We start from the raw sequence: 131561 nt of genomic DNA, 5'->3' as shown, positions 1-131561 counted from the left end.
CATTTGCAGATTTACAAAAAATCGGGAATGTCGATGCCTGAAAAGTCTGGGGAAATGTTATTGGACCATTTATCCCCAGTATGATCGTGGTCAAGGACAGTAAAAGATGAAGTTTGTGGTGTAACTCTGTGTCCTGACTGTTGACAGAAAGCTTATAACCAGCCAGCACCTTCTATATAACTTTGTGAGTTATATGTGAAAGACACAGAAACTCAGAGAAGCAATTTTCTTTGTGTTTGCTGCTTTTCAGAGGTAAGAGGAAAATGGATGAGTTGTGTAACTCACTTGGTAATTGGCTTATTTAAACTCATGCTGGTCCTGCTTTCTCTTTGTCACACTCTCTTGCTCATTCTCTCTCACACACTCAGACAAACTAAGTCGTAACCCTCAAACAGCCCATTTAAATTGTGTCCGGCCAAAATGTGAGGACCGGCCAAAATGTCTGTAGGTTGTGTAGGCTCCAAATGATCCTCACAAAGACACCTGTACAAGTACACACACACACAAACCCTTGAGATGACAGTTGCCATCTGCAAAGTTATTATTACTACATACAACAGCCTACATACTAATTTTACAATGTAGCGACATGAAAAGATTTACTGACCAATAGCAACAGTTTTATCAATGTCACACAGAAAAGGAAATCTACTTTGTTAAAAATATGAACCACCAAAACCAGGTGTTAGTTTTTATAACCTGTTATAGCAACAGCTGAATAGTAAAGGGACATAACAATCCTGTAGGCAACAGCAATTTAATTTACCATGACAGAGGTTACCTCTGCTGGCCAACCACAAATCAATGATGGTCTGGCTCCTTCAGTTTAATGTCATGTTTTTATGAAATTGCCTTGACTTCCTCATTGTACAGTGTAGGTGTGAAAAACATTTGAAAAATTTCCTTCAAAAGTGTTTTCCTTCCGACATTATGGTAGCAGTGAATGTGTATTGAATTAATACTTTAACCCTATTGACTTTGTTGCAATAAAATATTATGTTCTGTGTTTTTTTAGCTCTGGTTGATATGATATTCTAGTCGGATTGATTTACTTGTAGTTCGTTCTGTTTATAATTGCTGCCTGTGTTTGCCCTGAGCAAAACTGTGAAAATAAAACCCCTAAAATTTAAACAAATAAATTATTTCCTGCACACAAGGTTTGCTTGCACTCACACAAATAAGCAGCTACATGCGGTTGGGCAAACAGATCTAACAGATAATCACATATAATGTGAGATAATGTGGATAATCAAAAATGAGGGGGAACATCATCACTCATACTGTCAAGATAAAAAAAGAAAAGATGTAATTAGGATCGTGTGAATTATTTTGGTGATACTATATTTCAGCTGAACTCTGCTTTGGCAGCTCAGTCAGTTCCTCTATCTAATGAAAATGGCAACTTTTCCCTCTCACTGTGTTATTCATGTTCAGCTAAAAATGTATTGGTAAAGCACCAATTAGCTTTACACAGTCTAAACCTACATCTTCGTTCACTCATTACCAGATACGCAACAAATATTCAAACTGTTTGCTTTAAAATAAGTGGTAAATTGAGATGGCGCCGACATTAGTTCTGGGAAATTAAAGTAATTCTTCTCCGTGATGTGGCCCTGCTTCCTCCTGTTTCCACTTCCTCCCTCTGGACAAAAATGAAGTTGAAATATCCCAGAGTTGGAGCCAGAGTATCCAGAGTTGCATTCGAGGGAACGAGCGTTGGTATCGAGATCCTGCCAATACATGCACTAAACCAATTACTGTAGCATCAAATAAACTAAATAAAACCAAACCTACTGGAAAATGAGCATTTATACACATCGGTGTGATAAGAACTAACTAAAATTTACTGCAGTGACTCGGAACAGCTACTTCATATCACTTCTGTCTTCCCATGTGGTCAGATGACTCATCGTACAAAGTTTTTCTGTGCGAGCAAACCGGTCTTTTTGGTGACCAAAGGCTGATATAGAGGTTTTTCCAACTTTGAACTGGCAAAAATATGGCTTGTTTATGGGGACTGATATTAATCAGTGTGTGCAGTTTTCTACGCAGATCCAAATAATACTCAAGAACTAGTGAATATATATGTGGTTTCCTGAGGGGACTATTGGGCCTTGGCAAAGGTATGCTCTCTCAGGAGTTGAGCTGATCTTTGTAATATGGTTTTGATCAATAAATTATAGGTCTAGACCATATTATGTGTAGTATACAATAAGCTGGAAAATACCAGACAGTTGTTATCGCATTTTCCCTAGCCTAGATCAAGGTGAGAATTTTAAATGGTTTCTAAATTGTTTGGTCCAAAACCAAAAAATATGGTTGCCACTTCTTATTGTGACATTTAATAAAATATTGGTATTAAGTACGAGTTTTCAGACGACCATGTTTGAACATCTAGTTTTTTTCTTCATCATTGCCACTAAACCTTGTCACAACTGTTCCTGTCACGACAACGATTATAGGATCAAGACCTATTTGCTGTCTCGAGCTTCCTATATGAGAGAGTATGCTGTCATCCTTCCAGCACAAAGAAATAACCATCAGAAACTAATTTATCTCCTAAAGATCTTAATTTTTTTTTCTCAAACTTGCACAATGAGGCAGCTGCTGCCAACTTTCCTTTTCTCTCCCAACTGCTATTATTTCTAAATTTGCTCTTAATGATTTTCTTTGTTTTGTCAGAAGTTCCATTTTATTCAAATGACACGATCCCCAAATAAATCAATGTTGCTTACTAATATTTCATCTTCACGACTCCATCTCCCATCACCTCCCCCTGTGGTTGAACTAGTAAATTTAATCTAAGAGAATTTTCGTTCTCGGGTGCTCTGCAACAAGAAGGTTGCCGGTTCGAATCCCACTCTATCCCATCTGCATGCCTAAGTGTCCTTGGCAAGATACTGAACCCCTAGATGGCCCCTCAAAAAATGATGAGTGTAAGTCGCTTTGGATAAAAGCGTCAGCTAAATGACATGTAATGTAATGTAATATTCAGGTGCGAAAACTCAAGTCAGGAAATAATCTCCCACCTTTATACTTTGTCATCTTGTTCAGGCTGTGGTTGTTCCGCAGATCAGCTAAGGGTCATTTTTCTGTTACTGGCGGGGGAGCTACTGGTGTATCGACTGCATTTCCTTCAATACACGTTGGATTATGTACTAAACTAAATGTCAGGACGCTACGGTATGAAGAAGTGCGTCTTCCATTCTTAGGATAACAATCAAAGCCCCCTTAGAGCAAATTAATGGATTGAGAAAGTGAAACGCTTGAGTGGTTTGTTAATGTGTTGTTAATGTGTTGTTAATGTGTTAGTGACATAGACCGTTAAACATTGTGGTTCACAGCAGAATAAACAGAGAAAATGATCTTTCACCTGAATTGTTATGTTTATTTGTTGAATTTATGCCACAAAGATAAATGGTGGCAACCCTTTCTGTTTGCGTTTCAAAATAAAATCACTCCAGCGTTTCAGATGACAGAAATCCATTCTTTAGTTTAAAAATAGTTTTTTATTGTGAAATATTAGCAGGAGCGGAAGATGCACAGCTTCTTACTGTATAGTACTGGTATTTATTTGAGTACATAGGCATATTTTCATACAAGGAAATAGTCATATTTATGGCCATATTCAAGGCAAAGCATATCAAAACATAGTATTGCAGTCGTCTGCAAAACATATTGTTGAACTTAGGCTGTAAATATGAATTGATAATAATGTGAATATTGTCCATTAAACAGATAAAGTTGCATAAATATACACAAGTGTAAATTAATGCTTTTACATTCAGCCTTTAACAGACAAACAAACACATTGTAAATATGACTCTCCTAAGTCAGCGGTCGGCAACTGCATGCGGCTCTTCAGCCCCTCTGCAGTGGCTCCCTGTGCAGTGCATGTTGCGCATATTTTTCGCGAACGGTGAACTTAACGAAACAGTTCTTTCATATGATGAACGTGAGTGAATGTCATGTTGACGTTCATTTTTTAAATAATCGTATCAGGCCATCATGAAATACCAGGAGCGGGTGAATGTGTGTGTTTGTGTGTGTGTGCGCGCTCCCAGATAGCCGACACACACACAGAGCCGGGGCTCTGCCCCCCGCCCTGAGCCCCGCTCACTCGCTCAGAGAGACGCAGTGAGATCGGAGCTCCTTCATGTGGAGCAGCCTCTCTGTGACTGACCGGCTGCTTCTCAACAGTGGAAACAGTGAAAACAACGAGTTTCCCTGGTCTCAGCTGATCAGAGATCAGCGCCTAAGCTTGTTGATCGGAGCAGAAGCTGCAGGTGGTTTGTACCGATCTGCAGCTTCTGTGTCGGCCTCCAGTCTGACCTGCTCTCACGTTTTGTTTTAATATTTCAGCAACTAAAATATGCGTCACATCCTATTATCCCGGCGCTCTTCCCTGCAGGTCGCTAATCTATAGTTCCGACCCCCGGCCTCGGTAAACTAATCATGGATAAATCCCAGAAAAGAAAAGTCTGGGAGGAAAATAGAGTTTAATTCTGCGTGGACAGATTAATTTGCTTTCACTTCCACCGATGCTGTCTTACATGTATGCTTGATATGTGGCGAGGAATTAGCAAACAATAAGAAATGTAATGTTGAAAGATATTTCCAGAGCAAGCACACAGCATCTGCTGAAAAGTACCAAGCTGGAGATGAGCAAAAAAAACTGAGTTTTGTGTTTAATTTATTCCAAAGTAGGCCCACACATGTATTTTGTTCTTCAATTCAAGAGTTTGGTGTTTTCCTAATATTTAACCTGTAAAAATAGCAGTTAAATGTCAACAGTTTTTTTTTTTGTCGTTCTATTTATTTAATAAATGCAACAAACTATAGTTTGTATATATATTGTATAACTATATATATAACCTTATAACCTGTGTTATCAAATATGTTGTGCGGCTCCAGACATATTTAATTTGGGGGAAGAGGGGGCGAAATGGCTCTTTCGATAGTAAAGGTTGCCTACCCCTGTCCTAAGTCGATATTATGAAAGATATCAGGATGGTAGATCTCAGCTGACGTTTGGAATTAAAAAGTGATTTTTGGCTAGAAAAAGGTTGGTTACCACTGCATTAGATGCATAATTATTTATGGATATCGTTGTTGAACTGGCTTTGATAAATATATGTATTTTTTTCAATTTTTCCCCCGCCAGGAAATGGATGGTTAAGCACAATGTTTTGTTTCCCTTTCAAGACGCCCACACTAGGGTAACTTGTCTAATTGAGAGACAAAAGAAAAACCCACCACCAACTCTTCCCCTACAATGTCCTGCTTTTGTTTACTGTGTTAACAAAGCTGTAAAACAAACCGCCTTCAAGAGCATGCAAATTAGTTTAATTCTGCCTCCCTCTTCCTTTTCCTGTAATGATACAAACAACATTTAGGCATATTAGCTTAGAAGAAATCCTGCTTTTTCTAACCTCTGTGTCAAGTGTACTATCTGCTTTTGCGGCCATGTTGATTGCTTACACTGCTGATGCTTGGTTTAGTGATTTTTGAAGTAATATATTGCGAAACATGAAAAATGTGACAGGAGAACAGGAGAAAACCGGCTTATTTGTGTGTGGAAAAAGAGAAAGACACACCCTCGTGTCACCGGTGCGCTCATCACTCAGATTAGTCCCTCTTCAATGACTCTGGAAATGGAGTGTAATTTAACTTGGGGACCATTTCATTGTTCCCTGTAAGCTTCTTAGCTCTAAAATATTCATATTTCAGGCGAGGGAGGAAGAAATCTGTGACGGCAGCAGACAGAGGCGAGGGGGAGAAGAAAGAGGCTAGTGAGCGAGAGAGGTGGAGAGGAAGAGAAACTGACCGAGTGAGAAAAAGGAGCAATAAAATAAATGAAAGGGAAACTCAGAGAACAGGAGTGAGGAGAGGGATGCAGAGAACAGAGAGCAGCACTTTAACTGATGTTCTCCTATAAACAACTTTCTCCCTGTCTTTCTTTTCTTTTCATTCTGAAACACTTCATAGCAGACCTGTCCAACATCTGACTAAGCCACCTCTCTGTCATCTTGCTGCATCGGAACCCAAAAAGTAGAGTAGACAAACTGTGTAGGACACAGTCGTAATTATAATCGAGATGTCGTTGGAAGCAGTTATTTAGAGAGAGCCTGTCGTGTGCTGCTGCTCTCTGAAAAGGATAACTTTTTTGAATATAGGTCAATTAAAGACAATGTAATGATTTGCTAAGAAGACTGCACATAGCTCATTTATCCCAGTTGTTTTAAATGCATTTAGCCCTAAAATTATCTCAAGATTATCTGTGTCCAAGGTACTTGTCATGCAATCTGAAATAAATGTGTAGATACAGTACACTGTGTAAAATATGGAGAATAAATGGAAAAATCTAAATGAAAATGAGAAATGTTCAAGTATCGTACATTATGGCACAAATCATTTCCAAGAAAACAACAACGATAAATAAACAAAAGTTGAGATGAAGAAGTATTGACTTGAAAGATGTCTTGTGAAAAGAGAAGACAGATGTTTGATGACCCATATGCATGAGTAATTGTTCAGGTTTCCAGGCTACGTGAGATCAAGATCTCAAGAGAGACCTGTGAGATTAATATATAATGCACACATGATAACAAGAGAAGTCAGTCACACAATGTACTCCGTTAACTCAAATATGTAAATATGAATATGTAAATACGTGAAAAAACATGTTTGTGTCTATTTTCTAAATAGTCTGTTTTTATATAGGACAGTTTCAGGTTAAATTTTTCGTTTCTTATTCCCAACACCTATTCTCAAGCGTGTGCCTCTCACTATAGGGATTAAATGTATGCTGTTTATTTTTCATCTTTTTTCTCTGGTGATAACTAATTATGCCACTTGTCACGATGCATGCATTGTCGATGTGGTTGGGTCCCCGCATTCAGACGTTTGATGTGCTCTCCTCTGTGAGGGTCTTAGTCTTAAGATGTTAATCTTGGCACTCGTTCGGCAAATGCTAATTGAATGGAGCCTAAGCCTACATGTGATCCATCTGGAGGACGGTTACATAACACTCCCAAAGCCAAATGAGAGCTGACGTGATTCAAAACAAACTATACATAGAGCGTTGCATTAGTGAGTCACTCTTAAAAGGTAACTAAAAAGTTAAACTTAAACAAAAGACAGTATAAACACAAAATACAGCAGGAGATGAAACAAGAGGTTTGACTGGTTTTAGCCTCTTGAGGAAGCATTTGGGGTCATGATGAGATCCCTAATCTTCAAACCACATCATTAAAGATAAATATGATACATTGCTGAGCACATATCTGCCATTGCATGTAACTGAGAGGATAAACAAGGAGACGGCTATAGGGATGCAGTCCGTCAGTACAGAGATGTAACGTGAGGAGAGCAGCAGTGAGCAGCAGTGTATGTGGGATGCACAGTAACCAGGCAATCTGGGCTGCTGCTCCTGCTACTGCTGTTTTAAAAAAAAAGAAAAAAAAGAGCTGAATTGATATGCTAATATGATTGAGAAGGTGTGGGTGGATATGGAGAAGGTTTTAAGCGGTGAGAGGGAGGGAAAGAGAGGATGACAAGAAAAGAGAGAGGGAAAGAAATCGAGAGTGGGAGTGAGACATGTGACTGAGAGAGGGAAGTGAGGGAAGTAAAACAAATGGGAAAGAGTGGGACGAGAGGCGAGTTGAGCACGGCTCTGCACAGGGGGGAAAGAGAGTTTACAGTCAATCACTGAACAGTATTCAGTCAGTTCTGCATTAGAAGCAGCAGCTTTGGTGTGGCAGTCTCTACCAGCAGCTGTTGACACATTGATCTGTTTATGAAAACATTAGTGAAGTAGTGCATGCAATACATTTTGAAGAATTAATTATCATATCTTCCATAAATGTCATGAAAGTGTAATTCTGTTACATCTGTGCAGTTGTATTTCATTACAACACTGTAGTTGCCATCTGAGATCCAGGAGCACAGACATCGTTAACCCCCCACAGGTCACAAACACTAACAGTCATTTAAAAGAGGACCACACTACAGTCAGATTGTCCCAAACTTTTTAATAATTAAGTAAAACCAAATGTGAAACGACACAATTTTGTAATAATAAAAAGTAACCAATAAAAATGTTACCCACACATCAATCTCTGATCCTATTGGCTATCGTTTGTGAAGGAATTAGCTTCTGGGGGCAAAGGCATCACTTAATTATAATATCATAATGTCCAAGCTAAATTAAATTGTATATATATATAATATATCTTTTATCATCCTCATCATTTCATGGCAGCTTTAATTATGATGCAATGATTCTCAAAGACATTAGAGCATCTTAAGATGTCTGATTTGCTTTATGGCTGCAGCTATCTGCACTAGCAAACAGAGTGTGTGGACACCAGTTTTAAAACCATACAGTGAGAAGGAAAGATATGTTTCCAGTGGTGAAAATAGACTTGAAATGAATGTGGAATCTGTTGCTGGTACTTGTGTTGCAGCTCATTCCAGATGTATTGGTATCTGGTTGTTAATAACACCTGTCTTCTTCTCAATGGTGCTCAGAAACAGCCTGGACCCGAAGGGACACAGAACGCAGTTGCCATCCAGGAAAGGAGGCTCCATGTCGGTGTCCACAACGGATGGTGTTTCCTCGACAAGCCCCAAGTGGTGGTGCTGGAGCCCCTGGCCTCAGGAGGCAGAGGGCGAGCAGACAGCACCTCCAAACAAAGCACCCTGGACCGGTGAGCAGAGAAAACCCATGCATATGTCTACGGTGGAGCTGTTACTCTAGGTTACATAATTCTGTTGTTAAACAAAAAACCCAGATGTGCAAAAATATTTTCAACAGTGCTTATTTTTAATGATATTTCATCAGCCCCCCCAGACACAGGTACTTCTGAGGATAGACAAGCACAAGGGCAGAAAAGTTTATGTAATAAAGTCAGCAAAACTACTAGGTTGCAAAGAATATGCTATTCCATATTGCTTGAAAAAGCGAAACATGCACCATTGGATCTTAACATTTTATTACCTGGTGTCCATGATCTTCATATTTTCCTCCTGCTATACATTGAGTGTTGTTTCCCTCATCACTTGAAGTCAGTGATGGGCAGGTATCATATGGGAGGACAGGAAACATACTGCCCAGGTTTGTGGCTGAGGCAGCGCTCCATGAGGCAGATGTATCAGCTCAACCCCCTTTTCCTGCACAGCTGCTTCCATACAGGACAGTGAAAAGTTGATAAATGTGCAGATGTTGTCCTCTGACCTTGCTCAAATAATAAAAGCTGTATAGCTGATAAGGCTTCCCATGTCCTAACCCAGCCTCCGCCTCATAAATTACATCCTATCCCAGAACACACGCACTCCCACCCTCATAAAACAGCCTCCCAGTACATTCCAGTGCATCTTGGCGCTTCATAACCATTCAAGGAAATATCACTCCACCCCAACTGCTCCATGAGATATTGGATGACAATTTCACTTTTGCATTACCATGCGTCAGTGATCCTAAATCTAATTTTATTAGATGGATGAGCTTCTTCAGTGAAGTGAATCTGCTTTCAATGAACCAGACTGTTCGGTGTAGAGTTACATTGTTAAGATGCGACCTGCACAGGTTTTCTCTGCCTTCCTCCCATAGTTCAATGACATGCAGACTGGGTTTAACCAGTTAAGGTAGATGTGAATGATTGTAAATGGTGGTTTGTCTCTGGATGTTGACCCTGCAACATGCTGATGACCTGTCCAGGCCGTACCCCGCCTCTCGCCCAATACCAACTGGGATTGGCTCCAGCATCCCACTATGACCCTCAAAGGATGAGCTGTACAGATACTGGATGGATGTAACTGTTGTGAGCGAGCAAACCTCTGACCGTGTTGTGAGGAGCAAAAGTAAACTTCCAGTTATTTCAATCAATGAGTTGTCCGGGTGCATCAGTGAGCCATGGAGCGGTATAGCTTTGCGTGAAAACAATGTTTAGCCTCTGTTTCAGTGACACCGTGCTGGTGTGTAATGCTCGAACACAAGCATATTTCTCCCAGTCGCTGATGGGAAGAGTATATCACAAGAAAGCATTAAATTAAGCTGTCATGCTGTTGTGTGGATGATATTTACACATTCAGTTGAGCTTCAGAAGGATAAAGTGGAGTTAGATAAGGTTTGAGATTTGGAGAAGCTCATTAGCAGCTGTAACAAAATACAATTAGATGAAGCATTTAAAAGGCTGGTCATATTTTTGATACTTTACTGTTCTTTAAATCCGTCTTGCCTTAGTGATGACCACCATGAGGGTAGTAGCATCTGCAAGATACCAAATAGGTTGAAAGCTTAATGGTGTGCACATACACGTTTGTCCGGTGGCCGCGGCTCAGGAGGTAAAGTGGGTCTTCCACTTGTCGTAAGGGTCGATGATTTGATTCTGGGCTCCTCCAGTTTGCATGTCCAAGTGTCCTTGGGCAAGACACTGGAAGGCAAATTGGCCAAATTGTGTGAATGGGAAGTATGGGTGTCCGACAAAGCAAAGACTTTTTTTTTCCCTGGGTCGTCATGATCGACGTCACTAACGCACAGACAACTTAGGTGCTTTCTCACCCCGCTGCCTCGCCCGTAAAATATGCCATATAACGCAACAGATGACTCACAGATCCTCTTCTCAATCAAAATGTATTGTGTTTGCTGCTTCAAATGAGACACTATCTCATGTGCTAATTATGTGGATGATTAAGTGTTACTTGCACGGGAAAGAGTGCGCAAACATGCAAATGAATATTCAATACAATCACATACAAACCAACAATCAGTGCTCAATTATGGTATTATATGAATAACAAATAATTATCACTGTCATCACGCTCATATTGCCTCACGTCGAACTGTACATTCTGCATCTCTGTTTAGTTACTAAAGGCAGGGCTTGTCTAGAAGCGGTTGGGTTTATGATAACACCAGTGTAGGAAGTAATCAAGTTAGTGGTTATTTTTGATGCTGCCACAGAGAGTCGACAGTCTGTCCTGCCTGTGTTATGCCTGGTGCTTTCAGACGGCAGAGAGAGAAAGAGAGAGGCAAAAAGGAGAAATCTGTAGTGCTCGCCTGTCTTACTCCCCAGAGAGTCCATGAGGCGGAGAAAGAAAAAGCGCTATGCCCTACCTCATGACACGCCAGCGGTCCACAGTATGCTCCCGCCTATGGTGTATGCAAACTGTGAATGACGAATACCCACAGCGCTGTTCCGCGGCTCACACAGGAAGCTGGCGCTTGCCAGGGAACATTTAGCAAACGAGTGCAAATCCTCCAACACATTGATTTTCTTTTCCTTTTAATAAAAAAAGAAAAACCGTATGAAAAGACGAAGACCCTTGGCATTTTATTGACATGTTGTCATTATTCATTATGAATAACTTTAAAGGAGACACAATATGCTTTTCTTGTTTTTCTTTCCTCTAGTATGTATGTAGTTTATTTTGTGTATGTAAAAGATCTGTAAATTTCAAAACTGAAATATCTCATCAGTAGTCCAAAATATTTTTTAGTTGTTTCTGGATCGAACAACATGTTTGCTCGAAACAGTGTGCAACAGGCATCGAGGTTCCTTTTCTGTCATCGGGTGGGTGTGTCAGAGGTGTTGACCGATAAACATTGAGTGTATATAAACCCATACGACAGTGTACACAATGGATTCCGTTATATCCGAACAATGTTCGCATCATTTGAGGGTGTTAGGAGCAGCTTTTTCAGATGGAGGAGGGAGAGACTGTAGCATCGGGTGTATTTTGAAGTATTAAACACACATGGCCTTTACCTCCGAGGGATTTTTTCTCGCAAGAAAGCCAAGAATAGTCTTCCCAGGTTCCATAGTTGCACCACAGTAAACACTCAATTGTTTTACTGCTTTTTTTCTGGGCTGAACGCAGTCAAGGGTAAGTTGTTGACCAATCGCAACATTAGGCAATGACAGCAGACTGGGCATTTTTCGGGGGGGGGGGGGGGGGGGGCTTAAAGAGACAGAAGCTAAAAGAGGAGCTGCAGCAAATAAGAATCCGGGATCTTAATGTGAGCATAAGATGTCTTCTCTAAGGCGTCCGATCATAGCTTCTTTTCTTTGGTCTGTCTTATAACCCACCCTTCACTCATTATATGTGTCTGTCTTCACTCTCTCCTCAGCTCTGCAACCTCACCGCTCCCTCAGATTCTGGGCCTTCGCAGCAGCTTGGAGCTCAGGATGACCAATCATGAGGCCTTGGCAATTGTCTTCCAGCTGGAGCATGTCTTCTCCGCTCCGATTGGGCGCGAGACTATGGTAAGAGGGATGCACAAAAACGCCTAGAGGACCGAATATCAACCCTCACTCAGGTCCCAGCCTGAAAACCCACTTCTCAGAGAAAGAATCACCAACCTAAATGATCTTTTCATTTTAAAGTTTAAAACTCTTTAAACAGATCTTTAAAGGGATGTAGAAGAACACCCCAGCAAACACACAAGTTCACTCGGCTAAATGAAGGAACCAGATAAGAACAAAGCAAATCATGATGATTTAACCAAAACTCATTCTGTCTCTGATCCCACCTGTTCATCCACACATGTGTCATGTGGAGGGTTATCTACGTCTTATTGTGAGGTCCTTCATTCTAAAAGCGTATTCTTAACTCTTCTTCTCTTTCTCCAAATTGCATTACCCACAATCCCCCTTCTCTCTCTTCTTCAGAAAAAAAAGAAGAAGAAGAGAGCTGAATCCCCAATAATTCAAACTGGCCTTTGTCCCGCTTTGTGCAATTTAGTGTTTGGAAACATACATTTTTATTGTCCTTCTGTTGCCTATATTTATTTTTTATCACTACTTTGGTAGCGTTAATATAATTATGGAAAGCATTTTGTGGCTTTGCTCTGGGAAAGGTGCAACACTAAATACAATTTACTGACTTAATTACTAAAGATCTTTATCACAGGATGATGTTAAATCCATCATTTCCTCTAAACAATGCGCTGTTGCAAATAAATTGTGATGTTTATTGAGCAAGTGTCGCAAATGTGCGTCGCTCTCAGTGTGAATTGTAGTTATGCGAAAAATATTCACAAGCAGATATTTCCAACTTTTGCTTTGTGTAGGCATGTCCCTGGTGTGTAAAGGCCTCAAGGTTAGAAGATGCCCGACGCTGTACACAAGTCCCCTGAGGCAAATTTGTGATTGTGGAGTATTTGAATAACTCGACCTTACTCTATACAGCCTATGGGCATCACTACTTAATTCCTGTAGGTCGACTGTACAATCATTCCTGTCAGTGCTGGCACGGCAGCTTCTTTAGGACAAGTACGATTTAAATATGTTGTCTCACATGACAGACAACTGTTCTCATTCCCCCACACTCTGCAGCGGACTGTAATAGATGCTGTTGACGAGTTTTTCGGGCCATCTCTCATTTACAGTTGACCCGCTCCTTTGTTCTGAATGGTTGATCCAATATCCTTCAATTAGGTTTAGGCTTGAATCAAACATTTTATAATTATCACAGATTTTTTGTAGTGCCATTTTTTTAAGAGGAGGATTTAATATAAGTGAGATATTTCATAGCATAGAGTTTTGTGTGACGATGACCAGTGAATGGTTTTTCAGAGACATGTCAGAAGAGTTTAAAATCATGCTAATTACATTACATGTCATTTGGCTGACGCATTTGTCCAAAGCGACTTACAATTAGTAAACTCAACAGTTATGAGGGGCCTTTTTTAGGGGTTCAGTATCTTGCCAAGGACACTTCGGCATACAGATGGGGAAGAGTGGGGTTTGAGCCGGCAACCTTCTTGTTGGAGAACAACCACTCTACCCCCTAGGCCACACCGCCCCACGCTAATGTGATGTTTAATTCCAATTTATGCTACCACTGTCTCTCTGAATCAAACAGACCAGCAGCGAGCACCTGTTGCACGCTGACACAGTCAACACATCCGCGGGGGGGGAACATTTTCTAAATTCAAGCCGCACCACTTAACAAGCGCTCGTGGCGTGGAATTCCACAGAAAGACTGTTGTAATTAGGGGGGTGGGCGAGCCTTCAACACGTAATGCATGCCAAGGCTGGGCTCTCATTGTGTTACTGCATGTTGTCCTCTACACAGGCAGGGGGTCACACGATCACCAATTAAAAGCAGCAGAAAAACAAGCAGCCACTCGGTCACCAGAGCACCACGGTACATTTGCATTAGTGTATCCATTCGTTCTTTTCTTAGTCTGGTGAAAATAGACTGGCCCCCCTGCTCCCCTTTCCATGGATGAGAGTGTTTACTCCACAGACCTGTCACATAATGGATTGTATATGTGATAAACAGCAGTTTTGGATGCAGTTTGTCTCTGAAACTCGACTTTACTATTTTCAATGACTCTCCTCAGACACCCGGATCTGAATAATCACCAAAGACTGTTATTGTCACGACTGAAGAGCAGAGATTTTTGTCATCTGTTGATACCCCTTTACATCAAAATTAGAAGGTAAACACGGGATTTTAAACGCAGCAAATTTCGGTTTAAGAATTGCCAAATCGTCAAATTAGCTTGTTCTCCTGGGTGTCACGTTTACATCACTGCCAATCGGAGCCGAATCAAACCTTTGTTTACTGCGTCTTTTAACTCTGGAGCGAATGTCAATCGTATCCATTGCGTAAGCCAGTTACAATACTGTCATATTGAATACTACATTTCCAATCCAAATTTACATACTGTTTTTAAAGTGGCTTCTTTTGAAGTTGGAATAGAGCAGCTGGTGGGCTGGTTGGGAAAGAAGTTATAAAGCTGAAGTATTAACTTGCACTAGAGATTAATAAACCTGCTGCATAAAGTTGTGTGCATATTCATTCTCCACCGAGGATGATCGCTTTCCATTTTGGACACTTTATGAGCTTTTCTAGTACACCTATGCTACCCCAGTCCAAATGTTAACCTCGCACACAAGATCTCTGTTGAAGCTGTTAGAGACCGACAGATTGCCAGGAGTTTCACTGAGAACATTCTTGCACCTGACGGGATTGTTGCCTTTATTGGAAAAAGTTGTATCCAAGTTGAGAAAAAGTCTAATAAACCCGTTAGAACCATCAAACTGATGTCTGTCATCATCCCAGAATAGCAAAGGGAAAACACTGTTGTGTGGGTGACAAAAAAGATCTGGTACCACACTCGACTTCAACACCTTCTCTGCCATGAATATTTGTTGAGATGACGGAGATATAAGATATTTAGCAGGTAGAGGGTAATTTCTGCCTGTGTATGGGAAAGCAGATTGGGTGTTTGTGCACTGCTGATGTGCGCATATGTTATTTTGTGAGTGTTAACTCCGAGCCCGATCTCTCTTGGGTGTTGACTGATACGCCTTTCATAGACGTAAGAAGACGTATTGAAGACGGCAGCAGCCGTGACACCCGAAATCTCACACAGCCGCCCACTGCATCTCGAGGAAGGCTCCTTAATCAGCCGACTGCTACCCTAAGTGTGTGCATCTTTCACAACCAAGATGAACATGTGCACCTGTCTGTGTACATTTCTGTGCACGTGTCTGTGCACTATGTCACGGCTTTCAGACATGTCATGCTTCCGAGGTGTTATGGCTGTGTTGAACTAAGATGTGTGGCTTTAGGTCAGGCCGCTGTCAACAGCATTTTGACACCACTTGACACCACCTGTGAACCATAACCGTCCGGTTAATATCTGAGCCCTGTAAAACCTCTCAGGCCCTTGTGGAGCTCCGCTGAAACTTAAACCACCTGAGAAAACAGGTGTAGGTGTGTGTTGTTTATGTATCTTATGATCTTATGAAGTTATATTCTTAAAAATGCTCCAGAGGCTTTGGCCTAGGACTTTGGTCTATTTTCTAACACCATTTAGACAAAAAATAACAACACATAAATACTTTAAATATAGCTAGTCATTGCAGTATTAAATTTGAATGTAACACGGCATTGACTCCAAGTGGGAAAATCTGTTTAACAGCTGCAACAGAAATAAAGATAAATAAGAGTTTACTGCTGAGTAAAGAAAAATAAGTAGAATTACACCATAAATCACAATTATATATATATATATATATATATATATATATATATATATAAGTATTAGAGGAGAGTAAACAATACACTGAAAAAGCCCCAGTACATTTAAATTGGGCCACTGCACATGAATGTGTATTAATGCAATGTGTCACAGCTCAGGTTTAGAAGGATTCAATAGCACAACTCGGAGACAATGGTAATAGTTCAAAAATTACCTCACCTTTATTTTGGCTCTGCTGGCAGAAGAAGGCAAGGGCAAACAGTGGTTGAGGTCAGGGCACAGGCAGAGAAACACATCTAAAGGAGCAGGCAGAGGCAAAACCCCGAAAACAGTCGAGAAGTCTGCAAAGGTGTGAAAAGTAGAATCTAACAGAATTAATACGTAAAAAACAGGTGAAAGGTCAGGAGGGCGAGGCAGGGTCTGAAAGTGATACAACATTTTGTTATATAGCAAAGACTGGCAGATAGTGAATGCATGAACAAATTAAGTGTGATGGCGATGTACAATGTGTACACTTTAAATCAGTAATGATGTTTATTTAGCAAAGTGACAGACTACAAAAGACATTTGTTTATTTACAGCTAAAGACAACAACTTGCATGTTTGTACAATGTGTGATTCACTGGTGGAGAAGTTATTCAAACACTTACCTTGACTGAAGTTCAAGCAACGATAAATAAATATGACAAAACATACTCAAGAAAAAGTCAAAATGCCTCAAATCTGGAGTGAGAAAGTACTTTTGAATATGCTTGAAGTATTAGAAGTAAAAAATACTCTCTGAGTGTAACATATTCCAACGCTCTGCTACATCATAATGGCTGAGTCTTGGCGTAACCTCCTCTGAATCATTTCAGGGGTTTCTTCACAGTCTCGTCACACACGCTGCAGATGTATTTTGTGTGGTCTTAAAAGCTGAAGGTCTAGAATTTAAAGGCTGTACCTGAAAAATATAAATGTTGGTTAAATTAAATAAATATAATGAAATGCATAATATATTATAGAAACACAGGATAATGTCAAGTAAAGAGTTATATAGGAATGATAAATGGTTATAAATGAGATTAAATTACAATGGATGTATTTAAATTGAATATATTGTGTCATTCTGTAGAATGTTTCAATAATGATAATTATACAAATGTTGCAGCAGTGGGCACAAACAAATGCCTTGTGCACTTATTGTGTATTATTATTGTGTGTTTGTGGAGTCAACCATGAGTGGGCCATTAAGACCACTGTATAATGGAGTGTACTAAACCTGTATCTATCATTTTTCTATCATGTCCCATGTTGCGCTGCCTCTGACTGCGTGCATCGCCACTAGATGGCGCTGTGTAGTGCAACTTGAGGGGAGCGTCTTGTGCCTCACCTCCTCTGTGCTTGGATGGGTTCAGTACGCCTGTTCTGTTGTTCTCTCCTCTGATTAAATAGAATTATGTCTTTTGATGTATTCTGAGGGGGCTAAGGTGGATGAGAAGAGTAGAACTATTTTGTCGAGATCTCTCTCAGAACACTCCACTGCAACACAGAGGCAATCCCTCGACGCTCTGAGGCGGCCCACGTCTCCTCCTCGCCGTGTTAAAAAGCTTGACTGCTCCTCGTCGTAAGACAAAAAACAAGGATGGCCTCCTTTTTCAAAATCCCATTGCTCCCACTGCCTTCGGTCACGGGGAATGAAAACCTTGCAGTGTCGTCACTTGTGCTCTTTGGTATTATTTGATTTTGAGTTATGATTGGGTGACTCTCTCGTGCACTGTCTCCCTCTCAGAGCCTTTGATCGGAATTTATTCATGGTCCTTAGCAGAAGTCAGACAGATGGAGATCACAGTTTAAATGAAGGGGGCTAGGGAGAGGAGAGGGACAGGGGATTTGTCTGATAGGCTGCTCTCAGCTGGGATCTGGGTTCAACAAACTTCTAATAATCAACTTTTCTTGTGCGATGTCCACTTCCTGTCCTTTCCTCTCCTTTTTCGTAGTTTGGTTCTCTTTTATCCTCTCGGTCTCTTCTCCCTTTCTTATCAAGGGCTCTATTGCATTAGCCAGCATCCCTCTCAGTGCTTATGCCTTGATGGGCTGCACACAGAGGAAGTCTATCCTCCCGTGTTCGCTGCAGCCATTTTTCCACATCACTCTGCTACTGAGGAAGACTTGAAAAGTAGAAGGATAATGGAGCTGAAGCAGCTGTGGATTAGGACGCCACAAAATATCTCACTCTATTGTTACTGTACTACTCCCTAATGTTCTTTATTGATTTGTGGTATAAGTCACGGTATTATTATTATTAACATTTTTTAAGTCATTTAAAGCGACCTACCTTCGACACAACTTGGGTTTTTCCTCTCTTGTGGTTGTTTCTTTTGCCAAGATTTTAAGACATTGTCCTCTGAGATTTGTGCCTCCTGGAATGGAGTGCAATATATATATTTTTTTTTCACAGCAATGATGACATTTAAAAGCTCAACGACAACATCCCCCTCTAAGAATAACTGTCTGTATTCAGTGGTTTTCACACAGAGTGCGTTTTTAGTCGGGAGGAGTTTCATTCATCAGTTTGCTTTTTGTGATGTTAGCGCTCTAAACACAAATTACCTTCACTATGATCAGTGAAAGCTGCTAATGATGGTTTACATGTGATCACTTCATCAAAACGTCTGTTGTGGGCAACATTCATAAGTAACTGCCACTGTGGCTTTGTTGGGACTATCTGTATGATATACGGCCATTTGCCTCGGAAGTGGAACACAGTCTTGCGCATGTCTGCTCAGCTCCACATTAACTGAGATTTATGAAACAACCATCGAGCACGACTTCATACATCTGGTGAGAACTATTCCTTTGTATATTTCTATCCTTGTGTGTCAACAGAGTTTTTGCCTTGAGCCTGCAATGATGCATCTTGTCCCATGAATCAATGAAGAGCCCAATAAAGATAAAGGCCATAGACGGTCCTTTAACAGTTTCATCCCCACCCATATGCAAAGATATGGTATCGCGTCAAGGTCAACATGACTAGATTCTTTGGAAACGAACAGAGGTATTTTTAAGAAACTTATCATACAATAATTTCCTTTTTGTATTTATCAACAGTGACGACATGAGCCCTGTCACAGGCTCCTCCTCTAGGAAACAAGGTTATTGATATGAATACTTATCAAATATTTGTTTGACCTTTGTTATCGCTCCTCTCTCATCTCCTTGACATACTCATCGATTTGACTAAGGGAAAAAAAACGGTAGCCATCATGGCCCATCATCCATTCAGTTATCCACCGAGGACACCTTCCCCAGTACATAATTTACTCACTCGAGAATACTTGGGTCACTGACAGCTGATGTGAGGCGACGAGGACTCTCCTAATTGTGATCTGTCAGTGCCAATTTAGCCACGCTGTAACTTGATCTGAGACTTCTCCGCCCCATCCGTTCCTGCCAATCCCCGCCTCTCCTCAACCAGCGCCTGGCACCGCTTATCAATTGAGCCGTGTAATACAGTCGCACGCGGCTTAATGCAAGACGATGGGGCCTATTGTTGTCTGCCTTTCCCGTGCTGACAAGCAGTAGCTCATCGCTAATGGAGGGGGCTGGTCCGGGGAGAATCAAGGCAGGAGGCACTGCTGGCTCATATGACGTTGCCTTTTTTTGCCGGCAAACAATTTGTCAGGAGGTGTGACAGCTGCAGTCATCCGAAACACCGACACGGCGAATGAGTGACTTCTCGTAGGTCACATCCTCGGAAGGATAGATGAACAGACAGAGGGGGAAGAGAGGGACATGCTGGGAGGGAATACTGGGTTGCAACCTCACACTGACCACCCTCTTGATGCTTAGAGACTGTCAGACATTCTCGAAACAGTAATTGGCTACTCTCTCCTGAGTTGTTACACAGCAGCAAACTTGTGTTGCAGAAAAAGGATGTTGACAGTTTTGATATGTGTCATGTACTGAAATGGGTTGGGCTGGGCCAGTGCGCTACCAGTAATGAATATGTCCCCCGCATCATATTTTCATGTCGTGCTACCTTTGACCCTGACTAGGCTTGTTGAGTGGCACAGTCCATTACTGAGCCTCTGAGGAAGTCTAGCCATTATTGCGTGACCTTTAAACATACTTAATGCTCTACCCTTTTCTCAGCTCTCATATGGATATATGCAGACATGTGATCAAGTTTGGCAGCAAGCCCATTTCTTACATGCTATAAAAAGCTCAAAGAACAATGAACATATGAGAGAAACAAAGTCAGAGACGGTGGATGTCACGTTCAGAACAGAACATTCGCAAAAAGCTGCCAAAAAGGCATAATGGTGAGCATCTGGAGTTCGTCAGTTAATCCATAGCAAGAATTCCAACCTGTCTTTGTATTTATGCTAGAAACATGTGGTTCCTTTTTTATACAATAATGTTGTCGGGTTGGCTGTCCATCCCACTCTTGTGAACATTATATCTCAAAAGTGCTTCACACCCATGTTACCAGATCAGACCGGCCACACCGGCTGCGGTACTGTTCAGCAGCAATGCTCTTTCAAGGTCTCTTTCCTGCTTCCTGTTTTTCTACTGTTTATCATAAAAAAAGCATTGAGATGATTCTTGAAAATTTGGCCCAAATGTTGACTTAGACTCATAGATTAGCGGTTTGGATTTGGATGGATAAAGGTTAAAGGTTCAATATCATGGTGACCTCACAAAATATGGCCTCTTGAAAATGATATCTCAAGTCTGCCTTTGGGATATTCCTTAAAATCAACTCAAAGATGAATTGATTCGATTTCAGTGGCCAAAGGTCAGAGGGACCTCACTTGTAGACTGGAACTTCATAGGTTGGTGGAGGCATACAGCCGCAGGGCAGTCATTTAAGTTATTCTTTCATTAACATGTGTCTTCAAGTGAGCTGGGCCCAGCCCTCCGGAGCAGCTGTTTCAGAAGGTGTTAGACAAAAGCAGGATTGTCTCTTCTCCCCATCCACAGTCAAGATGGTTGACTGAAATGACAACTGTCTTTAACAGATTAGATCAGCTGTCGCTAGCATGCTCATCCAGCTTACTTTAGTTAGATCAAGCCAGAACGTTGTAAATGGATCTCATCTGATGCCCTAAATGGCTATATACATGATAATGTGCTAATTCACAGATGTTCAAGCTACATGTCTGAGGCAAATGAGTCAACATCCTCACCACTGATATTCAGTCTGACAGACTTGAAAAGAACAGTGTGTTATTGTAGTGTAGGATGGAGCTAGTCTGCTTTCTTTAAGTATAATCAGTTATACATGTAAGATCAGACAATGTTTGTTGTGCTCTTGAGCTCACATACATCTGTTCTTTATCCTTTTATCACACTAGCCTCCACTAGAGCAAAGGCTTTTAAAACGGGTTAGGGTTAGAGTTTCTTGGATTGAAATTTCCAAATAAATATTACCTCCATGTTTGTAACTCTTGACCAACGGCTTAGTGAAGCGGCTTAGAAACCTGCTCAGGCATTTGGTGTTAGACAAGCTTCTACAGTAGTTGAGCTATAGAGCAAATATCACTCTCTAATAAATGTCTTTATTACGTGCTCTGTCTCAGATGTCACTGCCAGGGGGACGGAGGATAAACAGTACGTGGCGCGGACAGCAGTGACATGGGTAGCGGGTGGACTTATTAAAGGTGTTGGTGTACGACTTCTCCTCTGTGCCAAAGAGGCTCTTGTTTGGATTTTAATTGGCTCGCTGACAGGTACATGCCGTATAGATTGTTGTGTGTTTTTTCCCTGTGACTTCCCTTAAGTGGCTGGTTCTGTGTGGCTCGGTGGACATCGTGTGTGTTTGTGTGCAGCTGGTGTGGGCCTCTGCAGGCTTTAATGATGTTTGCTGAATGAAAAGTATCTTGTGACACTCTTCACAATCTCATTAAAATCCCCTCTTTACAGTGACACCAATCCTGAAACTCACCCGCCCCTCCCTTGATTTCTATGTGTCTTTGGCATCACATGACGAGCTCAACGACATCAGCTCTTTTTTTTTGTTTGTTTCTGATTTGAAATGTCATTCAAATGTTAACGAAATGTTAATCAAGCATCTTAAGCGCAGTAATGTCATCAGGATTCAGAAGTGATATATTTAGCTGATTTGTGGCCTACTCTGGAGGTCAGTGCTCCCTGGAGGCCCCTCTTCTTTTCTTGCAACAAGAAGAGAAGTGGAGGATAAGGCAAGGGAGGCGACATGCCGCAGAGACAATATTTCGCCTGCCTAATTAAAATGAATGTCAGCTCTCCCCCCACTGAGATGTGCATCAATCTCCCCCTACGATAAGCCCAGAGTGAGTCTTACCCTGTCAGTGGCTGCCAGCAGTGCCATCCTTCTCCGGACGAATGCATTGGCCTAGCAGCTATAGGGAGGCAGTGGCGATGAAGTTTGCCCATCTAATGGTCCTATGTGGATGGCCCCCTCAGACTGAGACCCTGCTTCAATGCAAGGTAGCTCCAGCTCAGACTTGAATGATTTTCATTTAAAGCTATTTGAGACCAAGGCAGCTGAAGATAACTTGTATTTATTTGCCTACTGTTGCACATACAACTACAGCAGATACACAAACCCACCTCTTTTAATATTTGTAAGGAAAATACGACTTAATTTGTGATTTGAATGTCAGTCTGTATCCTGTAGTGATAATGATTTTTTTTCATGCAAAGGCATTTGACTGAAACATTTGTTATTTGCCTTTGCCCGAAGTCATTAGAGTTTGTCTGTTGGTAAAGCTGCAGTCCTTTCTGCCCTCCATCTTCCACTTTATTGCATTAAATGATTTAACAGAAGGCAATAAACATGGACATTACATTTAGCCATTTAATATCCCATTTATGTATTTCTTTATGAATTTATTTGGAAAAATGTGATCACTTCAGTGATCTTTCTTCTTGTTCATAGCATGTTAAGCCGGTTGGGTCAAACATGACCTGGTATGTGGATGATGCTTCCTGTATTGGCAAAATGTCAAATCAGATGCACGTGCAGAACCAGATTTATACACGCTCACTCTACATTAGACAGAGCTTTGATTTAAAATCATCACTCTCATCGACAGTGAAAATATCATCACAAGATTAATTTGACAACGGAAGGAGGATGAGTTATTGTGTTGACACACAATGTTGACAGGTTTTAAATGGAAAAGTTGTTGCCCTACAACTCTGACGTGCTCCTAATGTCATTTACTTTCAGTCTGTGATTTGGAAGTCATTTTCCATTGTTCACATTATCATTATCCTCATCTTCATCTTCATCTGCAGGTGATTTTCATTTTCGCCTGAGGAGGAATGTATGATCTGTTGCTCTGATGGGCGGATTAATAATCATATCAGTAACCTGCTCTCAGTTAAATGCATCCCTATTGTTTCAAATTGGAAAGTTACTTCTTTATCTCAAAAGTTCTATGTCTTCATTTAATTTAAGACAACATGCTCTGCACTGTAAAAGACAAACGGGGCAACAATGGCTGTAATGCTGATTACAATTGAGCAGGTTCTAAGGTGGATCAATGAGATGGAAAGTATGATGATGTAACTGTAAAATGGGAGTTTGGTATGGTACATATTCAAGATCTTAGTTTTATACAATAGCATGCTAACCTTTTTTTAAAGTGCTACACCAAGTAGACTCACTCAGGCTGATGGGATGCCATTAGTTTGGTGGGTATTTGGTAATATCCAAAAGTATTGAGCAGAATGAGCAAATGTTGACCCTTTAATGGCTCTAGAGGAAATGTTAAGTGGTCCCCCGAAATTGTTACAATTCCTCCTGAGCAGAACAGTTATCTGTATGAAATTTCATGGCCTTTTACTGTTTAACTAAAATACCAGCCGGCTGATTGCACAAGAGGAAAAGTCAGGGGGGTCACTTCAGACAGAAGGATCATCTAATGGTCTGTGAACCATCGTTAAAGATTTCACTGCAATTCTTGCAATATTTGCTGAGATGTTCCCGTCTGTACGATCTGAACAGGAGTTCTATCTGCCAGGCCCCTTGTAAAAGCTCTGGATAATGTGTGAATGAGCCCATGGGAGAACACAGCTGGAGATTCTCAGAGGATTCACCCCAAGCGAGTGGGCGTGACATTTCTAAGACGTAAACAAAAAAATACAAAAAGAGCAAAAATATCTCAAGATGAAAAGCAGAGCCTTACACGTAGAAGACGTGAAAGGAACTTTTGTTGATAAGACACAACGCTGGTGTCGATGTGCTCTTTGCACAAACACGTGATCTCCGCAGTGGAATTCATATGTAACTTCCTGTCTCTCTCTCCTGCACCCCCCCCCCCCCCCTTAGCTCCAGTGATTTCTCTGTTGTTGTGAACGTGTCTGAGCAAACTCAGTTCTCCAGAAAATCTCCAGAGTTCATGACTGAAAATGAGTCAAGAGATGCTAACATCTGTAAAATGACTTAATAACAACCGTATTCAATCCTTGTATAAAATGGGTTAGGTAATATGGCTTATCTGAAATTTCCTTAAAACCAGCCAAAAGAGAAATATAACAGTGGTTCTAAAACATTTCACTACATTATATAATAACTTCTTTAAAAAGTGTTCCACAGTAATCGCTTCAGTACTGAATTAAATGATTTGTTCATTAAATATGTATTTAACACTTGTACTGCATTAATTATCTTTTTTTTTTTTTTTGGAGAGCAATAACTCCTAGAACTTAAAAGTTAGATCTGAGCCCGGGCACGATTCTTTCAAAGCCTTATCAAGCCTGGGTGAGCTGGAGAGAGCGCAGTAACCTGCTGGGTTTGTTTGGACCACTTGGGCAGATGGATGAAAATGTGAATGGTTTACTGCTCTTAAGTTAATGATCTCTGTGCCTGTTCCCTCACTTCCTCCAGGGCTTCTCATTGTGTGGCATTAGTAGTGGGAGCTGTGGGCCGGTGCCTGTCACAGGGCCTTAGCTAAAATAATGACATGAACAGCCCAGCAGACTGCAGTAATAGCAATAACTGTCAGACTCCGTCTCCCATCAATGCTCACATCCTCCTAATTTAGGATTAATTCCTGCTGTACTCCAGAAAGCCCTGAGTCGCTGAATGTCTTGGCATTTTCTTTCAACATTAAACTATGTCCCTGCAAACTGCTTGATTCCAGCTTTTCAAAAATGTTTTTTTATATTTTGACTTAATAGGAAAACTGGAAGCTTTTCCTACAATTTGTGTTATTTTATGAATAAGAAAAAGTGTTTCAGACTTTGTTACCTGTCTAATGAGAGGTGGTGAACTGCTTGTGTCTGTGCTTACCCTCTTGTCTGAAGTGCAGGTTCGGCTCACGTTGATGTGCAAAACTCTTTTTCTCCCTTTTTGATAATCCTTTTCTCAAAATTATTTTCTAGCAGCAGCTTACAGACCTGAGATCTCTGTTTTCGCGAAGTAGTACGTTGAAAACACACAATCACATTTTTTGTATTTGTCTGAAAGTGCTGCAGCATTACATTCTACACTTCTTAACAAGGTTGATAGATTCCCCCAATAACGGAAACGCTTTGCCGCTCGGAGCATTTATGTGTGCGGTGACATCTCCTGTTATTGTTTTGAGTGCCACTCTATGAAAAAGTTGGTTGCTTCCTTGCTTTTGCCTCAGGTTACTGTTTCTATTTTCTCTCCCTGGTGCATTATTGAAACAAGTGCTTGGCTGCTCTCTGAGTTAAAGTTAATGGCTCTTATTTTAAATATAGCCATTAAGGCTCAAATCAACAGAGTGTTCACATTTGCCAAAACTGATAATTCGGCCTCTACTGCAAAATCCCCGGCACCACTGCAGTCACTTTATAAGAAACAAAATTTAAGAAAGAAATAATTAAATCCAAATTGCAAATTCTTCATCAACGTAAAGGTTTCCTGTCCAAAACAGTGTTATTGTATATTCTTATTTTTGCAGACAGGTCCAAAGAAGGGCTCAGGAAATGGCAGCCATGCAAGTTAAAAGCTACACTATGCCACCCTTTCTTTTTAACCTTGAAACAGCAGCTTCAAAATCGGCTTGATTGAACGCTGACTATGAATAGGTGGCATGGTGCTGCTTTCATTGCTCTTTGTAACTTTGGTTGAGCGGACACAATGTCCTGTGAGAAGTGTGCAACTTACTGATAGTTTCAGCATAACTTGCCAGAATCAGGCCAAGCAAGGGCAAGATACCGAGCTGTTCAAGATGCCAGACTATAGACCAGTTAAAACCAGTGTCTATGTCTAAGATTCTGCAAAGAAACTTCTAAAATATCACGAATTCCAAACAGAGATGTTGGATTTGTTACAGCTCATGGTTAAGATCTACTGTTCAGTTGTGATCAAGTTCAGCGAGTGGGGCTACACAGTCAGCGCTCCGTCAGTGCTTTTTCTCTCCATAAATCACCTCATGTGGCTGCAGAGGACTCTGTTGCTCAGTAAAACTTACGTAGTGTTGCTTTAAAACATTTGTAGGTTCATATCATCACATTTATATTATGCAGAAATAAATCTTGACACAATAAGCAAACACTTCTAAAAGCAATATTAGTCCAAATGGCTTATTCCTCAATTACCTCAAATGCTTCCTGCCCGAACCAGTGCAAGTGAAGTCATACTTTATACCCACTGCAATGTAATATCATTGATTTGATGTCTCCCCCCCCAGTCACCAGCAGGCTTTGCAATTGATTAAGACTCACTGAGTTACTGTGGTGACCAGAGTGAGTCGATGCTTCTGACCCTCGAGGCAACCTTCCCCTCACTGGAGTCCCTAAGCGCGTGCATACATCAGCTAACTACCTCCTTCAGCGCTCGCTCCGTACCACAATGCCACCAAACCACCTACGCCCCCCCGGTGAGGTAACATTGATCCCCGCCGTCACATAATCAAGGCCCCGCACGTTATATTTGTTAAGCTCATGTGCGCCTCCAAACATCGCGGACTGTTTATGTACAAGGATTACACGCATAATGTGAATTTTCTGACTGGCTTTGAATGAAAAATATTATCCCTGTTTGTTACTCGCACCACATCAAAAGAGTCTCTTCGAGATTCCTTCCTATCCCTTCTACCCTATTGTTTGCCAGCCCAAGCTGTCAGCTCTTTATGCAGTTCATATGTAGATCACGCCGTTTCAAACTACTTAAAAAAAAAAGAAGGTTCACTGCTCTCATGATAGTGATTCATGTGCCTAACAGCTTTGCGTCTCAAAGGGAATTCTTATTTTGCTGTGCTATGTTTTTTTTTTAGCGCCATTGTTGTGATCGCAGAATTCAAGGTTTTTACGTATTGCCTGGAAGGATTCTCCATTTTTTACCCTTTAATAGGCTATTAATTGTGTGATCGCAGTCGTTGATATTCATGTCTGTGAAAACATGTAATTGCAGCGAAGCATGTGAAGTTTTGATGTATTTTTGCATCACATTTCTTTCTCGCCCTTTTTTTTCTTCTCTATTTCTCCCGTGCAGTTACTCTGTGCCTTCTGGAACATTCTCCCCTCTCCCTATGACTGGAAGACTGTGAGCGTGTGATAAGCATTGAGTATTGGACAGATAAAAGCTTTTTCCAAGCTTGCTGGCGTCCCCACAGAAAAGGACCCTGACTGGTCCCTTGTGTCTCTCGCAGCTCAGCCATCGTTTCTGCCACCAAATTGTTACTGTGACTGAATATATTTGCTGAATGAAATGAAAAGCAAGCGATGGGTCACGTGCTAGACATTCATTTTTCTCTCTCTGTTGTGCTCTGTGGGAGCCCAGACATGTTCGGGACAGAGAGTCTCACATTAGATAAATTGTCTCACAGTTTTTACTGGCCTACCCCCTGTGCTTTAAAATGATCCTTCTCTAGTTGGTTCATTTTTACAAGATCATCACTTTAAAATAAGACTTGTTTGATTTAGTGTTTAATTTAAAGCATCTTATTAATTCAGCCCCATGAGATGGAAAAACAGGCAATGGCTCAAGGGGAAATCTACTGCTATCTGTTTTATGGCTGCCGTATATATTTCTGGAGTTACAACTCAAAGAAATAGCTGTTAATGTCTGTGCTACTTGGGGATAAAATTATAGTCTGAAACAAACTCCCTCTTGAGACGAATGGAATATTGATCTGCATCTGGGAGTGCTTGAAATGTGCGAAGCTTTGGAGGGGTCTACTCAGATGTACATAATAGACATATAATGGGAGGACTGGGTTTATTCGGCTATGGTGTCAGACATAGGTGACAACAGGTCTTTGTGTATGACTAATATGTGCCTATAGATTCTTTTTTTGCAGTCAGGGCCACCACCATACTAGACTCTGAAACATTGTCAGATATGTAATTGGGAAACCATGCTACTTTAAAATAGCAGCTTTAACATACATTTAATATGCACTGACTGTGAATAGGAAGAATGGTGCCACTTCCTCTAGATCCCCAACCTGAACGCCTGCTCTTGCATCCGGTAGCTTTGGTGAGCAGGTACATCTCCAAGCCGGCGATCATTAGAAATATACACTGTTCAGTTGCATTATAGTTCAGTGAATGGGATTACGAAGTCAGAGCTGCGGTCAACCGATTGATAGACTTTTTTTCTCTACAGTCTCCACTACATGTGACTGCAGAGGGTACTTCTACTGTGGCTCAGTAAAAGTTGCAGGTTGCTTTGAAATATGTGTGGGTTCACATCTGCTCATTTATATGATTCAGAAGTGAATATTCTAATTTGGCTGCTGTAAAACAGGGAGCTGTCATGTCCTCAACCTTTAGAACGGCGACACTCTCACAGTCCCTGCTGCAGTTTACTATTAGTTATAGTGTTCAGAATGGCAGCTCCATTAATGTAGCTCAACACTTGACTTTGGGCTTTGTTAGTGAAGTACCTGGATGACAAGGTCATTTTGCATAATGCATAACACCTTGACATTTAGAAGCCGCACTCACCAGAAAAACAAAGACAGCATCGGGTGTTTGTTCAAAAGCCTGAAATGGTCTCAGTTTTTTTTGTTTACCTGACAAGGAGCTCTTCTGGATAATGACTCTTGTCCCACTGGAATAATGGGGGAAGTAGTGTGATACAGTAGTTACGGATGAATGGCTGATGTGACAACAAGGGTCGCTGTATGGTTCAAGTTTTAAAAGTCAATGTTTGTTTCTCTTGACGATGGACACTATCTTCCCCTTAACTTAACCAAGCACAATTTAGAATCCATTAAGGATCATTTACTAACTCTTAAGCAAATGTCTATGTTGAGTCTTGACTTTACTGCAGAAAGCACATTGGTTTTGCACAGCACATTAACACCAGCATCGGCCCTTATCGCCTAAAGCTTCTAAATCTCGTTGTCCTTTCAAGTTGTCAACTTCGTTGTGGTCTCCTAGGACACCTCTTTTTTTATCCTGAGATATGTTTGTCCTTTCAGTTTTGCGTCCATTGCGTCCATTGCGTGCTGGAAACGTCAACAACATGTCCACTAACTGGTGGTTGGCAGGAGAAGTTCCAGAAAAACTCTGGAGCAATCGATTCATACAGTTGCATACTCACATACAACCCCTCTGGAAAATTTGGGAATTTCCAGACCACAGGTGACAACTGAGAGCTTTTCTTTGTCCTTCTGTCTCATCTCGTAGAACAGATAAACCTCCATCTGTGTACGGTATCAATCTGTTCTGATGTAGAGAGAAGTGCAGCAGGCTATTTCTGTCAGTCTACTTGTTTATTTTGTGAGACTTCTGACGGGTGTTCTCCATTGGCTGCGTTTCAAAGGATACAAATCTTCTATTCTTGTATGCTGTGAATATGTGAGCTACCACTGAATCTGTCTAACCAGATCCGCTGACCAGCTTTCAACTACATCTTGCAGTCTTTCTCAGTGAATGGTGTTTACTCAGTTGTCATGGAGACACCACAGCTTTCAATACATGCCTGTTTGTCCCATGATTATTAGATATCTTTGATGCGGAGGAGATGCCTCTGTTCAAAGATGATCCAAGGTGTCGGTGGTGAAGGTGAATCTTTTGCTTACCTTCAACTGACCTAGTTTACGTCAGGTGTTCGCAGACAGCTTATGGTGTCTGTGTATCCAGTTGTCATTCAGCATCCAGTCCAGGGTCCTGTCTGTTTCCTTAGTTGACCTCCCAACAGTTTTTGCATGCAATGTTAAATACGGCTCTAGTTCTCATTCTCCTGGGGGAGCCACTACTACAGCTCTGCAGTTGAACCCCTGTACATCACTATAAGCTGTCTCTCTGTGTCTACGTAGAGCTGCAGGTTATTGCAGGAAAAAGTAAATGAATCGATAAAGGAAAGCTATATAATTGTCATCCTCAATAGTACTCATGGAGCTTACTGGAAATCTGTCTTCAGCCACAGTCTGTTTGATAATATTCAGTGTGGTAACATTCACATGTTTTTGTGGTCTGTGTTCTTTTAGGAGCTGGAAGAATAATGGGGTTTGAGGACAGTGACAGCTGTCAGAGGGTTTGGGGTTTCTTGTCCGACTCCACTTGGCTGGCACTACTGCTGTCTCACACCTAGCCTGTAAAGCACTCCATTTGCGTCTTAATATTAAAGGGATAGTTCCCCCCTTACAAATCTAAATTGACTAATAATCTACTCCCACATATGCCGATGGAGGGTGGGTGACGTGTTTTGACCACAAATAACTTCTGGAGTTTCAGGGGTAAACAGTGTGGCAGCTGAATCCAATACATCTGAAGATATTAGGGACTTATCTTCAGAAGTAAAAAGAACAAAACAGAAAAAAATACATGACATGCTTCCATACTGCTCGTGTGGGGTCATCCAAGGATCCGCAAGCCCCGACATTCATATTCTACTCGAAACAAGGTAATTTACACCCTGTTTTAACCCTATAAGTCCACCTGAAGAGGATAAGCTAGAGCAGTGGTTCTCCACCTTTTTTCAGTGACGTACCCCCTTTGAAGAAAAAATTCTGCCGAGTACCCCCTAACCAGCGCAAAGCATTTTTGGTTGAAAGAAAGATGTAATGTGATTTATTAAGCCTTGTAACTAGACACATTCAAATTTAAAACTCCATCAATGTCCATAACATTGCTCATTTGTAGTGGTCTCTCTTGAACTATTTCGAAATAAAAAGATATAAAAATAACTAAAGACTTTAATTATTATCTCAATATAAATAAAGATTTGTGCACCTCAAAATAATTATCAACTTAAAGTGACCTCTTTTGGGATCATAATAAAGATATGTTCTCAAACTGAACTCATGAGCTTAATTATAGCTAAACACCTCTTCACAAAAAATAAATCATTAACTTAGTTTTAAATAAAAGATTAGCTCAAAACATATTTTTTTAATATTTATCATCTTAAAATATCTTCTTTAAAGAATACTGACAGGTAGCTTGTTTCCGTTTGCTTTGGGGAGGCTTTTTGTCTTGAGATGACCTGAATTCAGAAAGTTTCCTCTTAAAAAACTCAGGTGGCTTACCAACATGACTTTCATGTTTTGTCTGGAGATACCGCTGAAGATGTGGTGGCTTAATGCCACTGTTGGCTAATCTCTCCCCACAGAAAAAAACAAAAAGTGTAAATAACCCAATCTATGTTATTGTTAATATTATTGAAGTGTCTTTCTGTTATTTTATTGTGAAATATTTGCTCGCTTTAAGGTTATACAATTTCGTTTCCGCTTTTGTATTACATGCTTTTATTTTGAAAGGGTACCGGTAGAGACGCGGACTTCTTGTTATGAATCATTAACTTCACAACAGAAAACTTTTCCATTTTAGCGCCCCTCCGAAGAGGCACAAGCTCTCACGGTGTTGTTTAGGGAAGGCTCTCTGCTCTGGTTTCGCCTTCTTTGGTACTTGTCCCTCCGTGTTTCAGCAGCATTCCTGCTGCACTTCAACTCGACTCCATTGTTGAAGTTTTCAAGGTAGGTGATTACTGATGACAGGCGATGACAGGTGGCGTGTGCCAGGTTGGGTCAAACCATCGGTATGGGGGAGACTCTGTTTTTTTTAGGATAATTAAAAAACAGAGTCTCAGAGCCTACTGAATATACAATTTAGTTCATGAACTTACACTTATATTTTATTGAATATTTGTTAAATAACAATTTTTCAAAGATTTTTGAATGGATGCTAATTTTAAATATATTAAAATAAAATCTCAAGTACCCCCTGGAGTACCTTCAAGTACCCCCAGGGGTACGCGTACCCCCATTTGAGAATCACTGAGCTAGAGGACGTTGCCTTTCCGATGGTCACTAAATGCACCTTGTCGGAAGATAGCAATGGACACTTGTGGGACACCAGATGAGCAGTATAGAGACATGTCATGTGTTTTTCCCTTTTTGTTGTTGTTGTTGTTGTTGTTGTTTCTGCAACACTATTTACCCCTGAAACTCCAGTAGTGTTTCGGGGACTCAAACACTTCACCTGTCCTCCATCGGCATAGGGGCGTGAAGATAATGAGTTAATTGTAATTTTTGGGTGAACCATCCCTTTAAGCAGTGAACAAAACTGGTTCAGAGCCGTAACATTTTTATTATTATCATTTCCAGTTGTAACTATACCCTTCAGGGGCAGTTTGGAATGATTTGATAATCAAATGCTGGCATTTCAACTCGTAAAGAAGTCGAATAATTGACTCCGTCTTCTATGAACATTTTCTCTGGCTCAATCTTCTGCAATGATACTGCAGGCATTTCCTGTTGTCTGTAATAACACGCATTGGGCTTTGCATGACATTTAAAATAAAGAGGACACTTATATGAATAACGACCTATAGGAATGGATTATAGTATTATGTGAACAACATATGCTCAGGGGAGTTGTATGCATTGAATGAACCATTATATGCTCCTATTTATCTTCAAACAATGTGGACGAGCAGGCTCCTTTTGTATTCTGTGCCATCCTACCGATGATTGATTACAATCGTCGGAGGCCGACCGGCTTATTAATCGATTCAGCAAAAGCTGTGGGTCCCCTGTGGATCATTTAAAGCAAAAGGCTTTTTAAGTGTGGCTGGTATGGTCTGAAGTGGAGGCACAGTGAAACAGATTGTAAATCATGTTCAAATACAACAGAACTTCTAAACTATATGTGTCACCAAGTTTTTCGGCCACTGATGTTTTAGAATGTGTAGAATGGTCAGTTAATCTGCAATCGCACCGCATTACAACAGTTTCAAAGCTTTGCGGTTCATGTGATCTTTTTAATTGATCCAAATTCTTTATCGAGTGTTATAATGATTTGAATAATATGGAAAATGCTGCAATTGATAATTTAAGTTTGCACGACCATGATCAATAATTTATTTCCTCTTCCACCTTCACTTTGCAATCTCTGACCTCATCCTAGAAATGCAGTTAGCTTCCAAGTAATTGTTTGAGGGCAGTTGCTGTGCTGTTTCTGTGAGCAGCTGCCATCAGCACCCCTGTTGGAGCACGGCACCCACAGTGTTTCCAGATGAAGGGGGCGATATGGAAAAATATATTTTCTTAAAGGAAAATTCTAAATCTACTGTATCTCTTGCTGTAGTTTGCTCTTCCGTAGATGATGACAATGTAACCTGACATCAACCAAAGGCCTAAACCCTCAACTCATATCACATACATAGAAACCTTTTCACCCCACTCTATTACATATTCCACCACTGATCCATCTTCTTTTTCATTATGTTCCAATAAGATTCCCGAACAGATTTCTTGTGAGAAACTGTGTGTGTGTTCCACTGACCCCACACAGGACTACTGCTAACTCACATGGATAGTCAGAGGTATTACTGCTGTTATGTTGTTCAGACACTCTAAAGTCAGAGCCATCATCAAATGAGCATATATCCGACCGACTACAGTGAATGTATCCATGTGCACATACACAGCCTCATAAGCCAAAGAAAGAAACGGAAAATTAATAGAACCATGAATTTGCTAATGGAATGATATATTTTAATTGTATTTTAATTTGACTTTATTTATGCACAAACCATTTCTCGTGCTCTCATGCATTCAATTCATGATCTTATTATTTGTGTACAATAGAAAATCTGTAATTATTCCAGCAGACCACTTAAAGACACACAATATGACCATGGTAAAATTAAAAAAATACCTTTTTTATTGTTCGTTTGTTGTCAATTCATTTACATCTTCCTGTATTTTCCTGTAGTAGCTGTATTTTTCTTATTATTTGATGCACGTTCGCCTTTGGTGAAAATATTCTTCTGTCCAAATAAGAAATGGATGGTTTTAACATTCAGTGAAGCGGTTCTTAATTTGTTTTTGACCCCAGTCATGTGGATATTAGAGCAGGATCTGAGAGCAGAAAAGACTACGTCCAGTGGTTCAAATGTATGAGAACACTAATAATGATGTTAGCGACCGATTGTCTTCTCTTGTGTCTTTTTCTGTCACTCAGCTGTCTGCCACTTCCTCATCCCGAGCAGCCTTCTTGCAGTGCCTGCGTTGGGGGATTTTTTTTCCCTTCCAGCAGCCAGCTGACTGGAGGGGGGAAGAGATACAGCTTGTTCTGCAAGGAGATGCAAAGTCAAACCCTTACGGAGTCATGGTCTACAGCACGGAGATGTCTGCCAAGACTCAGAGCGCGGTGCCACTCTCAGCTCCAGGCACAGCTCAGGTAACACAATAGCACGGAAAGAGTTTGTTTCCTTTTCTCAGAACCTTTCAGAACTTGCACACATTTCTCTGAAGACAAAAGCATCCCATTTTCTAAATAGACTTTTGGCATTATGCTGTTTCAGTTTTATTTCAAGCCAGTTATTTCAGTACCTGTATATGGACAAATGACATTATCCTTTAAAGCTCCCTGCTGTGAAACTTCTTTGCAGTTGCGTCGCACTTGCAGACAAATAATTATTTGCAAGTCGCATCTATTTATTGACGGCATCAAAAAGTTTAAAGAGTACAGAAGTCGTCATCTTGCGATGACCTCACTTTCCGCACTTTAGCTGTGATTATTCACACTGTTCAGATAGTTGGAAGTAACGACATTTAACTGCTACATCTCTGTCTTTTGTCTTTCTCATCTAATCCAATTGTGTCCCTCTCTCCAGAACAATAACCTTTCATTCCCTGGCTGCTTTTTTGTGTTTCTGAAATGTTTGAATTCCGTCTCGCAGGTGAAAGATACCTTAACTTTTCGCCTGTCGTCTGGTCTGGAAAGGAAGGCATCCAGCCCCAAGGTGTCTCTGAAGTCGAAGCAGGAAGACATGTCACATGAGAGGAGATTACCCGTATCACCCTCACATGGTAAATTATAAAGCTTAAGCTGTTTTCAGACATGCAGAGTTCTTCTTTCACACATGAAAAATACAGCCAGGGATTGTCCACTTCAGATGTGTTCACAACAGGAACATGTCCAGAATATTAGGCGAAGGGTGGCTCCCGGGTAGTGCATGGGGGAAGCAGGACATAAAATATAAACATTACATTGACACTGTTAGCGGCCTGCATCGCCAATATCTCTCTTTCATGTAGCACAAACACTTTTTCATGCTGAGATATTAGTATGGTTTCTGTTATATTCAGTTTTGCGTCTGTCGCGTGTTAAAAACATCATCAAAGAGCCCACTTGCTCAGGGTGAATCCTCTGTAGTAACTACTGCTGTGTTGCTCATCCGGACATTACCCAGAGTTCCTTACCGAGTTCTGGAACGAGGAATTCTGGAGAATATACTCTGTGATTTGCGTTTTTTGTTAATTTCTGGAGAATATCCGAAGTTCAGGGCCTGTCTGAAAGCAGCTCAAAAAGGACATGAGTGACTCTTTACTACCTACATCCAAACATTTGTTTACTGGAGCAGAAAATGTGCGGGGTGTTTCGAGTAACTGTTTGGTGGGTGTACCTCAAGTGTGTGGCAACACTCAGGTGTAATCAGCCGGAGTTCAAAGCAGCAAATGACCTTGTCCTCTGCATATAATGTAGCCTCCACTTCTGCAGTGTTATCTCAATGGCACCACCTGCTCTCTTCATGATTAGCACACCCTGTGATTGGAGTCTAAGGGGAATCAAGGGATAAACTCAAAGTGCTAGGAGAAGACATTGGCTGTCCATTAGTGCGCCTTGATCTTGAACAAGCTTGACTTGATGCCCTCATGCTATCCTCTACTCTAAGAGAGGAAATTTGGCCAGGAAATAATCCATCCAATATTTACATTGTGTACTAAAATGTGCTTCTTAATGTTAATACTTACAGAGATACTTTCAGCTTGTGATAGTTCTTATTATGTAGAACAGTTTCAGTGTGCATTTGACTTTTTTCATGCGTTATTGGATGTTCAGTGCAGTGATTAGGAATATGAAACTAAAAAAAACTTTTTTTATACCTCTTATAGTTCTGCCGAATTTTGAAGCTTTTTATTCAGTCGTTCCCAATTAAGCACGACCGTTCCATGACATCCTCACAAAAATAACTCCTGAACCCGCAGCTCTAAAGAAGCGTCGCTCTGAGACAAAGTTCGGATTAAATGTTTCACATCCCACTCACACCCAAGGATAAATGATGTGCCGCTGCCTGCGTCTCTTTCTGGAACCTTCACTGCTTATTTGCTCTGGCTTTCAGCAAACTGATTAAAGGTGCAGTAAACACCACACACAGCCACTCAATCCCAGTGACAGCAGAGGGAACTGGAGTGGACCCTGGTCGCATTCTCTATGATTTTCCTCCTAACGATGCTGAGAACTTGTCTTTGGAGAGAAGAATAGTGCTGATCATGCCGTACTTCGCGGGTTTGTTGAGAAGTCTATTAATGACATTTTAATCAGCACTCGAGTGTCCTCTGAGGATCGCCCATGAAGCCTCAATGATTCGGGCCAGTGTTCAGAGGAGAATGATGTCATGAATCTATGTCATTCTTTGATTTCTGCACCGCATCCTAGACTTTGTTTTTCCAAGATTGTGACTGTGTGTGTGTGTGTGTGTGTGTGTGCGTGTGCGTGTGCGTGTGCGTGCAGGCACATGGATATGCCTGCAAAAAGCATATCAATAAAGTCGGCCAGTCAGAATTATGTAATTCAGGTTTTTGCTGCATGCATATTCATTAATGTGGGAAGAGCTCAGTGCATTTCACAACCTTTGAGTCAGTCATTTCTTAAAAAGCAACAAGACAAATCTTGGCATTCCTGCATTTTCAGAGTGAACCTATTAAGTTATTCATGATGGACATCAATGCATCTTCCACTTAGACTGGTCGGAATTCTCCCCAGGTCCATGCATTTTCATTAATCATTAATTAGCTACAGAATCCCCTGCTGTTGACGTGACCATCACAGATCACTCTATGTTTCTAATCATAAGCTGAGAGGCGGAAAATATGGGGCTTGCTTTTTTTGATACAGAGGCTCATTAATGAATTTTGATGATGCATCATCTTTACATATTTAAACATAGCTTCTCTCAAGCCACAGTGTCTTGTGCATGTGCAGGTGCTCGTTTCCACCGCTTAAACATCTGTTAGTTTGCTCAGCTGTCGCGGAGGCCTCTCATCGATCACGGATAAACATCCAATTGCACGTCAGTCCAGCTAATGAGGTGGAACACATTTTCCATCAGCTCAAGACTTAAAGCGGCGAGAATGGAAAAGCCCTAAATTCAAAAATTGCTGTCAGGGGAGGAATGGGGGCGTTTGCCAGAGCACATTTGTGCCACAGAGCCAGCCAGCACGGCACTGTGTCCACCCTGTGTGCATGTAGTCGGAACAGATGGGAGCTACAGTAAGACACCCCGGGCAACTGAAGCAATTTCCAAAAGGCCAGTCCAGCCCAGCAGAGAGAGCGAGAAAGAGTGGGCGACGAGGACAAAGGGATACTGGAAAGTCTTTCATTTCAGTATTACCATGGCTGCCACCCAAAAACTCAGGAAGCATTGTTGGACTTAAACCTCAGCGAGACATCTAGATCCAACGCAGCCTCCTGATCTGTGGGAAATTGGATACATTTGTTAGTCATTCCAAATAAGTTTTGGTATCCCGGTGTTCAGTGAAGCTATTGACTTTTGCAGTTATTCAATGCAAGTAGTTACAGTATCTGTACCGCTTTGTTTATTTCATCTTACTTAAATCCCATCAATAGGGAGGCTAAAAGAAAAGATGACAATATACTATCAACTTCCATTCCTTCTCACAAACTAATAATCCATCAAATGTCTGACGTAGACACAATCATATCCACAGTGCTGACAGGAGCTGTGTGGAAGGAGCATGAGGAAGAGATTATGACGTTGTTAACAGAGCTTGTTAAACATTTAACTGAGCTGTTTGCACATATCAAGTGACACGCAGATGAAGACCTCAACAATAAACCACACAAAGGAGGTTGACTTCACTGTCTCAACGAGATGGATACACAGTTCGTACTTTTGTCGTAAAAGTTTCTCTTCTTTGTGTTTTTCAGGTCAAAAACTCCTCACAACAGCTTCTCCACCAGAGTCTCCTCAAGGCCCAAAGGTAAGACACCTTGTCACCTACTCACGTGGCCAGGTACTTACACCTGAAGCCCAACTGCAGCTAGTGCTCATTCAAGTTCCATCCAACTCTACAGAAGCATTTTAGATGCCTTTGGTTCTCATGCAAACATGACAAATGTGGGTTTTTGGTTACATTTCCGTTTTTGCTCAACAAATAAGTAGATGCTTGTATCTATTTCCGAGGGTCAAAGTTGTTGTATATTTTCCCAAAAGAAGCAATTTACTCGGAACACAATATAAGGCATAAAACACTTCCAATTTAATGAGCTGTTTCGGAAGTTTTCTCAGTTTTTCTTTAGCAAAAACTGACCACTGTAGCCAAATGTGGCAATTACAGCATAAGAGCCCTTAGAATTTGAAATCATCATAATGAAAACTTGAATGGGAGCAAGAAGGAACGGAACCGCTTAATTTCTTATTCTGTTTGCACAGTTGATTCTATTGTGAAGTTTGAAAACAGAATCTAACCACCAGTTCAAGCTCGTTCAAGTTCCATCCAACTCTACAGAAGCATTTTAGATGCTTTTTGTTTTCATGCTAAAAGCGAAGGTTGGCAAAAGATAACAAGAGGTAGCTGCACTGTTATACAATTGCCACCAATACATCCCTTCAAACCCATCTTCCCTCAAGTTGAAGCTACACGCCCTAAAATACACAAAATGCTAGAAGCCGTTATTCTGTGACTTAGTTGCAGACTACTGTTTAGCGCCTCTGCTTGTGAGGGACTTAGATACATTAATTGATGGCTATCGGGTGTGTAAAGGTTCAGTGTGAAAGATGTATGTGAAAGGGATCTATTGGCCGAAACTTAATATGGAGATATCACCAGTGTTTGATCATCTAAACTTTACGAATAGTTGCTTTATTTAACCTAGAATGGACCATTTATACACACTAATCCTTTAAAGGATTTCACAAAAGAAGATAAAACATGCCTTAGAATCCACTTGCCAACCTACCTTAAAATCCTGCCATGAGCAGGTTCACCTCACAGGCTCATCACTCAGCTCCATCTTGCGTGTGTGTCGCTGAACCGATCCATAGTCTATCACAGGTTCTAATCATTTGTCATTCAAAGCTGAGCTGATGGATTTTTCTCTTCTGCCCACTTGGCAGCAGCACAGTGAGCAGAAAACAAACAACTTCTGAGGTATAATCATCCTAGAAAGTAACTATGGCTGACTCGTCTGCTATTTAAGCTGGGCAGGAGTCTACAGTGTCATATCAGTTTTATCATTTTTTTTTCTTTTTGATTAAAATAGCTGGTTGATACATCTGTAAACAAGGCTTATGTTTCAGTTCATCTATACTGTACATCTTTTTAGAATCTTTTTTCTATATATGCAGGGGCCTCAGGCTCTGTTTGCTTATGTAAAGTAAAACTACCAATGTCTCACATTTGATAAACTATATATGATATAGAGATGGTTATATAGATGATTAGGAGAGATATATTTTTTCTAAAGTCTAAGTGAGATGCATATGTAAACAAAATGCATTAGTTTGTTGATGTGGTTTTGTAATTGCCAACCACATCGTGTTTATAAGTGAATGGTAGAGAATTTATAAACGGTTTATTGTTTGTTAAGTTTTGGCTTAAGTTTTTAGCTCCATAAAAAAGGAGATATTCAGGCTGTGTGGTCTGCAAAAGCTGAGAATGGGATCTTTGTTCTTGACCTTGATCAAAATCTGGTGCTGAAACATTTTTATTTTCTTCTGCCATGCCTTGAGTGAAGAAACAATCAAGCACACCTACCTGCTTCTTTTCTGTGCTTTTCAAAGAGCAAAATAAAATACAAATGGATTCCAATGAAAGAGATAGTTCACCTTAAATTAATAAATTCACTCATTATCTACTCACCGCTATGCCGATTGAGGGGTAGTTGTACAATTGGGGTAAATGGTGACAGATTCTTCAAAGAAAACAACCGAAAAAACATAACATTCCTCCTCACTGCTCCTTTGGTGTCATCCCAGTGTCCATAAGCCCTGACATCCATATTCACAATTTTTTTTTGCCTTAATGTCCGCTGATATCCTCCTAGCCCCAGAGCACCGTTTAAGTTTTGCACGCACACGCAGCACAAGCTATCACCCAAAGAACTGCAGTTATTTTGGGTTCTCGCGCCACTAGTATGTGATCTTGTGCGGCGTATGTGCGCAAACTTGAACGGGGCTCTGGGCTAGGAGGATTACAGCAGAGGAAGAGCAGTAAAAAGGCATTTTTGTTTTTTATTTCATGTATGAAGAAGTGTTTGACATTTAATTCAATTGTATTGGATTTTGCCGCAACACTGTTTACCCTGAAACACCAAAAGTGTTTTGTGGACTCTTCACTAGGGTTGCAAAGGGGCAGAACAATTTCCGGTAAATTTCTGGAAACTTTCCGGAAACTTTCCATGGGAATATTGAGCTCGGGAATTTTTGGAATTTTGAATGTCAACCCTACACTGTTCATTCTTCCATCACATGCACAGATAATTCCCAGCATCCTGCACACTACAGCAGGGCTATTGAGGTTCCTGTAGTGTGCAGGACTAGTCAAGTAAGTTCCGATGATATTACTGGGGAAAATATATTAGCATGCTGATTGAGGATGGTTCATCTGTTCATCTAGCCCAGGGGTGGGCAAAATGTTTGACGCGCGGGCCACAATGGGTTCTAAAATTTGACAGAGGGGCCGGGCCAGGACCAGATGGATGGATTTTTTTTGTGTAGTAATATAGATGAAATGGAAAAATCCTTACATGAAATGATTTGGCCTTTAACAAATAGCAAAGCATTTAATTTGCAAGGCAATTTAACAAAACCTGCCTTGGTAGTTGACTCTTGAATCGCAGTTTGTCGGTGAAAAAATGTTGCTGAGTCTGTAAATTAGCCGCCAACCTCTGAGACGCAGCCGGCCATTCTTGCGTTGACTGCTTTCTAGCGTAGTTAGCATGCTACATAGCAAAGTGACGGCTGATGTTGTAGTCCTTGAAAACTCAGACAGTTTCTCAGCTAATCAGGCATACAGCTTTCGATTGGATTTCAGTGAAAAAGTATTTTGTTGTTCACTCCGTGTTAAACACTCGTTACTCATTGTCCACTTTTCATTTTCCTTGATCCACTCATTTTACAGAAGGTCTTACAGAGCAAAGCGAAAAAGTGAAGGGAGATTATGTGCCCTTTCGAGCCCTATACACCACACTCCCAGTCAAATTTACTTTAGCTGCCGCTTTTATCCAAACCAACTTACAAAAATGCATTCAACACCGAGGGTACAAACCCAGAACAACAAGAAGCAAGAAAGTACAATTTCCTCAAAAATTAAGTAAAACTACAAAGTGCTATAAGTAAGTACCATTCAAGTGCTACTAAATTGTTAGTTTAATTTACTTTGCCCATGTCTGATCTAGCCTATTTCTATTCATTTATCCATCAATTTTAAAATATTCCTAAAGACGATTCCAATTGTTTGGCAAACTATTTATATCTCTGGCATTGCTTTAGTGTTTTTTACAAGATTTTTTCTTATCGTATTCTAAAGAACAATGCCACGTGCACTATCTCATGTGTGGAGACATTTCACCCCAGCCAATGTAGAAGGAAAGGCTGTGTACATTTGCAAATACTGTGCAAAGACCTATGTTAAGAATGGCACAAAGATGCAGAAGCATATAGTCAAGTACCCAACGTTTCCTCAGGGCTCAAATCAGCCTATGACAAAATGTTTATATATATGTCTGTATATTAAAGGTGAATACAGTTAGTATAAATTACCCACAAAATGTCCAGTTTATTCCTGTTAATTCCTGTATATTCCTGAATATTCCCGTATTTTCCTGTATATTCCCGTTAATTCCCAAGGCAAGTTTCCAACTTTGAATATTCCCGTAATTTTGCTACCCTACTCTTCACCCTCCCCTCCATCATGATAGTGGTGTGTAGATCATGAGTACATTTTCATTTTTGGGCGAACTGTCCCTTTAAGAGCTGATCTGTTATGATTCCAGGCTGGATGGCAGGATCAGGAAATCCTCTGTACATGGACACAGCTCCTCTGCCGTTCTTTAAACAGAAAGAAAATCTGGACTAATCATGCTGTGTGTTGTTTGACAATAAAGCTCACAGTACACTTTGTACATACATTTTTTTTAAATATATATATATTATGTATATTATATGACCCAGATCCCTGGAAATGTGATTAGGGGCATGAATGTTAAGAGGTACACTTATACGCTTATACAAGTATATTTAACTTTAAGGAGATTTCAGCAGGACTGGGTCTGTGAAAATATTCTGCAGCTGCTGGCTTAGTGAAGGGAAAATTAAAATGTGTGGGTGTGCGTCTGCTGAAAATGTTATTCGTGGTGAAAGACGACAAAATGTTTGTATGTCAATCACGGAACACGTGAGAGGGAGAAGTAATACTGATGATGATAATCATTACCATTTGCATCACATCAGATTAAATGTCACATTAGCATCAGTTATTGCTAATGTGACAGAGGCTTCCCACGGGGAGCTGACATAATACTGTTCAATTCCTCCGCTATTTAATAAATGTTAAACATCATCCTTCCATCACATTGAGGTGGGAGAGGCTGACTGGCTGACTATCTCATATCCTATTCTTAGTAAAATACCATCACCCAGTGGATGCAACACCAACTGTGTGTGTTGCTGTGTGTGTCTCGTCCCGGCTGAGCGAAGCTACAGGGCGCTGCCTTCAGCCTCAGTGGAGGTGAAGCTGTGATGGATACTGCTCTTGCTCAGGATGAGGGCGAACACACACAAATACACACATGCACCCGTAGTAACATGGAGTCACTGAGCGGAGGAAGAGACAGATCAGCTCTCTGTTGCAGTGTGAGCTCCCTGGGCCAAAATGAGCCGCGACCTGTATCCTCAACTCATTTTAAATTGAACCAACAGGGGCTGGGAGCTGTGGGAGCACTGCTCCCATGAACTATACAGATCGACCCTCATTTTGATTAAGCAGCGAGGGCGGTGGATGCGGGCAATTGGGCAGCTCCCAGTGGCTGACAAGAGATGACTGTTGGCCATACTGGGCAGCTCTAAGGGGAAGAGATTAGAGGACGGCGCTGCTGAATTTGATAAAACACTCTGAATGTACATGCATGAGTTTGTTATCACCTTGTAATTCCCTAAACAGCTGCTCTACCAGACAGGATACATTGATATAATCAAGCAAACATGACAAATGTGGGTTTTGGTTACATTTCCATTTTTGCTCAACAAATTAGTAGATGCTTGTATCCTATTTCCGTGGGTCACAGTTCTTGTATATTTTCCCAAATAAAGCAATTTACTCTGAACACAATATAAGGCATAAAACACTGCCTATTTCATGAGCTGTTTCTGAAGTTTTCTCAGTTTTTCTTTTGCAAAAACTGATCACTGTAGCCAAGTGTGGCAATTACAGCATAAGAGCCCTTTGAATTTGAAATCATCATAATGAAAACTTGAATGGGAGCAATAAGGAATGGAACCGCTTAATTTCGTATTCTGTTTGCACAGTTGATTCTATTGTGAAGTTTGAAAACAGAATCTAACCACCAGAAGTTAAGCTCTTAGAAATAATGCTTCTTTCTATTTGCGTCTGAGCAACCTCAAGACATTGCGATGATTCTTTGTAAGATTTAAATAACCCTCTTCGGTTCTACTTAGCACTTGTGTTTGCATGCTCTCATCATTCCAGACCTTTTAAGGCTGTATGGGTATAAAAATTGGGCAAAGATAAGTTTTATATCCACAATAAATATGTGTGTAGAGCAGTATCATTAGTGCTTTGGCTACTTGGTGTGCACAGCATAGATATCTGAAGAGCATCCAAGCCTGTGCATAAAGAAGTGGAACAGAAACCCTCTGTGAAGCCATGCCACTGCTGTTGGCAGCCGCCCTTCAAATCATCACAACTCCAGTATTGCTGCAAAATTCACAAATGAAGTCTCCCTGTTTCTCCCTGTGTCTCTTTCGAACAGACTGACACCAAAATATCCTTGTCTCGATCCTAAAATGAATTTCCCTGTTCAACTAAAATTTCCATCTCCTCTCTTCAACATGGCTGTCAACTGCTGATTAATCAATGACATCCTCCTCTGAAATGTCTCTGTAAACAAGCCGTACGCTCCGGCTCCGTCTGTAGGCATTGTTGGATCCGACAACTTTGTCTTGCTCGCATAAATTATTGATCCTTGACACTCAGTTTGCCGCGGTGCAGAATGCTAAGGATCCTGTGCTATTTATAGCCGGCGTTTTTTGAGCGCAGCTGACTTTGTTTACCCTAGTTGATGAGGATTTCTCGCATGGCGCCGCGGCCGTGTTTCAGGGTCATGCTCATGCTCTGTTGACCCAGGTGGTCTTGTAGCCCGCGGGCCGGAGGTGAGGCCATGTTTTATTTAGCTGCTGGCAGAGGTCTGTTTGGCAGCTGCTGCTGGCTCAGTCAGACCTAATAGCTGCAGCTCTTTTTCACACAGAGTAGTAAATACCCTGTATCGCATGTCTTCAAAGGAGTCACCGCGTCTGTATGTCAATTTTAGCAATCCAGCCTTAAGTGCTCTGTGTGAATCCTTGTGTCTTAAAGAGTACAATTTATATCAAATTTAATTTAAAACTTACTTTAATGCTGAGGATATGATATGTAAGAATTCTTTATTAAAACCTCTGAGAACTCCTTGACCGATCTGATAGATTTTATTGGCTTTTGTACTTACGTTATGCAAAATGTTTCCTGCAATGTTCAAACCAAGAGAAATCCCCTATTGTGTTCAAGGTAAAGGAACGTTTCATATGGTCTCCTCTTAATTGTCATATCTGCTTTACCTGTGGCTTTGTTTGTCTCTGCTATAATTTCCAGGTTAAATGAGATGTGATAAAGGAGAAACACACTGCTCCAGTTGGTCAGCCAATAACTTAGTTTTTTCCTCCACTTTTGATATTGGTCACATGTAATGGATCACAGATAGTAACTGCCTGAGTCACGTCAGGTAGATTTTCATCAACAATGCTGGTGAAGATAACAGCTCTCCTGATCCCATTCAAATGAGCTGCAATCTGTCAAACAGCTGCAGTCTAACATTTCTCTATGTCATTTTAAAACCTTTTAAATTGATGTTTAGTTTGTTTGATTTTTTTAATTATATGAATCAAATCCCTTTTTTTGATTTTATTGATTAACTCGTTGTTGTGTTCTATTTATTTGCTGGTTGTGAATGTCTCTTGTTGTCAGGTCTCAGTTGAAAAGAGATCAAAAATCACAATGAGATTTCATGATTAAGAAGAGATTCATTAAATAAAATGAAAAAAATATAATCCCACGCTCCTTCACAACGTCATCAAACTAGGTCTTTTGCTATTGATTTGATTGAGAGACCTCTAGCAGCTGAGGTTACATATTGTACATTTAATAACACTTGACTTAAAGTATTGATGTGAGCTATGAAAAAATTGATGTATTCAAATTGCATGAATTGATTTCTATGGAATTTGCACGCTTCAGCTGGCGGTGGTCGATAATCCCTCTTGGAGGTTACCGCTCCATAACTACCACTACCATGGTGACTATTGGGGGTGGTGGGGGGGGGGGGGGTCCTTTGTTACATCAGTGTGGGCACTATGTTGTCTAGTTTTGTCAAATCTTTTGCTTTACAATTTTGTTCAGAACCAGACAAGACAAAGAACAGATACCAACATCACGACTGTTCAACACAAAGACAGTTCGCCAGTGGTGACAGACGAAGTATATTCAGTCAAATAAAAGTAGTTACTTGCTTGGAGTACATCACATCAATCAGTCCTTCATGACGGTGCCACTTTGTTCTTCCTCCAGGGTTAATATCTATTCTATTTAAACTAAATGTCTATAATTTATATATTATTTTGGAAATGTCCATGGCCCTTGTAAATCATTGTCTCTGTAATGCTCCTGCAGGGCTGAGGCTGTGTGTTCCATGATTATTAGTCTTATGAAGTCCTTCAGCCAGTTATTTAAACACAAACAAATTGGTTTTCTCACTCTCCAGTTCATAAGTAGGGATTTTACACATATGTGTTACTGCAGTTTGTAAACCATCCATTTTCATTTCCAAGCAAGCATTCTTCTGGGAAAACTGATACGTTTTCATTTGTTATAGAACTCAAGATGTTTTTAACTTCTTCCCTAAATTCTCCATCTTAAGTCTGGCATATTAGGGTTGTAGTTGTATATGTTCGTTATAAAATCTTCAAATGTATAAGTTTGTTACACATTTTGAGAGATAATTTGTGCGTCAGATTATGGTGTCCCATTGTTCCAGTGGTAGGTCTTTCCCCAGTTCATGTTCCCATTGGGACATGATTAATTCCTATCATTGCAAAAGGAGAGTGATACAAGTTTATAAAGTTTGGATACTGCACCTCTATTGGTTTCAGTCTCTTTTAATTTATTCTCTCTATCTTTATCTGAGGCTGGCCTAGTACCCTGTGATATCAGTTTCTGCAATGTAGATTTCAACTGTAAGTACTGCAGAAATCATTATGGTTGTATATGTCGCTTTAATCTCATTAAATGATAACACTCCCTCCTGTTTAAAAAACGTGTTTCCATTCCTTATTTATAAGAGTCTTTCCTCCAGCAGTGATCAATAGGCCCTCCCATATTGGACATCTCAATCCATGTATTGCACTTTTATATTGAATTATCTTCACTATTTCACACGAGAAACTTATAACTGGATTGGGTTTTTTGTTCACTTTTGGACAGTACCATAAATGAAGAGAGGGTTATTTTTACTGCCCACCACAATTTTCAGTTCCAGCCAAATGCAAAATGCAGCTGCGTCCTCATACTGTTAGTAAAAGGCCCAGAGAGGCATTTGCCAATAAAGTCCAAGTAGCATGTGTCTATTTCGGGTATCTCTAGGCCGCCTTATCTACTGTGTTGAGATTGTTGAGACCAATTCTTGTTTCTTTATTCCCCCGAAGATATATTATAAAAAGTTGTTTTGAACCAATATTCAGGATATTTAAGAGGGATGAAAGACATGGTAAAAGCCCAAAACACTCAATTTGATTATATCTGCTCTTTCAAACTAAGACAGTGGTAGCTCTGTCAGATCTCAATTGAAATTGTATCACTTTGGCTGCCAGATCAGTAGGAGAAGGGAGCTTTCACAACTTGTAGAGGTGAAATTTCATGTTATAATCATCATGATATTTTCAGTCCAATCTAAAAAATGTCTTGCAGTGGCTCTCTGTACATATCAAGTGGGGTCACATGAGCGATGTGTTTTTGCAGCTTGTCATGTCCTTTTTTTTGACAGGTGTCTAAGGGTCCAATCCAAACCTAAAAACATCAGGTTTCATTTTGTTTAAATGCTCTCTGCATGCTCTATGCATACTGAGTGGACCTTTTCATTTTTGCTGTCTGAAAAAAGATTGACAGATGTCGTGCATATAGTCCTTGTTCCCTTATTCAAATTTATTTCAGGTTCAGTAGAGCTTTTTCCAAACATGCAGACACCTTGTAAATGTTAAAACGGTTGCTTGTCATGTTTACTACTGTTTTTCAATTTTTCTTAGCTATTTCTTAGCTATTTCTTATGATTCCTGTTAATCTCACAATTTATTTATATCTTGTAGCTTTTCCCTCAATCCGTTACTTCCTCACTCTTTCTTTACCCTGACACACACTTCACATCACTCATCCTTACTCACATTCAACTATCAGACTTGGTACGCCCCCTTTCTCAAGAATCTCTTATATATTCCTCTTTTATGCGCCTGACTCCTCCACCTCCGATTCTTCATATTTCATTCCAATAATCTCTACATCCTTTTCAGTGGATATCCTTCTCACTCCTCAACCCATTGAAACTGCAGCCATCCCCACTCTCTCTCTTTCTTTGAGACACGTGATGGAGCTTGACTCTATGCAACATTTTCACACTGACATCAAAAAACAAACCTCAAACACAGAGAGAAGACAGGACACACAGACACACACACACACACACACACACACACACACACACACACATGAAGGTCCCATGAAGCCAGAATGTGAACAGATGATATGCTTGGCTGTCAGGGCAAACAGGCTGAGTTAAGAACATTGGCAGCCACAGCAATGCCACAGCTAATTGCCTTGCTCCACGAATTTTCTTCGTGTGTGTGTGTGTGTGTGTGTGTGTGTGTGTGTGTGTGTGTGTGTGTGTGTGTGTGTGCTTGTGTGTGTGTGTGTGCGTGTTTGCCTGCATGCAGAGGGAGTCTGGTGTCTTTCACACCCTCTGGGTGCAGGACAGGGTGACTCAATGTGAACTCATGTGGGTGTGTGTGTGTGTGTGTGTGTGTAAAATAGGATACGGATGAGCCATACTTGTAAGGACTGACATTATAGGCCATTTTGATTCGTAAGGACATTGTGACTAATCCGAACTGCCAATCATCTTCATCTCATGAGTGACTGGCTGTTGAATGCCCAATTGAAGATGGCTGCACTGACTGTGTCCGTGTATTAGGGAGTCACACACTCTTTGGTTAAAATGTTTCAGTTGTCTCAGCTATTCAAGAAACATATAACTGTTTAAAGCATATCTTCTGATATTCTGTTACCATAGCAAACACAGCAGCCCTTAACAACAACTAATAAGAACTATTGTATATGTTTGCAGTCCAGCCAAGCAAGCTCATATTGTTTAACCCTTGTATGGTGTTCGTGTTTTGGTCACTCAGCCAATGTTCGCGGGTCTGGTGGACCCACTGCATTATTCGGTCTTTCAATCAATACAGCTACAACAATTTATGTAAAAATACTTAACAGATGTTTACTTTATCCCAATTACAAGCAATATAAACAGCATATAGGGTTAATATTTGTTATTTACCCCTGTTAAATCACATTTATGAAAAAGAGTGCTTTTCGTTTTTTGTGAAAAAATGCAATAAAACAAACAGAAAACTTTTGGGCCTGACTGCAGATGGATTTTTTTCATAGCTGGCTGATGGTCAGTCTCATCCTCTTCTTCAAGCTCACTGTCAGAATCTGAATCTACAGAAACATGATCTTCATATTCTGAAAACTCTTCCCCTTCATTATCTACCAAGGATGTTCTCTCTTCAAAAATCCTTTCTAAGGCCCTCTGAGCAGAGAACCTTTTTGCCATCTTCAAGGATTGTGATAAGGAGCCCGATTGTCAAAGCTATTTATTTGTTGTATCCCGGCCCCAATTTGCATATCGGGGGCGGGATTTCCTGCAAGATCCTCTGTCTTGCATGAAACATCTATATTTTATATACAACAAGGGCGGGATACAACAAGCCTTAGAAATAATTTTTGAAGAGAGAAAATCAAAGTCAATGAAGGGAAGAGTAGAGAATATGAAGATCATGTTTCTGTCAATTCAGAGTCTGACAGTGAGTTTGAAGAAGAGGATGAGATTGACCATCAGCCAGCTACGTAAAAAGTGAATCTGTAGACAGTCCCAAATCCAGGCCAGGCCATCAGCAGCCAACATATGGATGTCAAAAAATTATGAAATTGAATGGTCTTTTTGCCCTTTAGCCACCCCGCATGTTTACCAATGTAATAAGGGTGCAACCAGGGCAGACACGGATAGCAGTGACTCATGCAGGACATCAAGCCTTCTTTTCATTACGAAAATCATTCTTGATTGCACTAATTTGGAGGGACAGCGTGTTTTCGTAAAAAGCTGGAATGAGATGGACAAAACCCATTTATTTCCATACTTCGAGTTTTCAAGTCCAAAGGGGAATCAACAGAATCCCTGTGAGATGCAGGAACTGGCAGAGAACTTTAACGTAAAATGTGCAGGAATGTGGGAGCAGAGGTGCTTGAAATGTACAATTTAAAACTTTACGTAGTCCTGGGTCCAGTGGACCCGAACACCTCATATGTAATGTAAATGTGTAGGGGGAGTGTACAGTGTACAGTCACTGAAAATATGTTATTTTATATGTTCATCACAGAAAATGAGCCAAGGCCAATGGGTCTCAGGTTGAAAAAAATATTTATCGCATCATTTTTCTTTTAGCAAACATTGAAAACGGGTCCCACAGACCCGAACATCATACAAGGGTTAAATAAAGAAGTGAGTAAATAATTGGCCTTTTCCTTTTTGATGTCATGAGCAACCACACCTCTGATTTGTTTGCTGCACTAATGTCTGAGTAGTTTTCAACACCTACCTCATCATTTGGAGCAGTTCCTAACACCTCAAGGTTGCTGCTCTTTCTTGTTCCATTAATCTCTGCAACATTATAAAATACTGAAAAGGCTGTTGTCTTGTTTCGAGACGAGAAGGACTGCGGGTTGCACTACTTACGACAATTCTGTGGTGAAGTCCATGAGTTACCCTCTAACACTAAATGTGGAGCAGCAACAGTGGGAGATATTATTTCCATTAGCACGGCAGTAACTGAATTACATATATTCCTTCTGCCACTAACACCGAAAACTACTTACATGACATCACTGAATGAAGATTTATTTAATGGCTACCCCAGATAAAAGATGCACATCATAAAAATTGGGTTTGATTTAGCAGGAAGAATCTCAAGCTCTGTAAATAACTTTGAGCATACCAGACAAAACTGTGGTACCCTGCAGAAATATTAAATGCTCCTGTAAAGAGGCCACAATTCTGTACGATTTCAACAGCATTAAAATAACACACATTTTCTCCAAGTAGCTGAGGAGAAGTACTACACTATGGATAATCCTCAGATGTACTAGAGACGTCTCTGATTGGTGGAGATTGCTGTAGCCTTGGAAATATTTACCACAGTCGGATCGTTCAGCGTTGCATGACGTTCACCACAGAACAACAAGGTTTTCCCTTTTTAACATTACATCACGGCATTAGAGAAAAATGCTGTGGAGCCAAACATTGTTTTTGAGGAGGAGACATATCATCTTCACTGTCTCCAAGAGAACCGTTTGTTTTGAACAGAGCCGATTCAATAACAGTTACAAGCAGACTGTTAGATGAGTCCAACTGAAAGACACAATCAGACAATAAAAGGAGTATTCTCCACAGGTATAGTCCTACAATATTGTTTTTTACAGAGTAGCTTTGTTTCCCTGTTATGTAACAAAAAAAAAACTCTGCTTGGCCAAATTTAGAATAATCCAACTAATGTTGGGTTATTCTAACTTCTAACACGGAACCAGGCATTCCTGGTTAAAACTAAAAACTGCAGAGAAAGCGGAGAGAGTTTGGTGTCTCCTGTTTTTTTATGATAATTAATACAAGAGCAGAGTAGCTGCATTGCAAGTTATTGGCCTAAATTATTTATTGCCCTGCAGCAGAAAAATACTTCACATTTCCTCCTAAATAAATGTCTGGTTTGAATCAGGGAACTTTTCTCAAGTGCAAGTGACTTCTCTTAGGAAGTTCATTAACAGTTTTTACAATTGTAATTAAAGAAAAAGGACAGTTTCGTCTATATAAAGTCAAGGAAACATTTGGTCAGCCATGTTCACTCAAATGAGATTTTTTATGAAGGTCAAAGTAAATTTCTTCCTGGGGATAAGGTGAAGGGCTCACTAAAGGCTCAGCTCTTTAGTGCTGAGAGCCAATAGATGTGGTTTGGGCATCTGATCAAGATGCCTCCTGGATGCCGGACCGTGGACATCCATCTGAGAAGAAACCTTGCAGCAAACTCACAGAGGAATAATATATCACATAGGGTTTGGAATGCTTCAAGACCCTCCCCTCTAACTTTGTTACCTCTGCTAATCAAAACTTGATAATAGGTAGAAAACGTAGAATATTAGAAGAATTCATTGAAAATCTTATTTTTTGAATGCACTTTTCAGACTTCTAGTCATTAGGCAGACGCATGATAGCTTGGAGATGTTTTATACTATATCAGCTATTACTAATGGCAGCAACTGTCTGCTCAAATAACTGACGCTGTCATTTTTCTAGGAAGAGAGTCTCAAATTAAAGTCTGGTCTCTCTCTGCCAGTTGTTGTTAAGTGGCAGTACAGCTTTCCTTTCAAGCTGGACGACCCTGAGCCTTGTTTTCTATAGTCTCTGAGTTTAGGAGCCAAGATGCTCAGCTTTTTTTTGTACATAATATTACACTGCTTATAAAAGTGGGCGATCAGTAGCCAGTGATAAACCTGTTGCCTCAATTGCATATCCCCCAAGACGGCGATAAAGAGCAACAGCAGCAGCAACTCTCAAATCAGAGCAACATTCTCTTTTGGAGGCAGTCAAAAGTCTGCGGGGGGGGGGGGGGGGGGTGGCAGTGTTGAAAGATTGTGGGTGGAGAAGCGGGCGGAGTGAGAGGGGCTTGGGAGTGCCAAGGCAGTGTAATGGTCTGTTTCTGTCATTTGAGACGGCACATATGTCTCTCTGGTGTAAAGTATATTCCTGAGCCCTGTTGTTCATAATCATAATAATAACAGCGAGTCATTTGTATTGTCTCTTCGCAGCTCTCCCTGTCTCAGCTGGCAGCTCCACCACGCTACCCGACCATCAGCCACTCCAGCTCGGCGTTGCCGTGGCAACAGTCGTTTCCTTCTCTGCTCCAGCCTTCCCTGTTGGCATCAGCCCACCAGCTGTCACATGTCGTAAGACTTCCACCCCCGTATGCTCACACACACAAACACACACATTTATTGCCTTGTACTGACGAAAAAAAGACACAAGGCGCACATTCAAATTCATCCGTCCACTTTTCTTTTTGGGGGTGGTGCCGGAGCCAGTCCATGCTGTTATTTGGTCACAGGCAGCGGACACGCTGAACAGGTCGCTGGTCCGTTACAGGGCACAACATACCAACATACAGAGACAAACACTCACACGTAGTTAACTATTCTGCATATGTTTGGATGGTGTGAGGATTCCGGAATGCACAGAAAACTCATGCAGACACAGGGATAACATGCAAAGTCCACATGGAAAAGCCCTGGATGGTTATCAAGTTCAAAACCAGATCCACTGCACCACCGTGTCGCTCCCCTTTCAAATACAGCAACACAGATATCCTTGACTCATCTACACCAAGCATGTGTAAAGTCATTTTCACAAACACACACACACACACAAACACACACCTAAGCTAATCTCCGGCACACACTCTACCCTCTTTTCATCTTTATAATCAAATGAAACATTATTCTTTGAGTCAACTTTTGTAATATTTTTACAAAGGGTACTTCAGTTTTCTTACAGTATCGAATAATATAATATATAATATAACCTTGTGTTTGCCTTCTGGGAAAATATGTTTATGCATATGTACCCGTTTTGTCCAGGACCATTATTAATGATTTACCCTTTTTTTCTCACTTTTTTCTGTACCAACCCCCGTTTTGAAATGGTTTTTAATGTATATAGAACCATTGTATTGGACCTTTTGTAGAACTAATCCACACCCAAGCACACTATAACCCCCCAAGTAGGTTCAAATATATGTACACAACTTTAGCAAATGCATCCTTTATGTGAATAATGTCTGAGAATATATCTGGCTGGCTCCACTTGCTAATAAGCTTCATGCGTCTGAACAGAGTTCAGTCATTGTTGCCAGGGGATAGCAGAAATTGGAAAGTCAGCTATACTGTGCTGATTTTAATTACCCCCCCCCCCCCAGCTGTAGGTGTTTGCTGCTGGGAATCAGCAGACAGTCACTTTGCTTTTGAAAGCCGCCTTGTCTTTGCTAATTTAGATGATGTTCACCCACAAAGATACATATACTTATACATATACATATATAGCATGCGGCACGGTTGGGAAGAATCGAGAAAGTAATCTCACAGAATGGAGAGGAAATCGGATGTTATTCTTGGATTAACCCTGACTCTTTTTTTCTGCCCATCAAAGTCAGTTTGCACCTTTTTAGAAGATATGCACCATGTGTCTACTGTGAAGAAAGAAACATCACCACGGTCACATATTGCTTGTCCTTTTTCATACCACATCTCAATGTCCACCCTTTCCCATCATACCTGCGGGTTCACTCATAACTTCTACTCGATGTGGCCACTGGGGTTGTGCATCAAGAAATTGCAATGGGAGACAGGAGTTAATACATAAATGCAGAGGCCCCGACCCTGTAGTCCATATGCGAGTATTAGAAGTTGTCAAAAGAGATTCCATATTGGTAATGTGAATGTAATGTAAGGCTTCACTGTAGAAGTGAGATTTTGTTTGTTTATTTATTCCTTTTTTTTCATGAGCGTCTTTGTCTCAAACACACAATCAAGGGCACACATGGTGTGATGACAGCTATTTTCAAAGGTTACAACTTAAAATACAGTTAACACATTTGTTGTTGATTGATATACACACTTTTTGTTTGTTTACAATTGTAATCCACAGGGTACCTGTAATAAGGTACAGCTAATGTGCTGGGCAGTAAATCATCATTGTATTTAGCTCGTTTTGTGTTTTCTATGCTTCATGGTTGTTGTCATGATCGTCAACATTAAGGTTTCTTAGTCTCAGCCTACACTGCTGCAGAGCATATATCCAATAGAACACCACACTTTCACAGATAAGGGTTCTCAAGATATGACTTCCACAGACAGATAGAAATTATGGGAAATATTGGATAAATATTATATGTCCATCTATCCGCATTGTCTTCTGGGTGGTGCTGCGGGAAGCTGCTTAGCAAAGTAGCCCAGATATCCTTCTCACTTCCAGCAACTCTCTCAGGGGTATCCCAGGTTGTTCCCAGTCCAGAATACAATATTCGATCCCAGTAAACTTGCCTGGGATACTTAATTCCTTATGCACCTTATCGGATTTCCCAAAAAACTCAATTGGCACCCATCAGTGTAAAGCAGTGTTTTGTTTTCTGGAATTGTATCATGTCAATAAGAGAGAACACAGCCTCCCTGCCATGAAAACTAATGTTGCTTGTAACCTAAATGTAATTGTTTTAGCGATTACTGAAAACTGATCACTGTGGGTAACACCTGGATTATAGGTCGACTACAAATCGAAAGCTTCTCTGTTGTTCTTATCACTCGATAGTCTACTCTGCACACCCTGGACTCTGCAGGTCAGCAGCATGACTGCTTGAGGCCCTGTGATGAATTGGGTCTGTGGACAGCTCTTTGCACTCTGGACCTCACAGGTCCAGGAGCAGGGAAGTTCAGGGATGTCTGGGCATTTAAAGTCAGCCTTTGACTTAATTTTCTAGGAATCTAGCCATACTTACAATTACTGTAATTCGGTTTTAGTAGTTTGTCCAGTGTCCAGAAAATCACTGTCTCAATTATTCATGCTTGTCATGGGTTTTTAAACTCGATTTGTGTTATTGGCTTTTATTCATTCCCATTCGCTATCGTGGTGGATTGTAGTTGCTGTTTCAGAGCTTTCCTGGCCAGTCCACCTTCTTTTCTGCCTCAGCACAGCTCAGACAGACTTTGCTCATATTCTAACTAGACAGCAGTGGCTTTAATGGGTTTCTCCCGTAATCCATATAGTTTAGGCTGTGAATCATATTGCAGAATTAATCCAGGAAATGTGGATCAGGCTTACTGGAGATAACAATTGTCACAAGCACAACATAGCTAAAAAGAGGCGCAATTCAATTTGGTTTGAACAGACTGACTCATTGGCGGTTGCAGCAAATCTGTCAGAATAATTTATCAATTTGACATGTATCTATAGCCTCCTGTAGAACACAGTGTATTTTAGCATTATTGTTTAAATTTAGAAATATTTGTCATATTCCAGAATAAATTAAATGAGAAATGATTGTGATTGAGGACAAAAGAAACAGAAATACATGAAGGAACAGCTTTATTGCGTCTTAAACTGGATTAAAAATACTGTATTCGTGAACACACAGAGTAGGAGAGAAGCAAACAGATGAAGGCTGACATCACGTGACACTAGGCAGATTGCAAATACATATGTATAAGATCATTTGTGCATTATGTCATTTCGGGACTTTTTGAGCAGACCTTAGTCACTTCGAATTGAAAGTTGTTGAAAGTAGTTCCCAGCAGTTCCGAAAAACCTAAACCAGGTTTTGATCCAGTCTTGTTCATTTTCTGCCTTCATGTAGCTTCATTGAAAAACAATGTCAACTTTAGAGTCATGGACAAGTGGGATACATTACATCCTTTGGTTTTCAGTGAAGCTACTTTGGGAGTTGCTGTGACATTCGCTTTGCATATATTGTTCCATTAAATAACTTCACAGAATTTATTGTTGAAACCTTAATTTGTCCTTGTCAGTGACCTGAGCACACCTGCCTTTAAAAGGCAGTTATTCATATTCATTACAGAGTGTAGGCTTGACGGGAGCAGGTTCACATACAGTATAAAGCCATTACTGTGAGCCTTTTAAACAGGCTAAGGCTTCTCGAGCATTCATTGGTGTCCTCTTAGGGTATTATATCATAGGCTGTTGGATCATGTAAGGAACATGGACATGAATGTTGTATCCATGTACAGTGTGACTTTGGCTGAGGTTATTACCAGCATGTTTGATGGAGAGCTCAATAATGTACAGCCCTGCGTGTCCTCTGATTGGCCGGCTGACCCGTTCAGATAAGACCAGGAGAAAAAAATGCCTCACTGGAAAATGTTAAATTAGCTTTTCATAGCTAATTATCCATGCTAATACCCCTTCTGCTATATACAATATACCAATACAAGATAAATCAAATAATATAATAAGGGCTACAAGAGAGCTAATGTATACAAATCTGAGTTTACATCCTCAATAAAACAAACTCATCGCTTCAGTTTTTGGGTCCTTGGAGGTTTTGGTACAAATTCTAGGTAAACAGTATTGTTGAAATATAATCTGAACTCAAACACAGCCAAGTACATGTTCAGTATTTGAATACTTCAATGGACTTTTTATTAAAATGTGAAATGCGGCAACAACTCCTATAGGCCTGTATACTAGTATAGGAAGATCTGTAAATCTATAGATGTTTTATTTGTATTTATGTATATATGTGTTACTAAGGTGGGAATACTCCACATGTCTTAATATGATTATTGGTTATTCCGAGTATGACCTTAAATGGGGGTAAGATCATCTGAAAAGTATGTTTCCATAGAAGTGTCTTATTGTCGTAATCATTTTTTTTCTATGATTATTTAATCATGTGGGGGGACTTCCCTGGCAAAATTCACAAAATTCCTAAATCTGTAAAGTGAAGTGCTGCCAAAAGAAATTCATTGAATGCAAACTATTCCTGTCAATATATTTGTCATTGTCAATAACTCTCGTGAAAAGTTCAAAACAACAATTAACTTGATAAAGGCATTGGATGCATGTGATTCTGTTAATGCCTGTTAATATGAAAGAGGATGTGGGGCAGTCTGCTAAGTGACCTCTGGTGGACATTTACAACACAATGGGACTTTAGATGATCACAATGTTCAGCTGTGTTGTACAAATCCCCCTGAATAAGACAGTTGATGTCTTTCAGCTCCCCCTGTTCTTGGGTATAAACTGTACTACCAGCCAGGATGGAAAAGAAATCCTCCTCCTCCATCTTTGATTTTAAACGATTTGGACTGGCTTAAATCAAAAAGACCTCTCTGTTGGTGTTGAACCTTTTATTTGTCATGTTGCAATGTGTGTCAATTAATCAATCTCAGTGCATTTCATCCTGAGATGAATTGAAGGCTTTTCCTGCCTTTTGATTTCTGTTTTCACATTATGTCTTCTCTCCATTGACTGATTGACTGATCATGCTCTGCATTGCTATCATCCCATGTTGTTCTAGGCCTGCTCAGCTGTCAGCAACATTGCCCACCTGGAGATGGACCTTCAGCGGGAGGGAGATGTGTCAGCTTCAGCTCAGGGTGAAGGAGACCAACTTGAGGAGCTACCTTTCACCCCTGTCCACGCCCCTGTCATCACTCTGGGGATGACTCTGCCCAGGTGAGTCCTTCCTGTTCGTCCTCGAAGCTCGTGAACAAATATTAATAATTGGAAATTCACTCTACACATTTAAACATGCTGGACATTGCATGTCGACATGTAACATCCTTTGTTGTTTGTCGCTCCCCTCTTCCCCTGAATGATCATTACTCATTTTCCCGCAAGTTATTTTCAAAAATAAAAGTAAATCCAGTATCTGGGAGCCTTCTCCTCTCTGACAGTGAAACCACAACCTCCCTCTGATCCTGTATGAGGAGAAAGGGAAACACCTCTCCATGTATGTTGGTGTTGGCATCAGCTGTGTGATTTGAAAATTGCAATAAAGAGGCCAGCTGTTGTAAAGCCTTATTACCGGCCAATAAAATAGAATGATGCTCGCAATGGTTAACCTTGAAAATCCATCAGCTGAGAATACTGACTCGAGTTGAACTGTTGATCAGAGATTCAGTGTGAAAAAGATGATCTAGTTCATTTCATTTCAATTCATGTGGTTATCAAGTTTGCATTTTCAACTATTTTTCCTTGTTGTATTTTTATGATCTCCCCCCACCCCCCACCCCCCTCTGCTTGAGCTGTTTTCATGAACCTCTCCATTACAGCATGGTAGAGTGACCCAATCTTACTGATGTTTGATAGGAGACATTATTGAATGAAGCCTCTTTAAACATCCTTTCAACTTGTTACTCGTATATCTGCCCCGGTATCTCGATGGGAACACTAGTACAGTGCTTCATTGCCACACTGCTGTGGTAATGAAGCACTGTCGTACTACAGAGGGATATCGATCGGCTCACTAATTGGCAGCGTGTGTGCACTGGGTTGTACAGCATTGTTGTCAGTAAGCAGGAGAATTCCACTCAGAGCCAACTTAAAGAAATCGTTTTGTCAGCTTTTACATCCCACTTTAGGTAATGGCCTTGGGTTTGTGTGTCCGTGTAAAAATTCATTGTGAAACCCGTCTGCAGGGGGCTGGGTTTTTAACATTCAGTGCAAAGGGATGCAATGAAACCGGCTCTCCCATTTACACGCAGCTAATAATAGAGATTAGATACACGGCAGTAGTGCAGCCAGGTCTGCTGAGGTGCGCCACCACACGAGAATGACCACGGTGCAAATAATGGGCACAGTAACCCGGAAACAAGGCATTGCATTAGTACAGAGTCTGTCAATAAGCAGCTGGCAACGAAACCGTTTCCCGGTCCCAGAGTTTGGATCCAGACGCAGTGCTGCTCAGTTCAGTGGTCTGAAACATCTCTGCCTCTTCACTCGGAGCCAAAACATCATTTTGACTGTTTTCCGTGTGGAGTGACCCACTTCTCTGAGAAGAGCAATGAAGTCTAAAGAAGTTTAATTGAAGTTGTTGTGCATATCTGATCGAGCCCACTTTGAAATACAAAAAAACGACAGCTTGAATATTAATCCACTGGGGCTAAATTAAGTTATACCTCTGAGCGTTTCGGGAAGAGAGGGAAAGCATGAAATTGACAAAGCCGCAGAGGAAAACCCAATCAGCTCCCTTCTTTACCATTGTTGCCTTAATTAGTTTGATCAGGGCTTTATCGTTTCACAAATTTGATCGCTGTGGGCCCGACTGTTTACCAACTGGACACCAGGCAGCCTTACCATCGTGATAACGCTAATTATCGCTTTTCCTTGCGTAAACTTTTGCCAGCCATCTGTGCACTGTGCTTATCATAGCGCAGTGTAGGGTGTCAGTGTTGAAAGTACAAGTTATGAATGTTACCATAGTCGCAGAAAAACAGGTGGCTACTATGATTAGAGGTAAATGCCAATTATACTAGAAAATCCCGAGGGAACACTTTGGCAGCCGTTCTCTCTCCTCTGCAAGTGTTCTGGTGCTGCTGCTGCTTGACAGATACTGCTGACATCCTCATGCTGCATAATCATTGTTTCACCGCGTTTTTATGAGGTCCAGCCGGATATGGGAATTCAAGATCAGGTTTTTTTTTTAACCCTCAAAAACATACACATCCAGGATAAAATGATGCTGGGTCTCAAATGATAAGACAGCCACGTATTTCCCTTCCAAACATTTTGTCTGCCTCATTTACAGCAGGGACCTAGCACATTCCCTCCTGCTGCTGGTAAAGCATCAGGAGCAGCCATCACTGAAATCTTTTCAGCTCAGCAAATCACTGATGAGCTCTCTTAAATCAGGACCTTTACCTAAAATGTTGCCCTTCTCCTGCAGTTCCTCCTCAGTCAGCTCCAGGAGCTCCCTCGCCCACCTCTACTCCGCTGGCTTCCCGGAGATTCTGGACAACAGCGGGCAGGTGGCGGAGGTCCTGGATCCCACAGAGCCGGTGCCCTTTGACCCCCAGCGTGAAGAGGCTGACCTTCTACAAGGAAACCTGCTGGTGTTACAGTTTCTGGCGTTTACCAGGTGAGCCCCTGCGGTGCTGGGTCAGTGTAATTAGTGAGCAGCAGCTTATGTTTACTTTTGTGATGACAAATTGCATCAAGTGTAACTGTAAATATAATTGTGTGTTGTAAGTGAAAGAGAGCAGTCCTTGACTTACGGCATCTTACTGGCCCCAATTTACTCACTTTTTATAGTGGCAAGAAAAAGTAAGTGAGGTTTAGCGAAACCTGGATTAACGATCAAAACACTTCGATTTGTATAAAGCTGGAAATTATGACATCATATTTGAGTCATCTTTAATATATGAGATAATCACCAGTCCACAGTCAGCCTAACTCTCTTATAACTGAAAGGATTTAGTTGGTGCCTGCTCTTCCTATAATGTGGCGTCCAGTTTAAATGATTACCAAGGTAGAATGATCAGTGGGCTGATAATCCTAGTTGCATTGTTTGGGAAGAACGTGCAGCACTATGTGTGTATGGAGTAAATGGAAACCCCATACCAACATTCAAACATCATCGCGGAGGTAAGCATCGTGGTTGGAGCATTGTGATTTGAGGCTGTTTGCCGCATCTGGGTCTGGAGAGCTCAACATCAAGGTGGCTTGTGGGATACTGTCAGAGTGGCTCTCCGCTGGCTGGAGCGCAATAGAAGTTGGTGATGGAACGGAGATGGAGAACCCAGACCTGAACCCAGTAGAAACACTGTGGTATAACCTCAAGCGAGCTGGCCACACCAGACATTCTAAGAATATGTCCGTGGTTATTGCTGCCAAAGGAGGATCGACCAGTTGTCGAATCCTCTGTTTCACTTTTTAGACCCGCACTGTGAATCCACTTCTTACTTAGACGAATATCATTTCACATTTTACAATGAATTCAATCAGGAAAACGGTTGATTCCGCAGGGTTCCCATTCATTCTCTTCCCACTGTAGCTGTATACAGAAGCTCTTACATCATTCCTGTATTGTGTTTGACGACCAAGGACATCGCCTTCCCAGCCTACGTTGAGATTTCTCTTGTTTTGTTTTTATACTGCAGGCATGGCTTTGAACTGTACGGCTTTGAACTGCTGGCAATATTTCAATGCACTTAAACTAGACTTAAAGTACTGCCAGTCATCCTCCGCTCTCATGTCAAGTGCACACCCATAAACTCACACACACACAAACACACCAGAAAGTAGGCTTTAAGAATAACACAAAAACACATTTCCAGTCAGTGGCTCATCACAAAAAGCCTGGAGCCAGCATCCCCTCTGTTGGGGGCTGACAGTGGAGGAGGGGGGGGGGTTCCTGATGGATGGGCACAAAACCCACCACTCTTTGTGTCCTTGTATCTGGTCATCAGCGCTGTCAGCAGTTAAATCCACATATGTCTTGTTCATCATAGACCTCCCACCATACTGCCATTTCCTGTACTCAACTTTATTGATTTGCCTACTGTTCAGGACACGGGATGATGGGATGATAATGCTCCTCTCAGTATTACAGCTGAATGGATAGATCTATTAATACATTTCTATTAAAGGGTAAATCTCTTCCTCACCCCAGGCTGCTCGACACTTCAGAGAGCTGTTGATTTGAATTTCCAGAAACGGGACCTCATTTCATTTTTCACATGACGCTCTACTCTCTACTCTTTTCCTAATTGACGAAATTTGCAGATTTCAGTAAAAGTTGTAGTTGTAGTCAAGATCCCTGGAGGAAACACATCGTCGTGTTTTTCATATGCATTTTCAACCCGTTATCCAATAACAAATCGCCATGCACTGAAATCTCACAAACAGAGTCCATTGGTTTTATAATTCTAATCGAGATGGAATTTTGCAGTAGCAGATAAAACTCTGTCGCGCAGCAAAGATGAAAAGTAAACCATTTGGTCCATCCGATCCCGAGGGGCTGTCAGGAACAAGGAGAATTTCATCTTCCGAGTAAGAAGCTGCGAAATCTTTCTGATCGATTTCAAGTCTATTACAGGACGTCGGGTGTCCACTTTGGTATCCAGTTGATCCTGAACAGCACAAAAGCACAACAAATGGAGAGGTTTTTGAGTCAGTGTAAATGTAAGTGACACAAGGTCATATTTATTTTACACGAAGAAGAAAGAAAGGGATGGTTAACCCAGAAATGATTATTCCCTAATTATTTTCTCACCACTATGCCAATGGAGGGGAGGGGGGGGGGGGGGGGGTACAACTGAAGACATTAATGACCTATCTTCAGACATAATAAACATAACTTGCCTCCAAACTGCTTGTGTGGTGTCATCCAAGTGTCCCCAAGCCCCAACATTCATACTCCAAACGAGTTCATCTACAACCTGTTTTAAGCCTAAATATCGCCTGATATATATTGTTGAGGTGCATTCAGGGATTGTCGGAAATGCTTAGGTCCGCTAACTTAGGCACTTCTGGTGAAATACCCCATCGGCATAGGGGTGAGTAGATAATGGGTGGCTTTTCATTTCACTCAATTTTAATTCAACAGACGGCTTCTACTAAATTTTAAATGAATGTAAGTCAGACTACAGAAAGTACATCTGTCCGACAGATTGTAAACAAAACCACAGATTCACCAAATTACACCAAAAAATTTCAGAGGAAATCTTACATAATAGTTTAGAGTCTGACATCCTGATTTTGTCACTTTCTCCCGCCCTTATTAACGGGCAGTAATGACATGTGTCCTACCTGCAGCTTTCCCCAGCATAGCATCACAATCCTGTTTATTCCAAACAAGCTGGCAATTACATCACTTTGTTCCTGCAGGCGAGTTTGAAGGATGTCTGGTAGTACGAAAAACGAGTTATATTGTAAGATTACCACAACGAATATTGAAAGCCTCTGGGTAACAACGAAACAACACAATGAAACAACACAGATATTTTAATATCAGAAAGTATGGATTTTCACTTAAATTTTGTACATTGCAGTGTAATGAAATCTTAATCTGATTCCCCAGGTTCTTTTGTCATGGCCACCTTGAGGCAACCTGAAAGTACCCACTTGAGCATAGACTGGGAATCGTTGTGGCTCACTGTAGAGAGGGGTGAGGTCTGGCTCATAATTATGACAAACCGATATGGCAGACCGGGGCTTCGGCAGCAGCAGCAGCACTTAAGCAAGCGGAGCGCCCGTGGATAGGCCTCTCACCCGGGCGCATAATTATCAATCTTTTCTGTTTACAGAATGAATATTGATGTCGGCTCCTCTGTGAAGACGGTGAGCGGGAGCGTCTTTAACAGTGGAACATCCGATCGTGTGATCCACTGGGAGGTCACACGCCGTGCTTATGAGATCCAGCTTTGAAACGTTCAGCCCTGACAGGCTGACCGTGGTGATAGGGAGCCTCCCAGCATCCCCTGCTTGCTGATTACTTATGTATTCATCAGACAGCAACAGAAAGAGGCTCGTCCTGAAAGTCGCTCTTTATTCAGTGTGTTCAGTGCCAGTATCTAGTGCTTCCAGGCTCACTGTGGCATTTTGAGGGCTGTATGCGTGTGTGAAATCAGACACAGTAGGTGGTGTTTGTATGAACAGGAGAACACAACACCAGCAGGTTGTCATCATCACAGACACGTCTAATTCTCCATAGGAGTTATAGTAAGCAAATAGAAATGTGAGAAAAAAACGGGGGGGAAAAACATATGTATTCCCTTTTTTCCTATTATAAGCAATCCACTTATAATATGCAAAGGTGCAGTGTGTAGTTTTCACCTTCTCATTGAGCAGTACAAATTATAGTGATTTTTTTTTATGGTGTGAATTACCCCTTTAATTTCTAATCCACATTATGATTATAGGGTTTGCACTTTTAAGTAGCTATAAAGCTGAATTACCAGCTCTGCGAGGACGTGAATGAAATGCATATCGGATTTTCTTGCTTTCCTGGAATTGTCTGCGGTAAATCATTATCTGAAAAGTGACTTACCTTCCCAGGTTTTAATGGCATTTTCACACATTCATTTTCAAATGTGCATTCTGCTTCACCTGTCGCATAGATTCCGTCATAAAAAAATCCCAGTTAACTTTTCATTGATAACACTCTGGACAGTAAATCAGTCACTTGTGAGTTCACTCACATGCAGTATTGCTGTATTATTTTTGAAATGATTCCACCCTTTATTATGTCATAATTGTTTGATTAATCACTTGGCTTCATCTTTTTGGCAGGATACAAACGCCGGGTGTTGGTCCTGATTGGCCGGACAACATCCACTTCACCTTCCAGTTCTATCGCTTCCCACCGGTCACATCGCAGAAGCTCAAACTGCTGAAGAGTGACAAGGTTCAACAGAAACGTTGCGATCAACTTCCCTGTGTCGTGGCCTCCATCAACAGAGATGGAACTGTCAACTCTGGTAAGGATCCACTGCTGCAAAACAATACTCTTCATTTCCCCTTTGAAGTGGAGAGTCCCGCCCTCCATCGCCCAGATAAACATGTGTGGTGCATGAAACAATGAAAAAGGTTCTGTGAACTTTGGAAAGGTTTTTTTCTTCCTTAATTTTAGCCTTTGTCTGATAAGCAAATAAGAGGAAGGGAAAAGAGACATTATCAAGTGGGGCTGTATGTGAGAAGGAAAAGTGGGAGGCTCCAGACTTCCTGTGGACTTTCTATGGACAGTGCACAGAATAATAGAAGATTCTCTGCGAGCAAGTGGGTGTCCTGATGACGTTGATGATGTCTCTCACACGACAGACATAATAATTAAAAAAGAAAACATATCTCAGGATATAAAAGAGGAGCCATACTTGTGGAAGCGACCAACACGGACGTGAAGAGAGCTTTTGGTGATACAAGCTTACGCCATATTGATGTATTGGTGTGCTGTACAAAAAAAAAAAAAAAACACAACCAGCATGAGCACTCTGGAGACTTCTTGAGATAGCGATGTTGGTATGCTATCACCTCATTGTTAGGCATTTGAGAACATGAATTGACAGTGGAAGGTGCTGTTAGGTGCATAAATCTCCATCTCAGTGGGTGCAAACATGAATTTTTTCCCCACTACTGACAGTGGTGAGGTCAGAGTCACGTATCAGTTACAGATTGTGGATATAAGTCGGGCAGTGATATATATCGGTGCACTCCAGGTTAACATCGTGCAATCAGTTTCGACAAACTCCGGGCTTGTTTCCATGATGCTCCATGATGTTCTGAGGCACTTCTCTTTCAATCAGACGAGCGGGCGCTGAGTGATGTCAAGTCTATTCATGTAGCAACTAATGAAATGGAAGAGATATTACAGTCTCTGACAGAGCGTGATATTGAACACACAAACAACCCCCCCCCCCCCTCCAACGCCTACACATTTTCTCCATTCCCAAGACACACACTCCAGTCTTCCTCCATCAATATTTCTCTGTCTGTCTCCACATCTCTCTCACTCTATATCATCCAGGGCGCACTTCCTCAAAGCCATCCTACGTTCGCACAGATCCTTCCATATATTCTGAGGATAAGACCCTTCCCCCTCTCCTGCTAGCAACTGATGAAGTTCTTATTGAAGGATTAAAAGGATAGTTCACCCGAAATGAAAATTCACTCGTTATCTACTCACCACTATGCAGATGGAGTGGTGAGTCCACAAAACACTGTTGGAGTTTCAGGGGTAAACAGCGTTGCTACCAAATCAAATACAATATTTGGTGACAAGAAAATGGTGACCAGAACAGAAAGAAAACCTAAAATGCCTCCATACTGCTCCTGTGGTGTCATCCAAGTGTATGTAAGCCCCATGTTTGAAGAAATGGTTACCATTTACTTTGAATGTATTGGATTTGGCTGCTACACTGTTTACCTCTGAAACTCCAAAAGTGTTTTGTGGACTCACTTCACCCACCCCTCCAACAGCATAGTGTTGAGTAGAAAATGTGTGTATTTTCATTTTTGGGTGAAGTATCTCTTTAAACGCTGTTAAAGTTAATTCACTGCTTCCCTCATTATTTATCTAGGTACCTATTTCTTCTTCTTTAATAACCTGACACATCTGTATTGAGTCTTTCTGCATGATGAACTACAATAAATACTGTTTACAGACAAAAAGGAGCCACTTGAGTTGATTCAGTGGAAACAGATTTGTTTTTGTATAACACTACAAGCAGATATGAGGAAGGTTTATGAACATTTGGAAATGATCTTAATTTTATTTTTCATTGCCCCACAAATTACAAGTTTCATCAGTGAAGTATATCAGATTACCAACAAAGACTGAACAAACAATTACACAATAAACATCTGAGATTGTTTGGATCTGATTTTGTAGGAGAGTTGTAAGTTTGGCTTGATGTTATGGTTGTTAACACAACAGTTATATAATCAGAGTAATTTAGAGATGATAAGATGAGCTGAAAAGAAATCAAAAAGGGGAGAATGAAATGAAAACAGAAAATCATCTTTGCTTCTTATTTCTTCGTAGTTGCTTTCTAAAGTAGGAAAGACGACAGACAAAACACACAGACAAAACTCTTGGGTTTAATCAAGGCTTATCGCTGCTGTTTGACGACATTTAAAGGGGAATTTCTCTATGTTTATCAGTGTGATTGTGTAAATGAATGGCACAAGTCTTTAGAATCGGTCCAGTAGATCATATCTGCCTGCAGCCGTGACGCGGCAGCTGTGTCTGAAATGTTATCTTATGAGGCAAATGCAACAGTCCAACAAATGTCCACTCAAAGTGCTTTTTTCCCAATTTTAATAAATGAACAGGCTCAAATTGTTATTCTGGGTCTTTGCTAAGAGTCATTTCACATGTCTGGAGTCTCACTCTCCAGCATGCAGCAGCTAGTTGTCCTTCCTCTGCTTGTTGCCTCTGACTCTGTCCAGTCAGTCTTTAATTTGTCGGAGCTCTTCATTCGTCCGGCTCAAAAAAGTAGGGATGTCCCTCGAAATTGAATACTTCATCTACATTGTCCACATCAGAAAAAGTTTCAGCCATAATAGTTCATTGCCTATATCTCTCAGTAAAATGGAAGCTCCTCTCTCCAACTCTCTCTCCCTGACTCGCGTTTCCACCTCCGTCTTCCTGCAACAATCCCAAGTCTCGCAAAACTTTTCAAAGTTTTGCAAAGTGTCATACATTTGCATAACCTCATTATATCCCAGGTTGAAAAAAGCAAAAATGCCCCTTCAAAGTGAAACTATGTTTGCTGTACCATTTCACTGTGACTCGCTCTTTTTATCTCAGGCCACCATCATGTTGGTTTCTGACCATATACCTGCAAAACCAATGACATTCCCATAAGCCTCAGCTTGCTAGGTGCTAATTGGGATATTAAGCGTGCCAGTATGCTAAACTAAGGTTGTGAACATACTTGCTGAAAACCACCATGTTAGCAATGTCACTGTGTCCCAGACCACCTCTCAATTGTATCTGATTGGAGGGATCTTCAAATGCATCTTTGGTGCAGAAGGACATCTCTCTGAAACCTCACCTCGATCACTAGATATTTTTGCAGTTCAGTCAATTGAGTCATGAGTCTTCTTTTGTTAAACATGTTAGCTGTTTGCATCACATCAGTCTTAATATTTCATCTGCCATGTTAAAATGTCATTAACAATGCGTCTGTAAACTAAGGTGACTCAAAAAGTACTGTGTTGGGACCTGCAGTACTGACGCAGGCATTTTGATACATTAACTTTACTTATAGCACCATTGAAAAGAGGGTACAACTGCAGCTATAACACAGGGACTAATATATTTCATAGACAATGACTAAGGGAGTTCATTTAATTTCACTTTTTTTCCGATAACCCTTTTGTAGTCATCGTACTCTCTCTAATTGGACAAATTAATGTTAATGTAAACCTTGAACAGTGGCTGAGGTTTAAGTGATCTATAAAGACGGGAATGATTTAAGTATTGTCCAAGATCAATGATCCACTGACTGCTCTCTCATCCTTCAGTGTGTCTCTGTGTGTGTGTGTGTGTCTGTGTGTGTCTGTGAGGGTGAGAGACTAAGACAGAGGTTGAGAGAGAATATGGAATCTGAGTTTGAGCTTCAAAGCTTCAGTGGTTATTCAGTGTTGTGATTCTCTGTCCTGCTGGGTGGAAAGTTCCGAAGAAGCCCATTGAATTCTGAATCCCGCTCCAGGCTGTTGGTGGACAACCCTTTCATGTCTCTTCATGCACTCATTAGAATTAGATTCTGTCTCGCTATCAAGTCAGTGTTACAGCAACATTTGATCAGAAGTTATGTCACAATGCGGCTGCAAAAGAGGAACATCCAAGACCAGAACCATCTTCTCTCACACATTCACTTCTGGTGCTGTGTGTTTTATACTAGCAGGAAACAAGCTCTGTGCACAGGAAGTTAGAAATAAAAACTTCACAGCAAAACAAAAACTTTCTTTGTGCGTTTCTCTGCTTTGTTTTCTGATACATAGAGACAATCAGTTCCTTCAGGCTTTTAACATTGTGCCATTAAACACTCAAGAACAGAGGAATAATCGAGACAATTTGCCAGCTTGCTGTTAATCTCATGCAAGTTAGCTCAAGCAGCGAAGTGTTTTGTCTCAATGACTGATTTTGCTTACGCAACTAGTGTAACATTTTTACAATTATGTACAAGCAACTCAATCGTTTAAACCCTAGGCAATAACAATTACAAGAATTCATCAGTGACAGAAGGAATTAGCAATTTGCTAAGTGTGTAATAATATGTATTGCTAGGCTGCAGAATAATTTGATCTCAAACCAGCAGCGGGTGAGAGATCTGAGTCTCTAATGGTTACAACAGATCAATTTGTGAACTGTGTCATTCTTGGCAGTTATTTGCCAGGAATGAGAACAATCTCATCTGTCTGTGCCCTACACAGCAAAGTGTCCACCCACACAACTGTTTACATTTACTCCCTGATTCAAACTCTTCTCAGGACAGTGGGGGCGTGTACTCACTGTCCCTAAATGACATGTCTGGGACTTAACATGGGTTTGGCATCAACTGTGGCCAAAGCCAACTTTTGGCTTGCACCAAATCGTGGTGACTAAAATTACATAGTTACTCAAATGACTTAACTCAACAATGCAACTTTACATAAATAAATACAGATTTTTACCTCAAGGTACCCCGCCGAATTGTTCTCCTTCCCCACCCCCTCACTGGCCTGCCCTCACATTGCACACAATAAACACCAACACTAATCAGAGGTCATAATAGGACCAGGCCAGTACTTGAACAGATTATTTTGTGTTAGTTTTATTCACTCTACAATCAATGCTCAGCTCTGAGTGTGTTTAATGAGAAGAGAAAAGAGGACCAGTATCACTTGTTGATTGGTGCAGAGAAATGTGCCTCCATGCAGTGGTGCTTCCAAGGGGGGCCAGGTGGGGCCATCTTGATAGATCATGGGTTATAATGTATTTTTCTGACCATTTTATGGCTTAGGTGCATTACACAAGCCTGAACTGAAAGAATGTTAATAACTAAATGACTGTTAAGGTGTGGGGAAACACCCTAACCCTAACCCTGGAGTAAACACTGATCTCTTCCATCCTAGCTGTAAAGCCTATGGGTGGTACTGTTAACCAGGAAGCAGACACTGCTTTCTTCTTGCAAAGTCTGTGTTGTGCACTTGCTGAAACCACTGCAGCTATGTGACTCCCTTAATAATACACTTCACATTTCTCAACCTGATCAGATTTTGTCGATCAAAATATGTGAGCTGTTTGTTGAGATGAAGGAAAAAGTATTTGTCTAAAATGTTGCGAATTATTACTTTTCAATGTTCCTGTAGAAAACAATCAACTGGTGGTGTTATATCAAATCTGACAAAGTGCGTCTTATCCCTGAAATCGCAGCCGGAATACCTAAGTGGCCAGTATGTGTTTTTATTTTTCTCTTTTCAAACAAAAGAACAGCTGCTCGTAGGTATATTGGTAAATGTAACGATTGCGTACTGGGATGCTCAGTCATCAGTCTCTTCATCTATCTGTTCAACTGTGCATCCTCATTATTTTCTTTGCCTGCAGGCTTCACAGGGTTGTTGTTGATGCCCAGCAGGATTTTCCGCCTGTCTGGCCTGCTGTGCACACATGTGGCAAGCCATCCAGGTTTTTTTTTTAAGGACACACACACACACACACACACACACACACCACCCTGTACAACCCTTTAGCCTGATCTCACAATCCTTTCCTACTTGTGAGCACAGACACACATACACACACGCACAAACACGCACAAACACGCACACACAGCACACTCTCTGTCTCTCTCCTGCTCCCCTCTACGCTCTCTTTGCCACCCGTCCACTGCACACAAGCCCAGAGCATGCTGGGAGAATTAATGGTCCGAGTGGAGAGAGTTGGCGGGTGGTTGAGTAGAGGGGAGGAAGGGGAGTCTGCCTGAGTTAGGTTAAAGGAGGAAAAGTTATGAAGCAGCTCAGAAATATGACTTTGGTCTCTGCTTCCATCTTAAAGTCTGTAAAGGTCTTTTGGTGTAAACCTAACATGGTTGTCACTGTTCTCTGCGTTACACAATCTGGAGGTTCCCCAAGTCGGTATGTTGTTTATTTTTTCATTTCAGATAGCTGATCAGATGTGGGTGGATTTCACCCAGCTGTCTGTGAAACCTTCAATGTAACCTTCCTCAACTGTAACCTACATTTAAGGAGCTGCAACCCACACACATATATTTGAGTTTTAGTGTCTCCTGGTCGCCTCAGTGCTGCTTTAGAGGGTTTTCTGCTTTGAACAGAACTTACCGTTACATAATCTGATCAATTTGAAGCGTGTAGAGTCATTTTTAACTTGTTTACTAAATTTAACAAAATAAGCGAAGCACAAACGTTTTGTTGGCTATTCCGAGCTTTCAACTGCATCTTACTAAAGCAGACCACATCAGGCCTCTGCAAACCAAAACCACAAGCCCACATTCACACTTTTACTGGACAGCTACATTAACACCCTGCTGTGGGTTGGGCGTGCCCACTCACCAGCTGAGTGGGATCACTGGTGGGGCCACTTTGATTTGAATCACTCCAAGTTAGAGGATGAGTCGTGATTTCAAGTCGGCACATTGAGGAGCCGTCATCAGACAATCACAGGGCAATTGTTCTTCATTCTCAAACTGAATCTTGGCTTTAACTTCAAACTGATTTAGTAAAAAATCGAACGGCAGGTTCTGTGTGACCCTGCATGTGGCCGTACAGGGAAGGACAAAATAAATGGTGAATACAATTAAATACATAAATGGGATTTTTCAGCCACCTGTCGTCCGAATAATAGCCTCAATCGTCACACTGTGTATATTTTTTTCTCTGAAAGAGCGAAATGCAATCCTCTTAAAGGTCCAGAAGTGTTTCTTGGGGCTCTGTTGATTAAAGTCATGCCTTTATCCTGCTGCTGGAATCACTCTTGTGGTTTTCTGGCAGTGTGTTAGGAGCCATTATAATCTTGAAGGTGCTCTTGGTTTTGTGAAATGGCCCGGTGCTCCCTGGGTTCTGAACTCCCATGCAGTGCAATCAGCCGACCAAATGAGTCACTGCACAGAGCTTCTACCAGTTAGTTCTGTCCACAAGGTTTTACAGAAAGTATGCCTTCCACTAAATTCAGACCACTTTGTAGCTGTAACACATGGATATAAACAACATAGGTTTTAAATATTAAAGAAAGTTTAATCTGGATATAATGTTTTCAGTCAGTTATTTTGTGTTTTGGTGCAAAAAACTGAATGTAAAAAATGTCTCTTTATTAGAAAACTCATACAGGATACCTTTAATTAACTTCATTGACTACATTCTGACTGTTGATCTCATTCACATTAAACATGACTTCGATATTCCAGTTTACATGTTATGTCACACAGCATTGTCTAATTCTGATTCACATCAACATTACATCCTGCTACTTGTTCACACTTGAATTCAGGACGTCTGTCGTCAAGCGGTAGCAAACTGTCAAAATGTCAATGTCCCAAAATGCTGTGAAAACTCCAACAGGATGTTAGAATGCATTTCAGACGTAAACATATCTACATAATGCGACTAAGGTACAGGTCTTACTTTGATTATTGATTATTCTGAGAATGACCATTGGGTTTGGATCATTTAGAATGTGCTTTTCATTTCAGTGTCTTATTTAGACTATTGTACTAATCTATTTTATCAATCAGGTTTATATCACATCTTTGGTACATTCAAATGTGTCTAGTGTTTTATGCATTGAAATCTATTATTTGGACGGTACCATTTTTGGTGTTTTGAATCTTATAATGGCTTTTATTGGTAAAATATAATGCTTATTATGATTGGTCTGAAGTCTCCCCTCCTCTTGTCCAGGCTCTCCAGGTCTGCAGGTGCAGTTCAGAGTAGATGATGGTTTCCTGAGGCCAGGAGAGAAGCGCTGGTTCCTTCGCTACCTGGCCCTCCAAACCATGCACATCGACATCTGGGACAGCGACTCACTGCTCCTCATAGGATCTACTGCCATCGAGCTTAAGGTGAAAGACTCAGGTTGAATCAGGTATCAAGTGTGAAAGTGATAAGTGAATGTTAACCTACAACATGAACTCCAATTTAACAGACTTAAAGTCATTTGAAATTTGACCTGAATTTCCAGAGTAAAGCATTTAAAGAAGAGAAATAAACCACACAGTTTGTTTTTTCCCAGGCATTGTCAACTCAACTCATGACGCACCTTTATCTTGATGCGGCTGTCGTGGCTTCATGCAGCATTTGGAGATTGTTTTATCATATTCTGTAGCGGGAGCCTGGCATTGCTACATTGCTGCTGATAATAAAGTGACAAATACAATGTTTTGTAGAAACCAGCTTTTCTCAAATCACAGCAACAGACACTGTTTCTCACTGTTTGTTACTCAGAGCAAAAATTGTCTCGTTCTTTTTCTTTTTTTTAAAAGTAAATTGGGTGGCTATTCAACAACATAAGTCTGTTTAGGACAAATAAATCACTCCTATTTGCTTTTTGTGGATTTGACCAAAGAGTGCTCAGCAACATTTCCTCCTATTTGAGCTTCAAAAGAAAAACTAACTGCAAATTAAGGCCTTTTTCTAATGTGGATCTTTTCAACTCAGCTATTTGTCATGCCAATCTGGAAATGGAATCGATTTGTCTCGTAACTTTGTAAAGCATTTAATGAGAAGAACCAAGGAGCCTCATCAGTACATTTTGCACTCAGTGCATCCTATGTCTTATTCTCACGCCCTATCTTTCCTCTCCAGTATATGTTGCGTCAGGGTAAGTCAGCAGTGCAGGCGCTTCACGAGGTGGAGGTGCTGACCACAGATTATGTGGGAGACGACGCCCTGCTGATGAGTGCGAGTCTGGGCCAACACTCAGCCTCCAGCCCCATGACCATCCGCACCATTGTCAGGGGCCGTCTGCACATACGCACAGGCAACACTGGTGAGTACAGGAAGAATTGTTTACAATGAATAGAATCAAGGGAAAGTCCCCAGAGTTATCCTCAGGGGCTGTGAGTAGCTGCAGCAGATTCAATTTCCGTCCTTGGAATAATTTGTCTAGACAGATGAAATCAACACAAAAACATCCCACTAAATGATGTCCTCTTATTAGCAGAGATGTTCGGATACCAACATTCCCTTTCTGAAACGTATATAACATATTTAAACTGGTGATTTCTACTGACGCTGTGTAGACGTGATTGTTATTATCATTGATGTATGAATTCCACTGACCAGCCAGATAGTAGGCTTATGTGTGCTGCTTCCCTGCGGTGGAGATACTGATGGATCACACATGCTATATCTTATACTGCTCCCATTGGGAAAGCATACAGGGTTTAGACTGCATGCATGAGACGAGGGCTGTTGTCAAGAGCTGGGTAGTTCTTGTTCCCAAAACAAGAAAGGTAAATGTAGAGAAAGTTTGTTTTAGCTTTCAAGAAGATGCTCTAGTTCCAATATCACCTTAATCTCCTCTGAAATAATTGCAGGAGAGTTTTATATTCAGGTCATATATCCATTTGGAGCCTCAGATTACAATGTAATGTTGTCTGTTTGCTTTTATTGAAGTGTAGAGGTGGGAAATGACATTGAATCCCCAGGGTGGATGCTGCTGCTGCTCATGCTGCTGCTGCTGCTGCTGCTGTTGAAATATTCCATTTTCTGGAGGTGTGCAGGCTTCCCAAAGAAAACACAGCGCCAAAGCGAAATATCTCAATGGGATAGTTCCTCTCCATCGAGCAACATTCCTTTCCTCTTCCCCTCCACTCATCCAATTTGGGCCTGGTGTTTCCCCCATGGCGTGATGGCTGCTGATGATCGCTTCTTCACCATTAATCAACTGTTGAAATGATACCCCCCCTCCATCATAAACAATGCATCATTCTCTGGGCCTCAGAAACTCTGCAGAGTCCCATTGTTAGGGCTAAATATGCCAGCACTTTCTCATTGCGCTTATCACTCGCAGCAGGTTGAGTGCACAGTGGGTTATTTGGTGTGCTGGGGACGGAGAGGGGAGGGTTTTGTCTGGCATGTAAATTCCAATCAAAGCTCAGATATCCATCAGGCGGCCTGGCCTACAGTCAGAATCAATTTAGGGCAAGAGACTCGCAACCTCATTTCTTTGTTTCTGCCTCCATCTGTCCCTGCCTGTCTCACTTTCAAACTTCTCTCTTCATTCTTTATCAGTGTCGTGCTGTTGTCTCACATTCATCCATTTACCTCTTACCTTTCCCTCCCACACTCTGTCTACCACCCTCTGTCCTTTTGTTCCATGCTCTCTCCACCTTTATGTCCACTGTGTTTCTCGAGTTTCATTAAGCCATAATTAATTAGCACTCCCATTCGGTGGTTTTAAGGATTTGACACACTAATGCCTACTGTGCGCTGGAGAATGTTGTATGAAGACTGTGGCAGACCTTTGATGGGAAGGACAAACACAGACACACACTTACACACACAAGCGTGTGTGGATATCAAATCACTCACACACGCCAAGAAGGCATGCAATCATGCATACACCCAGACTTATAGATAGGCAGGTGTAGCAGAGCGTGGACAGCTTTTGTGAGGCAGGATGGCAGAAATGAGAGGAAGACAGGTATAGTCTTTCACCAATATCACATGAGAACCCTATAACTCCCATTTTTTGATTTTCAAATTTGGTTCAGTAAACCTGCTATTGATTATTGATATATACTGTCTCTCAGACATGACAAACAGTCATGCAAATAAAAGTATGGATGGACGTCAGATGGAGAGACAGGAAAGGATGGATGACTTAAAAGTTACAATATGGAAGAAGAAAAAACAAAAGAAACGATTATAGATTTTAGGATGAGGCTGTGGAATTGATTCAGAAACCATATGACAGATGAATTGATATTTTTATCCAGAGATAGTTTCAATACTAAAGAAATATTTGTTGCGTGTAGTTTGATGGCAGAGTGGGAATGCAAATTGAGATTAACCTTATTTTTTTATGGAATATCTTCATCAAAGCTGACGTTTGAAGATATTAAGCTATATTCATACATGTATTCATGTAAGTCATTAAACAAACTGGACTGATGAAATCTCCAACCCTTATTGCGCACATCAGTGTTTTAGTCTATTCATCTAGCATCTCCCCATTTATCATCTCTTCATCTATCTATCTATCTTTCTATCTATCTATCTATCTATCTATCTATCTATCTATCTATCACATTGTGGCTTCTCTAGGGTGGTATCACTGAGTGGTATAGAAAGTATGCACAGGCCAAGCAGAAAGACGAGGAGTGTGTCACATTATTGTGCTGATTTATTATTAGTCATGCATTGTTACATTATAACATTGCCTAGTTAAATGTGTCACAGATTCTTGAATTGTAGCCTATAATCATAATTAGATCCACCGCAGAAGTCCACCTCATTTATAATTATATCTTATCTACTTTTAAAAAAAGGCTCTTTGTTCCTGAACTGCTCTTTTTTTTAATTCAAAATTCAAAACTTCATGGTTACCTGCTGTTTTGATCCATTCATCATATGATATATATATATATATATATATATATATATATACAGCAGTGTAAGTATCAGTTCATTCACTCCTGTACTGCTCGGATTTCCTCTTCCCTAACAAAAATACTGTTTTCATTCACTAAATATTTACAGGCATTTTGATGTTGCATTTCTTTTTTTGAAATCCCTGTTAAGCTACCCTGCGCCTCACAGGGCATAATCCCTCCGATTCCTGATGCTTGGAACCGACTTGTGCAGAAAGTAACTTTGCAGCACTCAGAACAACAGCACAACATCAGGGATTGAAAACAGAGAGTTCAATGTGACTCACTGATGTGACTCCACTCTTGTTCTGATCACATGAGGTCTATGAGAATGTTGAATATTCTATATTTTTGTCCCAGACGAGCCATGGTGTTACATAGTCGCCCTATAAACAAAAAAGAAAATCAAAAATATGTATTAGTAATATAGTCATACGAACCATGCCATCATAATTCAGAAGCAGTGCAGTCCTCACTACATGCTACTCTCTCCCCTTTCTAATTTTATGTGTTTCAGTCATGCACGCCATTAATCATGTCCTTACGCCGCTCCGTTGGGACTTAATCAGAATTAGGCTTTATTGGAAAAAGTGAGTGGCACACCGTCATTTGGAACTGAAAACGAGTGAAAGACCAAATTATATCCTTTAATTATCACAAGGTGGGATTGACGAGTAATTCATTAATGGTAATGATATACACTGTCAGGCCTTTTCAAACACGCTGTGAAGCAGCTTTTATTATTAGCGTCGTAAAGGACAAAAGGAAGTGGCTTAATCAGAATTATAGAGAGTTGTGAAATCACGGATGGAACATTCAGGGCTCTGGAAGGAGGTGTTAAGGAGGCGACGCAGCGCTCCCACGCAGAGAGCAGGAGCAGACCAGCGCTGCACAATGTGACAACCTCCTGCTCGTCCTTTGATAGCGATACTCCACTGTTGGACTAAGAGGAGGGCTATGATTGATTTCATCTGCTAACTCCACATGAGCTCCGAGGCGAGCAGGAAGATGGAGGTGGGGGGGAGAGACACATTCAAGAGAGATGCTTAATGTTGTTCCCAAAAATAGAAATGAGAAAACAATGAATAATCTTTGTTATCTGTGGTGTCATGATGATGTAAAGCCCAAAGCTTTTACTGACGGCCCATGCTCTTGACTGATTAATAACGTGTTAATGATTAATATATACTGACTCTCTAAAACAAACATTCACATATACGTATAAATGGATGTCGGATGGATAGAAAGGAAAGGATGGATGGGAAAGAAGTTACAAAAAAAGAAAGAATCATTATAGATTTTAAGCTGAGGCTGTTGAATTGGTTCTCGTGTGCAGTTGCCCATACATCCATTTGAAGTCGCACCGCCAGCCACCTGGTAGCCTCCATTTTCCTTTTGGCCTGTTTTTGGTCTCTGCCAAAATCTCCACCAGCTAGAAACTGTTCTTGCCTCTCTGATGTTTGGCTGTGGGCAGTTAGCCTTAATTGTGTCTATCATATCTTTGTCTGGGTGAACTTTAAATTCCAACGATTGGGAACAACATTGATTAGAGCAGAGGTTGTGATTAAGGAAACATATACCGATGAATAAAAACAGACTATAAAGCTTCATAGAGCTGAAGGGAAACTTCAGGGTTTCGTGGTACATATCTGAAGGTTCATCTCTCCAAGTGAGCACGTTTTATGACACAACGTTGTTTGATCTATAGATTGATACTGATTTTGGCTGATATTAACTTTGAACTACTTAAATTTTTCCAAATGGATCCAATTTAATCCCTGAGCCAAGGCTACAATAGTTTATTCTGGCCCAACTCTATATTCAAGTTTCAAGAGTTTATTGTCGAATGCACAACAATAACATTAAGCAGTCGCTGGCAATGAAATGCTTGGGTCACAGGCTCTCTTATAGCAATACTCAGAATATTACAAGCAAAGAAAAATATTGAATAAAATAATGATATAAAATATCAGAAATGTAAAATAGAAAATAAAATATATATGTATCTAAATATATATATATATATATATACCTGAAAAAAAAAACAATAGTGCGATTATGTGCAGTAGTGCAAATATACGGTGCTGGTTATTTCAGATCCGAGGAGTTGATAGTAATAGCTACATTCAGATACATTGAGACAGTGAATAGTTTATTTTCAATTTGGGCACATGTTGGTAATATTTTCTAACCCTAACGGCAGAAAGGCTCATGTGTGACAGAAGGGGAAGCGTATTGATATTAAATTGTTTTGCTGACTTGTGTTTTCTCTCTCTCTCTCTCTCTCTCTCTCTCTCTCTCTCTCTCTCTCTCTCTCTCTCTCTCTCTCTCTCTCTCTCTCACTTTGCAGGCCTTTTTTTCCTCTTTCTTCACATATGCACACACACACTCTCTCTCTCACACACACACACACACACAATCGAAAAGCATGCATCTGCTTCAGCACTGTAGAGAAGACAGATTAGAACCATCTTCTCACTGCACACCGCTCCTCATCTGCAGCCGCCTGATAAGCCCTGGAGAGACTCACTGTTGCAGCAAGAGAAAGTAAAGAGATTCCTGCCCAGAGTTTCTACAGGTGGAACACAGTATCAGGGAAATTTACCTTACAATTAGTTGAGCTTGGTGACTTCCCCAAGGGGCATGTACACCATAGTATGTCTCACTCATTAAAAGCTCTTGCTGTTGGCGCATTAAGGCCTGACTCTACCAACCTTGCTTTTAGCCCCGAGGTGAGAGAGAATCAGCTTATTCTGAAAGGTCAGTGGCCTGGAACAGGGAAGCAGGAGAAATCGAATATTGCAGACTACTTTGAAATCCCCTTGGTGCTTGCTCCCATTTGTTCTGGGGGGCCAGTAAATCAGTGGGTTGTTGTGGCCTTAACCTCAAAAGCTGCCTGCCGAGCCAAGAGGGCGGGCAGGTGGGGTAGTGCCCGGCAGAGCTATTGTCATGCAACAAGAGGTAGTCGATCAATTTGATAGAGTTCGGCCCCTGGCATTTTGTCCACAATTACTCTCCTCAGCAGAGACAACACAGGGCGGCCAACGCTGTGCTGGGCTTTCTCTCTGCAACGCACACCAGGAGTATTCCCTTACTTCTCTGCCACCTGTCGTCATAATATACCAGTGTGACTCAGCATTTAGTGACAGATAATGTGACCAACAGCAAGTCATCCACGTCAACCTGGATAAGCACTGAAGTAGATGTTGTCTGATGAGCCTGATAATTGTTCCAGGGATAGTCAATTCATTAAAATGATGGAATGATTACATCACGGGGTCATAATTAGGCTTAACATCAGTCCACTTTCTTTATTGTGGGCACGTAGCGCAGGGTGTGTTTTTTGTCTTATCGCATCCCTGCAGACTTGTTGTACGATTCAATCCATCATCCAAACATTTCTCAACACAAAAGAAAGTACGCTGAAAAGCCCATAATGAGGTGCTGGGATGAGATCTCTATGGCTTTGTTATTGATTAGAGATGTTTATGTGACAGGACAAGTAATGTCTTCACCGTAATATTTGGGAAATATAACTCAAACAAATACATTCGGCTGAGCTGTGTGACCAGGGAAGGGTGATGGATGACGATTGGAACCCATTGGGACGGCAGACACCGCCGCCATTAATCTGCAGGGCCGCGCTGTCTGTGTCTGTTTGCACGGCAACACCAGCCCCCCCATTTCTCATTTAGCCGACGCCCATTATCAGGGTTGTTGATGAAGGAGTTTGCCTTTAAAAGATTTGGAGTGTACTTTTGGCTCGCCTTCTAAAACTCCTACGAGCTCACTGAGGTGTGAGTAAAGCCACTTAATTGCTACACTCACCATATTTCATGTGAAAGCACCCTGAATGAGGGGGGCCAGAGCCTCTCGGAAAATGCTCACACTTCTTAAGCTACAATTAACCACCTCAGTAGGGGTTTGTTGTGATACTCCAAAGCCTGGAAAGTAACAGGAGCCTCGGGAGCCTTGTGTCACAGTGCACTGTAATTCGAAAAGCCTTAAACTTTAGTTTTAATTGCTTCTTCTGTCGCCCGTTGTAAATCGTATCCAACGGATTTGGAGTGGGGACCTGAGGACACCTGTAAATTGCACAAAACACTTTTGACCTGTGGTATTTGAAAATGCTCTTGTGGTTGTGACTTTTTGATCAATTATCTGCCACACTTCCATTAGCAGCCACTTTGTGTGTGCAACATTGTAAGCAAGCCTCTCCCACAGCTACTGTATGGGCTCTACACAGGATGCATTACTGTTAACCCTAATATCAATATTAAAAGATGGATAATTTCCCGATTTAGGAACACAATTTGGAAACAAATCAGGCTGAAGGTGGGTCTGGTTGTAGAGAGGCAGTTTTGAAGCATGAGCCCAAACTCTCAAGTTTGCCATTTAGTTGATTACACCAAACTTCGGTGATTACAGACCTTATGCTGTGATGTAAAACTGAAGATGTATTAAAAGAAAAATGGACAGCCCTCACCTCCAGAAATAAGGGGAGCTGGTAGGAGCAGGGATCTGCATCCCTGATACTGAGAGGTCAGCCAAACCTGACAGAGGCCAGCACTAACCATCCATCAGCATGACACTCATCACGTTGCCAGCTCTCTGTGTCCAGACCTCTTTGGCAATTTAAGGCCTCTAATTAACTGCTGTAGGCTTGTCTCCATGTATTGATCTTGCTTCAAGTGTTCTCAGCCAGGGTTTAAGGGCTGGACAGGGCTGGACTGTCTTCACTTTGGCACTGACTACAATGAAAATGTATAATTTCACATTTGATTTCAAAGAGAACGTCAGCCTAAAAACTTATTTTTGGTCTGCTTGTTACTCCAAGATGTGGAAGACACCCAAGTCTCTCGAGCTACACAGAAGTGGTGTGTAAAAAGACTATTCACATTAATAAGCACATAATGGCAGATCAAACAACAAGCCATGTCAACGTTCCCCATTGGAACCCTGGGATTGGGGCCACTGGTTAGGCCTACCTTTGTCATTAGCATAAGGACACTGTAATCGAAAAATAAATCAGGGAATAGATAAATAATTGTGGAATTATATTTAAGACATTTCTTCAGACATTTCTGTTGTTATTAACATATATATTTATTTATTTCTGTATTAATTAATTTATTTCCTTTTTTATTTATTTATTTATCTCGTATTTATTTATACTTAAGTCATGTATGGTCCTCCATACATATTCCTCATCATCCTTCTTGAAACACAAGAGAACTCTAACAAATGCAACAAACTCAAAGTTGTTCTCGTGTATTATATGGAGATAATCGCTGGTTTTAAGGATTTCAATGTCTTTTTAACTGATCTGCAGTTCAGCGTTACTCTTTCCTGGGCCTGATTTTATAGTAACACTCCTCATACCCACCAACCAAAGTAACATAGAGTAAGAAGAGACATTCAGGGTGAGGGCTGGGAATGAAAAAGGTCTTATTCTCCCTACTCAAGAGTCAATTTACCATCAGATTAATTTTGAAGCTGCTATTTTTAGGTGAAACAGTTTCACTATGTGGTTTTTAAAGCTGGCTATACAAGGTGCTTGGCATTTAAACATAATGAGATGTAAAATTAAAACTGTATCTGTCTTCTACAGGGTGTCCAGTAGATCCCAACTTGAGGAGGGCAGGGGACGTGATGCCGTCTCCTTCCCACATCATCACACCTCGCCAAGTCACCAGTGGCTTCAGAGGAGGGAGCCTGTCGTCCAGAAACATCCTCCAACTCAACGGCAAGAACTTTATTCCACGGCCCACTGAATCCTGTCTGTTTGACGAACAAGCCAATTGACTCCGCTGTGCACGCCAGGCTATTCTTCACTTACCCTTCACTGTATTACTCAGCACGTGTGTGTGGGTACTTTACAGCATGGAATAATTACTGTCCTCCATTTGGGCAGTGACCATGCTCCTTCCACGATCAACTCAACCAGATCCATTTCACATTCTGCCTCTTGGCTGCACCACTGAACTGCTCAATTTTCAGCCTAATTGAGCTTTCAGGAGCTTCTTTGGTGGCTAGCCACAGTGCTGTTTGTGTTTTGTGTGTGTGTGTATGTGTGTATGTGCAGCTGTGCAGTTCAAGCAGAGGCAAACACACACACACACACACTAACACACAAATGCTGGGAAAACCAATTTTTTCCTCAATTAGACAAGCTGTCGCCAGTCAACTGGCGTGTATTCCTAAATTTGTCTTCAAATGTGCACTGAAACACGTGCGAGCACACACACACACACACACACGGATGGATCGGGTAAGAAAATGTGGTTGAAAACCAGCAGATAATTGCTCGTAATGATGTAAATAGTCTGGAATTACATTAGTCCCTGAGGAGAACATATAGAGTCCTTGTGTAATTACTTTACACAAATAATTGTTCATATCACACTACAAACATGTGTCTCTATCTATTCTGTAGAAAAATCATTAATTCATAGTTTGACTCCAAATGTGTTCACTGTTTGCTTTCTATCTTACATATATCAGCTTCCCCCCACCACTTCCTCCACCTCACCTACTCCCCTCTACTGACTTTTCTTTTGCACACTAAACTCCTCTCTCCTCTCTCCTCTCCATGACACTTAGGCATTTGTCTAACTGCTTCCACTGGAGTAGTCGTAACATTAAGCCATGATGTGGAACAGAGCAACTGCACTGTGTGTGTTTCTGTGTGCGTGTCTAAGTGTGTGCTTGCGTGCGCGTGCGTGTGTGTCAGTCCGACTCCTGTCCCCTTCTCGGCCTGTGGCTTTGAAGCGAGCAGTGTAGCTGGACACTATCTGATCAGGTGACTGGCAGTTGACCCAATCCCCCATTGATAAAGCTACTTGGGAAAACTCTCCAGGGATTTTGAGTGGTACTGGGAGAGAAGGGACATTTAATTCACTCATTTACTGTACATCTAATATCTATTTCAAGATACAGTATAGTACAATAATAATAATCTAAAATGTTCTTAAATTCCCTTTCCACATAATCTGTTTATCCTCTGTTTATTAAGTTTGACTGGTTACACATTGGGTCTGTGTTACATACTTGTGGCTGTACGATACTCAAAGATCATGCAGATAACAAAACAATAACAATACCTGTTTTGTTAATGTACGTTTATGAATATACACATTTTTCTACAAAGTCCTTGCTCCATTTCGAAGAAACATATTATACTCATTCAGATTCATAATTTTATTTTGGGTAATCACTTGGAAAGTTTTAGATCACCTTCCTCAAACTGTCCATTACTGCTGTTCTTCTTTTCAGCCTCTGTCTGAAACACTTGGATTTAGCGTCTGTCTCTTTAAGGCCCCCTCGTGATAAAGTCAAGTCTGCCATGATTGGCCGATTTAACTATCCACACTTGAGGAAAGAAAAAACTGAAAAGGAGTTTTATTATCTCCTTTAATTATAAAAATGTCTCCAATGTTTAATGTTTTTTAAACCAAAGCAGCCACACAACAACTTCAATCTGACCCAAGAATAACCAGTGTTTGTTATTTGTCAGTTTTTGATACATACACATTCTATTTTCCTTAGCACAGATACGAGTAAATTAAGGTTGGTAAATGATTCATAGTATCTTTAATTTGATAGATTCTTTTTAAGCCTTGTGCAACGTTCTCTCTCTTATTTTCTCGTTTTTCCTTTATTCCCACATCTCCCTCAAGCCCATTTCACTGACGCGCCACATACTTCCTTTCTCCAAACTGTGCTGCTCATTTCTGACAAACATTTGTGGCCACTTGCAGCCAGTCCGGGTTTATCTTCCCACATGCCGCTACGCATACTACATCACATGGAGTATTTGTATTAGTAGTGGAGGAGTAAAGCTGTTTTCAAAAATCAGAAACGTAATTTGTGGGGGTTGTGAGTCTGTATATTTGTTGTTTTCTCATTGTTGTTCAAAATACAGGATTAGGCTAATTGTCTTGCTAAAGCTTTTACAGAATACGCGTAATTTGCATGATCCAGTCCAAATGCGGTTGGATTATTAGGAGACTAGTAGATGAATCAGTCCTTTTAATTTGGTATTTTGGTGCCTGCAAAGGATAGCCATGGAGGTGAAAGATAATTGGGGATGAGAGAGTGGGTCTGTTTTCCGTGCAACAGGGCGTTTGTCCAGTTGTAGTGGTGCCAGTTGTTTGACTGGACTGTCGTCTGCATGTGTACAAGCTGTTGTTTCTTGTTTTCCAACAACACTTTAATCTGTCGGCCCCTCTCTCCCTTGGACATTTGGAGGCTTTTTAGAACATACGGTCGAAATGGCGAGACAGGATTATAGTCCACTCTGTTCAGTGAATGTATTCATGATTGCAGTCTGTCTCTCCTTCCGCAGCGAGGAACGCCGCACAGGCGCACAGACTTGAGATGGATGGGGCTCACGTGCCGTTGTACAGACACAGGATCAGACCTGACAGCGTCATGACAGCGGAGCTCAACCTAAACGAGCCCGACGGTGTGCGCCGCAAGTTGGACTGCATGGCCGCCGTGCGTCAGCGAGAGGCCAGGGAAGGTGTACAAGCAGCTAATGTCACGGTGAGGTCAATCTTTGCACTTGGGCCCAGGGGGTGAACCAAAAATAAATTTGCACACAATAGTGTCCCTTTGTATCTTCTTCACTGAAATCAGAACACAGAGGAAGAGCAACGTCTCCTGTCATGAGGGTGGCTTCACGGAGGCGTGGAGCGTCTCACCGACAGCCTGCCGGTGTTACAAATCACAAAGCGTGTCCCCGTCAGCCCTCTGTGTTTTAGTGACTGTACAAAAAGGTGTTAATTGTTCTCCTACCTGAAGGCACATATTGTACTTTCACCCATGGCTGCACATGCTAAATATGATTTTGGCTGTGGTTCATGTCGGTCTCAGACACTTTACACATTATATTTCCTAACAGCCGATACAACGGTGTGGTGCTGCACTTTCAGACTTGCTTTGCATTTCAATTTGGATTGGACTTTTCTGGGCTGATAGCCATGACTTTATTTAGACCAGGTTTATCCTCAGCATAATTTCAGTGCACTAGACCTGTGGAATATTTTATTTTCTTACACACTTTGCTTTAGCAACTTCATTCTCAAACTCAATTTGAGGTGTTTCATCTATTTTTTAAGGACGAAGGCACCTTCCGGCTAGAATCCCTGATATAATGCAGATTATTGTACTCTATAATATTAAAGGGACACAAGTCCATGAAATGACACAGGATGGATGGATTCACATGTCATTGGACTACACAGTTACATTTTTGATTGCAGCGAACTGACTCTAGACTTTTTTTAGATAATCAACCTCCACCTTCACCGTCAAGCATCTGCTGTAGAGCTCTGTTGCACAAACTTAACGTGAACATTGAAGAAAATGTTGTATATCCTTTCTCAAATACCTGTTTTCAGTGTTCCAGGGCTGATGAATTATTGGATCTATGGAATCTTTCTGAAAAAATCAAATCGTCTCAAAGGTTTCAAAAAGGTTGTTTCATGTTCACAGCATTTGACTGTGAAGGAAAGTGTGTAACATTAATATTGACTGCCTGCAAAGCATTGATTCCACAAACATGTTCCGACAACATTTGATCAGAATGTAGCTGCATGGATGTATCGATTTATTATATCCTTTCAATAGTCTCTGAAAAGTCATGGAGAAAATGATGGATTATTTGATTATTGTGACAACCCCCAGGTTTTATTTTCCTGGTTTTGAAAAAAGCTGAGTTCTGAGAAAGAAGATATTGTGTGGCCTTGTGTCAAAGTTTCGTTTTCAGCCTTTGCTGTTGTTTCTGGGTGTTAGGAGCAGACCTCGGAGGCCCCCCTGTCCAGAGAACTTCAACAGATCCAACTCAGTGAAGAGAGCAGCAGGTCGGACGGCATCGCCAACATGCTGGGCCAGGCCATTACCACCCAGCACCTCCTGTATGCCAGCCTGGGCTGCGCCGAGTACATGGAGTTTGTCCTTAAAAATCCTTTTAATGTACCTCAGAGCGTCACCATCCAGAGTGATGACCCTGATCTCAGGTAAGACTCTGCGAACAGGCAGGTGGTGTCAGGCCGGCACCACCGCCCTCCAATGGCTCTTTAGTCTTGTCGTATTTTCCAGTGACAAATTGGAAACCCGGGGAAACTATTACGTGTTAGTCATGTGTTTCGTAATTAAAACTAGGATTCATTTTACAAGTTCATCAGTCTGTCCTCCAGCCTAACACGCCAACTGTGCATGTGTGTCTTTACAGTTTGCGTTTTCTATTATCAGACCCTAACAAGCCGTGTCCCACTGTGAAGCCGTGTTCACACCTTCTGAATGTGTTTCCAAAGGTGATGGTAGTAACTCTGGAAATGGTTCATAAAACCTATTTTCATCCTGCTTGAGTAAATGATGCCACATCCTCACACTTTTTGGGATCAGATATGTGATGGCTGGGCCCTCCGTACCCGTTAGTTAAAATGTTTCACCACCAGATTTGGCAACAAGGGTGTTCTATAACACCTTGAGAATACAAAACCCCTAATAGCAGAAGGCTCTACAGGATAGAAGCCATTTTTAAACACAGTCTCAGTCTTTATCCATGGTTGCTAGTATTTCTTCATAAAACCACTTACCCATGCTGTGAGTTAATTTAGTATCCAAAACAGCCTAAGATATTCCTTCATATTACTTTCATTAGGTTTTTACATTTGTTAGATTTAAAGCAAACCTCCTGATTTAATATCCTATACCAGTATTTTTAACTGATCCAACATGTGTGTCTCTACTGGAACAGGTGTAAAGGCGATAAAGGTTGTCCGGCCCTGGACAGTTAAATGGACATGAGCTGGTCTGTGGACACATTTAATGCTTTTTAAACAATGATGTATTGGTGCAGTTTCTTCTCTGTAAGTGACACCTGCTTCTCTTAGGGGTCTTTCCCCCCCTGCACTACCTGTGTTTCCTTGCAGTGTGTTGGTACAGTTAGTCTTAAGACCCCGCCAGTTTAGGGATGCCCTGTGCAAATGCTTAACGAAAGGACAAATGAGGCAACACTCAACATTGTGTATTCATTGCTCCTTACCCTTTTGAAAAGGTCAAACTGTGACAGTATACAGCTGCTGGCTATGAGCCGAGCTGCTCCGCCTCACTGTGGTGGATGAAGTAGTGATTGTGAATGTGGTTCATGCTGGGGCTTTGTCTGAATTTGTGGATGTATGTATTGTGCTGTGGATTGTGCTCTGGGTTTAAACCCATGGGGCTTCTGGAGACATATGTCATGACATATGCTACCAGTACAATGCAGCCTTAAGACCATGTCAGTCCACTGCACTTACAGGCCCTGCAGTCAGTGTGTTACACTTCTTGCAGCTTGAGCACACCTCTGTCATCGTATGGCTGTGGTTATACTGTAAAGGGGTTTACTACATAAAGCATCATTCTTTATCATTATAATGCTCAGCCTTTCTCAGTGGGTGCATTGAAACAAAACTTATTTCAGCAAAAAAAAATCACTGTGACCTTTCGGGGCTTCATACAGGTCATCAAACACTGAGGAATTGTACTTTTTAGAAGTTAATTACAAAATAAATCTTCCTCATGGAGACCAGAGAGCAGCTCACCTACACTGGAATAAGAGCAGCATCAGTAAAAAGTACTATTAAAGAAGCTTGTTATATCCTCTTCTTGCAAAACACTGTAACACTAAAACAATAATCAACAGAAATTAGCAGGACCCAGACAGATGAAGCTGCTGACGTTAACAGTGGAACATCTCTAATATAACCATGAAGCTAAATTGGTTCATGAATATGATCAAAAAAAATTCCAGCACACCCCCCCTACCCAAAAAATGAATGCCACCCCCGCAGAGAGTCGAGATGAGGATGACTCCATGAAGATGTTGGCCTGTGTGTGGCTGTCTTTTATTCAGGTTGTGGGCGTCTGATTCACAGCTTGCTCACTGCTTTGATTTGATGCGTGTGTGTGTGTGTAGGCGTGTACTAATGTGTGTACCTTTTTCAGGTTTTTTAAATTGTTTTGACACATCTTGTTTGTATGTGGTGGATGAATTGTTTAGTCTTTGAATTTTTCCATTTTGCATGTTGATGCTTCACACGCTTTCGTTTTTGTTCAGACTTTTCACACTTGTGTCCGTCTTTGGACGTGATGATAAAATACAACTGTCAAGATTTTTTTCAGCACTACCCAGCACCACCTCAACCATTTCTCTCTATATTTTGTTGACACACAAATACACTCCTTCACTAATGCGTTTGTCCTTGACACAGATGCAGACATAATACCGGTGAGATGCTTCCTTTAATCTCCACATAGCAGCCATTATGGTTGATATTTCCTGCTTGATCACCATTCTTGTTATCCATGCCATGTTTGTTTGAGTTTGTTGTTAATTCCCCTGCACTAAGTCTTTTGTTATGGATTCTGCTCATGCCTCAGCTTTGGATTAACATATATCACGTTGATCAACAAAGGCTGGAGTGGGCTGTGGATGAATCATTATGGCATTAGCCCAGCCACCGGGCCAAACAGGTCTAATTGAGAGTCATCAATCCCTGCATCTGTCCTCTCGCCGGCTTAGTGCCCCGTTCCTTTTATATATTTATTTCCCGATGGCGGCAAGGAGGCTTCTGCTTCACAGCTCTGTGCACACAACAATGCCTGGAATACCTTTATATTTGATCACAATTAAGTATTTTGTTATATATAAGCAGTTCTTTTATGTGAGTTGTTATATATATGCATGACTGCAGGCTCCATGGAAGAGACGAGCATAGAGATAAATGATCAATGTAATATTTAATACATTTGTGACTTTTGAGCTGTGATCTGAAAATCACTGCTCCATAAGTTTGTTCCATCTTTTACCAGATGTCTGAGGATTTATTTCCCGTGGAATCACTAGGGTGAATGTTTAATGTCTCTCTGATTAGGTATGGAAGTCTGTGTTTCTGTGTTTCACTCATCCATCCACCTGTTGAAGTTCACACTTTATTTACTCTGTTTTCTTCACTCTTGTTCTAAATAATATTTTGCCCTTACGATGAGCTGCGCTTCCCTTGGATGACAAGTATTTTTTGGGAAATAGCTGCAGCTTGAAAATAGATAGAGTATCATTACTTCAGTAATTCCTTTCAGTTGCACTCTGGCATTTAACAATGATTGTTATGTTAGAGACACAGAGGCTGAGAAAACCTCCTTGTTTTTAGTACAAACAATCATCTCCAGTGGAAGAAACGCACCAGAGCTCTCTTACCAAATCCCAAAGAAATCCCTGAATCTGAACTCTTGGTGTTCAGTCCCTCATACGTCTGTTGTTGTGATGTACAGAATGTAGTAGCTGTACTTGTACTTTTTGTTTTACACTGCCAGTGTTTGAGGCACACAAACACCAACAACAAATCTTGCCCCTGAGCCGCTGTTATCCTGAACTGCATGCGTGAGTGCACTGAGGCTACTTTGCTGTTACTTCCTTCTCGATACATCAACCAATATTTGACAAGGAACTGTGTGATCTGGAGACATAAACAAGGCCTTGGGTCAGTTGTCTGCTGTACAGAAACAAACAGCAGAAGAGTCTGGCCCTCAAAGAGAGAGCTTGGGCCGGTCGAGGCTGTGATGTGTGCTGCGGTTTAGTGCCCAGAGGCTGCTCTTGACGTGGAGGAGTCGTTTGCCACCTGTTGCCATCCATTTTGCATGGCTACCTTTTACACTTGGCCTCACGGAGCCCAGTGTGAGCTATGGCTGCTGGCTAGTCGAGAGATATGAGGCTGTACAGCTCCTGTGCTGCTTATCCTCTTATCATTTTTCCCTTTCATTATCTGTCTTTTGCTACTCATACCTCATTCCTTTCTCCCCCTTCATATAATTTTGTCGTTATATTGCTCCTTCTGTTCTTTACATGTCCATGTCTTTCTGTCCTGTGCACCTCCCTTCTTGCTCTATTTTTTCTCCTTAATAATGAATCAACCCACGTTTCTTCACGGAGGCTCGGGTGAAATGCCAGTACACCGAGAGCCTTTGTTGTCATGATAAGCCACAGGCAAAGAGTTTTATTCAAAATGCACAGGTGGGAATCTCCAAATAAATTTTATGGAACTGACTGTTGCATCTCGCCCTAATGTCAGCGAGGTGGGTCCCTTATAAATTCATAAACTCCTGCCGCCTCATTGAGAGAAATTCACCTCGCCCTGCTGATGGGATGGAACCTTTGAGGTTTAAAGCAGCGCTGGCCTTTTTTAGTCGTGTGTGAAATTTTGTGCATTCAAAGGAAACAGAGAGATGGAAGAGGGGACCTCCCTCTGCTGGAACGTGTTATCTGTTCCTGTTGCTTTCTCCCTTGAATCCATTTGCTTGGGTCTGTAGGAGGAGTTTACTTTCACTGGCCTCGATACATATTTCTGACAACTGCCGCCTTTGATTAAACAGACACCATGATCGATTGGATTGAGCTCAATTTAAACACTTCATACTGCTGTGAATTTAAAATTATTATTCTAAAATGTTTCAATCTAACATTAGAATATAGATATATATTGTGTTTCATGAATTTAAAATTAGGTATTCCTCAATAAAGGAGTAGTTTGACATTTTGGGAAATATGCCTATTAGCTTGCTTTGTATGTATAGTTCTCATGTCATTTAAGCTTTTAAGCTTGGTTATGCATATTCACCTTTCCCAGTTCAACTCTCTTACATTTGTGCAGCAATAATTCAATACTGATGTAATATTGGTTATGAAACTTGAAAGTTGATTTCACTGATTAGAAGAAGTTATCAGAAAACATCCCCCTTCCCTGTTGTTAGTGTGTTCTGCTCTTGATCCTGTCATAGTGAAAATATTTCGATCAGAAGTGTTGATGGAGTTGATTTGTTCAAACAGAGATTTCTGTGGCTATTCATGGAGCTCATATGGGGAGTCTCAATGTTCCCCCAGGGACCTACGCAAGGATGCTGTTCGTGGACTTCAGCTCGGCGTTCAACACCATCATCCCAGAAGTCCTCCTCACCAAACTCATCCAGCTCACTGTGCCTGCCTCCACTCGTCAGTGGATCACAAACTTTCTGATAGACAGGAAGCAGAAGGTGAGGCTGGGTGAAATAACATCCAGCACCTGGTCAGTCAGCACTGGTGCACCTCAGGGATGCATGCTCTCCCCACTGCTCCTCTCCCTCTACACCAACGACTGCACCTCAGGAGACCCATCTGTTAAAATCCTCAAATTTGCAGAAAACACATCAGTCATCGGCCTCATCCAGGATAATGATGAGTCTGTATATAGGCGGGAGGTCGAACAGCTGGTCCTGTGGTGCGGTCGCAACAACCTAGAGCTGAACACGCTTAAAACCGTGGAGATGACAGTGGACTTCAGGAGGAGCCCCCCAGCACTGCACCCCCTCACCATACTAAACAATACTGTGTTGGCTGTGGAATCATTCAGGTTTCTGGGATCCACAATCTCCCGGAACCTGAAGTGGGAACCAAAATCAATAAAATCCTCAAGAAGGCCCAGCAGAGGTTGTACTTCCTGCGCCAGCTTAGGAAGCACAACCTGCCTCAGGAGCTGCTGATCCTGTTTTACACTGCAGTCATCGAGTCTGTTCTGTGCACATCCATAACTGTCTGGTTTGGATCGGCCACCAAATTGGATAAGAACAGACTCCAACGGACAGTCAGGTCTGCAGGAAAGATCATCGGTGCCAACCTGCCCACCATCCAGGACCTGTACACATCCAGAGTCAGGAAACGGGCAGGAAAGATCACTGCAGACCCCTCTCACCCTGGACACAACCTTTTCCAACTCCTCCCCTCTGGTAGGCGCTACAGATCGCTGTCCACCAAAACCACCAGACACAAAAACAGTTTCTTCCCCCTCGCCGTCTCACTACTGAACAGTCAACCCACTGTGGCACTGTGCAATAACTCTGGATCCTTATAATAACCACTGTACAGTTACTCCCGGAATTATGTTATATTATATATAATATATATTATCATTATATTTAATTATGTTTACTTATTTCACTCACACTGGATAATTGTAATATGCACACCTGCACTTCTTTTCTTAGACCGTCGCACTGTTCGGACTGTTTGTATTGTTTTGTTTTGTTTTGGTTAACAACAAATAAAAAAATTAAATAATTCTTGCTCTCCAGATGATGAACCGATTTTTGACACTGGGTATTCCTGTACAATCAAACTGACCGAATGATTGCTACTATTATGTATCATTTGCATAAGTAAATGTCAAACTTTCTTAGAAATTTAATGAGCAAATTCTTATTCCTGAGCTGAAGCAAATGTGTTTCTAATGACCCTGTGGCCTTTTTCTGCAACATCAGGACATTTACATCTCTGTATTCTTTACCTAAATTGCTGTTAAGAAAAAATGGCAGACACATCAGCATGTTGTTTGTTTCAACGCCATCTTATTCCAGGCTGTCATGAACATTGCAGTGTTCCACAGCGAGGGCTTTGATTTATATTCTTGATCGTGTAACACGTCCGTGTCTGATCCTGGCTGGATCCCTTAAACATATAAGAGCCTGCTTTCATCTCACTCATGTCTTTTTAATCTTTCCATTCAGTGTCATCACCAACACAGATGAATGGCGATACTTCAAAGCACTAACCCAAACTCCCACTCCGCTGGAGGAGAACATGTTCCAGTGGGAGCAGGGTGCTCCGGGTCCTAGGGTTTACCTCCGGCCCAAGGAGAGCATCCATATTCCCCTGAAGTACCAGTGCTTCCTCTGTGATCACACCATGGCCCCTCAGGTACAGTTTTCGATGCTGATGGCGGGTAATTTATGCAGAAAGCAATATTTTTGAAAAGGATTATATTTGGGCTTTGAGATTAGAAAAGTTAGTTTATGGAAACAGTCAACACATCTTTTTCAATCACCGCAGATGAAAGTTAAAAGTAGCCCCTCCCCCCCTTCCCGATTCCCAATATCACAGGTCTTCTTATTGATTCTAGTTCAGGAAAATCTTTGAAAATTGATTTGCTGTGTGGTCTGAAGGTTGTGTTTCTGGCGTGCGAACGCTGTGAGAATATGATTAAGAGATGAAACCGATATAAGAGTTGAAACTTTGTTGATGTGAATTTCACAAAAAGGATTATTCACCATATTTAATCTATTTCAAGAACCAGTTATACACATGTATGGTACAGGTAATCTGGTGCAGGAGGCATATTTGAACCAAATGTCATTGACACAGGCTCTGCCTTTATCTCCTGTGGATGACTGGGGGGTTTTATCGCTTTTGGTTCTAATCTGCAGTTTGTGATCATTTACAGTTTCCCTGTGTGATTTACAGATATTGTACTTTCTTTGCAGCCATTTGTTGTTTAGTTGATGCTCGACTTTGATAAACGTTCGGTTTCTTATCAAATCCTCACAGGGCCGGAGCTTCTTACCTACAGGCAAGGGCTCTCAGATGGCAAAGAAGAATCAGTCCAACATTGTTGCTGCCAAAACTATCAAGGTACAGAGTGTGCTACTTATGCTTTTGTGAAATATGTTCTCTCTCCTGGACTCATCTTTATCTCCATCTCAAGTCCTCTGCCTCTTAATCCCTGATTAGTTTGTCCCAGGGCTGGAATTATAGCAGGCTATGGGTTTGCGGTGCAATCTGGACGTACAGTGTGTTTTTCTGCCATGATAAGAGCTTGAATGTCATCCAAAGATTTTAGTATCTTGAGGTATATTGGCTGTTTTACACTAAAATCTGCGTATTTAAGTGCCTTGCCTTTCGATTTCTTTCTCTGGTGCGTCATGGCCGATATAACTAAAGTACAGTAAACCAAGGCGCTCTCTTACCAATTTAGCACGTTCACCCAGGTGTCATGTTTTCATCACTGGCCAACAGAGCCGCGGCCGATTTAAAAACTATTTCTAATGCAGAGTCATTTGACCCCGGATAAAATGCTGATTTAATGCATTCCCATTTCTTAAAAAAGCCTGATGTTAGAAGGTTTTAGTGTTTTATCGGACCAGTTTTAGGTTTTTTGAACAGTTTAGTTTATTCCAGGGAGCAGAGACCAATAAATTCCACTTTGTGGAGTGTACAGTATGAGGCTTTTGATTTGGGGTCTAGTCAGGCTAACTTTCTGCTGCATCCCCTAGTCTAGTAGCATCTCCCAGACTCTGAAGAGTGGCAGTGTGCCGCCCCCTCCCTCCCCCTCTCCTCTCCTCTCCCATACAGTCACAGCTCTGACACAGAGAACACTTTGAAGTCAACTATTTTAAAAGTTATGCCAGCCAGACAAGGTTGTCAAGCAGAATGATATGCTGCAAATCACTTTAATCTTACTCAACGTTGTTTATCGTCTCCAACGGGCTAATGTCAGGCTGGAGAGTGTAACGAACCCAATTGGTGGACAGCTTGACACGTCTAATAATCTTTTTTAAATGAACAGTGCATATACACTATAACTCGAAAGTTGCTTCCCCCACTTTACCCACTTTTCAGCCATTTATAATATCTGGGAAGTTTAGAGGAAGGAGAAATAATGTGAATATGCTTTTTCAAATCTACTCCAGATAAAACTATGTGCTCTACATCTTTAGTTGATGTGTTCTGCTCTGCAGCCCCTCTATTCTATAGCTGTCACCAAAATTCACTTCTGCTCTACATTACAAATGTGATCTTAAACACATGCTGACATTATTGGCATGTGGCTTCTTCTACTTCTAAAAAACAATATATCCAACTTCGTCCGCAAGTGGCGCCTAATAATCCTGATGTTCGTGTTGATTACAGTACCCCGAAGCTATCCCACTGCACAGACATGACATCAGAAATATTTGCCAGTCTGCCAACAGTGTGTGTGAGTGTTTGTCTATGCCTCCAGTTTGTGTGTATTAGTATGTCAGTGTCATCACTGCTGCCCCGAGCAAAAATCCTGTCAACAGGTCAAAGAGGTCGGCTCTGGATCAAATCTGTGTCCCGCTAAAACTGACAAGCCCCAACAGGAGAGCTGTCAGGATGCCAGCTTTGGCAACACTGTCAGTCAGCGCAGATCACCAGAGCCAGATCTGGGCCTCTCCTACAGGTCATGGTGGGCCCACAAACCGGACACATCAATGACTTGGACAGCTGCCGTTTGGCAGGGATCAGCTTCTGCGTGCATAGAACACAGCGTCCACTTTGTTTGTCATGACTGGAGTTTTTAATCTGCCACACTAGAGTAATGATGGTTCATGGTATATGGACATCCCAACATAACAACCATACAACCATTATTCGGCATTAATACACTGCTACAACAGCCTCTGTGACATTTTGCTGGGTTCCACATTAGGTGGTGTGTTTTTTTATTCCAAAGCTGCAGCATAGGCTAATAGTCATGACCCTGCATATACTGTTTAATTCAGAAAGAGTCTAAATAAAAGCATTATGAGAAAGGAGGGAAATCAAATATAACATCTGGGCTCATCCGTTAGGGACATGAACATGCACAGCAGCCTTCATGAGTTCCAGTCCATTCAATTTCTAGTTAATTTGTATTGTTGAAAGTGTTGGTCAAAGGTCAATCACTAGCAACATTGAATACCTCCAGATCGACTTACATTGTCAAGTTTCAAGTAGTCAAATAATGCTCTTTTATATCTACTTTAATATATAACCTGCCATCATTTGTTATGTTTCAATATTTTGTGGAGGAGGAATGGCATCACAACGTACAAGTAAATAACATGAATTTAACAAGAAGGCAATCTGTACACTCATTTCGGACTCCTTCACAGGAGTAAAGTAGCCCAAAAGAATACCAATAAAGAAAGACAAACACAGAGAGTAAACAAAATAAAGATGTTCACATCCGGGCTGATATGCCTGATCATTGAGGGGTTGGTCTAAGGACTATACACAACACCGGTCTGAGGGATCCAATGTGGGGCTTGATCGTGACTGTTTTGTGTTGTGGAAAGGCAGCGAGGCGTGGGTCAGGTGTAGGCGAGGTGAGAAGCTACAGCGGCCCTTCATATGGGGGAAGGCTAAGCCCAGAGTCCATCAGCTGCCCCCACTGGCGATAGAACTTATCAGAAGAGCATCTGATTGTGAACTTTATTCACAATCATGCAGCAAATTACCAGGAAAAGAGAGTTCTTCTGCAAGTGATTAGAGAGATGAAGGTGATGGTGTTACCTTGGCTAGTTGCATTTATCCGGAGGTGTGCAACAATGACTTTGTGAGGGGATGGGCAGATTTAAACATTTGGGAGATTGAAGGAAAGTGGGTTTGCCAGAACATGTGGGTGAGATCACACGGGACTGTCAGTTTGGCCTTGCTATAATGAAGTCTTTGAAGTACCGTGAATTGTATAAGATGAAGTCTAGCACAGCTTGAGGAGGAGTCGACAGCTTTCATGGGAACTTCCCAGAAGTCTTCAGGGAAGGTAATCTATAACTCATCCTCCATGGCTCTTATCTTATGAGTGTAATCATCTGGAGATAACAGACCATGACGTCGGAGATGATGTCCTTGATGTAAGGTTCTATGCCACTGGGAGTAGGACTCTGGGAAATTGGGGAGAGTGGATCTTAGCATAATCACATAATTGGAAATATCAGTCTGAGCTGTTTAGGTCCTGGCATCTTTTCGAAGTAAGATTCGTAATTGATTCACATCCTGTAATTCAGCTACACATAATCTATAATTCCCTCACTCCTCTTTAGTTATTAAATCATACAGGTCCTCTGAGCAGAGCTTACTGGTTCACCCACTTGGCTAAAAATGTTGAAAGTTGATGTACATGTGAAGTCATGGCTCTGATTCTCATCCTATAGACACAAGATCTACAATCTCCCTGTTAACGTCTTATAAAAAAGCGTCTGAAAACAAATTAAACTCAAACAGACATTTTTCTTGTCTTTTTTTTTTTTACAATTGTACTTATTTGAAGCCCTTCGCTCAGTGAAACATGCTAAACTAAATAGACCTGATTAGTGTTATTATTTCATATCAAGCCAGCAAACACTTATTAGAGGGTGCGGAGTACGATCATACGTGAGAGGGTTTGCAATTCAAAAGTGTTTGCATATGTCTGGTGTGTGTGTGTGTGTACATGATATTGTATGTAATTAGAACATGTGTAGGAACACATTCGGTGGATTTGCACAGATCCTAAGGGCAATTTTAATGCAGCCTACTTCAAAGCACATTCAGCATGTCTGGAGGGGCTTGAGTAGTCAGATTGTAGCCAGTTTTTATATTCCACTGTACAGTTCCATCATCATTATACTCTGGTGAGTGTTTTCTAAAAGAGACCCCTTCAAAGACTGCATTAAAGAAGAAGCTTTATATGTTATTTAGAGCTGAAGAGCCTCAGGAAGAAAACATTTCACGAAAAAAAGAATGAAGGAATTAGAGTGTTGGTTTTTCTGTAAATGTCTAATGACACAGGGCTGGTATTGTTTGAGCGTCATATGCACACACACAGACACATACAAATCACAATTATTACAATAAAAAATAAATTAACTTTACTCGGTTAATCAAATTCATTGGGAAATGCAACCTCACTGGTGCACAAACAGCCTTATGCTCACTTTCAGGTTTGCCTTTAAGTGGTTATGCCTGCGGTTTGAAACTGCCCAGGGGATCCACAGCTAAATAAACACAAATATATGTTTCTGTCAGACAAATTTAGTATTTAGTATATATTGATTTTTCTCTTCTCTTTTTTGATAATCTGGCAAAAACTGTTGGCCTGTGTACAGCCTCTCTCATTTAATGAGAACAGTCTTGTTCTTGACATGTCCTCAGAGATCAGCAATTACTCTGTTCAATGCCCGGTTATCATTAGTGATAGAAATAAAAAAAATCTTCAAAGGTAAGAGCGAGTGGTAACGAACTGGTCTCTTATAAGGCGCATGTAGCCCAGCTGTGAATGTTCGACTGGTTTGCTCCTCACTGCCGAGTTGAACCGCCTCATACTGATGAAAGTTCTCTCTGATTGCGCTGGATGTGATGTCTGACATCAAGCAGGGGAGTGGTGTGCTGCTGATACTGTCCACCGTCTCTCCACAGGTTACTTTCAAAGCAAACGACGGCAAACCGATGGCCATCTGCCAGGTGAACGTGGAACCGACGCCCCACGTCGTCAACCAGACATTCCGACTCTACCACCCTGAGCTCTGTTTCCTGAAGAAGGCCATCCGCTTGTCCCCCTGGCACGACCCCACAGGTGGGGACAGTTACCCCCAGTTATCCCCTGTCAGCCATTACTCCGCCGTCCCACGGCTCCCATCTGGGCTCCCCTGACTGTGTCTAGATTGGATAGATTCATGTGATTCATTTTATTCATTTGCATATTAATGCCTTTTTATTATTGCTTTCACTGACTTACTCACCACAAAGCACGTAAACAAATGTGCACATACAGAAATACAATAACGTAAATACAACATGGGTGAGCAGATGGGAGTGAATAATAAATTCCTCTTTCATTTTATTGTATTTTTATGAAAATATCAACACAAACTATCTTCCAATATGAAGCATTTTCTATCTCAGGGAGGGTTCATAATAACTGAGAGGCATCTGGAAATAGAGCAGGAAATGAAAAGCAAGAATAAGTCAAATGGATAAAATGAATGAAATATAGCAACTATATGCATGTTAATGTGTGTATTTATACATGGATATATAATTCACACAATGTTGTCAATAAGATAAAAAAAGGTGTATAAAGGTGATTCCATAAATGTTTTTTATATATTATATATATATCAGGATATATTGTTTTTCTTTTGTCTTTTCCTGGTGTATGGGTGAACCAGTCGAGGACCCAGATGCCAGAACCAACATTTCTGTTCGCTGCAGTGACCCTAACATCGTCTGCCAGACGAGGATGCTGGTGAGAGAATGTGTTTTCATTATACTTCAAACTACCCTCATTAATATTAGCAGGGCATTACTTGCTGAACTGTTATCTTCCAACACCATCTCCTGTTCTGGGTGAAAGCACTTTATTCCATCTCTGCTGTCATAAATTGCAAACTGTTTTTATACTCAAAAGGCTCATCCTTACATCATGCCTCACACTTTTTTGAAGTGCTAACTAAGGGTTTCTTTTATTTCTGCTTCCATTTTTCTGTTGCCCCTCCAATTTAAAATGTTTCTCCCTCTCTACTCTGTTCCTGTCAAGGTGCCAGGGGAGCCTCAGGATGTGTACTTGAAAGTGCCAGGGAGTCCCAGTCCTCACATAAAGATGTTCTTTGTGATGGTTTTCACGTATGTATTTTTACAGTCATGCTGAATACAGAGAACACACACATAAAGACACACACCAGCACACACACAAAAAAGAATTCTTTTTTGGGGACTAATTAAATTGTTCACGGAGGCTTGAATTAATGAACTAATCAGATGGAGGTTTGCTGGTCTGACCGCCTGAAGTTACTTAGCTCTTCCTCTATTCTGGCAAATCTCCCGCAGGATTTTGTTTGGGTTTGTTGATATGTTGGACCGATGGCTGCCTCCTAGCAAATGCCAGGGCTTTGTCATTTGACCCCGGTATGATATGAGTTTTGACTGGTTACATATTTACTGCAGAGCTGAAATCTGCCTTAGACTGGATGGGGAAAGCAATTAGTTAGCTGAGAGTAGCTGATTGTGTCAATGCCACTCACATCAGTGAATGTCAAATTAAAGAGCCTCAGTTGTTCTCACTTGAATACATGAGTTTGTCATAATGCAGATCTGTGAAAAGTTGTTAGGAAGCCAGGAACATCACTGTAGGGAAGTGGAGGACTTGATTTTCTGATAATGGAAACTTATCAGATACAAGATAATATGATAGAGAAATAGGCCAAAGTTGATTATAAAGTTGGAACATTAGATGGAAAAAATGTATTATATTACAAGAATAAAGTTTTATTTTTATTAGCATAAAATCAAAACATTAGGTGAATAAAGTGTTATTTTACATGGAGAATATCAGGATTTCAGCCTATTGCCTGTGTTGAAATGAACAATGTGGAGCATCTCCTCTGTAGGTTTCACAAATAATGTAAAACTGGATATTTCAGTTCATCAGCACCACATTATCATAAGTAAGTAAGTTCTTTGAAAAGATTCTACTCCAAGTCTATTCTGGAAAATCACCATTATAACTTGACGGAAGTTGCCTCTTTTGTGGAGGAGGAAATGTTTTATTGTGGGCGACTGTAAATCTATGGATGATATTCAGGGGCTTAATAGTTCTGCCCATTAATGCCGATCTGGTCCGAAATTTAATCTGTTCTTTGTTGGGCCGTGACCCAAGAACGTATATAAAACTAACATTTTATGCAAACTGGTTTTGTTGTTTTTTAGAAATCCTGCCAACAGACAAATTGCAGTGAAAACATCAACTCATCATAAATTGTATTTGTTTTTCAATTAGTTTATGGCTTTTTTAGAAAACACAGACACAAGCAATGTAAATTAAAATATTACAGGATTAGTTCGAAGTTCTTGTCGGCGCATATTTTTCTACAGGGCCATTAAATTGGCTCAAGGGGCAGAACTGTACTTAGTTGATATTTTTCTTCACTGGTGCATAGGGCTCAGGGCAAAACCTTGTTTACTGACATAATAACCACGCTTTTGTTTAAGAAAGCATTGAAGGAAATTATTAAGAAACTTCAGGAGAAGTAATGCCAAAGCACTTAAAGCACTTCATTCACTTAATTCATTCGATTCGATTTCTGTATTGATTCAGTTGAGGAGTTTTCATTGTACAATTACAATTTTCCCTGTATAGGAAAGAAATGTCATTCATTGGGAAACAATTTTACCTAATTCTGAAGAATATTCTGTCTGACATTTCAATGAGAATAAAACATATTCGAAAATCCTTAATAAATACAAAATAAAACACACATAACCAAATCAATAAATAAAATGGACTCTCTAGCAAAAAAAGCTCTTGATTACATATTAAACATTTGGCACAGGATATATTTTACCAGGTCTGTAAAAAGGATGGCAGGGTTATGATTTAGATAAGCTTTAGGTTTGTGTAGTATTAAGTGAGTATTCCAGCATTTATGTTGTCTTTAAATTTGTGTCTCATGAATCTGGAGTGAATCTAACAAACACAGAGTAAACTTCAGTACTGTTCAGGTCCTGATAACTTCTGACTAGAGTTGGTGTTTATTGGTAAAGTTTAAAGTGAGTTCAGGTCAGCAGGCGTGTGGAGGGAGGACACACCGACACGAGTGTGTGACCAAAATGGTCGCACACTAGAGCTCTGCCGGATAATGTGTCTGCCCTCAAAAACACTCGTCACTTGAAGCCTGTCTCCTAATGCTCGTTAAGTGCTGCTGTCACAGAATTAGTCTGCGAGTCTGACCACCTCACCTCCTCAGACTCAGGTAGAGCCACTGAGACTGAATTCACCCACTGATAATGATGATGATGATGATGATGATGATGATTCTGCTCATTAGGACGTAGCCGTAGATCCGCCCTCCTTATCTCTCAACCTCACGCTGCTCCTGCTGCGTCTCCAGGGGGCTTTAGCTTATCTGTTCCTCATGATGTTTTCTGTCTGCAGTGAGAAGTGGATGGCGGCGCCCTCGCAGATGTGGCAGATTTACATACATTTCTTGGAGCGGGTGGATGTGAGCTGTGTGACTGGCCAGCGGACCTGTCAATCACTAGTGCTGAGGGGAAGACAGACTGTTCGCAAGGTCAAATGCTTCTCATCCCACCCCATGGACATTCAGGTACATGCTATCGCTAGTTACTTTCTTTGAAGCCACTTTTTGGTCTTGCACTGTATATCATATCAATGCTAACTTTGTTTGAATTTCACACTGTGCTTGAAGAAGAAATGATGTTCAGCTTTGCACAAATCTATAGAGCTAACAGTAAACAAGGAAGGACTTAAATGTGCCCTTTACTGAATCAGGAAATGTGCATGGATGTTCATGGATGCTGGACATGTAATTGGCCCCTATGTGTAACTTGCGGCCCCTGATTTTGAAAACACCAAGTACTCAGGCTCAGACTATATTTCATACAGCTCAGTCAGGGAGGGTCTTAATGTGTTGCTGCAGGTCTCCAGTCTGTTTATCAGCCTGCCAGCTCTGGTCTTGTGTGTTTGTGTGTGTGTGTATGTCAAAACACAAAACTAAAGTGATGTGCAAAAACATAGTTTTATGAGACAAATAGAGGGTTTGAACTTTGAAGTACAGGAACATTGACGTGTTTCTGCTGCTTTGGACTGCAGCTTCTCATTAATTGGTGGAGCATCATGTTGCTTCCAGTCTCAGTCAACTGGGTTCTGGAATTTCTCCTTCTTCTGAGATTGAATCTGACTGTCCATAGGTTCCTTAAGGTGTGGGCATCTTTTACTGAAGCCTTTGCACACCATGCTGTGGTAATTTGTCTGTATTGGACTTTAGACCACGGGAAGAACTTTAGTCTAGTATTGATTCTCTGTTTGACTTTTAGTAACTGACAGAGACTCAGGTGTTATATCCTGAATTCATAACACTTTTATTCCGAAATATCAATCAAATGTAAATGAATGTTAAATTAGTGCTGGGCAGTAAAACAATGCATATAATTAACGCTATATGATTGTCATTAATAGCAATATCACAAAGATCAAACATATATATCTATTAATTAATGTTGATATTTTGATGATCTATTGATCTATTGAAGTTGGAAATAATAATGTGTCATTCGTCATTATAATTACTAATTTGAACTGATATGAAAACTTTGGTTTTGATAACATTTTCACCCAATCATCAAGCCTTATGTTATATTAAATATTGTAGCAATTCACTTCTCCCTGTTCTCTTTTGCCATAACTTCTATCTGTTCATAGTTCAGCTGGCACAAATTGAAGACAACATATAAAAAAGGGGAAAGTAAAGAGAAAGTATATTGAAAAGTTGAGGGCTTTGTTCTGGACTTTTTTTTGTTTTTTTTTAGCAATAGCAATTTTCCAACTGCAAAACGATTTCATGCAAATCGCTCTCTCAGCAGTGGGAGACAATGGGAGCAGCAACAGCCTCTTTTGTAATAACTCCAGGTTAAGATTCAAGTCATTATCGAGTTTTGAATGTTCCAACGTGGATTGACGGCATAATGGGTCTTTTCATGTCCTTTCATTTCATTTCATTAGGTTCCTCACATTACTTCCTACAATCATGTCGGATCATGTTGGGACACAATTTGACACCATCTGAACATTTTTTTGCAATGGCTGTGTGCTCCCTGAACATTAGAAAGGATGTTTCAGGAGTGCCGGAGCGCTCTGTATTTTTAATAGATCCTCACAATGCCTCTCAGTCAGAGCCACAGTAAAAGGGCATTGCGTCGCCTTGTGCTCGCTCATATTCAACCAAAATAATAATAGCAAAGTGATGGACTGTCACACCCATCTTGTCCCATACAGTACAACCCAAATGCGTCTTACTTGAAGAATCGGCTGGGAAAGAAACAGATGTATTTTTAATAGAAAGCGCTGTGTGCATCGACAGCCTCTTTGATCTGACTCTCTGCAGGTTAGCTCACTGTGGAACGCTTCGGAGGAGTCTTATAAAACAGGATAAAGCTCACCGCCAGAGAATTGCTTTGCTTTTCTCGACAGATTAAAAAGGAGCTCTGCATTAAATCTCATCCTTCTGTCTCTCTGTCACTCTTCTGCCTCCACCGGCTCTCATTTCATTGTCTATCTCCTCCTTTTTGCCTCTTTCACCGAACTCCGTCTGCCCTTTCTCTCACCCACGTCCTCCTGTTATCTGCACTCTCCTTCACTTTCCTCTGACTCTGTGAAACGCCTTTGTCCATAAATTCTGTTCTTTCCTTTACCTTTCTTTCACCCTTTCTTATAAAATGTATTGCTTCTCATCCATCCTGTGTAACTTTCCCTTTATTAATTGTCTCTGACTCATTCAACACACCCAACGTCCCTTTACTGCCGAACCCAATCGATCTCTACCTCCACCCTCCCACACCTTCTCTGTAGGTGGATCCAGAGGGTGTATTCGTCCTGCCGCCCTCAGCGGTGCAGGAGCTCCAGCTGAAGGTGCAGCTGTGGCGGGCCGGCAGCCGCTTCCTGTACGTGAACGCTGTGGACGTGGAGAACCAGCGGCTCATCACCGCCTGGCTGCTCTGTCTCAATGTCCATCAGCCTGTGGTGTCAAAGGTGGAGCATCTATTTCTGTTTTTATCACATAAAATCATCTTCAAAACTTCATCACAGAAGTCCAGAGCAGATCTGTCAGTTACCCAGACTACATTCTTGGGGATGTGGTCACCAGGATTTTGCAAAGAGGAATATACGAAGTAGACAAAACGATATCTCTGGATCTGCTGCAGCGAATGTGATCCAATCTTTTAACAATACATAGGAATATAAAGAAACAACAGTGATTTGATGAACATCATAAGTGAGTAGGTGACACAAAGCCACTGGTGACTGAGAGTCACAGTCGCTTCCTTATTGAATCCATACTGGTGCTTTTCTCAGGGGCAAATTACAAACCTGTTTATGGTGAGTGTCAAAGAAAAGCTCAGTACAGCTGATCCCAGGCCAGCTCTTAAAGCCTCTCTCCTCTGTTGCTATTAATCCGATCAGAGAAATAAGTCCTATCGTCTTTGTGAGCTTCTCATATAATATTTGTGGATCTTCAAAATCATATCTTGTGTGCAAGTCAATCACTCACAATCTATTTAAAGTAGCTGCTGTTTGTAACTAATGCCAACCATAGACTGTATGATGCCAACCAGACCTGGCACTAACTGGCGACCTGTATGTGTGTGTGTCTGTGTGTTTGTGTGTGTGTGTGTGTTGTCATCCAGGCATTTGAAGTGTGTGTCCCGGTTGGTGGAGGGCGTGGTAGCTCCAAAAAAATCACCTACATCAACCCGTACACCAGCGGCCGCAAGTTCCTGCTCCGCTCGGACCATCCGGACCTGCTCCAGTTCAAAGAGGATAAATTCCAGGTGAGATAAGCAGGAAGTCGAGCAGCTCTCTTACTCTCATCAGGAGTAAAATCAATACCTTGATTATCACCCAGACAAAAAAGACAAACCCTCTTTTTGCTCTTTTTTGCATCAGTCCATATGGTTCTATGGGATTAAAAGGTTCCACGTTGTTACGCCTCTGTAAATAACTTAATTAACATCAGCTTTAATGGAAAGTGCTACTGACCTGTGGTTAATCCATTCGAGAATGAATTAATGGAAACAAAAAAATTCTGTCAGTACTTCTGCCAAACATAACAATGAATTTTATAGATACAATAAGTGAAAATAATGCATGAACACCAGCCGTGCTCGCTTTGAAAACCTCGTAAAGGTTGCAGCCTTTTTATCGAATTTAATGCATTTGGAGAAGAATATTTTTTCACATATTTATATTCTAATTTCTTCAAAATCGCAAACTACTCCTTCTCCCTGCAACAAGTTTTCAGGGCGCTCATAAAACAAAAGCCTTTTGGCAGTAAAAATCTAAAAGTTATTGGAAATGCAGCCGCCACAGAGCAGGTTGTTCAGGTTCACTGAGCCTTCACGGTGAAAACACATTAGCAGATCAGCAGCAGTTCCAGCTCTCTGCCTGTGTACACAAACTGTTCAGACACTGTGCTGAGTGAAGATCACTGTGTTTCAGCAGCTCACTACACAATAACTCGCAATTATGCCCATAATGGAGAAAAAAAGAGACTTCATGTGTAAAATGGCTTCAGTTTTGGCCAATACAAAATGTTGTTACCAGGCCGGTGGAGACTTTATTTAGATACCAGTTTTTTTTAAATATGAGGCATATGTGTTCTGGCAGACAGCTGAAAAACATGGCCTCTGTGTGGACGAGGCTTTAGGTCATGAAACACTTGTAAACAGTGCCTTCCATTTGCTGAGGTTTGATAAAAGATGGGAAGTCAGCATTTTAAATGAACAAATAAATGAACGAGACGCAGTGGAAGTCTATTTCCACATAAAATATAGAAGAGTCTCACTGCCGCTGTCCAGAAGACACTGCATCAATTACACAGAAGGAGGTGGGACGAGTGAAAAACAGCCCCTTTGTTATTTCCCATCTTGTCAGCCAGGCTGCAGGTGGCTTATAAAGAATTCACTGTGTCTGGAGCATTAAGCAAATGTGGAGACACTTTTCTTTTTTTGACATAACTGCCCCGCCATGATAAAACCAGCTGTCAGGAGGGGAAGCAAAGCAGAGATCAATACTGCTTCGCTTTTGGGGAAGATTACAGAATAAATCCCCAAAATTGACCCATATATCCGTTGGTGGCTGTTACCGAAAAAATGCAGGAAGACCGTTCTATACTGATTAAAATACTGTGAAAGCAAAATACAGCCCAAATAAGGATCCTTCGCACACTATGACCTCCGACAGCAAAACAATGAAACATTAAGAACTGTGTGTCTTTATATTGTAAACAGAATAGTCCAAATTGCATTTCGCAGTAAAAAAAACAGCAATTTAGATAAAAACAGAGAGTGCAATGTCAGGACTTTAGAACAATTAAGAATTCAAGCTATTTGAGGTTTCCTCATTTAATAAGTTTCTGGTTTCAGATAACTATCATTAAATCCCCCAGTGGAATAACTCACAGTGAGGAGGCAAAGTCGCTCTGTGTGGATGAGCCTCTGCTCCACAGGCAGTTCATTTATTAAATTTGAAGAAAACAATAACACTCTGCCACTTTAGCACTTTAATGTTTTAATATTGTTGCTAGGTCATACAGTATTATTCCCAAGTGGACCCCTAACTAAAGTACATTTTTGAAAAAGTTTTAACAGTAATGACACAAAATCAGTTACTTTCGTGTGAACAAGGTCTGAAACTGTCTCTGGGAGTCAAACCATGGACAATTGATCACAAAGGAACAGGAAGAAGGATTTGATTTCCCTCTTTAAGGGTTCAGTGTGTAAGATTTAGTTGAAAGGGATCTATTGGCAGAAATTTTATACAAAATAATCCTAGTGGTGTTTTCACTAGTGTTTAATCAACTAAATTGCATGAATTGTTGTTTTCTTTACTCTGGAAGAGGCCGGTTGTATTTAAATAGTTTATATTTACAACAGGAGCAGGTCCTCTCTATGGAGGTCGCCATGTTTTGTAACATGGCCGCCTCTGGACAGAATAACTGTACGTTACCACAGGTTCTCTCTCATGTTTGGAAGGGGAGGGTGAGATGAGAGGTATTCAGCTGCAACATGCAACTTCACCACTAGATGTCACAACATTTTACACACTGAACCTTTAAAAAAGAACCAAGGCGCTTTAACATTATTTTTGAATCTTTTCTTTTGAATCTTTTCTGTGCAGTAGCAGGGTGATACATGTACTAAAACATGTATACATGTATATGTATGTTTGTCTTCAGTTGGTGTTTGTAATATATTTTGAGGAGAAATATGTTGTTCTGTTTTAGGCTCAGTTATAAATCAAACTCATATTAAACTAGAATAGCATTCAGTACCACACACGTCCTCCAAGGCCCAACAGTCACCTAATGAAACCAGATTTAAATTCACAAGATCCAGATTTCTATTACCTCTGCAAAACTGTGACTATTATTGAGTGTATGAATAACAATAAATTCCTAGTTTTCTTTTTAGTTAGAAATGCAACATTTCTACTTCTTCTCTACTTCTTTTTGCTCGTGACAACAATGACTGAAAGTGGAACTTTTATCTCTGAACTGATATTAGATCAATAATGTTTTAAAATGTCCAAAGATTCACATTACAAACCATGATAAATGATTTCATCTAAAGATCATAATCATCAAGACTATATAAAGGTTATTGTGGATGTGGTCACATCGGTTTAATGTTTCTCACTCAAAAGAAAGACAATTCCTCAACATAGAATATTAACTGTGTTCAGGTCAGTGGAGGGGAGAGTTACACCATCGGTCTGAGATTCGCCTCCAGCCAGAGTCCCGGCTCAGTGAAGATCTACGTCTACGTGAACAACCTGGAGGAGAAGACGGAGGAGACCTTCGTTGTGAATGTCAACTACTCATGAACTTCTCCACTCACAGAAATGTGCTGTAATTTTTCTACTCCACTTTAAGTTTGATTTCTTATTTGAACAGATTTCAGAGTATTTTACTGACTTTACTTTGTTTTGTCTGTTAGTATGTTTGTATAAATAAAATGTATGAAATCAATGCATTTCTTTTTCTTCTGCTTTAATGAATTGAAGTCACTGTGGGTGCAAAACAATCAAGAAAAACTTTCTAGGAAGGCTTTGACCACCCACCCAAACACAACTTTTGGTTGAATGAATTCTACACTCAAGTGAAGTAGAAACTAATCCGTAAATTTAAGAAACAGATTTGTAGCTTATAGAGAAAATAAAATATGACATAAAGGGACAGAAGAAAATACATATTTTATGTTTTGTAGTTTGCAGGAACATCAGTGAGGAGACCGAATCCCTGCAGCGACCAGTCCTCTTCCAAAACGTCCTGGAGACATCAGACAGTTCGTCCCCCGACCGGCCAAAGGTGGCGCTGAGGGCGGAAGCAATAACATTTTATCGACTTTAATTATCCAGCAAACCCACTTGATTGCCACTTGATGGTTGCGTTTTAATCTAATACAATGCCAGAGGTGCCCCTCCCACGCACACCCCCACCCCCTTGCCGTCCCCTCTCACCTCCCGAACAACTAATCCTCATCACTGGCATTATTAGAAACGCTGCCGTAATGAGGTGTGATTCTCCGGCGAGGCGCTCTTCTCTCCTGATCGCCCTCATTAACACCCGCAGCCTTTCAAACCCTCCGTCCTCTCCTCTGTGCTCGCTCTGCCACGTCTGAGGCACACACCGACAGAGAGAGAGAGAGAGAGAAGGCCATGCAGATTGGGTTATGTAACACAGAGTTACACAATCCCCCACCCGACCACCCCCACACTCCCTCCCACCGCACTCATTAGAATGAAGGCTGCAGAAGAAGCCTCAGCGCAGCAGCTTTCGCTAATAAAAAAAGAGGAGCGTGACCAAGCCCAGGTGCTCTCCACGCTTTAGCTCCTCTAACAAGCAGGAGCCTCAGTGACTTCGCTGTTTGTGTGAACGCGTTAATAGCTCACACAATCACACATTAAAGGTGTATTCACCTAATTATTGGCTCCATGTAGCTGTTGGTTCTGGTTATTTATACCTGTGTTCATACAGTGACAAAGTGGTGCTGTAGTTTGCACCGTGCCTTCACTTTGAATGCCAGCTTGGCCGAGATCTTTCCGTGTGTTCTCCTCACAGTCCTACGATTGGGTTCCGCTTGATTGGAGAAATATTAAAAAAAGAAATGTTTGTCTATGTCAGCTCTGTTCCCTGCCTCGGCCAGGATTGGCTCCAGCTCCCTCTCAACCATTCAAAGATAAGTGGTATGAATGATGGATGGATGAATTGATGGATCGGTATTTAGGCAGGTTTATTGATCAGTCATCGTGCCTCCTGCTCATGGTGGTTCAAAGCCAACCACCTCATTCTGGTTAAAATACATTTTTGATTAGTTAATCTGAAGATTCAGCCAGGTGTCTTCAAAGTCAAAACTTTTCAGAGGAGAAAACTTTGAGTTACACAGAATAAATAAATCTACCAACCACAGGCTTAAACTAGTTAGGTTAAGCAAGAATAGTCACTGGAAGTGGCTCCACCAGAAAAAATAGATTCATTACCCCCGTTTTCATGGGTGTTTGTCTGTTAGCAGGATCACTGCTGAGCCGATTCTGGAAATCAGGCATATTAAGGGAACTGATATCTATGAATGTTTGCAATTTGGTACAGCTTGATGGAAGTGAACAGGACTGTTGGGCCTTGCTTTGTGCTCTACTGAGAACTATTCTTCTGTAGCCTGATATCATCTCCATGTCAGCTGGTGAATCATTTGGGCTCTTTTGTTTCTCTTGTCTCATCTGTGGCGAGAGCTTTAGGAATTCCACCAACTTAATTGTCAGGAAAATTATGCTATTTTCATGACAATAGATCTTAAGATTCATGGAGGTTGACCTGAACGTTTTTTGAGAAGCAGATCAACAAGTGTCCATTAATTTCACCGTAACTCAGTTGTTTTCAGACGCTACTGTATAGCTCTCTAGCTGCCCACCAAGCTCTGACTCTTTCTCCAACCGGGGGCAATTGGCTCAATCAATGGTTCAGATCAGACCTAAGAACTGGGCAGTGGCTTTATATTCATATTAGTTTCATCTGAGCTTTGGTTTTTTCTGTCATGTTTTCATGCGTCACGACATGTTTACCGCCAGCGTCCATCCCTAATAATTCACAGCACCTCCGTCATGTATGGGAAGCTGCTTTCCGTTGCCGCTCCACTTTGTGATTCATGATGTCAGCTGATGTTGTCATTTTTATGTCAAATAAAAACCTTCCTTGTTGCAGTTTTCAGACCTTGATTCCTGTCAGAGGGAGCAGTGTTCGGTGTGAGCCGCACAATCGTTGTCTCAGCGAGGGGCAGGGCAGCACTGACACCTTATTAGCACCGTCAGTCCAGCTGTTGTCTGTTCCTCCTGAAGGGGCACAGACACCCTCCACCTCAGCTCCAACTGTCTGCTCACCTTGTTAGTGCGGTCAGACGGCTCCTGTCCAACTGTCCCGGCAGAGAGGCCGTCTTGATGTTTTTCGGCATGGAATGGCAAATGGTAGTGCCCTGATATTTTGGAGAAACCCACCCCTACCCAAAACTGCACAGCTGTGTGTTAGTATGTGTGTTTGTGTGTGTGTGTGAGTGCCCTGGCCTGAGCCGTGTGAGTGGGCGAGCGTCTGTGAGAGCACACAGCGATGCAGGTACCGGAGAGAGCTTTGAAACTGGAGGAACATGCAACCTAGCAACCAGCCCTCCTCCTCCTCCTCATGTGCCTGGATCAGCGCTCACACAGCAACGGGAAGAGAGCGAGTGTGAGTGATGGGGATCGACCTCAAACAGTTTACACACGGAGAACAAACACATTACCACAGAAGAAAAGACACCTGCTGAGGCATCACTGTTTGGGGTGTGGCTACGACAGCAACAGGTTTGAAATACACTAACATAAGAATTGGGCAGGGCTGTCAGTTTTTAATCGAAATTCGAAGATAATTCAATCAAACTTGGGGGGGAAAGATTGTATTCGCCCTGTAATGATGGGTTTGAATCCCAAAAGTCTTTGTACCCTGTGACGTCTTTATTACAAATCAGTTGGCTCACTTGGTGGCAGCAGCTCAGAAGGCACCACATCTGGTTGAGAATGTGCACGCTGTTAGAATATATTAAAATTGTGTGTCATGTGAGTTATGTTTTGAAAAAACTGACAGACAGTGGAATCACTTTTAGAAGCAGGAAAAGGTTTTTTTCCTTTTTTTAACAGGGAAATAGAAAGTAAAATGGAGGAGTAGAGCTAAAGCAGCTGTTTGTTCTTACCCGATGGGGGGGGGGGGGGGGGGCTGCCAGTGGCTGCATCAGCTCAGATGTGAAGTGGGTGAAAGAGCCTTTAACAAACCGCAACTCAATTAAGTCATCCGGTGCAAGGAGATTTTTTTATTGAGGCAGCATCAGTGTTCTGCTCACATCCATTTTGAAGAGAGTTCTCAGTAGATGGCAGCCTAACACATGCAGCTCCTCCCACTGCTCATCTCGAGGCAGCAGGAAATGAAACAGTGTTAGTCCACATGGAATCTGCAATTTGAAATGATCATCAGACACAAGCTCGGTCTGTAATAATCTGATTAACAGCAAAAAACACTTTCTGTGATTTAGGATTTCCCCGCAGAAAGGCAAAACATTTTCAAACCTGTAAATCGGAGTTTCTTACCATGTTCAGATCTACTTTGTCACACTGCAGCTGTTCCAAAGATGAGCGCTGTCATGAGGATTTCTCAATAGTCAAGCACAAGTCATTATTAATGTCTTTCTGGAAGTTTATTCTACATCTGCAGATGGGCATCAATGTACAAGACCATGGGATAGATTTCATACAATGAGCAATGACATACAAGAAAAAGCAGCACTTTATACTCCAAGCCCCTCCTAGAGAGGAAACAAATGTTATCCATCAACCTCTTCGATGTGAAGTAATAGGTGATCAATATCTGTCACCTACTCTTTCCCAGACCCTTGGAATGTAACATCTGTTTTTCAAGGTCCCTTTCCCAATCTTTACCACCACAAATCCCCCGTGCTGTTAAGTCTTTGTTAGGTAACCCTGTCAGTGAGGAAGTTATATAACATTTGTTTGAGTGCAACCCTGACTTCTCAGGGAGACATTTCTTATCTTTCTAACATCAAAGTAGTTCCTCATATCAATCATTGCCCTTATAGTAACATTTCTATCACAGTGCACATATAATCAAACAATAAATCTGAACATTGAAGTGTGTTTCTCTTGCTGTAATCATTCCCCCACTTCAAGCTAATATATTCCATCCTGCTTGCATTATAATTGATGGGGGATAAACTTAAACAAACATCAACAGCCCCTGATCTGAGTGGAAATGCATTTTAAAGTTTAGCATCGCCTAGAGAGGCTTCGTCAGTCAATCAAAAGTTTGTTGTTTATGTACAAAACTCCCTTTTAGTATTTCTCTAAACTGTCCCCCCTAGTCAAGCTGCAGGGGCAGCTTAGTAAAGAGAAGGTGTCTATAACACTGGATCAATCCAAACCACTGATGTATTAAATAAAGAGCAAAAACATGGCCGTCCACTCTGTTCATACCTCGAGGCCTGATGCTGAAACACCCAGCAGCCACTCTTCATCCGTCTGGATGCAGCACAGTTGTAAAGTCCAACAAGATATTCTGTTTACCTGAGCTCCTCGCTGCAGCAGCTTCTGTTATGCTAATCTAATGGTCTGACAGAAAGTTTTTGGGTCAGTGGGTTAACTGGGTCAGCGGTTCATAAAAGTCAGAGCTATGAATGATGTCCGCAGCGGTGTAGTGAACACCTAGGTATCCGCTTCGTCCCCACTTAGAAATCTTCTCCACTCACAGAACATCACATTGTGCACTCTTTGTCTGTGTTACAAAGCGTGGTGGCCTTTGCCCTGTGTGTGTGATGCTGGAAGGGCATCATGACATTAGATCCAGTCTTGTACTGGTTATCATACTCACTCCCAGTGGGCCACTGCGTCACTGGGCTTGATAATTGTCAAAATAGAAATCTGAGTATGTGATGTTCAGGGTGCACATGGGAGTGAGCTACGTAGCAGGTGATTTGTTTCCCAGAACACCCATGAGAATTCCCAGTAAAATAAAGGAGGCTACACCAGTGCATGCCCTGCAGGCGACCTGTTCGGTGTCCTTGAACAGTTCATCAACACATCCTGCTCCTCCAACTGTAAATGAGCTCAGCTAAAGACAGGGAAGGGAGAGCAGCCGCTGCTACAGTGTGCCTAATAAATACATTCCTCCTGTTTCCCTCAAGCCTGGAATTCCTGAGAAAACTTCCCCCCTCAGTTTTCATAAGCTTGTGGGCAGCAATAATTCCTGCCGCCATTAAAAGCAGAGTTCATGTGGGTTTATCGGATAATAAACCAAAGATATATTGAGGGCCAGTGCCCCCTTAAAGATTTTATGATAGAAGCAGTTACACAAAGTGAGTGATGATACCAAATCTAAGACTGTGTGATCATATTTTCTAGTTAGCGTGCATATCCTGCCTGCTGAGGATTAAATATGCTTGTGTGTTTTACACTTTTAGGCATCTTGGAATGGGACCTCCACAGTAGATGTGTTTACACTGAGCTTATATTCAGAGTATAATCTGTTCAAAGACCTAACTGAATACAAATGCTCTATATGAAGACCTCAATCAGAATAAACAGGACCAAGCTGGTTCAAATGGTCATAAATTGATTAAAAGAAAAAGTGATTTAATCTGATTACCACCTGCCTTCCATCCTAACATAGATGCGTGGGGACATCTACACATCTACATTCCTCCTCTTCCCCAAAGTGTTCCTTTTATTAACTGATTCTGGCTGGGACATTTTAATTATAAATAATATGACTTAGTTTGTCACCAAATGCACAGACCAACATTGAACGGTTACCACATACACACGCAGGTTTGTGCAGCTATTGACTTCCTTTCCTTGGACAGCCCAAAAAAAACCTAGTCCTTAACCTGCACCTTGACAATTTCATGCCTGACTCTAACCTTAACTTAACCACAATTCACATGTGACCACTGACCTTTACTGGGAGCTCAGAAATGATGTTTTGCCTCTTTAGGACTGGGCTTTGGTCCCCATCAGGTCTACTGGTCCTGACAGGGTCAGTGTTCATGCTGGAAAAGGTCCTAAAGAGGAAACAAAAATGAGTACACACAAGTACAAACACACACACACAAGTTTCTACATGTATTTCAGAATATACAGTGTTATAGACCCATCTGGGCCACCCATGGTTTTGTATACATATACTCTTCTGAAGCACAAAAGGTCATCTCAGTTATTTAAAAACAATCTTTTAAATGAGATCAGGGGTGAGGAACCTCTTTCTATCAAGGGCCATTATAAATATCATGCCATCCTTCAGGGCCGTAGTGAATTATTGAACACACACATCACACTAATTTCTCTAATGCAACGGCTGGAGCTGCCTCTCTTTTGGCGATGATGTTTGTCACAGCCGGTTTCAAGGGTCCGGTCAGACTGTCTGTGTTTTGTAAAGAAGTGCTCACAGCAGGAAGTCGTCACGGACACATTCAGACCCAACAAATAAGTTAATTCCTCAAGTATCAAGTTATATCTGGAGGGTTACTTTAATCAAAGCATTGGTCCAACTGTGCAGAAACTGAAATACTGTATAGAGTCTGAAGTCATGATAATAATGGATACAGAGGCTCGCCCACATGTTTCCTATAATGGTTAGTAATGGTCACCTTTATTCAGCTTGTCAGGTCAGGTGTGTTTTTTTTATTTCTCTTTTTTCTTACAGGTTCTCTCTCCTTTCATTTTCTGTCCCTCCCCTTTCTGTTATCGTTCTCTACTTAGTATTTTGACTTCGCTCAGAGACAGTTAATGTGTTTCCTACATGTCTGGCTGATCAATGCTACGTCAACCACGCTTTCCTTTGAAAACAACCTTTTCTTAAACAATCTTAATCTAAAACAATCTCTGTCCAGAGGTCGCGTTTTGGCTACGTATTCATTTTTTAATCCCTGTCCATACTAAGACGCTTGAAAACACATATCATGTTACCACTTCCATACACTAGGCATGTGTGTGTCGCAGTAAACAGAACGTTTTCTTCCATAAAGCACAGCCCTTGAAGTTTTCAAACTCAAACAGCAACCAGCAGCGTTCCCAAACTTCTCAATTTTAACTGCTCCAAAACTCTGAAGCAGTGTGGACAGCAGGCAAATCTGTAGCACAGTTGATCAGTTAAAAAAACCCACACACGTTTCAATTCATCAGCGGGGGATGAGTTATCAAATGGCTAAAATGTAATTTCAACACTTATTTACATGTAAGTGCATAAATGATATTATCGGTTGTTGTTCATATTCAGGGAATAACCGCAAACCGGTGCAAGGACCCATCCTGAACCTTTGGAAATCTCGACTTATCTCCACACATGGACAGTTTCCATTTGTTCAAAAAGCAACGCAGAGCTTTGTTTTGCACTTTTTCTACAGGTGCTACAGGTGCTCCTCTGTAATCAGTGAGATAAGGCCTCTTATAGATGAAGTGGCTCCGCGGGAGAACGTTACCGTGATGGAAGAGGGAAGAGGGCAGGCTCGCACAGAAGCAAACATAGACAGCTCTGCCCCACTCCCTCCAGAAGACAATGAGCTGAAGAGGAGTGAGCTACAAAGTGAGACCAGGTGGGACGCGCCGGAGATGAGCCTGCATCAGGAGCGGGTTCAGACACAAAGAGGAGAAAGAGGAGGAGAAGAGAGAACAAAAAGGGAGCAAGATTTAAAAGAAAACAAAGGAGGAGAAAAAGAGTAGTATAAAAGAGGAGGGCAAACTTTTCTAAATAAAAGCTCTGCGATTAGTCTCAGCCTTACAGCAACAGAACAAACATTGTGCTTTTTCTTTGAGGACAAAATGCTTGAGAGGCAGTGATTCTATGAATGTTGTTGCCATGACGGAGATCAGCACCCACGACATCCGAGACTGTCTCTGTCGGTCTGATCAGGTGAAGACAGATGTTACTGCTGGCAGGTTGTGAGCAGCTGCTACAGGTTATTAATCTTCCACATACTATTTTGTTTGTGCCTCTTGTTTTACACTCAGGCGTTTTTTAAGATTATAAGATTCTTACAAATGCCTTCCAAAGTACAGATTTTCAAAGTCACTGTTGCTTTATATAACAATCATCTACAGCTAGATAATGTTTTTCTCTATGTTTGGTTAACACTGCGCGGTCTAATTACAAGTTTGTAGCCTAATTCAGCATCACTGAAAACATCACTGCTCCACATCCCTGATGTTCTCAGGCGTCTGCAACGCCCAATTACTATATCAGGTATTACTGGGACCTCTGTGTTCCTGTCTGGTAATCGACGGATTGTTGATGGGGACTTTATTGCTACCTACTGGCCCGGCTTTCTTATTTGAGTTCTCGTTGTCATTTTGTAAAAAATATCTGCAGTAGTGTAGAAAACGCCTGAGTCTTGCGATAAAGTATTCGAGGACGAGGAAGATAAATGCGTAATGTATTTATCACAGTTGTTCTGATATCTAATTGGATGAACGTTAATCCCAGACTGTATAAAACTGAATCCCCCAACAGTTGACCCCAAATCTTCAGTCAGAATGAAAAAGGGAGTGTAAGCACAGCTTGTGTGGTTCACAGTCAGTCCTCCTGCTTCAGAAAAGGTAGAAAGAGAATTTCATATTCTGGAGATAGATCTGAGGTAAAAATATGTTCCGAATGTTGCCCCCAATGAGAAGCTTGGATCAAAAGTAACACTGAGATTTAACATATTCCTTTATGATAACTGCACGGCCAAAATATTCAATAACAGTCCTGATCCAGTTGAGAGGCTTTTCTTCCAGGAATTGATGTATTTTTTCAGCCTCAGAAGTTTTTGCTGATGTTCAGTGTTAGAGTGCATTTTATTTTTACATGCGTAACTCAAAGGTGGTCACGAAAAGTGAGTTTTTGAATCAGAGACAGGGACACGCTGTGGAGGAGGAGCACTCTGCTGCTTTTGACAAATGAAGGAGGGCGAGCGTGTGGGTCTGATCATAAAAGACTCAAATAAAAAAAGGGTAACATCACTGAAGCTGGGTCCGAGTGGGAAGGTGAGGAGGGAGACGTGTCTGTGATGATTTGTGGTGAAGTAAAATCTTAATGGAAATTCTGCAGCCGTGGCCAAATCCAGCAATGACTGCTACAAATCTGCAGCAATGCTGACGGCTGCATGAACTCTGCAGTCGGAACCGTTTCCCAAACTTCTTGCCAAGTCGAGTAGAGTGCGTTAGCCAGAAGCACCAGCAGCCACGCCGTTAGCTTATAGCTTAATAGATTTTTCAGCATTTCTTTTAAATCAACGTCACACCCCTCAAACACACATACACACACACACACACACTCACACACACTTGGCATTTTACTTCTGAAATAAAAGTGAAGTGTTGATATTCGACATTAAAAGTCGAATTAGAGAAGAGTCATAAAGTCAGGAGGCTGTAAATGTCATTTATACGAAGCTGCTGTTGCTGAAGTCCAGGTTAGACTCAGTGTATTGAAGTGGGTGAGGTGTGTTTTATTCCTCAGTATTTTCATATAATGTCACCTGTCATACCTGGTGAAAGACTGTTTACTGTATATCTCATTTTGTGTGCTTCTGTAGATATACGCTGTTTATGTTCTGTATTTCCTCAAATAATGGAGGGGCCTTTATTTACCTCGACTGTGAAAAGGACTTTTATTATGGTATTAGATGCAGGGTTTTATTGATATTTTCCTAATAGAAGGTCAAATTTTCACAGAAAGTCTTGTTCTTATCCACAAATGTTAACAGGTTAAAGTTTGCAGTGACTTCATTTAAAGAAAGTCTTGTTTCGATAACAAGCTTTATTTTTGAACTTGACTCCCATTTGCCCTTTCTAGTTTCCCCATTACCCTTGATACAAACTCAATTGTTCCTCTAGCCATTTCAAATTAAAAGCCCTCCAGCGTTTCAGTGGACGGAAACCTTTGAATTCTTAACAGGGCTTTTATTACATTAGCAGGCATAAAAACGTTGGATGGGATTAATGGACCACTTAGATCATATTTAGATGAGTAATATAAGTGTTGGATTTATTAAAGTGGTAGATATCTACAATAGGACAGGCTCATTGTATTTATTCAGTTGGATTTCTGTCTGTACTGCTCGTGGGAGGAAGGCTCCTGGTAAGATTTGAAATCCTGACTTAAGGGCTTCTGTGAAGTAGTGCATTGTGGGTCACTATTTGGGTCACTATGAGTACATTGATCTTTGCTCCCAATGCTCAAACAGCTGAGTGAGAAATGCTTCTTACCCACCAACGGTGACGTAGCAGAAGTGGAGGGAGCAAGAGCAACGACTTATTTCCAAACTTGTATAAATGTTTGATGTTACAGTGATTGAACACTGCACTTTACAAATGTAAGAAATACACAAAGCACTGTGGACTGATCATCATAGAGGTCTAAAACACGACTGATTCTAACAACATGGGGCTTTTTCTTTTGTGTCAGCAGAGCAGCCTCTTGCATGAACAAAAGGGGGAAAACGTGACACATAATGAAACAGATGCCATTATACATTTGATTTTGCAGCATGAATTCACAAGTAGGAACTCAGATTGATTTCATGCCTGTTTAAAATCATCCACAATGCAACAAAGTACCACGCGGTGTGGAGGAAATTCAAAACATAATCGAACATTTCATTGAAGTAAAAGTACCAGGAAATGACAAAAATATATTCAAGTAAAAGTCCAAGTACCACTTCAACTTCTCAAATTGAGGAAAAGCAGGTAATTACTTGCTTAACAATCTACTTTAAATATTGAGAGTAAAAGTACTTCCTTTTTGTGTAAGTGTATCCTTTTACTTGATGCAACCATCTACTATTTCATAACAGGAAAGTACAATTACAAAGCAAATGCACCTAGGGTGAGTGTATCCCTCCACTGATAAGTATATAATATGCACAGTGTACTACATGGAAGTGAACTGAGCCTGAGTGACTGTCTTCTAAGCACTTTACCATTTACAATATCCTCCTTTCATCAGGCAACAGGACGTCTGCCAGATCAGGCCATTACACTCTATTGTTTTATTCAGCAGCAGACAGATAGAAGGAAGATGAACATATTTGAAAGGGTAAGTGAATGGAGAATTTATATGCACAAAGGCATCTTCATTTCCCATATACAGGCCGTTTTCAATTAGAGCATACCGGAAGGTCAAGCAGATTGAATTACAAGCAGCAGTACATGGCGGAGGCCTGTACGCTGATTGGCAGGCCTCGGAGGAAGCCGACTCACTGGGCTGTTCGGAGTTGGCTTTGCTATTACACTGAAATTAAAATGGATTGATGCATTAAGGTGGAATTATTCAATCTGATACCAACTGCTTGAATGGTGGAGGAGATTTAAATAACTTAAGTGTTTGCCTGTTATGAATTTTAAATGGCAAATCATGTCCCAATTCCGAGGCTTAATCAAGTCTCTTTGAAAATCAGCCACCGCATTTCTGGTTTAATACAGCGGTTAGCAGCGAGGGAGAGGGAGTGGGGCGAAATAATATATGGAGTACTGATTGGGCGTCACAGTGCACTTTCTGTCTGTCAGCAGAATGTCTGGCCGTAATTAGGAAAAGCAGCGGAATGGGAGCAGGCAGCGAATCGTTCAAAGCCAACAGCGCTCCCCCCTGTTTTTCTGTACGTCTTTTTGACTTCTCACATTCGGACCTATCGGAGACCTGGAGCTGTGACTGCTGCATGTCAGCGTGAGCAGCCACAGTGAGGCTGGGACGCACAGAAACATTATCCGACACATCAGAGACACTACAAAGCCACCTCGGCCTCGTCCTTTTCACATTAACACATCGCATTTAAAGTCAAAGCGCCGGGTATCACAGACGTGTATTATCTGGGGACTCTCTGTCAGCACATATCAGATTCCCTGTGACTCTGAACACATCCAGAACGTTCATTTTAATCTCATCAGATTAGGACGAGATACACACGAAAGAAAAAACTGCAGTTATTAACCTGTAGCTTCAATGTTAATTACAAAGTGCAGTTCTGTTGACCCAATGCATGGATAAAGACATATTGTAAATATTCATGAGCGTGCTGCCGCTCTGTGGGAGATAAATCACCCCCGTCCACCTTATCAAGCGAGGGGGTCAGGGCTCGGGTAATTTCTTACAGCGGAGAGGAGGTCGTTCAGAACCTTCCCATAAAATCCAAAGTAGAATGGAAGGCTCTCACCTAACGTCAGACCCTATTACCTCACGTCAGCAAGGAGCCACTAATGCAATACAAATAAAAAAAATAGGCCCTGGGTGATTTCCCAGCTTTTTTCACTGACTGAGTCGTTCTTGAGCTTCACCTGCCATAAACAGTCAATAGTATCGATACGCTTGTTAGATGAACTGGATTTTTTATTTCTCCTTTCGTCTGAGAACATGTTTGGAAGTTAAATCTACATCAAATGATGTGGTAGTTCTCATCATATGTTTTTTATTCAACTATAGATAAATTCTGTGTGAGCTCAGTCCATGGGGACATGTCTCTTCGGATCATAGGGTACTCCTGTTTTTTCTTTGAGAGCCAGGTCTTATAGAAAGCATTAGCCGTGTAAAATGTCATATAACTAAGTGCAGTAGTGTGAGCACGTTGTCGTGTACGTTGTTTAATGCAGGACTCAACACTTTCTGGCGCTTCCGAGAAATCTGATGTGATAAAGAGGTATTTTTAAACGGATGGATTCTCATAACATCATTATTAGCAGTTCTAGTGTCGTACGGTACCTCTCAGCCCTGCGGAAACATTTTACAACAATTATTTTGAGTCATATTTCATTTGAATGCATGCTTTGGGTCTTGATTGTGTTTCTCACATGAATGTTGAGCCTGATTTTAATGTGATGGGTGGCGATTAAACCACAGATCATTACAACAAGTCCAACAACATAAAGGTTGCTTGTCCATCCGCTCTGATGGAGCTCTAGTGTTTGCAGGCACGTTATAAATGTGTTATAAAACACATTTAAATTCACACAAATATCAACCCCTCTGAAAAAGGTTTGAGGACCTCTGTTGCCATGGTTACAATAATAAAAGGCTCTAATGAATTGACAGTATGCTTCCTGCCGAGCACTGAGCATCAGACAGACAAAGTGAGCAACCAGCCGGTTGAACACTGAGAACGTCGTTTAGCTGCTACACTTAGAAAGAGAAGAAAGACAAAATGATATCTCTGAGGAGTTAGTGAAGAACAAGACACAGAGATGAGGAGAGAGAGAACTGGACGTTCATGACATGTGGATCCAAACTAATGTTAATGTTCCTCTGTATGTTTACAGGATTTGTGTTGTAAGTATAATAACAGCTTGTTCATAATATTGAACATACATTGTCTCCTTAATGCCGTGAAATGGCAAACTTGTGTGTTATGTTCAGCTTGTTGCTTTCAAATATTATTTTGGATCAACATGGAAGCATATTTTAATGAGGAGAAACTTTTTCCAAGAAAAGATTTAAAGATATAATTTGGAATGGAAAACCCACAGTTAGCAAGTTAGCCCGTTAGCCTGTTTTTTCCTTCCACTGTTTGCTTTGGTCACTCGTAAAACATCAGGATTATTCTTTGCCTTTTGCTGCGTAATGTGAATAAAACTTTAATTAATGTCCTAATTTGCATCTGATGTCACGTGCATTTTCATCAGCAATGGTGCTGTTTCACGGCATCATCACCATGTTGAGGAACAGGAAGTGAGATATTCACACCATCTCTCACATGCATGTGAGGGACATAGACTCTACTTGTGCATGTGCACTACCTGTAGCTGACTGCAGGTGCTGCTGACTGGGCGCAGCTTCCCATCCATTCATCTCAAACACACCTCAGCTCCACGATGCTGTATACAAGGACCACCACCAAGACTCTTTGTTATTTGGAATAGTCTTTTTGTCATTCTGAAACCGACCCCAGTTGTCTTTTACCTGTTCACAAATGTTCATGCTGGTCCTCCTGTGTGTCACTCCATCAAGACCATCATCCAACTGGATTCAGACGCTGAGGATTACTGCAGGAACCTGAGACTTCACATAAACTGAACTTCTCTGAAACTTGGCAGTAGGTTCTCCCTGCCTGTCCACTTTCTTTTACAAAGTGCTTCGTTTTGGATTCAAGCCACCAAAGAGACAAAAGCAGGACCTTCCACTGAATTTCTAAGGTGCTGTTAAGTAGACAAAAAAATTGAGACATAGTGAGATGAACAACACTGACAGAAGTGACCGGTGTGGAAATTGTTATTGATTTTCTTTCATTTGTATTTTAACTTGAATTTATAAGCCAACAGGAAATCCAATGGCCAACAAAGGCCAATCAAGGGCCCTAAACAGCATCTGTTGCATGAATCCACTACATGGTTTTCAGTTCCTCTGCCGACATTGTAATAAGGAAGGGAATAGGGAAAATTATGTGCATTTTATACATGGCGGATATTAATACACCAGAAAAAAAGAAGCGGAACAATCAGCGGTTCTCGGGGCAAGTTGAAGTTATGTGTAATCAGTCAGCTTAACATGACTGAATACCTTTTCTTTACTTGTTTTTTGTTTTATTTTTAGAGCATAGGGTGAACATTTTCAGGACCAGGAAGTGGGAAAGTTCAAACCATTGAACCATGCAGCGATGATATCTACATGCTACAGGACAAAGAAAAGCATGCCTTGTGGAATATCACAGGCAATAGTCTAATGTGAATTAGTTTAGCATTGCTGACTCTGTTGTCATCAGCTGTCCCTCTGCATTTGTGTCCAGGTTTTAATATCGCCCGTGGACAAGCTGCCATTTCCTTCAAGCTTCAGACCCCTGTGTGACCTCACAGTCCTGCGTCTACGCCTCTCCCTGTCAGGCACCTCTCACACTTACAGCACGTTGATCTTGCACTTTGCTTTCTTAAATTAGGATGAAAGTCAGTGTTTGATCCTTTGGCACTGTAGACGTTGGTAGTACTCTGTGTTCCTTGAGGTCAGCCCATGTCTCCTTGCCCTCAGCCCACAGAGACGCTGTGTCCTGGCTCCGGGCAGAAGGCCAAGCATCACCATCCAGAGCCCCAATGAGTAAGCCTCAAGAGCTCGGGGTCAGTGGAGGTTCATCCACCCTTCAGGCAGAAAATGATCCAATATGTGTGGACAAGCTCACAGTTCATAAAACAGCAGGCGTCCCCACAATAAGATAAAAGAATCACTGGCTCTTAGAATGGACCAATCTAATGTCTGTCTGCACTTTGCCTCAAGGTGGCAACGTAACTTGAGATCACATTCAGTTGTGCCATTATATGTTGCAGTTTGATTGATTACATGTTTTCTATAGAACATCACATTTTATAATATGTATTTACTGAGATACTTTTGACCGAACTAATAAGAATCCATAAACATACAATACGATTGAGCGTGTTATTGCTGCATTTCTTAAAATACTAATTCTGGAGCTTTTAGCTAATCACAAGTAAAAAAATTAAATCCCAGTTTTAAACGGGTCCTCTGGTTTAGTGTCTCACACCCATTAAGCTAGAAGACTCACAAGAGACACATTGAAAGAGAATGGTCACAGTCAAAGCAGTGGAAGTGGAGACACACTGACACCAGGATGGGTCAATGGGGCCCACAATTCCCATCAGGCAACCATTAGCATATTGGAGTTGGATTCTCTCTGATTGGTATATTCACAAATCTATCAAACCCAACACTCTAAAGGCTTTCTGGTAATAACTAGAGGTCTGGACTTAGCTGCTCCCACTGTGTCCGAAGACTGAAGAGACAATAACTGGCTCCTCCTGATGATCACAATACATTAGAGCCGGAACAGGAAATGTCACCTCTTTTATTGTTTGTCGGGGTCTTAGTTTTATGAATGATTCAGTGAATAAAAATGATTAGTTCTTTCTTGCTTGTCCTGGTTGTTCATTGTCCTGCCATAGTGAAACAGATGAGAGATACTTGTCTGATTCCAAAAAGCAAGCTTAGTATCAAACATACATACCCGACTGTGTAAGCTATTATCACAGTATTATCTTATACACTACCATTTGCTGTGAGCTTTATATATTTATACATTTCACCCTTCTCTTTTAAAAATAGCTAGTTAATGTTGATCTCATAAGTTGCTGCTGCTGTTGTGTTTGAGCTGTTTGGTCTGTCTTCTCATTTATTTCTGTGGACATTCATTCTGAGTGGAGCAGATATCTTTAGGCTGAATCTTCCTCAGATCTGAGATAGTAGAAATTCAATATTAAAGTTTGATGGTAATGGTTTTTCGATTAAATTAATTATTGACTTTGTTTAAATAACTGCTTCAATAAAAGTTGTATATATAAACTGTATATCTCCATACTTACCCATCCAAGTTTTAATCGAACATCACATGTTGGAAAGAGCTTTTTTATGTTATGTCTCATGTGTTTGCACTAATTTTTGCTTTCAAATGTGAGAATAACTTAAAAGACACATTCACTTTTTTGCCTTCACAAAGTCTTACTAAAGGCAAAAGTAGCCCCAAAAAGCAACGACGTTTTTGTAACATGACCTTCATCGTGCAGGTCATAGCATCTCCCAACTCAGCTCCACCAAAAAGAGCCCCTCTTTTATTTTGTTTAATTGAAAGAGGCAGTAAATAGAAAACCAAAACACCAGAGTTTCAAACGTCCATTCCCATCCTCGGGAGTCACCTGCTTGTGGCTCGAACTCTGTGAGCACTTCAGCCGACGTGCTGTGCGTCACCTTCCTGTCCCGCTGTAGGAGTGAGCGTCCAGGCCTTTGGAATAAGTGAGATGTGATTACAGGTTTCGGAGCTGCAGGAGTTATTTTCAGGATGGGCTCGTGTCTCCTGTCTGACTCAGCTGCCTCCTGCAGCGGCGCTGTCCGTGGTGCTGAAAGTCCCACTCGCAGGCAGCAGAGGCAAGTCTCTGTAACACAGCGTGTGTCCACTCTTACATACAGAGAGCGAGGAGACCTGATAAATACAGTCGCAACTACACATGCTCACTTGAGGGCTTCCACAACAATGGAATATTCAGTAGTCATACCTTGTGACTGTTCGCCTTCCCCCTGAACTGAGGTAATTTTTTTGTCCCTGTGTAGTTGCATGTACCTGGCAACAGAGAAAATAATCCCATCTGACTAACTCATATCTCTGTCTCATACCCTTCCCCATGGGCCTCCCTGAACATGAAATTTCACTTCTCTGCTTCATACCGAGCACTCACGTCTCTCCCTTGCTATTTAGGCTGTAATGTGTGCTATAAATAACACCAGGGACAGGGGAAACGGATGGAGGGCATATTGTCGTACAGCTCGGTAACGAGGAGTGTTATAAGTCATTAAAGACTTTTGTGTAATTAATGCAGCATATGGTAAGACACCTGCCTCAGAGACTTGCTGGTGTCACAGGCCTCCGAAGGTTTTATACATTATCTCTTTGATTAAGACAAAGGAAAAATCTGCTGGTTGAGTTAAACTGAAATAAAATGTCAATGTTTATCTCATGTTAGCCGAAGCATCTGCAGTGTAATTCGCTTATTAGGGAACACTTAGCCACAAAGATGTCAAAGCAAATAACGTTGATTTTGAACATGCATGATAACACTTGCTTTGTTCATCCGTGTGAAATGTTTGTTTAGCCATTCATGATACATGGATGTGAATAAACAAAGCTTTGACTAATGATAATGATATGGGACTCGACCCCATATGTTCTCGAATGGCGATGGCTTCTGAGAGCAGGATGTATGTTGAAAAAGTGTTTAAACGTCTGACTCGTGCAGCCAAAGCTCTGAGTGATGCTGCAGGAATAGCTCTTCATTGATCCAAAATGTAAAGCAGCTTTACGGGAGGTCGTGATAAAACACAAAGTACTAAATGGGTACGATGCCAATTCTGAGGCTTCCAGTCAGGACACTCTCATGATAAAGTAGGTGGCTCTGATCCTGGAATGGTCAAAGCAGCAATTATAAAGACAACTGGCAGTGTATGAGCCTACTTACTCCACACAGACTTAATTAATACTAATAGTCCTGATAATGGAGGAGGATGAGGTGGTGGATGGTAACAGAACATCGTGACTGTGTGCCAGCTGTGGGCTGTGTATGAACACTGGATCACTACAGTATTGAAACATAGCATCTGTGGTTATTTCAACAGGGTGGTTCAGTTGCTGCATTTGCATGACTTACCAACTAATATTAAATTATTAATGATAGTTATGTGTGTTTCTCTAAGATGTATTTTTTATGCAGAGCAGTCACTGTATTTTATGCAATACAGTTTTTCATTACATATTCACTATGTTTTTCTTGGGAAACCAGGCTTGGGCCTCTAGGGGCTCTGGACTCCCCCAGATCACCAAATGATTTGTGGTAATTTCATTAACTGCATATATAATAGAGAAATTTAAGTAGATGTAAAATAAATTATTCTCCATTATAACTTAACTAGTGCAGTGTGTGTTCTACACCAGCCTTTTTGGGCTGTTCTCTTGTCCTGTGGAAATGCTCCAGAGTTTCTTCCATTGGAGAGTCCTCCTCCAACAGTTCTACAATATACTGTGACTTCTTATTGTTCGTTTGCTGACATTGTGTAGAAGAGTCTTTCTGTGTTCATACGTTTGAATGATTTCACTGCTCTTATTTTATCATACATACCTAGTTCAAAATAAAAGCTCTGTTATATAAAGCATGTCAGCAATTAAATGAATGTTGAGGAAGCATGTTTTTTGACTTGCTGCTTCACCACCACTGAGTGCTAATGGCTGCTGGTAGCCTCTTTATGCTAAAATCTACTCATACTGAATTCCACATACAGACGGATGGACAGACAGACAGATGTTTGTGGAAGAGAGTAAATTGTAAGTCCCTGACTTGTTCCTAGGGCTCTGTCTTAGGGGCTTTGATATTGTAGTTATTAAAAGGAGGCTTCAATAAGGGCTCAGCAGCAAACATTACCCGTAAAGCCCCAATAGTTTAATGTGCTCATTGTTGAGAAGCAGATATTGAGAAGCAGATACAATACAAAGGATAGAAGATTCTACCCTTTTCCGTGAGTACTCTGATGAGACCATACAAAAATAATGTATTCAGTTATTTATTTGAGTTTGTATTCAAAGCTGGTTTCATGAGACTCTTAAACTCATTGTACATCACAGATTATGTGATGAAGAGCCAGTTTAAAAAAGAACCTGCCGACAAGTAGTGGTGTTAGGTATAAACTTAAAATCCTTACACTTTTGAACTCTCTCTTAAGTTCTTGCTTTCTTGAACATGTTGTCAAGCTTCCAGATGCTTCTGGCATTTAGAAATGTGCAGTGATGCTCAAACTGGACTGAAGATCTGTACCAGTCAATGTGACATGACAGCATGAAGTGTGATTTAAAATTGTGCGGCGGCCAAATCTGGGCCAAACACACACTAAGCTCAGAGGAACATTTTGGAGAGTGATCAGACCCGTGGTGGTTTAAACTTCAATATTAAATCCAAGCAAAGGGCAACTACATGGACAGATACTCTGGTTATTCCAGATATTTTCTTTGAGGTAAATATTAAAACAAATAAAAAAAATCATAAAAATAACCAACAGTTCGTATTGAGGAAAATTAGAAATGCCAGTTTGAGTCTACCCCTTAAATGTAGTAATTATATTCGATTAGTTCAATACAATCTTTTCTGTTTATTTTTGTCCCGAAATAAATCCACATTTATCCCACTATCCAATCAAAACATCCCATATCTCCCGCGCTGTGTGAATCCGAGGCCCTGGTAACAGGTGAAAGATCTTTGAGGTGGTGTCAGAGGTGTTCCCTAATTGACATCCACATGTATATAAAGTCTGCAGTATGTTAAACAACAACAAGAACAGTGTGTTAAACACACCTCTGCTCACATTTAAATCAACATCTTGCAACATCTTGTCGGGGCTGAACGTGCTTCAGATCCAGAAGAGACTGTAGCGTTACATGTTGTTTTACATATCTCAAAGGAGCAAATTGATGAAGATGAATTATTCATTAATTTATTGAATAGTTAACTATCATGGTCCCCACTCCATGCCAGCTTACCTTGTTTGCCAAGCACCTTACAAATCCCAGTTAAGAAGATGCCGGCACACTGGAGGACCAGAGAGTCACCTGAGTTCACCTGCAAACTACGTGTGGAGCCAGATGTTTGTCAGGAAGCTGCTTCACCTCTGGAGGGGTCATCAGTCCTGGGGTCAGTGATGAAGGTTCAGACATGTGCAGCTAAAGCCTGGTCCACCTGACTGACTGGCTGCTGATCAGTGAGTACTCTGTTACTGCTCTTTCCCTGTGACGTCAGTTTGCTGCTGCTTTCTTTGGTTTTGTGTTCAACCCTCATGTGGATTTTCTGAGTGTGGAATTTGATTGTTTTTGCTAAATGGGGTTTAAAGGGAAAACGTGAACTGACTTTCTCACATAGATGTCTGTGCTGGTGATCACTGTCATTCCTGTGTGCACACTGTGTTTCTGCTTGCTGCAAATATCTACCAGCTGAAGTGTAATTTGAAAAGTTGTGTCTTTGCTTTAATTGTTGCGTCGATTGTTTGCTGTTGGCCACAGGGTCACATCTTTGATATTTAGCAGGTTTGTTTGGTTTTATTTGCTCACATTTCGAGGAGTTTGACTTGACCTGACTTGACTTGGACAATTGTTGACTCACTGTAATTATTTAGTCCACAAGTGACTCAAACAGCAACAAGAAACGTTGTCCTACACCATGATTCTCACAGAACCATAATACGTCCACAGAGAGAACAGATGTGAAGTAAATACCTCCAGCTGCTGGGACAGAAACCAAATATTTCATTCTGGACATGAATCTTTCAGTGTTCCTTTTTGAACTGTCAGCCATTTATTCAGCTTGGGACCTCACCAGAGGATGGAGATGTTGTTCAATGTGGCTCCTCTGGGCAAGCAGCCAGATTTCTAGTAAGAATTTTTTTCTGACTTTGGAGCGAAGATGAATAGTACTCACGCATGCACAAATGGACCACAAGGGGGAGTTCCAAAGTACAATGCAACTGTGTTAAAGGAGGCAACCAAAGCATACAAATGATTTCAGTTAAATCAGAAAGTGGAAAAAGAAGACACAAGAAAAATGTCTAAACTTGTGAATAATGCCTACAGAAATGTAGGACATCAAGGAAGTAATTAGAGAAATGGCACAATCAAAGGACTTTCTACATTAGAATGTATGTAAACAGAGACAACACAACATGTCTTACTTCATTGATCCTACTATTCTCTTTCCACATCAACAACAACATAGTCACCAGCCTGGGTTGATCCAATCAAACATAAAAGCTGAGGTGAAGGACAAGATGGAGTTGATGACAGTCAGTTGCTGTAGAACAAATGGAGCGACTGTCCATAAGGTTAAGTGATCATCTTCACCTGCTGAGGATCACAGCCACCCAGTTAACACATCAACCCTCCAACAGTGACCAGCAGGGGTACAACAGATCCGATCACAGGTTCTGGTCATGGATCAAATCTTTTTTCCAGAGGAGCAATTTCACAACGATCAAAACTATTTACACCTCATAAGAAATCTGTAAGTTAGCTGTATGGTGCGTAATTTGCCTCGTGCCCACTTGGTCTCTCCCTCTTGCATCAATGTGCTATCGTCCCTAAAGTTTTACCATCCACACAGACCGTGAGCCTTCTTAGTTACAGCTGTAGCTCTGTGTGTACCATATAAGCGGCATTTATTCTCCTGTAACCAGTTTAGGAGCCAAAGTGCTTCTACCTCTCCTGCAGTAACCCTGGCTTTCTCCATCAAATACCTTTAGCATTGTACATGTGAAATGAACACAGGGTCAATCTGTTCTGTAGCAGATGAGCCGTAATCACACTGCTAGTGATCAGCATCATGTGTAAGGTTCATTTCCCTCTCTCTGCAGGATCCAAAGAGAACCTGCACCCCTGGCGTGCACCGTGACAGTGCTCTTCCATGACAGTTGAGGGAACTCTTAACTCTAATCTTGTTTGTACCACAAAAGTGGGTCAGACTGACACATCAGATCTTTCTTACCAATCGAGCACCCTAGGACAGAACCCTCAGTGGATCCATCGAAGCTGAAGGTGATGACAGAAGTAACAGATGCCGTGTGCTGGAAGAGGACGATCCTGAACCCTCCTGCCTCTCCAATGCTAAGAATTCCCAGGATGTTGGACAAATCTAGATTCTATGTGAACGAGACGATAAGCATCAAATCATTTGAAACCTCTGTCTTTACCAACTGAACATTTGACTGAATCCGTTGTGAAGAGAACTCAGAGAATTAAACCAGGTTATCTGTTGTGTGCATATGGACAACATGATCTCAAAATCCTGAGAGAGAATCTCTGTAATGTCTTAACTGACTTGGGCAAACGTTGAGTCACTGGGTCCTTATTGAATTTGATAAAAAATTGTTCAAACCTTTTATTGATCAGAGCCAAAAAACATAATTTGGGAAAGAAAATCTATGTTTTTGCCAGCTGCATCCTAAATCTGTCTTAATGAATTATTCAGCCTCATAATTAAAATGTCTAGCTGAGGTCTGAGTAGTGGAGGTATGGGAGAACTATCTGGAAGGCTGCTTCTCCCCTGTGGGTTATTTAAAACCGCTAAACCCAGCACTGGGCTAATCAGATGGACTCTCAGGGACCTGAAAAATCCAATGCTGAATAC

The 131561-nt window shown here is 41.1% G+C and overlaps 1 protein-coding gene across 1 annotated transcript; it reads left to right on the top strand.

The window, feature by feature from the left end:
• The first annotated feature begins 12138 nt into the window (after positions 1 to 12138).
• nphp4 (nephronophthisis 4) lies at positions 12139 to 108767 on the top strand. Its single transcript, XM_062392913.1, has 22 exons — positions 12139 to 12269; positions 34367 to 34585; positions 35088 to 35217; positions 38360 to 38412; positions 52882 to 53019; positions 58158 to 58315; positions 60528 to 60719; positions 64874 to 65061; positions 72983 to 73143; positions 73886 to 74069; positions 82289 to 82423; positions 85025 to 85224; positions 86482 to 86699; positions 93259 to 93448; positions 94076 to 94159; positions 98708 to 98864; positions 99460 to 99536; positions 99828 to 99913; positions 102222 to 102393; positions 104655 to 104834; positions 105491 to 105634; positions 108546 to 108767. The coding sequence occupies exons 1-22, from the start codon at positions 12192 to 12194 to the stop codon at positions 108684 to 108686; spliced, it is 3285 nt and encodes a 1094-aa protein (XP_062248897.1). The 5' UTR covers positions 12139 to 12191; the 3' UTR covers positions 108687 to 108767.
• Positions 108768 to 131561: the final 22794 nt, after the last annotated feature.

The sequence above is a fragment of the Platichthys flesus genome, chromosome 7 (assembly GCF_949316205.1).
Source record: "Platichthys flesus chromosome 7, fPlaFle2.1, whole genome shotgun sequence".
NCBI lineage: Eukaryota > Metazoa > Chordata > Actinopteri > Pleuronectiformes > Pleuronectidae > Platichthys > Platichthys flesus.
This window is presented reverse-complemented; position numbering and strand designations above follow the sequence as displayed.

Coding starts and splice junctions, on each gene's coding strand:
- nphp4 (XM_062392913.1), top strand. CDS start 12,192: ATGACCAATCATGAGGCCTTGGCAATTGTCTTCCAGCTGGAGCATGTC. Junction 60,720..64,873: donor CAGTTTCTGGCGTTTACCAG/GTGAGCCCCTGC, acceptor TCTTTTTGGCAG/GATACAAACGCCGGGTGTTG. Junction 105,635..108,545: donor TCAAAGAGGATAAATTCCAG/GTGAGATAAGCA, acceptor AACTGTGTTCAG/GTCAGTGGAGGGGAGAGTTA.